This window comes from Neolamprologus multifasciatus, chromosome 14, assembly GCF_963576455.1.
Source record: "Neolamprologus multifasciatus chromosome 14, fNeoMul1.2, whole genome shotgun sequence".
Classification (NCBI taxonomy): Eukaryota; Metazoa; Chordata; class Actinopteri; order Cichliformes; family Cichlidae; genus Neolamprologus; species Neolamprologus multifasciatus.
The window spans coordinates 22,280,305-22,402,200 of NC_140452.1; the positions used below are offsets into that span (position 1 = coordinate 22,280,305).

The following is a 121,896-nucleotide window of genomic DNA, read 5'->3' on the forward strand; positions in this document are numbered from 1 at the left end:
AGATTTTGTAAAGTGAGACTCTCACTCCATGTCACTCCATCTCTCTGTTATTCAGTATTAATCTTCTTTTTTTCTCTTTTCTGTTGATGCCTTTGTTGTTAAGACTGAAGAGTATCCTGGTCACATGCACGCGTAGTACACATAGTACACAAGCACGCGTACTATGCTCCCAGGTCTTTTTTTTGCCTTACCAAGCTAGATTCAGCATACTGTAGGGTTAGAGGTATGTATGCTTAGTGTTTTAGAAAATGTTACTTGGCTGTTTATTGTTTTGTTTTTTCCTGTGTTAATGATGTAGTTGGTCTATTTAAAAACAACAAAACCTTTTTCATCAGCGTGTTTAAGGCCTGTTTAGTGGTAAAGATGATCTTTAGTAAATTAATTTCTTTAATTTATTTTTAACATATTTATAGAGGACTTTTGAGTTGTTAATGCTTGCATCAAGTTTAATATATTTTGCTTTTTTGTACTGGAAATAAAGGAGTTTGTTTTTGTTTTGTTTTTTTAACGGTCTTTCTTTGACTTCTGTTTGCCACCTGCAGGTAAAAAGTGAAAATTTTAACATTTGATGTGCAAACTGCTTTTATTGAATAATGCAGATGTTTAAAAGGAGAAAAGGTGGGTTTTGTTTTTGTTTTTTTTTAATATATGCTACGCTGGCGTTAATGTAGCGTTGGCAAAAAGGCTCACAGGATGTAAGGTTTTAGGTGCAGGAAACCAGTGAACTGTCATTTCTGCTTTTCGTTTATCACATTTCCCCTGTGACCTGTGCCGTTGAGGTTAACCGTATCTATACAATAAAATAATTTCAGTCGAGCTCTAAACCTCGTTCATGAAGCTCATCTCAAGTTTATTTCCTCTAGATGGCTAACCTGGAAAGTATTCATACAGTAGTTTACACTACACAAGTATTCCCTATACTTCCAGGATTAAGAAGTATTCTGTGATGCAGTCTCAAGGTGAAGAGTGTGAAAGCAATACTGATGAGAGCCTTTGAAATCCAGGAAAAGTCTTGCCTTTTTATTTTCCCTACAAAGCTTAGCCTTCGCTTCTTAAAGGGAAAAGTGATACTTGTGGATTTTTAAAAACTCAGTGGCTGCTGGAGTCTGAAGCGAAGTCTCTGGGTTAAAAATGAGGAAAGCACTGTGGTCTCTCGCATCCTCGAAGTTCAGGTGCAGCAGCGTGTTTCTGGCAGCAAATTTGCAAATCAAAATGGATTTAAGCGAATTTGGCAGTGCAGTCATGGCTGTCCCGGCCACTGCGGTCGAGGGTAATACGACAGTGGGGTGTGAATGTGGGAGTGTGGAGCAGTGCCACTAAAATTTCATGTAAAGATGAGATGTCTTTTGTTTGGGGTTTAATCTTACCAATCATCAGTCTCCGCTTATTTCCTTTCTGCCTTCCCTGATTCCATCCCACATCCCTCACTTTGTGGTTACTTACATCCTCCTTCCTTTTCACCTCCTGCCCCTTCTATACCAGTATAATTGGAGTGCAATGCAACAGTTCCTGATATGAGACAATCTGACGAAAACACTTTACACAAAGGCAGGCTTGATTAAAAAAATTAAAATTAAAATATGATTTCAGGGCTTAAGATGCCTACTCACCCTTGATACTCAAGGAATCTCTCTGTCATGCACACACACAAGGGCTATTATCTTGTCACTTAACATGAGATGGGCCGGCTGTCTGGTAGTGATTAGTGGCCGTGAAGGGTTTAAAGGCATGCATTTGCTGTGTGTGTGTGTGTGTAGGCATTGTGTTCTATAGATATTCTCCCGGTTGCCCTGTGGGACATAGGAAAGACAGGCAGATGGCTGTATTCAGGTCCACTGCGGGTCAACATATGGCCGTGAGAGACGACGTTTGTGTGTGCGAGAGTCTTACTAGTACCATGCTTGAGTGGAGGAAGTTGAATGCGCTGGTGTGACGACAGAAAAGTGATAAAAGGGGAAGAAGAAAATAAAGGGAGGGCAGTATGAGAGGATGAAAGCGGGTGTCATCCTGTGAGATCATACAGATTAAAAGCAGCAACATATGTTTTTAGGTTGCTCCGAGGAAGTAAAACGCGGCCTTTTGAGTTTGTGAGACGTATTGATGATTAATAAAAACAGAAAAAAATACCTTCACACTTCTTTGTGGACGCATGGAAGTGACACAGCTTACTTAGATTGCTTTCAACCATATTTGACTTTGAATCAATACATAGTACATATCTTAGGGAGTTAAACACGGACTTTAAATTGCAGCTGGTGATGTTTTAGTTTTCTTCTACTTATTTCAAATATACTAAAACAAACAGGTTCTCTCGCAGCTTCTCACACAACAAAAGACTTCAGTCGGTTCGTGTGGACAGTGTAGCTGAATTGTAGCAAGTCATCAGTTTAGGAATACGAATGCTGGTTTAACTTGCACACCCCCCAACACCTCCTTTCTTTTCTCCAGCCATGAACACACCCCCTCCTTTTCTTCCGCTCGCATTCACCGTTCTTCTTTGTGACCGCATTTGGTGACATTGTGATGCGAGGTAGAGCAGGAGGAAGGGAGGCCAAGCTGTGTGGCGCGGCACAAAACGGCTGTTGCTCACCGTCCTGAGAGCCAGTCTCAGATTCCCTCACTCCTTATTGTTTCAGGCATTTATGTACAGACGCAAGGTACTTCTCTCACGCTCACTCTTTCCTCTCCTCATCATCACGCCCCCTCCATCTTTCTCTTTTCTGCCTCCCTCAGCCTCTAATAAACTTCTCCTTTCCACTTTTCACCCTTCAGCCTCCTGTTGAGGCTCTTCATTCTCTCCATCTAATTTTCCTAAAGCCCACTCTCTCAGTCTCCTTCAACTTTCTACAATTCGACCCCCTCCTAGTCTTTTTTTCTCTAATCCATCCTTCTGCTCCCCCCCTTCTTTCCACATGGGATTTGGTGTTTAATGAGTTGCAACAAATAGGCAAAAGAGTGGGCAGTAGGCAGATGCTACACATTTATACAGACATCTAACTCAATGTCTGTTTTTTTTCTTTCACATCCAGCCCTTCACTCAGGTTGCTATTACCTAAGATGCACAGCAAGGGTCGAAAGGCAGCATACTTATAAGCAGTGACCTTATTTAGCTTTTTATTTTTTGGAATTTTAAGCTCATTCAAGTACCCTTATCTTTAGGGCCTCCAAAATAAGAAGATAACCCAGTTACAAGTGCCAAAGACAAGAGAGTCAAGAACATACGCTCACTGGCCAACTCATTAGTTACACCTTATTAGTACTGGGTTAGACCCCCGTTAGCCTTAACTCTTAATGGCATAGATTCAGGAAGGTGGTGAAAACATTCCAGAGAGTTCACTGCATGTTGACATGATAGCATCACACCGCTGCTGCAGATGTGCACATTCATTACATAAATCTCTTGTCCTAACACATCCCAAAGGTGCTCTATTGGTTTGAAATCTGGGCAATGTGGAGGCCATTTGAGTACAATTTGAGTTTAAGATCTTAACAACATTACTACGCTACAAACACACTGAACCAATAATACAAGGCAGGATGGATCCATGCTTTCATGCCAAATTCCAGCACTACCATCTAAATGTTACAGCAGAAACTGAGACTCATCAGACCAGATGTTTTTCCAGAATTCTATTTCCCAATTATGTGAGCCCGTGTAAATTGTAGCCTCAGTTTCCTGTTCTTATTTGTTAGGCTTTACACCACGTGCTTTTAAAGAGGCGTTTATATTATACATATATATATATATATATATATATATATATATATATATATATATATATATATATATATATATATATATATATATATATATATATATATATACACACATGCATTTATAAGAACCATGCCACATTCAAAGTCATTCACCTTTTCTCTCCATGCTGATGCTCAGTATGGAGAGAAACTATTTCTGCATGTCTGACTGCATGAAATTGCTTCCATGCATTCATGAGCAGTTCAACAGTTTGCCCAAAGAAGCGACCAGTGGGTGTATACACAAAAGCATAAGGGTCAGTGGGTTAGTCATGTTTCTGCCATACACTACTTACTGCTTTCTCATATTCCTAATTCCAGCCTTGAAGTTGTCAGTCACAGTATGAGCTATTGTGTTAAACATTCAGTAACTGAAGCTAATTTCTTTATGTATAGTATATTGTTAAATTAAAAAAATATATATCCATGGGTAATAACTGCTGTCACAGCAGTATGAACAGTTGTGGAAATTAGAATCAACGCTACAACCTCTGAAAGCCCAAGCTTGAGCCAGAAACACTGAAGGGAAACAAAGTTGTATGTAAAGACCTTTATTGAGTAAATTTTTCCACCAAAGGCAGTGAAATACTGGAACACAACAGGAGGTATTTTCCTTAGATTGGAGACAGAAACAGAACCAGATGAAAACCACAACATTTGCAATAATGTCAGTGTTGCGCCATATCAAAAACTGTACCAAATTGTGTTTTGACCAACCTTGGAGGTACAGGCAAACAAGGCTTCAAGTTAAGGTTGATCTTTTTGTTATTAAAAGTATAGACTAATCTTGATGCTTAAGAAGTAGAGCAGAGTAAAACCACTTCCTATCTTTTTCTTTTACCTTTCACATGAAAAAGCCTTGATATAAGCTGTAATTGTCGACTTCAAGTCTTATTTTTTTAAATGGAAATGTTCAAATGTTTTCTATCATAAATTTAAAAAAACAAAAAAAAACAAATAAAGAACTAAATTTATGTATGGGTCAGGTATCATGGAATAATTACACCAATGGTATTTGAAGAACTGATGAAAGTAACTGTGATGACCTCAACACTTGGGGGGGGGGGGGGTCTGCATAGCCAAATCTGAAGAAATTACTTGAAAAAGACAGAACGGACAACAAGATTCTGGACATACCTCAACAACATGGTGAATCTAAACTAACTAAAATAACAGCTGTATGTGTCCCCCTAGTGGCAGCAACAGTAACAGCCTTTCCCAGAGAAGTGATAATTTTATGGTCTTACATTTTATGTTTAACAAACCTTGTTTTGTTGTTTTCTTGTCACAGCATTTTAAATCCATTCAACAAAGCGGTTTAGTTGGAAAAAAAAGAAAATAAATAACAAATAATATTATCCAACTGCCTGACAACTGTATGATTAACTTTCATTGTAAACCCCAACATGTTTTACAGCTTACTAAATTCCAGGAAAAATGTCACATTTAAATATCAATGCTCTAACAAGAGAAAACACATCCATCATGATGGAAAATAACATAGAAATACATTCAAGTCTACTCAACTCTTAAATGTGAGACCACTACATAGAACAACAAATAAGCTCGTATCATTCCACTTGGAAAAATTGTACAAATTATTGTTCTAGAAACGTATTACATTCACATAACTTGAAGAAACTCAAATACTTCTACCAGTGTATTATTCTAGATTTGCATTTTGCCTTAGAAGTCTAAGTGATCCCCACTACTACATGAAAGACTTCTCTCCTGAAGTCAATTTGCTAAAAACCAGAGCGAAGCACCAGGAATTGGATACAGCTTTTTCTGTGAAGAACAGTAAGCACTGAATAATGAATGCAATGAGCCAGGTGTAATGATTTGCAAAGGTTCATTAGCCACCAATGGAATGGATGCTGAAAAAGATGCATTAAATGCCATCCACAAAGATGTTTCTCTTTACTTATGGTGATTGTTCTCCTGTACTATTTTTGTTTTTTAAACTTTTTCCAATTTTCAGACTAAGCACTGCAACACATTACAAAGAATACATATCCTGTTAATAACTACACATTCACTTTAACTTCATAGTATTCAGTTGGCAGCCAGTGCTTCTTCATATAGCAGATAAAAAATAACTTGAGTTGAGAATGTAAAATAAGCAAAAACCTTCAAAACCAGAATTAGTATCCAAAAGGATTTATATTTGAGCCCTGGCTACCTCTTTTTACCAATCAGTTGTACCTGGTGGTCAGCAGAACGTCAGCAGTCCTGCTGGACCCTTTTGTGGATGTTTGATTCACTTTATGGCTTCACTCATCAGTGGGAAAACAGGAACCATTATTTTCTCTTTTGGCACCATGTGGGCAGAAGATTAGGACAACTTCTGGATGACCACCTGAAACTTACCTGAGAAGATAAAAATGCATAAAATATTATCCATCTGTACTGTCCTTTAAGGTACAGGACTATGCAAAAGTCTTGAGCCACTCCTCATTTCTTTATATTTTCCTTCCAATTAGACAGACTTTCTTGTAATCTTTTGAAGTTGTCTTGCACAATAGTTGCCCCAGGTTTTCTCAAGATCTTACAAAGGAATGTTTTTTGTTTGTTAAGCTACTTAAAAGTGACCTGTGACTCATTCAAGCATAAAAATAGCACCTAACTCAACAGACGAATCTGTGTTGTGTCTACACATAACAGCTTGGGAAAGACTTGAAATTGTATTATTTGACACTCTGTTACTAGCAGGCTGTCGTAAAAACTCAATTTAATCCAGTTTCTTTGGCTTAATCTACAAAAAAAGTGTTCAAAATAACACAGTTTGACATTTAAAAAATATATATATATTTTTTTTTAATTCACACATCACCAGCTGGTAGTATCTCCCCCTTGAGTTTTGAATGTCTTTCAAGAAGCCTGGAGAACTACTGGAGACTACTTACATAAAGAAATTACAAGCAAGCTTGCCTAAAAGAGTTGGTCATACCAAACTTTGACTTTGCTACTGCACAAACTGTTTTCGCTTTATACAATTTATTTCCATGTATGTTTGCACGTTTTGCTGCAGCTATTTCCCATTTTCCAAGCAAAATATGAAGAAATGAGGGGTTGCTCAAGACTAGAACTGCTAGTTATGTGTACATTATAAATCTAATTAAACCAGACCTAACAGAAGCTCACAAGTACAGCAACAATGGTTTGACTGAAAGGCAATAAGCATGTTAGTCTGACTAACTTTTCCTTACAGTAAAATAATTATGTTTTCACAAAGCACTTACAGGATGGCATGACGGAGACCTCAGCTGTCACCACACTCTCCAAACCCAGGTTAGATAGGGCTCCTCTCACCACACCACATGAAAAAGCAAGGTACTGAGACACACACGCACAAATTAGTCTCTATTGCATTATGACATTCAGGTTTGACTGTATGCCAAAATACAAACCCTTAAGCACCTAGTTATATCTATATCTATATCTTATCTATATGCAGTCTTTAGGAATGCAGGAACATGAGTGTGTCTGTGACTATTCTAACCTTAGGAGCCTGATCAAGGTACTGCTTTCCATTGGACAGCTGGGTCAGCAAATTAAACTTGTTATCCTGCAGAACATAGGTCCCCTGGTGTGGAAAATAAACAAGACATTATATTAAAAGATAACTCATTTTAACCAGCAATACATGTGATTGTATTTCCTGATTGCTGGGAAAGGTTCCTAAGATTTAAGAGTTCAATTTAACATCTATATGAATGCAAGGACCCAACAGAATACTGCACTGCAACAAAATGTTCAATGTTTAAGGTTTTAAAGTTGCAACAATAGCGGATAGGCATGAAAGTAAAAGATACAGAATTTTTCAGAGAAAGAAATCCATCTAAGGCCTTTGTTAACTCTCAAGCGCTTTTGTTTATTTACAAGAAAAATCAACAGGACACGTTTAAGTCAACTTTGACACTAAACCTTTTAGAGACGTTTATGTTCTTCATCACAGTAATCATCCACTACAAATAGTGATGCATTGCAAAGTCTCTGTTTCACAAGAGATCAAATTTCCTGTTGTGAAGGCCAAAAATGTCTGTTACAGGATATATAACTGAAACTGAACAAACACTACACAAAACCTACTTACTAATTTGGTAGTAACATACTGCATAGTGTAACATTTTACCTGATGATTTGTTCTGAGGTTGTCCACCTGTCTCCTAAACACCTTAGTCCAGAAGTCTTTACAGATAAATTTCATTATATCCAATTCATCCTTAAAGCTGGGAGAGTCCCTCGTCAACCTAGAAAGAACAAACAAGTGATGAGACACTCACTATAAAGGAAGACTCCACTTAACTCAGCATTTACTGCACTACAGTACATGTGTGACTTACCTCTCAATAAGTCCTTGTCCCACTCGGAAGCCCATACCTTCCAGGACAGAAACACAGACTGCTCTGTCCTAAAAAGATGAAATGCAAGCGATTAATTTGAACAGTATATCACGTAAAACTGTGAACATGATGTCACAATATTATAATATAAGGGGGAGCTGTGTTCTAAAACCGGAAAAAATGGTTTTACTACATGACATTATTGGCAACTCCTTAACATACCTTGTTGTCCATGGTTCCTTTGCTGGATTGCTGCTCCTTGTAAACATGTGACACGATCTCCATGTGGAGAAATTCAAACAGAGTCTCGTCTGCCATCCCTGGTGAACACACAATAGTGACAGTCAGATGGCTTAGATGTGCTCCAGCAGACAAAACCAGCAGTAAATATGAAAATACCGAGCAGCAGCTTAACGGAAGCTAAGATGTTTAGCGCCAAACAGCTAGTACAGCTACACTGCCCCCACGCTAAAAATAACTATTTTTTATTACTCCCGTATATGGAAAGTTCTGGAGAAGGAGGTATCATATTAATGTATGTCATATATTTCTTTAATCTAAATTAAACCAGCTGAAATTGTAAATTGACAGTACCTGTAAAGTGACTGTAGCACACGAAGTCTGCTTCCTGGTTGGCGCTCGATATATCGGCCAGCTCATTCCTTAAGTTGTACACACGCGGAGTTAGCAGGAGTTTCTAACCTAAAACTGGTAACATGGAGAAAACACATGAATTTCATGTGCACAACAAACAAAATTGTGTGAAAAAATTGTTTTTAAGAAAATAAAACAGTTGTTTTCGTGTAATATGCAATAACAAACGTCCATCCAGCTTCTCCGAAAGCCATTACCAGCCGGCGCTAACTTTCGACGTACGCCGGTGTAATGTACAAACAGACTCGTGAGCGCTATCATCCTATTGTGGGATGAAACGTCATGTCTTGAATGTCCAATAGGCATGAAACGTCCGTTGCTACTTCCTTGTTGCTCATGTGATTTGTGTTTTGGTCTTTCAGGGAAGGTTTGTGACTTTTATTTTCATTCCAATGAAGTCTACTTTATATAAGACACATTTAATGGCATTGCTGTTTCTAGCTGAATAAACCTGAAGTAAGATGTTGTTTATGTTTTCGCAGTCATGGCCGGCAGGTACCCGATAGTGGTCCAGGGCGAAGCGTCTGAAACAGACTCCGATGATGAAGTCTACATCACCTCTCTGACTCCCTCGGTCGGAGCCAAGGTTGTCCTGCATGCGTTATCTTGTATGCGTGGTTTTGAGAGTGATTTATGCACTTCAGCAAGTGACTTAACATTTAGATTCAGCCATGAATCTACATTTTCATTTATTTTTTGTATCTTTTTTATGGATGCTTTCAGGTTCCAGGGGAGGCGTCTGAAACGGACAGCGAGGGAGACCCGGAACAGGCTCCTGGGAGCCATGACAGCGCTCAGATATTAAAGAGAGACCTCCCTCCTCTAATTGTAGTTAGAGACCACCCTGACATGCACTCCATAGTGGAAGACAGACCGAGCCCCTCACACAGGCCACACGGTAAAGATGAATGAAAACTCCAGTGCTTATTGTGTGAAAGTACAGCCAACTCAATCCAAGACTACACATACTAGTCTTTTCTTACTAGTTAACAATTTCAAGGTTGTCTCATATGCTTTGATTTAACAACACTGAGATGTGTTTGACAGTTTTGAGAGGATTTGGAAGTGGGCCTTTACAGTGTCTCGTCACAAATGTAAAAGTAAACTTAAAGACCAATCTAGTTTTGCTCTGAGTAACTTCAGCACATAATTCTGTTTTCAGGTGAGACCCTGTTACAACAAAAGCTGCAGGAGTCTAACAGCCGACTGTATTCTGATGTGGGACAGACACTACAACAAGTCTATGGCAGTGCCAGCAGGGAGGTAGGTTGATATTTAGATATACAAAATTGCATAGCTATACAGCATGCAGTCTATATTATATTACAGCTGCAGTGTTTAAATCAGAATACCTTAATAATCCCAGGGGGAAAATTAAATGTGAAAGACAGAAAATAGAATAACAATAACAAAAATAAGTAAAACGGCATTTTTCAAATATTCCAAATATCAAATAATGCTATATACAGTTTACAGAAGACATTAGAAGTGAAACTAATCCAAATCTCATAAGAAAAAGTTATGAAGGATGATGGTCACAAGTTGAAAGGACTTCCTATGGAGTTCTGTGGTGCATAATGCTTAAAAGTGTATTTTACTGAACATGCTCCTGTGACTCTTCAAGCGCGATATGTAGAGGGTGCTAAAAGACTGTCCATTATTGACTTTAACTTGGCCTGCCCTCCTGTTTTCTAAAACCTGTATCAGAGAGTCTCCACACTCAGAACATTACTGTCTTGGTGGATCCATTTATTGAGTCCGTCATTATCCGCTACCCTCAAACCAATTCTGCATCACACCACAGAATAGAGGATGTCACTGGCCACCACAGACTTATAAAATATCCTGAGCTTTGTCCAGTAGATGTTAAAGGGCCTCAATCGTCTGAGAAAATAGAGATGGGAGAAGCCTTCCTTATAGATTAATTGACAATGTGAGCGCTGTGGTGTTGGTCATCCTCTACTGTTTCAGCACAGACCCTATGAATGGGAATAGGGTTGTTTGCAAAGGTAAGTTGCAGATGGTTTTGCTTACACGACGTCACAAGGTTGTTCAGTTCTGTACTCTTCCTCATTGCCGTCTATTAGCCATACATCCTACTACTGTAGAGTTATCAGAAAATTTCTGAAGGTAGTAGATGTCTGTGAAGTAGGGCGATCAGAAAGGGAGAGAGGACGGTCTCCCGTGGATACTACAGTGATACTTCAAATGATAAAAAGTAGAACAGATGTAAATATTTTGTCTGACTAGTAGCTAACTCGCTGATTAAATAGATGCTGCAAATTCAGAATATTAAGTTATCTGGCTTTTTCTTTTTTTTATGTGAAAGGTGCGCAGTGCAACATCACAGCTGAATGCATCGCAGAGCGCCATCATCAACGCGTCCCACAGCATCAGATTAATCCTGGACGACCTGAAGGCTGTTTCTGAAAAGATTGACATCATCACCAGCTATCAGATATTGCCTGATATAAACATTAATCATTTAAATAATTCTACTGCTCCTGCACCTTAAATTGTTTTTTTTGTTTTGTTTTTTTCAAAACAAACATATATGATGTTTGATCATTGTTATGGGTATATTTTCTCCGAATACCAGAGTGAGCTGGACAAAATAACACGCTGGCTTCTTTATCTAAAAAATGCAGTACGTGTACATACATGGATTTAACAATCACACACTACACCTGTTCTAATGCTAGCCGTCCTCGTTAATGGAATTACGATAGTTCTGTCATTTCTTGATTTGCAGAGATACACTTGGATTTATATTTTACATAGAACTGGAGATGATCCACTTGTTCCCTCCAACACTGTTTTTATGTCACTATTTGATGATTTTTTTATGAGGCACATCCTGTTCTTTCCCTGCTGTTTGCCAGTCCTCTGTGATGGGTCAAAGAAGTAGGCTTGCAGCTATAAATAAAAATTTGGGTTATTTCTTCCTGTGTATATAAAAAATGAATGTTTGCTTCAAAAAATAAATGCAAATATACACCAGAATACTGCTCTGTTGGTGTGCAAAGACAAATTTATTTGCAAAAATCAGTTTACAAAACCACATCAAACAAGCAGGAAACATCCATACAGTATAAAAGCAATGTTCTTTGATCCTGTTGATTTTCTAATAATTGCAGTGTAATTATTCTCTACAATTCTTAATGAATCTGGAAATAAAGTGGTAACATTGCAGACAATTTGCAAAGAAAGATCAAACGCGGAACATCTGCCACTTTGTGGAATTGAACTTCTGTAATTCCAGCTGCTCTCAACGGTTTTATATAAGTGATTATCAGTGAATTATCCTCCTTAATATCAATAATGTAACACAAACATTATCAAAAGACAGGACTCTTGCAAGAGCTATAAATCCTTCTGTTCAGTGTGTTTGTAGTTGCATCAGACAGGGGTGTAAATGTACACTAACACCACAACCAGCAGGTTGAGCACTGTGCCCACAATGCCCACAAGGCCGAGCAGGTGATCAGGGTCAACCTTGCACATTACTGACTGATGATTTGCACATACAAGATCGTCTGACACCTGAAAGACAGAGATGTACAGTAAAGTGAGTCGCCGCTGTGCAGAATGGAAACAGAGTAGGGAAAGCACAGGGATGTGTGGGGTTTTTATGTTTAATATATTTACTGCTATTAGTCAGTTGACTGTATTGAAGAGGATTTATGAATGGGGTTATATATAAAATAAACAAATGATCTGTTTTGGAAGTATTTTTTTATCACTCTGCATTATTGTACCCACATTATCATTAATATAGTCCTTTTTTAAAATCCTTATAAAATTGTGATATATTTGTTATATTTGTTACAACTTAAGCCACCCTCTTGGCCAGATCTCTCTTGAAAAACACACTTTTAATCTTAAAAAGACTTTTTACCCAGATAAATAAAAGATATAAAAGTCACTTTGCCAAAAACTGATTGCAGCTTCTACTTTGTGTTTGGAATGTTCTCTCTGGCTCAATCATCATTAATGAGAGATATGTTGGACTTATTTTCGACAGATTGTAGGCCATCTATCTATAGAATAGAGTCTACCAGTAAGGGTCTTATACTATGAGATAGCGCAGGAATTTACATATTTACAACAGTTATAAAAACCAAAGAATGAAAAAATAAAGTTACTTAAAAACAGTAAAAATAACTAGCACTGTGTAAGAGAGAAGTGCAAATTGAATAATTAATAATTTGTACACTATAAATCTATGACAAACAGCTCCATGAAGGTATAATACAAAATTATGTTTGGGATCCAATGCTTGACAGCTGTTCACCAATCAGAATAAAGAGTTATTATACAGCTTTATAGAGAACAGCAGGAATGATTTCCTGAAGCATTCATTATGGCAGCGAGGTTGAATCAGCCTGAGGGGGGAGTAGGAGCTCTTCTGCCTCAGAAGTCTGGACTTAGATTTAATTATACCCAAAATGTAACACTTTAAATTCCTGCACTAATTTTGGAAGATGTTCAATTTTATAGCGCAACACCGACACAGCTGATAGAGCTGAGCTGTATTTATTTTACCTTCTTCTTCCACAACGAAAAGTCAAGATTTCTATTGGATGTGACATATATCAGCCACCAGATGGGGTCATTGTCACATGCATTACACCAGCCACAAACCAGACCTCTGATCAAATAAGACATTTCTATTCGGTTCTATTCCGTTCCTTGTAATTAGCTCCACATCTGGACACATTTCATGTCCCGAAAAGTTTTACATTTGATAAAGTTATATCTAACTTTTTTGTTTGTTTTATTAGACATGCAGTAAGAAGTATTATATTCTTTTTTTCTATCTATGATTTGTTCACATATGTAGGTTTGTATCTGTACACATTTTATGTCCCACTTGCATTGAATATAATAAATATGTCTCATGTAAGATATTTTACCCATATGAGCTATTCAATTACATTCTGTCATTTGCACTCAGGTGCCTATTAGCACACACTTTAGTTTCTTTCTCTGTCTTTTAAAAGTGATATCTTAAAAAAAAAAAGTATTGAGAAGTTAAAAATTATTTAATATATTTTGTTCTTAATATATTTTGTTTATAAACATAAGCCACCTTTCCTTTGGGGAAAATAAAATACTCATAATTTTGTGCACTTTACCTCTCTGGTGTTTCTTTCTGGTGTTCTCTTTCCTCTGTTGTCCCTTGGCTCTAAACCGGGCTCCATTTTTCACCCTTCAGAATCCCTCAGAGAGCAATAAAAACTACTTCGACGTCAATGACAATCCACTCCCAAAGCAAATAGATCCAAGTGTTCACAGAGATGATGACTGGCAGGACTGCGTGCGCGACCGGTTGCTCTCAGATTTAAAGCCACTTGTATCCTCCTCTCCCAGGGCTCCGAGGACCCACAGGTCTTGTAATGTGAGTGAATAAAGAGATGCTGGTTTTTCTGGTTTTGTTTTGTGCGTCGTGCATCACAGACTGCTACACAAGGCCAAGAAGCTGCTCAGCTGCTCTGCCACTATTTCTGTGTCAGGTCATGTAAAGTTGGCTTGCTGCTGCATGAGTGTGTGGATGTGTGTGGATGTGTGTGTCCACTGGGTAATGTTACCATGGGAGTGAAAGGCCTCAAATATTTCATGGTGACATCACAGATTTAACTTGTATTCGTGTATGAGTATGATAGATAAGTCTGCTTTTTTTATCTGAGGATTCGTGAATGAATAATGTTTAAGAACACTTTAGAAATGCAATATTTTGGGGATGTTTCAATCTGCCAGCTGCTGTTGCTTGAAAACATCCCCTTCTTTAAGTGCCATTGCTTCCTTAGTACACCGGTCTTCATTTTACACCTTAAACTATCAAGGTGAAAGGAGCAGATATACACAGCCTAGTGCAGATTGCCATCACGAGCAGTTTTTGCCGCTGATGAACCTCTGAAATAAAGATCCACTGAGGGTGTATTTCAAGCCTAGGTGAGGTGTCAATTAGGGTCGTGGTCTAACTCCTTCAGGCCTTGTTACTTAAACCAAATGCATGGTGAACCACAAGAGACAGAATCTAACCAGTCACACGTTTGGTCACTGATTCTGCTCTTACTTAAATCAATCCTAAATAAATTCATATGCTTTAAATGTGCAAGTATATAGAAATCAGATGAATGCTGACATGAGAACACTTGCATTAATAATTAATCATCTGGATCTGGTTAACATAAATGCAGTCCAACCATAAATGTATGGCAACAAATAAACTGAATATGCCTAATAAACATGCAATTTTGTGTAGACAATATGCACTTTTGTTCTATTTTATTTTATCATATCAATCTTTAACAAATTTACAATACTTGACTAAAAATGTTGAGAGTTGTTACATCCTGTGAGGCCGTGGGAGTGTGTGGGCGTGGTGTTTTCCTTTCCCTCTCCTCCTCCTTCTTTATTGCCCGTCCCCTGTTTCTCTCTGCCCCTGCCTTCTCCTTTAGGACACACCTGCTGCTCATCTGCCCTCGTTTACCACCAATTACCCTCCAGAGGTGATATAAGCTGGAGGAGAGCAGTGTGTGGGGGAGGCTTCTGGTGGATTTCCTCTGTGCTGGGCATTGTGTGAGTCTGGTATAGGTGTGGAAAAGGCCTGCTGTGTGTGTGTGTGTGTGTGTGTGTGTGTGTGTGTGTGTGTGTGTGTGTGTGTGTGTGTGTGTGTGTGTGTGTGAGAGAGAGAGAGAGAGAGAGAGAGAGAGAGAGAGAGAGAGAGAGAGAGAGAGAGAGAGACCGACCAGCCCCACCATGCGTGGCTTGTTGTGAGTAGTACAACTGGGCAGTGGTTTTGCTTAAGTGATGGCGGCCTCCATTTCTTGGTTTGGCCTGCCTGGTTATTGCTAATAGCAGCGTTGCTGCCTTTTTCTGTTGAATCCTTGTTGTTTTCTTAGTTGAAGCGGCCACCATCTTTTTGGGTTGGTCTATGTTATCATTAAAGCAGCATTGCTGTCTCTTTCTGTTGTTACTGCTTATATGATTATTGGGTTAATTAATTATAATAAAAATTTCTTTTGTGTTAAACTCCTCTGCCTGGTGTCCTTTTCATTTCAACCTGGATCCAACTGTTATTATCCCCCATCCCCTTCGCCTAGCTGTCATGTGGGGACGTAACAAAGTGGGGGCTTGTCCGGGATCTGAATGAAAAGAATTGAGATAATTATGTTTGAACAGGTGTTTGTGTGTTGTGTGTGGGTCATTTGACTAGCTACTGCTCTCCCCAGCTAGCATAGGGGAGTGTCTAGCTGAGCGTTTGCTCTTTCTTTGGATATTCATTTTTTGTTTTGCCTTTGTTATTTTTGGAGAAAACCCGGGTGGGGGCTCCCTGTTGGGGGTAGGCTTTTCGGTGCCTTGGGCACTTGATGATTCACTTTAAAGTGGCCTCGAGCCTGGTACGCTCCAGAAGCTAGGTGAGGCTAGATTCTGAGTAGGCAGGACTGGAGAGAGGGTTGGTAGAATTTTAGTTAATGGTTGACTTGACACAACACATTTTATTTCGTCTGTTTTTTGGTTGTGTAGTGAAGGTGTTGTGGCCCGTGAGTGGTTAGGCTTGTATTTTGCGGGGCCGTTTTGTTTGTTGCTAGTTTTCATGGCCACGTTTGACATTGCTGGGTTCACGGCAAAGCCATCGCTTGCCTTGTTGGATGTTTGTAGGCTGCGTTGACTGCGTGAGGTGGTGGCATTTTACGGGATCAGTGTCTCCACTGGTCTGCGTAAAGCGGAGCTGAAGGCTGCTCTGGTGTCTGGGCTGTTGGAGAAGAGGGTGGTTGTAATGCAAGAACGCCCGAGCACACCCGGTCCGGCTGGACCAAGTACAGCGCCTCATGTTCCAAGCCAGGTTGTAGAACCACCAGTGTCTACACCTGTGGGCCAGGGGCTGCCCGAGGGCAGGCAGGCACCACCCAGTCATCGGAGTGTTCTTAGCAGGATGCTAGGCTCAAAGTCCATCTGGCTTGTCTCCAGCTGGAAAAGGAGGAGCGTGAGAGAGTTCCAGCTGAAAAAGGAGTTAGAGTTTAGGCGTTTGGAGGCGGAGCTGGCTAGCACTAGGGAGGTCGAGCTGAAGAAGGTGGAGGCGGAGACGAAGATCAAGCTGCGACAGCTGGAACTCCAACAGGCCTCCTCCCCTCCTGTGGCGGCCTCGCTGTCACAGACAGAGGTACAGTTTGATGTAGGCAGGAATAGTCATCTGGTCCCTGTGTTTCATGACACTGGGGTGGAGAATTATTTTGAATCATTTGAACGGATAGCAACCGCTTTGCATTGGGCACGGGATGCGTGGGCCAACCTACTGCACTGCAAGCTGGTGGGCAAGGCACAGGAGGTTTGTTCCTCGTTGTCCACTGAGTGCAGTTTGGATTACAACAAACTGAAAAGTGTTATCCTGTTAGCCTACAAACTAGTCCCCGAGGCTTATAGGCAGCAATTTCGGGGGTTGAAAAAGGTGCAGGGTCAATCCTTCCTGGATTTTGCGAGGGAAAAGAGTGTCCTCTTTGACCGATGGTGTATGGCCTGTAAAGCTGCAGACCTAGTTTCGGTACGGGAGTTAATTCTCATAGAGGAGTTTAAAAACTGCATCTCCGAGCAGATGGCAGTATATCTGAACGAACAGAAGGTCTCCACGTTGCAGCAGGCCGCAACACTGGCTGACGAGTTCGCACTCGTCCATAAAGCCAGTGTCGTTAAGCATGAGCGACGCGACACCCTAGCGAAGGCTAGCGGTGCTACTGGTGAGCAAGACACAAGGGAAGAGGTACCTGTGCCTCATCCCAGGTCGGACCAGAAATATTTTTACTGTTTTAAATCTGGCCATTTAATAGCGGACTGAGGCCTACAGCCGAAGACAGCCAGCCTCAACACCACGTAAGCCAAAAGGGATCGGGCTGAGTAAAATCACTTCTCGTGTTAACAGACTTCTTAGCACTGAGACTCCTGATGAATGTTTTAAACCCTTCATTTTTAAAGGAGCGGTGTCGCGCTCTGGTGACCCTAAATATGAGCATACTGTGACTATTCTACGCGACACAGGTGGCTCACAGTCCTTCATACTGGCCAGTGCACGTCTTCTGGCCGGCAATGAAGGCAGATGTTGCAAGGTATTGTAATACCTGTCATATGTGTCATCTAGTGGGCAAACCAAACTGTGCCCCCCGCCCCACTATGTCCAATACCTGCTGTTGGTGAGCCATTTGAACACGTTTTGGTCGATTGTGTTGGTCCGTTGCCAAAAACACGGGCAGGTAATCAGTTTTTATTGACCATAATGTGCTTATCCACGCGGTTCCCCGAAGCAATTCCTATGCGGAGAATCACCACTGCAAACATTACTAAGGCGCGAATCAAATTTTTTACTACCTTTGGTCTCCCAAAAAAAAGTACAAACAGACCAGGGAACTAACTTCTTATCCCGAGCATTTAAACTGACTTTAATCTCCCTTGGCATTTCTCATTCTGTGTCCAGTGGTTATCACCCAGAGTTGCAGGGTGCACTTAAGCGTTGGCACCAAACACTTAAAGCCATGCTGATAAAGTACTGCCACGACAGGGGCAGAAGTTGGGATGAGGGTGTCCCCTTTGTGGTGTTTGCGATACGCGATGCTAAGCAGGAGTCCGTGGGGTTCAGGCCAGCTACCCTTGTGTTTGGCCACGATGTGCGGGGCCCACTAAAGGTGTTGAAAGAGAGGTTCCTTAGCGGGGGTGTCCCAAAAACTAACGTGGCAGATTTTGTGAAGACATGTAGGGATCGCTGGTAACGTGCTACCTCATTAGCAAAAGAGGCCCTGTGTGCATCCCAGGCAAGCATGAAGAAATGGTATGACAGAAAGGCTGTGAAAAGACATTTTCAGGCTGGAGACAAAGTTTTAGTGTTGCTACTGGTTCCCGGTTCTGCCCTTTCAGCCCGTTTTGCAGGACCATATGTTATAGTAAGGAAGATGTCTGAAACAGATTATGACCAGAACGCAGGAGGAAAACTCGCCTGTGCCACATTAACATGTTGAAACCCTACCATGATAGAGAAGCCCATAAGATTGTTTTCAGCACAGCAACCTCCAGTTCTGTCTCTGCCGCCTGCTGAGCGTAGAGGCCAGTGCTGACAATGACCTGCGGGTACTCTGAGGGACAACAATGTGGGCAGTTGGAAAATCTTGGGCATGACTGGATACTATCGCTGTTTTTGCAAGAACTTTGCAGTAGTTGTGGCCCCTTTGGCGAAGCTATGTAGCCCCAAAATCCCTTTTGAGTGGTCAGGGGAATGCCAGCATGCATTTGAGTCTGCAAAATCTCTCCTTTGCACCGCCCCGGTTCTGGCAGCCCCCAAATTCTCTCAGCCTTTTAAACTGGAAGTTGACGGCAGTGCCACCGGAGCTGGTGCAGTGCTGTTACAGGATGACGCAGAGGGTGTGTGTCACCCAGTCTGCTACTATTCTGTAAAGTTCAAGCGCCATCAGCTAAACTATTCCACCATAGAGAAAGAAGCTCTAGCACTACTGATGGCCTTGCAGCACTTCACCGTGTATGTGGTTCTAGCTCCTTTCCAGTAATGGTGTATACAGATCACAATCCCCTTACATTCCTCCAACGTATGTACAACCACAACCAGCGACTAATGCGCTGGGCATTGCTGGTGCAGGATTATGATCTGGTTATCCAACACAAGAAAGGGACTGAGAATCTGGTGGCCGATGCACTCTCGCGCAGTGCATAATGATGTGTTTGTTCTGTGTTTTGTATAGTGTGAATGTAAGGGGGGGAGAATGTTACATCCTGTGAGGCTGTGGGAGTGTGTGGGCGTGGTGTTATCCTCTCCCTCTCCTCCTCAGTCTTTATTGCCCCTCCCCTGTTTCTCTCTGCCCCTGCCTTCTCCTTTAGGACACACCTGCTGCTCATCTGCCCTCGTTTACCACCAATTACCCTCCAGAGGTGATATAAGCTGGGGGAGAGCAGTGTGGGTGTGGGGGAGGCTTCTGGTGGATTTCCTCTGTGCTGGTCAGTGTGTGAGTCTGGTCTAGGTGTGGAAAAGGCCTGCTGTGTGTGTGACCAGCCCCACCGTGCGTGGCTTTGCTTAAGTCACGGCGGCCTCCATGTCTTGGTTTGGCCTGCCTGGTTATTGCTAATAGCAGCATTGCTGTCTTTTTCTGTTGAATCCTTCTTTTCTTAGTTGAAGCAGCCACCATCTTTTTGGGTTGGCCTGTCTAAGTTATCATTAAAGCAGCGTTGCTGTCTCTTTCTGTTGTTACTGCTTATATGATTATTGGGTTAATTAATTCTAATAAAGATTTATTTTGTGTTAAACTCCTCTGCCTGGCATCCTTTTCATTTCAACCCAGATCCAACTGTTACTATCCCCACCCCCTTCGCGTAGCTGTCATGTGGGGACGTAACTTTAGCATAATTACTGTTTACCTTTTCCTTTGCTAAAACAGACTTAGCAGACCTTAAAGGAAGTGAGAAAAGCGATCCCATTAATTGATCAGGGGCTCTCGTGGGAAGCAAATTACACAAGAATAATGAGACCCAAGAGATGTGAAATCTGCAATCTTTAGGTGAGGAACAAGCTTTACAGCAAAAGACTCATTTCTTCCACCTCTAAATATCTATTACCTGTCTCTCCTCAGTGTGTGTGTTGGTTTGTTTGAGTGTGTGTATTCATCAGTCACAGCTGTGCTGACTGAGCTTCAGGCTTTGAAGACTCATGAGTGATAAGTAATTTGGAACGGGGGAAACACTAAAAAAACACCACAAAACTGCAACTGCAAAGTAATGAGAGAAAAACAGCATTACTAATGAGCGTCACGTCCCCCTATAATTCCTGCGACAGCTCACTGCATTATTAAACAATGTGCTAAATAGCATTAGAAATTCAAACCTTTTAAGTTTTCTTTCCGTAACCCTTCTGATACCGCATTATTATCAACTAACAGTGTCATCATGTAAGTTAGAATACAAAATAGCCTTCTCAATTAAACACTCTTTTCAAAATGACAACATTGCAATTTTACAAATTGGAAATTTAAACATGAAACAGCTTTAAACATTTAAACGTTAAACATATACATTAACAATACATTAAAATCCTATACTGTTGCACGGGGTTCTGTAAGGTCAAACCAAGGGAAACTGTTGTTTTACGACATTTTGAAACTGTACACAAAATGTGTATATTTATGGGACAGTGGTGACAGAGTCCAAAGCTGACCTTTCAGAGGGCGCTTTGACACAGACTCAATATCCTCACCTGCAACCACAAGCACCTGAAATATGACCAAACCATCTAAACATTAAGGGCTCATCACGTTAGCTAGATTAGCTGCCATTTAAGTGCGTTTGGGAAACACAGTTCCACGCACTAAAGGTTTCCTACCACAGCTTTAAATACGCTGACTAATTTCCACTAAGGAAATTATTTATGTTTTCCGTTTAAAGTATTCATTGAAGTTGAATTTTGGAGAGTAGGTCGGGGGAATTCTCTTATTAGGTAGCACTGAGGAAAGGGTTTAATGGTTGTAATGGTCATACACGGTTATGTAATAAGTCCCAGCAGTTCCAAAATGTGAATTTTACTTTCAATAAAATATATTAAATCATAGTGACTGTTATGTTTGTATGTCTTAGGTTAAATGTGATAATATATGTAAGAGTTTAAATAATGCACTCTCCCTGTATTGTGAAACAAGGCTTTAACTGAGGATTAATCATCAGTTTGTTAGTGCCAGATAGGCTATTTACTCTCTTTAATTGATCTGTAGCTTAAAATTCAGCACAGACTCTTAGTATGAGGGAATTCTTGACCTAGGTAAACGCTGATCTGTACTCCATACTGTGGTTTGTGTGTTTTAAGAACAAGAAAAAAGAAAGGAACTCTGTGTGTTCCCCTGAGGTCTATTGGTTTAGAGCCTTGTAGCAGTAAAAGTATCAACTCTTGATTTTATCTGGGAAAAAGGACAGCAAAGAAGCCCTGGGCCAGAAAAGGGCCTGTGAAGATAAACACCATTGGGCCTGATCATGAAGTTTCTAAAAGGTAATCAGTGTGTTCTAAGAAATATTATTATTATTATTATTATTGTTACGACCCGGCTCAAAGCCGCAACATAAAAAAGAGTTTTAACAAATCAGTTCAATAATAGCGATTAGCTTACAATAATCTGTTTATTTCTCTTCTTGCTCCAAGTGGGAAATGTTCTGCAGTTTGAAAGTAGAATATGATGTAAATAACTTAGATCTTGTCAGACACACTGTAACTTGCACATTAAACAGCAACCTAAGTGCATTCAAAATGGCTTAGAGATAATAAACATGAACCTAAAAGTACATGACTCAGTGGGTATATTCCTTCCAGGCTGGGCGAATTTGTGAAGGAATTGTTACACTCAACAGGCAAGTAGGACATTATATTACTGTTTACATAAAACATATTTTCTTGTTTCACTGACAATGGCTTGAGGCTTGCAGCCAGAGATGGGGTTCATGCTTGAACTGGCAAACTAACTAAAGGCTAAAATAGGAACACATCAAACAACAGACCAAGGCACTGAGGAGAGAGCATAAATGTTTGTGGTGCAGAGGGTGCAGAGGGTAAGACAGAATGGTAACAGAGAAATCAGACACTTTATTATTAGATCACACTGGATTATACATTGGAGCTGTGGTCACAGCTATGCTGGAGACCAAAGACTGGTGTGTATGAGACTGTTAGGGCATTTATTGATGTGTGTGTGTGTGTGTGTGTGTGTGTGTGTGTGTGTGTATGTGTGTGTGTGTGTGTGTGTGTGTGTGTGTGTGTGTGTGTGTGTGTGTGTGCAGCACCCATATTAGTTAGGTCAGTGGCTGTCTCATCGGTTGCCCGAGGACACACTGTTAGTTTATATGGCTGGCTGAACATGGCTGCACACAACAGCACAGGTCTGCCAAAGCAGCTACTTAAAAAAAGCTCTACTATGTGGGTGATAACCTTATTTTCTTACTCCTAGTGCATTTAAGATAACACAATTAGGATGCATCCTACAGACAAACTAGAAGAATAAACCAGAAAGAAAGAAACCCAGAGGACCTAAGTTAACACAGTACCAAACCACCAAGCTGAATATGGCTGATAAAAAGTGAAAATTTAAATTCACAGCCAGACTAGATTTTTCATTTAGTTATTCCAAGTCATTTAAAGGAGCCTTACTAAATTGGAAAAAAGAATATGGAGGAGTTGCAGTGGCCCCTGACTTTCTTTTCAGATTTCCTATTACAAAGATAGATTTTAATCAAGTTATCCAGAAAACATCTCTGAGTATTTAGGAATGAACAGATATAATGTAAAATTATTTAAAAAAGCTAAATAATTTAAAAGCAAGGTATTAAATATGTAAATTAAATATGTAAATATGATGCATTTCTCACTGCTGTTCTTCATTCCAGCATTGGAAAAATGTCTGCAGTCCCTTCCAATTTTTTTTCCAATTTCCATGGTCTAGTGAATCCTACAGATAGACTCTTCTTCTGCAAAATGTGTAGCCCCTCTTATTTTGCTGATTGTGTATGTCATGGGAAAAAAGTGAAATGCAATCAAATAAAATGTCAGAGTCCAACACAATATAATTTCAAAGCTATAAGCTGTTTATTATAGTGGGTTACATGAGATTTATACACTCATCATTACACCTTGCTGTCATTGCAGTGGACCGCCCCCTCTTTTTTATTTTTTTGGGGGGATTTTCTTCAGAACTGCTTAAATTCTTCATAGCATTAGTCAATAAAGAGCTGGAAACATTCATCAGAGATCTTGTTACATATTGACATTTTAGCATCGTGAAGTTGTTGTACAACTGTTTAAGAAGACAGTTTGAGCTTATTTAAACCTTGATATGTGACATTGTCTTGCTGGAGCAGCCATTAGAAGATGGGTAAACTGTGGTCAAAAGGAATGGACATAGTAAACAGTGATACTCAAGGTAGGCTGTTGTGTTTAAATGATCCTTTGTTGGTATTAAGGAGCCCAGTGTCTGCCAAGAAAATAACCACCACACCAACAGCCACTGGAGGATGGATCTATGCTTTCATGTGTTTACATTAAATTCTCAAAGATTGTATCATATCTTTCTTTTAACAGTTTCATCAGAAATTTGCAAAATGATGCAACTTTATTTATTTTATTTGATAGTTTAACTTCCTGATAAAAAGCCACCATGAATTGTGGGGTAATGGTTCAAGACGTCACCAGTTTGAATGATCAGCAATATCTTATTTGAGTTCATCAGTTAATTCACTCAGAAAATAATTTGCAGTTAAAAGACTATTTACCCATGCACCAGGAGCTTTATCACCCTTTTCCTCTGGGTGGAGTTGTGCTGCAGCTAACACAGAAAATACTGTACAACTGCAATATGTTATGCACAAATGGGCAAAGAAATTCAGCTTGCCCATGCAAATGTGTGTGTATTTTTTATTTTTGTCTTCAATCAGTTATTTTGGTTCTAAGATAACCCGATATTCTTCAGCTTTGCTGCTCAGAAATAACAATATAATTTCAGTGATCCTCCAGATTGTTGTCTCTTGTCTAGTCTCAGCCAGCCTGGATACAATGTATTCTGAAAATCAATTCAGCTCATGCAGCATAAAGAAAAGCATGACATCAGTGCTTGCAAGTCAGTGACGAGCTCAGACTCAGAATGAGCATTTTTGAATATGGACTCATTTGCTTGTCTGAACCTCATGGTTTTCAATACTGAGTCAACAATTACTACCTGGAGCATTAGACAGAAGTCCCACTTGTTTTTCCTATGGTACTGAAGAGTATTCCCATTCTACACTACAAGCAATAATGAGTTTGAGGTGCATTGTTAAAAAGAAAGTGTGTGCATATGTGCGTGTGTGTTTGTACATTGAGAAGATTGTATGGTTGTCTGTAGGGACAGCAGATGGCCAGGATTCACCCTCCAGGCTCTACCCTCTCATTGGTCCACTTAGCAATCAGCCTGTCATGTTAAAACTGGTTTCAACTGAGAAACTGAACTGCATTCAGACACTGAAGATAAAGCCCAGCTACTGGACCAAGGCATGGCCACTTTCCAAATATAGATTTTTTACTCTCAGTATATTATCTTCATCTGTTTGAGTCTTGTGCTATTTTTGTTTAGAAGGACCCTGAAATACAGGGTGGGCCATTTATATGGATACACCGTAATAACATGGGAATGGTTGGTGATATTAAAGTCCTGTTTGTGGCACTTTAGTATATGTGAGGGGGCAAACTCCTCAAGATGGGTGGTGACCATGGTGGCCATTTAGAAGTCGGCCATCTTGGATACAACTTATGTTTTTTCAATAGGAAGAGGGCCATGTGACACATCAAACGTATTGGTGATGTTACAAGAAAAACAATGGTGTGCTTGGTTTCAACGTAACTTTATTCTTTCATGAGTTTTTTACAAGTTTCTGACCACTTATAAAATGTGTTCAATGTGCTGCCCACTGTGTTGGATTGTCAATGCAACCCTCTTCTCCCACTCTTCACACACTGATAGCAACACCACAGGAGAAATGCCAGCACAGGCATCCAGTATCCCTAGTTTCAGGTGCTGCACATCTCGTATCTTCACAACATAGACAATTGCCTTCAGATGACCCCAAAGATAAAAGTCTAAGGGGGTCAGATCGGGAGACCTTGGGGGCCATTCAACTGGCAGAAACATTTTTTAACTAGGTGGCTAATATATATTTACATATAAATGTGTTAGTAATGTCTATTTAAACACTTTCCCGTGATTATTTTCATGTTGGCTTGAAATAAAATATCTAACTATGCTGGTACTGCAGCCTACAACGTACTGCAACTTCTGCCTAAAAAGTGAAATGGACCGTCATGTCTATTACACTCTTGCCATGATACTGGGTTGGACAAGCAACGTTTCCCTTGCATGCTCTGATGGGCACTGCAATGCTACTTTTGCATTGTAATATCTTTATCTTTGTAATATTTGTAATATCTTTTCTTTAGATTTTGCCCCAATTCCACCTGCACCTACATTTGGGAATGTAGGTGCAGGTGCTGATCCACCTGCTGATCCAATATCATTTTTATTTTCTCTTACTGCTGGATTAGGTTTGGGTTAAACATCAACCACTACACAAACAGCTAGATATAATTAAGTCACCTTAAAAAAAATACATAAATGAATTAAATTACTGGCTCATGAGCTGCTTTTGGCATTTTGGCATATCACTATTGGTGAGTTTGCCTCATAGAGAAAGAGGTATCAGAGATATTACCAATGGCTATATTAAAGGTTAATGAATCATTTACTAATGCTTTAAAGGTCTGTTAGAAAAATATATGAATATTTTGTTGCTATTAATGTTTTTTTTCTTTGTGTAGAATTTTTTTTTTTACTTTTGTTGCTAATGCATTTAATAATGTAACATATATATATTGATAATATAATTGTTTAATAAAGGCTCTTGGGTTAACCCAGATAGCATTAGTAAATAGTAGACCGCTTTGTGTATCTATTATAAACATATGCCCTGCTTTAAGGTGTTACCAGATGATAAATACCAGGAGGCAAGGCAACTCAAAAGTTATTCTTATCAATGTCATCTAGCAGATCTGTAAAACAAGTGAATTTTTCAGGTATTATCAAATAATCTATTCGAAAATTATAAGAACTTTATAAAGTTATACTGTTAAAACTTGCATTTACTAAAACAGTCATTAATTAATAATATATTTTTTGTGTTTGCTGACATCAGATGACCTCTAAAGCTAATTAAAAATACCCTTGACTTTGACCTTTGACACATTGTTCAGCATAGTTTCCTTGCCACAGTCCACCCACTGCGTAAAGTGAGGTCTTTTATATGTCAATTTTGGAGGTACAATTTTGGTCTACTGAAGGGGTTGTTTTGTAATGCCAGACCTTTTTTTTGACGTCTACTGAACATCTAGTGCTGTCATCCGTAGGACTTCCATGTACGGGCTATTTATGGTCCAAATGTGGTTGTTTTTTCAATGTCAAAACTCATTTATAGATCTTGTTTTTATAATGCAACTTCTCTCAGTCCTGCTACCGATCACAATCACATTCACTTCCTTTTACAAATCTCTTCACAATAAAGCAGGATACTTGCAAAGTAAACCATATATACAGCCAATGCTATTTTAAAATTTCACAATACATTGTGCTTCTTTTAAAATTAATTCTAAAATTTTTCTAAATACTGTACTTTAACCATTATTATTTTACATTTTAACATGGATTTCAGCATTTTTATTATTTCAACACATTTTAAGAAATGACAGTTTTAACCTGGTTGAAAGCAAATATGTTGATTAATTGAAATAAATAAACCAGTTAAAGAAAAACTGGAAAATGCAGAATAACAGAAAACCCTCCACATGTACTGAATAAATCAATAGGCTAACACATAATCAATCATGCTAGTGTATATATAATCTGTATTTATATGTGTCATGTGGATAACAACAATTTTGATATTTGTAAACACAAAAATATTACATTTATTAATCATGTAAAATTCCCGCACCATGTCCACATGATGTTTAAAAAAATGTAGCCAGTCCAAAGTTCAAATGTTGAACATCATAATGATGTCCAAACCGGGTCGTGGTTGGACATCCAAATTGTGGATCTAGTTTGGAAGTCATATAGATGTCCACAATTGGTCATGGACCAACAGACCCAGTATAGACAAGTTCTGCACGTCTATCCAACGTCGAATGTTTAGTGGGTTACAGCAGATTTCCATCAAACCAAAGGTTTGCCTCATTCTGTGTCTCAGCTCACACTTAAAATACAAACTAAATTATTAAATGTGACAGGAAATAAAGGTGCAAGTCTCAATGATCTAAGTAGGCTAGCACTAAAATGTTCTTATGTGCTATAAAAGGTGGAGATAAACCCACAAACTGATATGAAAGCAGCTGGTGTGTGAGCACAAAAGTGAAGAGGTTTATACTTTATACTCTTTGCCAGACATAAAACTTGAATCATTCAACAACAACGACAGAAAAAAAAAATCAGTTTATTAAAATGTAGGTTTTATTATTATAGGTAGTCCATTGATTCCATTGATTACACGATGAACAGGGCAAGAAAAGGTAACATAATTAAACAGGTTATAGGTTATAGCCTCCAGTTATAAGGTTGCAGAAAGAGTTTGATGTGCTACTTGAGGTCAGGGAAAAATGCAGTGAGGGGTTTGCAAGAAAAGACATACTAATCATAATCTGTGTAAGCGTGAATGTGCAAGTGAGAAGTTCAGAGAGTTCTCATGTGAGTTGCTTATGCATCTTTAAATGAATTTTCTTCAGCGCATGTGAAAGATTGATGTAACCACCATGAAATCATTCATTGGTTCGTGAAGTTCCATTTTAAAGCCTTGGTTTTAGCTTTCTGGTTGCCAACACATAAATTTTCCTTGCCATAAGTGACCATGTTTGGATGAGAGGGTGGAGTAATACAGCTAAGGCTAGCAAGCTTGGTTAGCAAGGTGCATCCATCCGTATGGGTGCATAACACATACACAGATACTTGCAAATTAGTGCATAGGACAACAAAATGCTAGAATATCACTCACTTAAATTGTAGCGTGGATTTCTTTGACAGCATGTTAGTAATCAACTTCTCAATAAGCCATGTTATTTGTCAGATAGTTGCATTAAAAATATTCCAAAAGGCACCAACACCACATATACTTTGAGAGGTACTTTTCAGTGGCTAGCAGAGGTGAAGCCTCGCATACAGCTACAGGATACAGCAGCAAGTGTCTGCACACACCTGCCAATCAAAGTGGCTGTGCCACTAATAAGCCTTTAAGCCTTAATACAATTTAAAACACAATTTAAATTATATATATTTTTTAAAAAAATAACTCCTATGCAATTACTTTTTTAAAGAGAAGGGTTTTTTAAATCCCACAATTCAGACACGGTCATTTCTGTTGTAAATTTGGTCATTTTACCATGGGACTCCCTGGGGATTAACTCAGTTTTGGAGCTAGTCTGTGGTGGCCACTTATAATCCAGTATTTAGTATAGGCTGTGGGCACACTTGTCTGAACCCTGTACAATTTATAAAAATAGACTGTGGTCAACAGAACCATCTACACTGAGTTTCATTTCAAACATTTTCTTGTATAGTGATTGTGACTTTTGGATTTACTTGACAACAAACCAAACAACACACTCAATGTCAAATTGCTACTAAACCTAAGAGCTTACATACACAGTGTAACAAGTAATCATATGCAGAAATGATAAAATATCAAGGTTTTCCACACAAGCCAACAGAAATCTCAGAAAGTTAAGAGAGCACTCAGAGTCGCTGGTCATTCATTTTGGGAAATAAATGGTTCCTGTGCTCTGTGAAATGACAGCAGGGACTCACGTGTTACTATGTCTTCTCTGGTGTCAGCTTGTTGGTGGAGAAAAGAATGATGAGGATAAAGTGTAGATTCGAGCCAGTCCTCCCTGCTTGCTTGTCAGCTGCATTTTGCTTTGCTCCTCCAATACAGTCACAGCTCTTAAACCTAAAATTATATCCATAATGACATGCAGCTCCATTGAACAGGTTGTAACCAAATCCCGGGGAGTTTTTTGTGCCTTTCTGAGTTTCAAGACAGATGGTGAAGCTTTGTAGAGAGATTTGATGTCCTCTTTTTTCTGACAAGCCATGCTGTTTCTCACCAGTTTGTTTATCACTGTTGTAGTCCTTTATCTCGCACTGCAAAAGTACACAGTCTTGATTTTTGTGACATTGTCTTTTTTTCATGCTTTGCACTCTGTGTTGCTGCTCTGTGCCTGGCTTCCATATCCAATCACAGAAACATGGCAACACAACACAGACAATCATTTTGTGGCCCCAATTATGCACAGAGGGATCTTTGCTGATGTACCAAGGTTCTGCAAAGGCTAAAACGTCATCCAGTTTCACGTCTTCATGTTTTTAATATCGGTAATCGTGTGGAATGAACAGAAACACTACAATGAGTTATATTGGTTAAAGCGTTATAAAGAGTATTTCAATACAACAATATAAGCTTAAGTAAACATCTCATGATTCACACATGTGAAAGAGTACTGTATAAAAAACCAACTGTAGAGCAAATACTTTCACATTTTGTATTTCCATTACAAACTAGAATGAGATGCAATCTCCATATGCGATATAAACCACGTCACAGTTTACCAGTTTAGGCAAGTGCAATAAAATAACCTCCTTAATGCAAGATGTGATCATTGTGGTAAGTTAGAGGAATGTGATCATAGATAAACAGCAGTGTATTCTGACAGAAAAACTGTGATGTATCAGATAGAAGTGTATATATAGACAAAGACTAGAAGCAGGAGGTTAAGGACAATGCCAATGACTCCTAGCACAGCCAGGAATCTCTCTTCTGGTGTGCTCAGGTATGGACACGTCAGGTCCATGTAAAACCTTTTCAAGAAATCTGTTAATTAATATAAGTGGTATTTCACTGGACGCTCGGATTATTTGTGTGTTAGAATCGATGTTCTGTTCAAGTAGATTTATGGGTGTTGGGAGAAGATAGGCTAAAGGATCCCACTGTTGATAATGATAATAATTAGTTTAACAATGTTGGTCCCAAGTAATAGTTTTAGGAGCATATACCTTTCTTATCAACTCATTTGTTCTGGTTGAATCAAAAGTGTCTTGTTTTTGTAATGTTAATGTTAGATAAATGGCAGTGTTTTGGTTTTGTTTTTTCAAGTTTGCACAAAAGTGTGGAAGGAACATGGCTTTCAAATTTGAACACCATTAAATCGAAGACAATCATGACCTCCACTCCTGCTGTCTGAGACATCCCATAAATGTTAGCCCACAGTTATGGAGCAATATGAATACAGGTATATCACTGTTGCCATAATGGACACACTGTGGGGAAAGAAATGACACAGTTAATATGAACAGTACAGGAAAGTCCAGGCAATTCCACATGAAGCTCCGCCTCTGTGACTGCAGGCAGTCTTTAGCTAACAGAGCAGAGCTGTCTTAAGGAGTAAACAGTGTAGATGCAGGTGTAGATAAAAATAGTTACAATCCAGCTGAACAAAGTGCCAGCAATCCTCATAAGTCAGCGCTTACGTCAAATAATCAAACCCTCTTAGTATAGAAATACTTAAAGAGAGGAATGGCAGTGTTGGTAAAAGTATTGTGCCAGCATCTCCATGCTCAAGTCCAGCAGAAAGCCTTAGGTGACGGAGGTGTAGATGTAGACAAATATGACCACTAAAAGATTGAGAATGGTCCCAATGATGCCCAGCACTGCTAAGATTCGCTCTTCACGGTCATTCGTGGAGTCATCCTCTCTTGCGTGAGCGCTGCAGACATAGCGGCTGCCCGGGACCATTGTTACCATCACAGAACCCCACCCCCACAGGGCGTGACGCCTGGCAACAGACACAGTGAAGAAGAATTAAGATACAGCAACAAAGTTGAAAGGAGAAGAGGAAGAAACAGGTTCATTACTTCTAACACAGAATTGCTGAAAACCGTTCCTCTCTTTCCCCATCACAACACAAACACATTCATTTTTCCTGCATTCATTTGATATTTACCATTTCGTGCAGTTGCTAAACACTTGGTGAAATTTGACAAATAAGACACAACAGTTGGGCACAAGCATCTCACCTCAATGTCAAAATTAAACTTCGACTATATCTAACATTACAGATACACAAAGAAACCCTACAGAAAGAGAAATAATAAGCGTGCACAGCAATAAATAAGTGTGATGTATGTAGTGGACAGTTACAAGCAACCTGCTGTTTGTTAAGCTCTAGCTGATCTGGCTTGATTCTTTTTGACTGCCTTGTGTATCCTTGTGTATCTTGTGTGTGTTGTATCCAACCCTTACATGACCCCACTTCATTGTCTTTGCATGTTTATATCCTTACCCTACTCCTCCCTCCTCCACCTAATTCATCTCTCATTCTCATCACTTCAGTGTTCAAAGTACCAGAGAAAAACTAATTAAATTAAAGCTGCAAGCAGCGTTATGAGGGCCTCGCACCCCGGCGCGTTCAGCCACGCCCAACACCTACACCCAGCACGTCTGATCTGATGTCACATTGATGGAAATCATGTGTAGAACCACAAACTAAACTTTCATCTCGTTCGATGATGATTGTAGTCATCCCATTAGGTGGCGCTCTAACCATGACTGACAAATGGCATATCGAACATTTACGAGCTCGACTCTCGACTCATGGCTGCCACGTTTGGGAGAGATTGGACATTGTGCTTTTGAGTGACAGCAGATTGCTACTTTCTGGCTAGTGAGTGAACCTCCATGTGGCGCCATGACCACCCCGTTTCGCCAAACATAAAAAGCTTTACAATTTATTATCACATAGGTCTATAGACTCCATGCACTGGAGATCACGTCATTTTGATGAAATCATGAGGAGGAGTTTGTCAAACTATGAGGCCTGAAAAGAGGGGAAAATGTTGCCAAAATTACACATTAATTTTAAAATGGCTGACTTCCTGTTGGATTTGGGATATTGCTCGAAAAGACTTTTTTGTCCATCTTTATATCTTCCATAAGCTTACCAGGTTTCAACCTCATAGATGAAACACAGCAGGGGCTGATGTTTTGAAATTTTGTAGGGGGCGCTGTGGAGCCATTTTGCAATATTCCATGAAAATGATCACATAACAACAAAGCCTTTATCACACTGGAGGTGTGGCCCAAACTCCAAGAGTTTTTGCACTTTCCAAGCCCCTCAAAAGCCACTTCATCTTTCATGGTGAACCGCCTTGCCACCAGGGTGCGCTGTTCAGTTTAAACTCACAATTTTCTTACTGAAGCATCATGAGGGACTGATGTTAATATTTACCACTTTTGAGGTGGACCTGATGAACCTGTGAAAATCAGTTTACCAAAGTGAAACACATGACATTTCCTGTTCCCACTAGGTGGCGCTCTGCGTATTCCTGATGATGGGCATATCAATCTATTCAGGGCAGGTCTGACATCACGTCTGTAAAGTCTGATACTGATCAGACTGAGACTTTGAGTTATACTAATTTGTTTCTTCATGGCAAGACGTCAATGTTTGCCATGCTGCTGGGATCACACCCTTTCCTGAAAACTCACACTTTTCATTGTAACCCTAGACCAACTCCTTAAGGCTTTCCTGGAGAAATTTGAGTCTGCAGACGTCAGCCATCACAATACTGTACCCCAAAGTGTAAAACATGACATTTCCTGTTCCCACTAGGTGGCGCTGTCATTGATGTCAAATGTGGCAGTTGAAATTTGTTCAGGGGTGGATCCTTATCATGTGTGTGCTCTTTGGTCCAGATCGGACAATGTATGACAGAATGAGAGGCAATAAGATTTTCATGGTGAATGATCAAAATTCGCCGTGGCGCCACAGTCACACCGTATCCTGAAAACTCAAAAGCTCTACAATTTAATATGGACCAGGTGTGTAGTTGACACTGAACAAATATGAAGCTTATACGATCAAATCCCAAGGAGGAGTTCGCAAAAGTACGAGGCCTGGAAATGGAAAAACCAGAGCCAAAATGTCACCTTTAATCCAAAATGGCGGACTTCCTGTTGGGTTTGCATCCGTGGTTCCACTAACCTTTTTGTTCATCTCAGCATGATACACGTGTGAGCCAAATTTCATACATGTAGCTCAAACTATGTGTTCGTAGGGCTGCATTTAACAAGGCATAGGTGGCGCTCCAGAGCCATTTCCCAATGCTCATATATAAAACCATTAAAATACAAAATTTTTCACCAGACCTGACACATGTGCAAAATTTCATGAGTTTTTGAGCATGTTAAAGCCCTCAAAAAGGCACTTGTTTTGCCTGAATAATAATAAGAAGAAACAGAGCAGATACAATAGGGCCTTTGCACTTTTAGTGCTCGGGCCCTAAATATAATAAAAACATAAAGTAAACTTCTTTAGTTTTTGTATCTGCTGGTTTGGTAAAGTTGTTATTACAGTTGTCTGATAAGGCACTGATGGATGTGTTTATTGAGACTCTGGATGTTTACCAGACTGTGAGTCAACTGTGTTACTGTAATACCTGTTCTGATTTTCCTAAATCGTGCCTCCATACCATACCACAATAATTTAAAAGACTAAAACAAAAACTGAAACTAATAAAAACTAAACTAAATATTTTCAAACAAAGAAAACTAAACTGAAGTGAGAAAATCAAATTTGGAAACTAAGTGAAACTAAACTTAATTAAAACACAAAAAGTCAAAATAAAATGAAAAGCTAATTAGAAAGTACTAAACTATAATAATTCTGTCAATATATAATAGTAACATTAATACAAACCACAGTACCCCATACTACTGGCTGACTCATGCATTATTGACATTACACAATTTGTAGAAATGAGTAAGCACAGCTCCACTCTGTGCCTGCAGACTGCCCATGCAGTACCAGGCTCAGACCTCTCTGTGAGGAGCTCTTCTTCAACTTCAAGAAAGAAAACACGCACATTTAGCACAACACCTCAACACCAGCGACAGAGATGGAAAGAATGATTCCAGCGCTGTCTCCAAAACAGCAACAGGCAGCTGTCACTCAGAGAAAAATCAGCAAGTATGTTGCTTTGACATACAGTAGACCCCTTGTCCTGTAGTGAATAGAGATGGACCGATCCGATATTACGTATCGGTATCGGTCCGATACTGACCTAAATTACTGGATCGGATATCGGAGAGAAATAAAAAATGTAATCCGATCCATTAAATATCAAAAAAGCACCTCACAAAACTTGGCGACATGGCGAGCCGGAGCAGTGTGGTCACGTGATAGAGCGGCTGTGTGTATTTGTAGCCTGCTAGCAAACATTTCATCTCCGAGGAAGTTATCTCAGAGAGAAGTAAAGCAAGTGTGTAAGTTCATCTCTGAATGTTTGTAAAGCATTCCCGCGTTAAGCTTAACAACCGATATATAGAGCAACTGCCTTTCTCTCTCTCTCTCTCTTCTTGCTGCTACTTCAATCGTGAAACTGCTTAATGATCAGCTGATCAGCTTTTCTGTCGCGAGTCCGTCTCTCTTGTTTGTTTTTGGCCCACTTCTCACCAGAAAGAGGAAACCAGCGGCTGAACAACAGCAGCACTATTAAGCTTGATAAGCTGTTGTTAGAATTTATTTAATATTACTTTCTAGACCAGGATCTTTTTCTATGCAGCTGACGGCTGGTAACTGTGCAGGGGCGGATCTAGCAAAGTTTAGCCAGGGGGGCCGATAGGGCATGAACAGGCAAAAGGGGGCACAAAGACATACTTTTCTTTCTTATTCTCATTTAAAATATCTAGCTTTTAATTATTTAATAATTATCCGAATCTTACACCCAAAGTTTTAATCTGATGTAAAATGTATAGAAGTCCATTACTGTATATAGTAACTGTTAAGTCTAATATACCCTAGTACTTTTTAGTAGTAGTACTTTTTCCTTTGGGAAGGTACCATCTGTGCAGTCTGCAATTCTGTTGAAGAAAGATGTTGAATCTATTTAATTATTTTTGAAAAATAATTTATTTCTGTGAATTATTTTCACCCTGCATCAAATTAAAGTTGATTACATTGATTAAGCATCATAAGGAAGAGGGTGGTTCCCTATTTTCTTTTGCTGGGAGTTTGCAACCCTATTAGTTAGGTTGCTTAATATTTCTGCTAAGTACTCTTTAAAATACCAGAATAGGGAGGATGGGGTAGGTTTAACTTTATTAGATTGATCAGTGTTGCTGATCTATGAAATATTTTGGGTGCAGTGTGTTTTTTTTACATACAGGTATAACAGAATAGCTTTAGTGTTGTTGTTGTTTTTTAACTTGAGTATGAACTTATACAAAAAGCAGCAAGATATTAAAAAAAAACAGTTTTACTGATTAAAAAACACACTATATCGGATTCATATCGGTATCGGCAGATATCCAAATTTATGATATCGGTATCGGACATAAAAAAGTGGTATCGTGCCATCTCTAGTAGTGAACAATATAAATAAGTGTGGACAGTACAGTCATCCTGTGTGCGAAATTTGCTATTTGCTCATTGGCTATGTGCTGATAAATTTTTGGTAATGCAAAAATACTATTCTCTGTACGAGACATGGCACTCGTGGTATCCAAAACTAAAACACCTTCAGAAATGTAGAAATCCTGATAACTGTAAAGGCTTCACAAATGTTTTATTGCCACTGAATCAATGTACCCCAATCTCTTCATTTCTTAAATACTCCTAAAGCAATTTCATATAAGCATCTTTTCTTCTAGCTGGTTCCAATATTTCAATTAAATCTTTTGTCAAAATTCTTCAAAATCCACAGTCTGTAAAATTCATTACATTATGTCTTCTTCCATGCTTTTGTTCCTCTGTATGCTCTGTTGCTAAGCATTAGAGCTGTGAGGGATCAGTGGTGTCCTTTAAAAATGAATAAGGTCAGATGCTGATGAGGGAATTATCAGCCGTCCTTGGAGACAGTTTGGGAGCACACAGAAAAAGGGAGGTTAGGATTACGACGGCGCAAGCGCGCGTGTGTGTGTGTGTGTGTGTGAATATATTCTAAAATGAGTGACTGTTGGGCTGTCCAGTACACTGAACCATCCATGACTAAGTCCACTTTCATCCAGTTTTTTTCTATAATCCACGCCCTTACAGTGGAAGGAAGCAGTATTGACAAAAACTGTCCATAGAAACAATATTTTTTTTATAATGTGTTGTTGTGAAAGAGCACATATTCCCTCTGAACTCTTTAACATCAGTAAGTCCAGACATGGTCATACATATTAAACACTAGTAGCTATTCATCCTCAAAGAGTTTCTCTGCCCTGGTTCTCTACTCTCTACACTTGTTGTTCAATCGTTTCATTTTGTTGGTCTGCTGGCTAAACATTTCAACATCTAGCAGCTGTTCAGGTTGCCCAAGGGTGCGATTGTTTTTGTGTGCATGTCCTGTATAGAACTAGAGACACAGCACAATCTTTTGATGCAGTTGAGTCATTCAGCAGTGTAATGTGATTATTTCCAACCCACTTAAAGGAGATTCATGGCACACCTCAAAAGTTGAAGCCATAAAGCATAGAAATAGAGGAGAAAAAATGAGAAAGTAGAATACATTTGAAATACAGTACATTGCAACTATTCACCAACTTCTGATGTTAGGTGTTGATTGTGAGTTAAGTCATGGATGCTGGTGATGAAAAAATGTTGGCCACCTGTTAAAGGCTCTTTCATTTGATCCTCTTACAGAAATTAAAGTAAGAGAAGACTGATCCTTTTCCTTCACAAATAGCTACTAGAAACTTTTCAATTAATACAATATTTTTCATAAATGTTTTTCTTTGAACAATAAAAATATTCTTGGTGATTAATTCGAGAAACAGGTGGTTCAGACCCAAACCAGATTGCTGTGCATCTCAGCCACATGCAGTAGATATCTGAGCAACTGGCTCTAAGTCCATTAAAGTTATGAAGCCACATACCAAGCTACCTGTTACCTATCATTATAGCATAGTGTTAGAATGCAACAACAATGCATTTTCCCCCTCACACACAGATGAAGTCCCATCACCTCTTGAAGACTTCATAGTACCATATTATCCTAAGAGGGCACTTTGCTCTCAGACTACAGGCAACTCCCAGTTAGTATTCAGGCAGCAGAAACCCTCTCTCCTCTTCAAATGAAGCTTAAAACTTTCCCTGAGACATGTCTTAGTTATGCTGTGGTGGACCCAGGCCCTGGGAGACTTCCCATGATGCACTGAACATGTCTTCTCCATTCCCATCTTTCCACTGTATGTGTTCATGCACCATTACTACATGTCATTAAAATTTATCTTCTCTCTCCCACACTTTCTGTTTTGGCCTGTCTCTCTATGCTCTCCTCTTTTCTTTTTCTGTTGGGGTTTTCTCTCTTACAGTGCAGGCTTTTTACTTTACAATATAAAGTGCCATGAGATAACTATTGCTTTGATTTGGGGATATGAGCATAAACAAAATTGAACTGAATTGAATTTTCAAGCATTGTGCCTGGTTCTTTTAAGATTTAATGTCTTATTTTATCAGAAGTATAATTATGATAATTATGTCTTTGATTATGCTATTGTAAAAGCAATGGTATGATGTGGTACTTTGATTGTTGGATCTGTGATGCTTTGATTAAATGCTGTTCTCGCTTTGCTTGTTTAATAGCAACAATGTAAGGACCTGCAATCAATACAACTGAGAAGTGTACTGAGAAATACTACTAAAACCCATGTTACATATCTCAAATTACTATTACCTACAGTATTTAAGTTCAATTGCACTGCAAAAGGTGCAATGAAATTAAACATTGATCTGAATGGTTGTTTGATCCACCAACAGTGCAGTGTTTTTGTTTTGTTTTTGCATGTTTGAAATTTCTACATTTCTTAATTTTAAATGAAATACTTGCTATAAATGTACATATACATCATGAATATGCATGCATATGTGTATCTGTGGCTAATGAAGAGGAACAGTGAATTGGTGGGTGGGTGTCGATTCTCTAACACTCATGATTTGAGGGTATTGTACTGCAGAACGTAGTGTGTTACTACAAAAATGACAAGAAAAAGGCAATTGACAATGGAAGAGACACAGACCACCATAACACAAATGTTGGTCTTTTTTACAGAGAAATTGCAAAGAAAGTCAAGGTGTCAGTGAGTACAGTTTCCTTCACCATCAAAAGGCAAACGCTGACAAGAAGAGGTCCGACCCAAAAGCAGACCCAAAGGCACAACTGAATCAGAGGATAAGTTTCTGAGAGTTAACAGCAGCTAGGTGGCTCACAGGACAACAGCTTCAAGCATAATAGTGGTCGTAGTAAGAAAGTCTCAGTTTTAAGTGAGAAGACTTCGAGCTGCAGGTTTGATGGTACGAGTTGCAGCAAGAAAGCCAATTATTAGACGTCAGAATAAGAGAAGGAGGCTTGCCTAGGCCATAAAACATCGACACTGGATTACTGAACACTGGAAGAAGGTATTATGGGCTGATGAATCAAAATTTGAAATCTTCAGTTCATCACTCAGAATCTTTGTGTGCCGTTGAGAAGGCGGAAGGATGGTTCCACAGTGTGTGCCATCAACTGTCAAACATGGAGGAGGACGTTTGTTGGCGGTCTGGGGCTGTTTTGCTGGATCCAGGGTCGGTGACTTGTACAGAGTGAGAGGCACCCTGAACCAAAACGGCTACTGCAGCATTCTGCAGCACCATGCAATACTCTCTGGTATGCACCTAGTTGGCCAGGGGTTCATCCTACAGCAAGATAATGACCCCAAACATAAGTCCAAGGTATGCCAGAACTACCTCAGGAAAAAAGAACAAGATGGTAAGCTTGAAAACATGGAGTGGCCAGCACAGCCTCCAGACTTAAACCCCATCAAGCTGGTTTGGGATGAACTGGACAGAAGATTGAAAGCAAAGCAATCTACAATGCCGCACATTTATGGGAGCTTCTGCAACAGATATGGGAAGAACTTTCTGAAGAATATTTGAGTTCTATTATAGAAAGAATGAAACGGGTGTGTTCAGCTGCTATATCTGCCAAAGGTGGAACTTTGAAGAGTCAAAAGTTTAGATTACATTTTGATCTATAAATTGATTCCATGATTTCTTTTTAAACTCCGCTTTCTTATTTGTACTATGCTTTCATTTCAGAGTGCAATGAGATAAACTGCATAATTTTCAATTAAAAACTGGGAACATTGGGGTGTTCTAAAACTTTTGACTGAGATATATACACAGTGTATACACTAGTATACTGTACATGTAATATGCTGTATCATTCACACAGGCTGGGTAGTTTCAAATCTATTTCAGGATTTTATATTCTCCCCCTTGCTTCCTTCATTTCTCCTTTTAAGAGCCCACATTAGAACTAACTGAAGCAGCTCAAGCATTTACTCAATTTGAATTAATATTTAAATACATGCTGTATATTTTAGCCATTTAAACCTCTATAACTCACTGCTATTTCAAGAACAAAAGAGAAGGAGCTGCAATAAAATATCCTATTTAGTTCTTTGTGTTTTGAATATTATAATATATTTGTACCATAAAGCACTGAAATATCCTAATGTGTTTTTGCACTGGACTATCGTACTCTACTATTTTATCCTTTTACCACGGCTAGGAGCAGTTAATTTGCCTATTCTAATGAAATGGCCTTGTTAAAAAAAAGTATTCCTGCAGTATAGGCAAGCATAAATCAGTATAATACTGGAATTCTCCTGAAAAACGAAAAATAAAAGAGTGTATGTCCCTAATTATGACTGTTCAGCTTTTTTGAGGCAAAAAAGTAATATTTTAGTAAAGCATGTGATTAAAGTCTTTTAAAAACAATCACAGTTTGAATCTGATCTGTAAATTATTGCTAATATTTCACAAATATCCCGAACTTGTTTTGAACCAAACAATCAGGGCACTGTAAAGTGCAGTAACACTGAGGAATTCACCATCGGCTCCCCCGCTGACTGAGCAATGCAAAGCAGTCTGTCCCGTAAAACTCATGCATAAAATTCATCATAATTGGTGCAGATAGCTCCTCTGCTTATATCGCTGTCAGATTAATTTATATAGGAAGTTATATAAATTCCCTACAGATGGTCCATCTACAGCGCAGTGTGCATATGGGAGTCGGAATCTGAGGTCACATAGCAATTTGCTACCAAAGCAATCTCATGGAAACATCCTGAGATGAAACTGAGGCTTGCGGGATGAATGCTTTACATTAGAATGATATTGTATCAGTAGAAGTAACTAATTTCATTTTACATCAATATCAGCAGCAGGTTTTATTTTCTTGTATGTAGTGCTTCCTTTGAAGCTGTGTAATGATCTCAACAAGCGAAAAAATAACTCAAATAGGTTTTGTATTATTATCAATATACAATATACATTAAATATTTATGCCAGTAGAATTATTGATTGAAGATCAGCCTGAGAACAGTAAACAAGACTCGCTGCTGCAGAGTTATGTCCATGTAGCCATACACTTATTGCTGTAGTAATGCATAATAGATAACAGATTTGTGGAGGCACTGATAAAAGTATCTATTGCCTCTAGTCATATACAAAAAAAATGCTGCTTCTGCTGGCAGTGGTGTCTCTATATTTTTGAATAGTGTGTGCTCCAAATAGCCTGCTATTCATCAGTACTAATGAACTAAGCAATATTGGTAAAACTCTACCTTAGAAATATTTCTTGAATGTTTAAAATGACAGACACATTGTAGAGATGCAGACATAATTAGAGACAGTCCTGCCAGAAGGCTCCACCTCTGTGCTTCATCTGTTAGCATCCAAACCATCAATACCAGTTAGGTAATCCTAATGTTCTAATAAGAGCAACAGCATTACAAATAAATATGTCACAATTGAAATCAGTAAGTAAGCGATTAGAGGACCTGATACTAAAAAGGATTGTAGGGGTACAAAAGAAGAGCTAAAGGAAATGGAGATAAGTGTATGTGATAGGATTGTTTTGAAATTTTAGAAATAAAAATAATTGATTGTTAGTTTGGCATTAGTTAGTAGTCTGCATACTGACACTGTTCAGCAGTATGTCACAAGATATCTTGTATCATACTATATCCATGGATGATCTGGATTATGGTGGTATTGTTTAACATTGAACAAAGACTCTTCAGTGACTTATTATGTGACTAATAATTTGAAAATAGGAAACAATAATATTAAGCTGCTTTTTTTTTTTTAATCCAGATGACCTCAAAATGAAGACTAAGGCATAAAAAACTATCTGCATGCTTCCTGCTGAGCCACAATGGCTCCCGTAGTCGGCTTCCATTTATTGCTAGTTATTCACTCGGGAGGTACTGGGAGGCTAAAACCAGCTGTACAACTTTTTTCATCTTCTCCACCGTGTCTTTTATACTTCCAAATTATACTTCCATTAAATGTGATTTATTACACATCTCAAACTGATGATAATAAAAATTATTGTCTCATAATAATACAATCAAAAATTTTAAATATATATATATATATATATATATATATATATATATATATACAGTGGGGCAAAAAAGTATTTAGTCAGCCACCGATTGTGCAAGTTCCCCCACTTAAAATGATGACAGAGGTCAGTAATTTGCACCAGAGGTACACTTCAACTGTGAGAGACAGAATGTGAAAAAAAAATCCATGAATTCACATGGTAGGATTTGTAAAGAATTTATTCGTAAATCAGGGTGGAAAATAAGTATTTGGTCACCTCAAACAAGGAAAATCCCTGGCTCTCACAGACCTGTAACGTCTTCTGTAAGAAGCTTTTCTGTCCCCCACTCGTTACCTGTATGAATGGCACCTGTTTGACCTCATCATCTGTATAAAAGACACCTGTCCACAGCCTCAACCAGTCAGACTCCAAACTCCGCCATGGCCAAGACCAAAGAGCTTTCGAAGGACACCAGGAAAAGAATTGTAGACCTGCACCAGACTGGGAAGAGTGAATCTACAATAGGCAAGCAGCTTGGTGTGAAAAAATCAACTGTGGGAGCAATCATCAGAAAATGGAAGACATACAAGACCACTGATAATCTCCCTCGATCTGGGGCTCCACGCAAGATCTCATCCCATGGGGTCAAAATGATCATGAGAACGGTGAGCAAAGATCCCAGAACCACACGTGGGGAAACCTGGTGAATGACCTGCAGAGAGCTGGGACCAAAGTAACAAAGGTCACCATCAGTAACACACTACAACGGCAGGGAATCAAATCCCGCAGTGCCAGACGTGTTCCGCTGCTGAAGCCAGTGCATGTCCAGGCCCGTCTGAAGTTTGCCAGAGAACACATGGATGATACAGCAGAGGATTGGGAGAATGTCATGTGGTCAGATGAAACCAAAGTAGAACTTTTTGGTATAAACTCAACTCGTCGTGTTTGGAGGAAGAAGAATACTGAGTTGCATCCCAAGAACACCATACCTACTGTGAAGCATGGGGGTGGAAACATCATGCTATGGGGCTGTTTTTCTGCCAAGGGGACAGGACGACTGATCCGTGTTAAGGACAGAATGAATGGGGCCAAGTATCGTGAGATTTTGAGCCAAAACCTCCTTCCATCAGTGAGAACTTTGAAGATGAAACGAGGCTGGGTCTTCCAACATGACAATGATCCAAAACACACCGCCCGGGCAACAAAGGAGTGGCTCCGTAAGAAGCATTTGAAAGTCCTGGAGTGGCCTAGCCAGTCTCCAGACCTCAACCCCATAGAAAATCTGTGGCGGGAGTTGAAAGTCCGTGTTGCTCGGCGACAGCCCCAAAACATCACTGCTCTTGAGAAGATCTGCATGGAGGAATGGGCCAAAATACCAGCTACTGTGTGTGCAAACCTGGTAAAGACCTATAGTAAACGTTTGACCTCTGTTATTGCCAACAAAGTATTGAGTTGTATTTTTGTTATTGACCAAATACTTATTTTCCACCCTGATTTACGAATAAATTCTTTACAAATCCTACCATGTGAATTCATGGATTTTTTTTTCACATTCTGTCTCTCACAGTTGAAGTGTACCTCTGGTGCAAATTCTCTGTCATCATTTTAAGTGGGGGAACTTGCACAATCGGTGGCTGACTAAATACTTTTTTGCCCCACTGTATATGTACATACAGTGTTGGGGAGTAACGGAATACATGTACCGCCGTTACGTATTTAAAATACAAAATATGAGTAACTGTATTCCGTTACAGTTACCGTTTAAAAAGGTCGTATTTAGAATACAGTTATTTTGTTGAAATAAATGGATTACACGGCGGTACTTTCCTGTTTCATATTGTCGCAGGTCAGGACTGTTTGGGTTTTGTTTGACAGCTACATTCTGTCGTTCCAGGTGGCAGCGTTATGGTTACCATGGTTACAGGGTGACGCTCTCGCTCTGCGTGTTTCCCGGGTGAGAGAGGCCTTTTTGTTGTTGTTGTGCTAAGCTAATAGGCAGAATGCTACCGGTATAGCTCTAAAGAATGTTGCATCATAGGCAGTGTAGTCCGTGCTGCAGGGAGAATGGACTGCCATACACGTTATGTGTCTGTGAGCGAGGGAGGGAAAAAAAGGAAAAGTACGAGCTGTCATCGAGCAAAAACGGGAGCTGGAAGCATGTAAATATAATAAAAACCACTGCAGCCAAGAAGAGTGCCTGACGAGCCCAGTTGTAAGTAAGCTATTAAGACTCGACTGTACACCGTGTTCGTGTTTTCCTCCAAAAACAATAAGTTCCGTTGGAGCAGCCTTTTAACGCCTCTCTCTGTCTCTCGCTAGCAAAGTTGACCCACACAACAAAGTAAAGCTACTTTTCAGCTACGAGCCCGACACAGAACCCACCGTATTAGCCAGAGGTCCCTTTACTACGGTTCGGAGCCGCGGACTGTTAGTAACAGTAATAAATCACACAGCAATAGTACATTCACGTAGTTGTAAACATCATGATAATATATTAAGTAATCCAAAGTATTCAGAATAGGTTACTCTCATTGAGTAACGTAACGGAATACGTTACAGAATACATTTTGGGGCATGTATTCTGTAATGGAATACATTTTAAAAGTAACCTTCCCAACACTGTATATATATATATATATATATATATATATATATATATATATATATATAAAGCGAGAGAGAGAGACATATATTAATCTCTGGCTCTCTTCCACAGCATGTCTTTTATCCTATCTTCCTTCTCTCACCTCAGCAGCAGGCAGATGGATGCCCCTCCCTCACCCTGGTTCTGCCAGAGGTTTCTTCCTGTTAAAAGGGAGTTTTTCCTTCCCACTGTCACCAAAGAGCTTGCTCATATGGGTTCATATGATTGTTGGGTTTTTCTCTGTATGTATTATTGTAGAGCCCTGCAATATAAAGTGCCTTGAGGTGACTGTTGTTGTGATTTGGTGCTGTATAAATAACATTGGATAAATAAAAACTGGATGGATATATATGAATAAATAAAGCTTATTTATGCCAACATAAACTATGGTAACTAAAACCTAGTCTCTCTGTGTGTAACTCATCAACACTGACTTCTCATTAACAGAAAATCTGACCTCTTGGTTCCTAATCTAGCTATTTGTACACGGTGAGGTCACTGTTAAGCAAATAAATTAATAACAATGTCAAATATAATAACAGATTTAGGTTATCCTGTGGTGAACTGTGCTGTATGTGTTGGCTGTATAGCCTCTAGTGGTCACAGGAAGGAGGAATTGCAAGTATTGATTGGTGTCATTGACTGGTAGAATTATTGACTTCACAGAAAGTCTCAGTCATTAATCTTACAGTTTTTGTATTTGCCACACTGAACAGAGACTCTGTTTAGTCTTAGATCACTGTCACGCATATGCACAAAGGAAACATGTATGGGCACCGTGTGCTGTGGAGAATGTAGCATATATAGTAATGTAGTCAAATATAGTCATTTTACCATTGTCCTCTCTCTCTCTCTCTCTCTCACACACACCACACACACACAGACACACACTGAGCTGATTTGCATTACATCATGGTGATGGTGTGGGAGCCAGATCTTTATGACACTAAAACGTCCCACAGCCTCATTACGGGCTTGGCTGGCCAGCACTGCTGGAATATAAGGCCAGCGGCCATCAAGCAACTGTCACTTCTCCTCAGCAACAGTCCATCCTTCTCCACGCTGGTGCATGTGTGTTGTTAATGATGTGTGTATGTGTGCTTGTGTGGAAAGAAGAACCAAAGAGGGTGCCTACTTCACGACAGAGTGACTGTGTATATGTGTTTGTGACAGAAAGGGAAGAGATGGAGTGCATCTGTGTGAGTGAGAAAGTGTCGGAGAAACACAGGGATAACAAGAACTCGCTGAGTTAACTGCTCAACAACTCAACTGAGCTTGTTGGTTCTGGTCGAACAACATTGCATTTTATACTTGATTTAAGTTTTTTTTTTTAAATAAAATGTAAAATAATCAAAGCATAATGCTAATGCTATAAATATTTAGCTTCTTCTCAGAAACAACAAAGTGATCCTTGCAGCATGTCAAATATTAGTGGACATTTTAATATCATCTCTAATACCAACATGGAACATTTAGTTGGTCCCAAGCAAATTACACTATACATACAACTTACTTTACTCAGTGCAGGTTAGTCCTCAGGTCATAACTTGCCCTCATGTTTATTGATTTTTTTTCTTTTTTTGGCATGTACCTATATAGAAAGTGCTTTCTCACTTTGTGTTAGGCACGTTAACATTTTTGTACTGTGCTCAGGGGAATTGTTTCTATGTTTTGCCTGAATTATTGTTAATTGTTATGAGAGCTAGAAGATATTTCCTAGACTGAAAATCTTTAATTCTCCATTAATGCATAATGATAAAATAATATTGTGTGGTTAAAAATGATGATGAGTCACTTTTTATTCAAATCCCAGGCTGGATGTCATGTGACCCTCTGGGCACTGCTATCATGTGGCCTACATTAAACTGTGTGAATCAGTGGATGGAGGCATAATGTCACCCCCTCGGCTTGCATATCATATGTAGTGTGTCAGATCACATGACCTGCATTAAATTAAATGAATTTAATTTAATAACCCTGACCTCTGAGCTTTCACCTTTTACCTTGACCAAGCTCCTGTGGGGAATATGATCTTTAAAAGAGTGATACACAGAGACACACAGCCACACCTGTCCAAAGATGCTGTGAAAGCATATCATATAAGTAGAAATTTGGGGTTCCCCAACTCTGGTCAAGCATGAAATTTGGCATTTTCTGTGAATCTTATTAATTACTGTGAGAATTATTAGCAAAAATTGTTGAGCATAAGCGTAATCTGAAATGCTTTTGGCATGGCAGTGGTCTAGCAGTGTAAGCACTTAGAGATACAATGTACCAATTTACTTCAACATATATGCCACATGCTCAGATGACTTTTCTGCTCACTTTCTACGTGTCAAACCAACTGCTATGAGGTGCCGTAAGGGACATTATTACTGACACGCTCTCACACACACTACTGAAACGCTCTCACACACACTACTGAAATTTTAGCTCTCACACACACTACTGAAACGCTCTCACACACACTACTGAAATTTTAGCTCTCACACACACTACTGAAACGCTCTCACACACACTACTGAAACGCTCTCACACACACTACTGAAATTTTAGCTCTCACACACACTACTGAAACGCTCTCACACACACAACTGAAATTTTAGCTCTCACACACACTACTGAAACGCTCTCACACACACTACTGAAATTTTAGCTCTCACACACACAACTGAAACGCTCTCACACACACTACTGAAACGCTCTCACACACACAACTAAAACGCATTTCCGCTGAACAGGAAGTTGTTTCCTGACAAGGAAACTGATGGAAAAAGTGGTATATTTCAAAACACTACAAGGATGTCTACTCAGCAACCTGCTAGTACAGCAGTTCCCAACCTTTTTTGTGCCACGTAAACAATATAAAAATAAAAAAAAATGATAAATACCATGAAAACCATAAATTTTAAACTCAAGCCTCAACTCTTGCGACCCGGTACCAAACGACTCACAGACCGGTACTGGTCCAGGACCTGGGGGTTGGGGACGGCTGTGCTTGTAGCCTAAGTGAAGCAGCCGCATTACTTAACAATATTTTAGCTTCCTTGAATCAAGGAATGGATTCAAGGTGCAACAGGGAATTCGGCAATTATGTCCTGTTTCCCCTAAGCTTTTTATATTGGCAACTCAGTTGTTAACACTATTAATCAAAAATTCTAACGACATACAAGGAATTTCAATTTTTAATAAAGACTTCAAAATAAGTCAATTCACAGATGATACATCTATGTTTTTGAAAGATAAATACATGGTAGAGAAAACTAAAGCTTCTCGTTTATCTCTCAGTATCAAAAAATGTGAACTTCTCCCGATTCATACAAGCTCTGACTCCTCAATAGCTTTGGTTAGAGTTGAATCTAAAGTTAAATATATAGGGCTGATAATATCTAAAAAACCCAATTAGCAGAAAAGACACCAATATTTCTAACTGTATCATCGAGATGAAGAAATCACTTAGCCACTGGTTAAGCAGAGACCTCGCTTTTTTTGGCAGAAACATCCTATCTAAAGCTGAAGGCATCTCCAAATTGATTTATCCTTGTCACTCTCTATATATCTCCTCTAAAAGCATTAATAAGGCTAACACAGTTATTTTCGAATTTTTGTGGAGGAATAAAACCCATTACATAGAAAGATATCAGCTTGTGAAGGAATACAATAAAGGTGGTATCAAAACTCCAGAATTAGAATTTATGGATGGCACCCTTAGAATTAAATGGTTAAAATCTTGTCTGTCACAGCCAGACTCTACGTAGCTCCACATCCTATGATCCTTGTTTAATAAAATAGTATACAGGATTAGACTTTATTTTGAAATGTGATTTTGCGGTAAATAAAATTCCCATAAAGATATCAAACTTTCCAAAACAGACTGTGCATTTTTGGGAAAATGAGATTTACCCACAACTTCTCCCCATAGTTCAACCTTATGGAATAATAGGGTAATAACACTTAATCAAAAATCAATTTTCAAGAGTGACTGGTTTGAACAAAAAGATTATATTCATAACAGATTTGTTGGATGATAACGGTGTAATTCTAAGTTACCCAGACTTTTCAGAAAAATATTGTCTAAACTGTTCTCAAAGAGAATATAACAAATTTTGTGAACTGGTCCCACTGCCTCTGCTTCATTTGATTAAAATTTTTATGATATACAATAATTTCTCATCAGTGCTCCCAAATTTATTGCTAGGGCAATGTCAGCTGTTTGATAAAAATGCAATAAGAAATTTGTTAGTAGTTTCTTCAAAGACAAAAATATTTCATAGTTACAACAGAATGGTTACATTGCATGGTTCTAATTTAGTTATTTCATATACACTGGATAAAGCATACTAAAAATTTATGAAATAGCCTATTCTACCTGAAGTTAAAGAAACACACTTTAAAAAAAATTAATCCTGTGGCAGAATTTCTAAAAAAAGAGATTTGGCTTTGAGGTGGATCAGTGTTCTTTTTGTACTGATGAAAATGAAACCCTAGAACATCTTTTTTTTTTCTATGCCCTATCACACAATGTATTTGGTGCAACTTAAAAAATTGGATTTTCCTAAATATTAATGATGTGCCACTATTTGAATTACATCATAATTTTTTTTATATGGATCATCTGTCTCAGACATTATTAACATCATCATACGTTTGAGTAAATATCATATCCATTGTGTTAAATGGAGGAACGCTAAGCCTTCTCTCCCTGGTTTTATTGATGATTTTAAGATATTTTTTTCTTTGCTAAAAAAGACAAAAAGCACATATGCCAAAAAAAAAAAAACAGGATAATGCCCGTCTCCTGCTATTCTAAATTTTGACTTATGCTGAGGCTAATATATTTTTAAGTAATGCAGCTGTCTCACTAAGACTAAGCTGTATAACTTGTCGTTCCATGTTTCGATTCAATTCGATTCGATTCAATTCAATTCAATTTGATTCTGGGAAATTTTGACAGTCAGCAATATTATAATTCAGATCAGTACATTTACATATTTTTGTATCTAAAAAAAGGAAGCTGACACAAGCAAGACTTTATCAAAGGTGTAAGCGTCACAGCAGATGCCTTTGTGTAAAAGTAGCTGAAGATAAAACACAGAAAAACATGAAGGTGATTTTTCCTGGCCTGGGATTTTATAAAAAATATTCTGCAGTACATCAAAAACGAAAGAAAACCATTAATCAACATATGAACGTTACCTCTGGTGTTCCAGCGGTTTTATTAGACACATGGCTAAGCGTTTTGCATTTTGCATAATTTTTAAATGTTTAAATTTGTTCAGTATTGAACGGCAGAAATAAGATTTTCTTTACGGAAGTATGTAAAACGAAAAAAACCCAGCGGCCGACAGCGCTGTAAACAACAGTAGACTTGTGCATAACAAGCAAGCGAATAATGCAGAAAACAGATTTTTAGACGGGAAACGGTTCTTGAAGTACAGAGAGAGAGAGAAAGAGAGAGAGAGAGCTGTGCATGACGTGTGATTTTATCGTGGTGGAAGCAAAACAGTAAACGTCAGAGGGAATTCATGACGATGTTTATGTGAAGCGAAGTTTGGATCTTCTTTTGCTGCTGGTTCAGTCAATATTGTTTGGAGAGAGATCAAACTAACAGCTTTAGAATATGCAAAAACTGCGTGAAAACAAAGCGCGGACCGCCGACAGATCAGAATCAGCCAGCTGTTGGCTTTCAGCCCCGACCGTGTCCGTGCTGTCGGGTGAGAAAGGCGACATCCCATTGATTCTGATCCGCGGGTCCGCGCTGTGTGTTTACGTCTTTGTGCAGAATCCGTGTTCCTGCTCTCATTTACTGTTTTAGCTGTTTGGTGGTTGTTGAAATTTTGTGCGGTTTCACCTGAGATTCTGGCATTTCGAGCAAAATTAATTTATATTAAAAAATCGATTCAGGATTTTAATGAATCAATTTTACGTTATCCAAGCCAGAATCGATTTTAATTGATAAATCGATTATAAAAACCCACCCCTAACTAGCAGGTTGCTGAGTAGACATCTGTGTAGTGGTTTGTTTGAAATCTACCACTTTTTCCTTCAGTTTCTTTGTCAAGAATTAACTTCCTGTTCAACTGAAATGCCTTCCTGTTCAACTGAAATGCCTTCCTGTTTAACTGAAATGCCTTCCTGTTCAACTGAAACGCCTTCCTGTTCAACTGAAATGCCTTCCTGTTCAACTGAAACGCCTTCCTGTTTAACTGAAATGCCTTCCTGTTCAACTGAAACGCCTTCCTGTTCAACTGAAATGCCTTCCTGTTCAACTGAAATGCCTTCCTGTTCAACTGAAATGCCTTGGTTTTTCAGTAGTGTGTGTGAGAGCGTTTCAGTAGTGTGTGTGAGAGCGTTTCAGTTGTGTGTGTGAGAGCGTTTCAGTAGTGTGTGTGAGAGCGTTTCAGTAGTGTGTGTGAGAGCTAAAATTTCAGTAGTGTGTGTGAGAGCTAAAATTTCAGTAGTGTGTGTGAGAGTGTTTCAGTTGTGTGTGTGAGAGCGTTTCAGTAGTGTGTGTGAGAGCTAAAATTTCAGTTGTGTGTGTGAGAGCGTTTCAGTAGTGCGTGTGAGAGCGTTTCAGTAGTGTGTGTGAGAGTGTTTCAGTAGTGTGTGTGAGAGCTAAAATTTCAGTTGTGTGTGTGTGAGAGCGTTTCAGTAGTGTGTGTGAGAGCGTTTCAGTAGTGTGTGTGAGAGTGTTTCAGTAGTGTGTGTGAGAGCTAAAATTTCAGTACTGTGTGTGAGAGCGTTTCAGTAGTGTGTGTGTGAGAACGTTTCAGTAGTGTGTGTGAGAGCTAAAATTTCAGTAGTATGTGTGAGAGCGTTTCAGTAGTGTGTGTGAGAGCATTTCAGTAGTGTGTGTGAGAGCTAAAATTTCAGTAGTGTGTGTGAGAGTGTTTCAGTAGTGTGTGTGAGAGTGTTTCAGTAGTGTGTGTGAGAGCGTTTCAGTAGTGTGTGTGAGAGCTAAAATTTCAGTAGTATGTGTGAGAGCGTTTCAGTAGTATGTGTGAGAGCGTTTCAGTAGTGTGTGTGAGAGCGTTTCAGTAGTATGTGTGAGAGCGTTTCAGTAGTGTGTGTGAGAGCTAAAATTTCAGTAGTATGTGTGAGAGCGTTTCAGTAGTATGTGTGAGAGCGTTTCAGTAGTGTGTGTGAGAGCGTTTCAGTAGTGTGTGTGAGAGCTAAAATTTCAGTAGTATGTGTGAGAGCGTTTCAGTAGTGTGTGTGAGAGCGTTTCAGTAGTGTCTGTGAGAGCTAAAATTTCAGTAGTATGTGTGAGAGCGTTTCAGTAGTGTGTGTGAGAGCTAAAATTTCAGTAGTATGTGTGAGAGCGTTTCAGTAGTGTGTGTGAGAGCTAAAATTTCAGTAGTATGTGTGAGAGCGTTTCAGTAGTATGTGTGAGAGCGTTTCAGTAGTGTGTGTGAGAGCTAAAATTTCAGTAGTATGTGTGAGAGCGTTTCAGTAGTATGTGTGAGAGCGTTTCAGTAGTGTGTGTGAGAGCGTTTCAGTAGTGTGTGTGAGAGCTAAAATTTCAGTAGTATGTGTGAGAGCGTTTCAGTAGTGTGTGTGAGAGCGTTTCAGTAGTGTCTGTGAGAGCGTTTCAGTAGTGTGTGTGAGAGCGTTTCAGTAGTGTGTGTGAGAGCGTTTCAGTAATAATGTCCCTTACGGCACCTCATAAACTGCCACCATGTGCACATGACACTTGTAAACACAAGTCCCCTTGGACATGCTTATCCACAGTTTTTTCAAAGCAGAAAGCTGCGTCGTCAGTGTCAGGTGCACAAAAGTAAGTAGGGGACCACTACTTTTTTTCACCATTTCTTAATGGACTTTTTTCCAGTTTAATTTTTTTCATACATGGTAGCATGCCAGCTGACAACATGCAGCATACCAGCAAAGAATTGCATCCTATTAGACAATTTTAAAAATTCCCCTTTTTTAAGTTATTGGAAAAAAAATGTGATGCCATTTTTTGTTTTTTCTCACGTACTGAACATATACCAAAACGATGGCTCCACGGTTCATGCCAAGCAGTGATTTTTGTGTACCATTACATGCTTTTGCAGATATTTGTACTCACCATACATTGCACCAGGGGGGCAGTCGAAGACTCCTTTCTTTCTTCTCTTTATCCGAGCATGCTGTCAGTTTTTTCTTCTCCACCGTCCTGCTGGTTTCTCTCGCCTCCTTCTTCTTCTCCTCCTCCCTCCCCTCCCTGTCCCCCCTCTTTCCACTGCTGTTCAGGTCCAGCGCTGTCGCTGGTGCCGAGAATCCAGGCGACACACACACACAAGCAGTTCTGGGTAACTCTTTGAGAATACACTTCGACACAGCTGGGTTTGAAGCTCAGCGCAAACACACACACACACACCACTACACACACACACACACAAGCATACCCACAAACACAGCTGAGCACATCCACAGTCCTTACACACCCCCTGCGCAGCCTCACATAAACACACAGCTGGACTATTTGCAGCTGGATGGAGATTGTGGCATTTTGTTGCTGTTTTTTGATGTTTTGAGGAATCAGAAATTCAAGTTGGAGAAATGGCAGTTACTGAATGTTTAGAGATCAAGAGGCAGTGGGACTTTATTCAGTCCAAGAATTTCCTCACATATTTCCTCAAGCAGTCTTCTATTGGTCAAATACTCAACTCTAATCCTTGCAGGAAACACACAAGAAAATCTTTTATGCTTCAGCAGTGTTGGCTTAACTCATCTGGCAGGACTGGCGCTGTAGAAGCAGGTGAAGCATTTCAATCCAAAATGTAAATCAGTGTTCTTCTTGTAGAAAAGAAGAAAATGTTCTGGTCCCCATGAGATCGCTCAAATATTGGTCCTCTTCCTAAAGGTCCTCCTTTCTCTAGAAAGTCATTGCAGTCAATCCAAAGAAGTTGGACAGCTGCCCAAAAAACCTCCAGGAAGCCAACTCCTGGCTATTTTGCATGTCTTATGTTATTTTGTGCCAACATCTCTGCTTCATATCACTCAGCTTGACTATTCTGGTGTAAAAACTCCTCAGAGAGAAAGAAATCAGTTGCATCTCTTCTGTTTTCCCCTCTGTGGAGCAAGTAGCATGTTCTTGCCAGAGTGGCCTGTCGGCATCAATATTTAACAGCAACCTCTTGCTGTGCTGCTGTCACAGTTAAAGTTTCCATGTCCCCATCACTGTGGGCTGTATCTCATGTTCTCTGGTCTGCAGTGTTTTCTCTTCAGCTCCATCTTTCTGTCCTTCTGTTCTTTATTGTATTTCCAATATTGCTCTATCCTTTCTACCCTCCATCATTGCCTTCCTCTATTTAACCCTCTTGAAACTTGCTCCATATCCAAAACCTCTGCCAGGTTCTCTCCTGGAGGTAAAACACAGCCACGCAGGACTTTCTTGCCCGCAAGGAGCTCAAACAATCTTTCATTAATCCCCTCCTACTGTCCTTCTTTGCAGTTCTCCATCCACTAACCCTGCAGCAAACCTTCACTCAACCTTCCCTCAACTGGCTTCAGTCAAATTAAACCTTCCACTTTCTATATTCACCCTCTTCTTGCCTTCCTCTCCCTCTAGCAACCTGATTCACGTGGCCTATATATCACTCACTGCCTGCCTGCGTGGTTACTTCTGTCCTCATCCTGTCCTTCTTCTGTCTAATGACAGCTCAATTCTGGTCAAGTCCTCTCTGATTTTTTTCCCCCCCGCTTTATATCTTCCTCATTGTTCCTCTATCTCTCTCCACCTCTCCTCTTGCATGCAGAATACGCGGCATTTGAGCTGCTGTGCTCTGAGTCATACCGCTCTCTCCTCCCTTTTCCTTCCAGAAGCTTGCAAATGTTCTTTTTTTTTAGTGCCTCGCTTCTCTAACAACCTTCAGGATTTGTTCAGCATTTTTTTTGGTCCTAGGTGCTGAAATGATGCCTTTTCATCCTGCTGACAGACAGAAGGACAGGCTGTGGATAGACAGTCAAACAGAAAGACAAAAAGGAGCCAGTCATACTTTTTCCCAACAGAGGCAGGAGTCTGCTTTTAAATGCTTGATCCTGTCTGTGTTTTTGCTGTTGCTAGTAGTCTTACTCATTTGATTACAGAAGGCTTAGTTTCTCCTCTTCCCACTGGTGAAATGCCTTTTTCACTCGCCGCAGTCCCTGTAGCAAGTTTGGTCCATTTTTCCTCTCTTTAACCCTCACAGCTGGCTCTCCAAATATGTTTTTGTGACAGTCTGAAAAGAGGAGAAGATAGGACAGAAGCACGTTTACTGTAAATACCACTGTCTTTTACACTTTAAGAAAACACTGAGATGTTCTCAGAAAAGGGGGCAGAAAAGCTTATGGGTGGGTGAGTGGGTGGAATGGAAAGATGGTTAGCAAGAAAAGGTGTGAAGACAGAGGCACAAGGATGGATGAAGGGTAAGATGGTGAACAGAGGAAGATAAAGATGGGTACATGCATGGATTTAAAGGATGAATGGTTCGGCAGGTTAACTGCTGTCACAGAGGAAAAGGCCTCTCCAAGTCTCTGTTGGTCAAAACTATCAGTATAGTAGTATTTAAATGAGCTTTGTCAATATTTCATTCATTTATAGTTTGATATTTTACCTGCGTTGGAATCCTGCCGTACTCTCCCTGACAATGCACTGCTGCTCTCTTTTAATTTCTACCTCTCTCATCGTTCTCTGTCTGCTGCTGCAGCCTCAGTCTGTGCCATCACTAAAATGCAGTATCCCTTCCCTCCCGCCTCCTCTCCTGCTCCTAGTCCCTCTGTCTCTCCCACTCTGTTTCCCTCAATTTCTCTCCCTCCTTTACCCCCACCACGCTCCCATTCTCTCTATATTTGTCCTTCTCTGTCTGTCTGTGCCTCTATTTTTCAGTCTCTCCCTCTATCTCCTCACTTGGTTTACACGTTCACTTCCTCCGTCCCCGCCCCTTCCGCCACTCTACCCCCTGTCTCCACTTTCCCCACATGTATTCCATCACCACCTCTCCTCCTCCCTTTCTTTCACTCTCGTCGCCTGCTTTTTTCAGCCTTTCCTCACAGAGAAGCTTCGAGAACACACTGGACTGGACAGGCTCTGGGAGGGGAAAGCTCGGGGGACATGTGAACACCATTCACAATCGCGCCGCATGAATAATACATCCATAGTACGTTCATACTTTTTCAAATGCATGCACACATCAAAAACCTGCTCCAAAGATGTTCTCTCGCTCTCTCTCTCTTTCACTCTATCTGACGGAGAAAAAACAAAAGTACATCCTGCTCAACAAACAATGAGGATTTTGCTATGCGCTACCTGTGCCAGCCACACGTGCTAAAACGCAGCTCACTGAACGCACTGAGAGTGAAAGCAGGTCTTCAGCAGCGCAAGACCACAGCTGCAAATCGAAGAAAGATTGAGCAAAATGTAATTAGTAAATTTCTCATACGACTGCAGCCACATACTGTTTTTGCAAAAAATATGTCATTTAAAATGAAAATTCAGTTTTGACAAACAGTGATCGACTCATTGAGCTTCTAAATGAAACATTAGTACATTTAGGTTTGCGTAACCAGTGGAAAAGAGACAGAAGATCAGAAAGGGAAAGCGTTTGAGTGGGTTTGCTTGCATGTAAATGTTGCGTTGTGCTGAACATTTGTGCATATATGTGTAAACTATGACATGTGCATCACATCTTCCTCTTGCATATATGTATGTGTGTGTGTGTGGCTGAGGTTGTGTGCGTGGGTGGTTGTGTGTAGCTGGTTAGAACTGTCCTTTTGGCCCCTAGCATCACCCAGTGCCACCATCTGTGCTGCCAGCCAGATGGGAAGGGTGTGTGTCTGCACAAATGTGTGTACACGAGTGAGTGTGTCCAAGCAAACATTTACATGATCACTGGATGCGTTGTTTTCTTTTCTATAATTTTTTTTGTGTCAATCCACAGAGCAAACTAGCTGTTCTTACGATTTGTTGACTATAAATCTGATGCAACGCCGCCACCCTCCACCCCATAGTAACATTTCATTGTTAAGTGACACTATGCCTGTTGTTTTCAAGTGACCTGAGTCCTCTAGTGATTGTACTAAGTGACTGAAGCAAATCATGCAGCTATAAAGCAAAGAAAGGAGTCAGGAGAGGTTACTACAAAGCCACGCAGTCTATGACAAAATAACCAGATACCTCACACTATGTACAACTCACTGTATCAATTGAAATATTCAAAATACAACTGTGTTTTTTTGTGTCATTTCATAGACATGATGGAAGGTGGAGATGTAGTGATTACACAAACTTATTTGAGATGAGCAATGGAACACCTGCCAAAATGAAACTACAAGATTAAACCGCTTTAACTGAAGAGTCATTGCTCTTACAGCAGATCTTATCTGCCTTGGTCATCTTCCAGCAATGAATGTTATGTGTATCACAACTGCACTGCATTGTGAGATATTTATACTTTTGTAGTGTCCATGCTAAAACAGGGACTTGTTTCAGCAAGCCCCGGGGTAGAGCCAGCTGAGAAATATAATCAACTGAGAGATTATATTTCACAGCTGGCTTGGGAATGGTGTCTCCCTGGAAGAGGTGGATGGAAGTGAGGAAGTCTGGGCTTCTCTGGACAGACTGCTGCCCGCATGAGCTGAATCCACATATTGATTATAATAATAAGAAGATGGATGGATGCATGGATGGATGGATGGGTGGATAATCCTGGCACAAGTACTCTATGGGACTGTGCAAAACGTCTGAAAGCACCCATCATTTCTTTATTTTTTGTTCCTTTAGACTGAAGGAGGTCTTTAAAAGATTTTCTTTAGGCACTGGCTACTTTTTCACTCAGTTTCAGTCCAGTCCTCATACCTGACCATTCTCAGGCGATTTAGTTTTTGTTTGCTAAGCCATTTAACACTGACCCATCACAAAAATACGTGTTCCTATTTTTTTTTTACAAAAAGAGTGAGAAAGCCCATTTTGACAGGCAAAATAGTCATTCTAAAAGAGCTGTTAGCCAAAACATTGGTGTATCTCGGTAGGGTGTGAGGTGTTTCCTAAAAAATCTGAGGAAACTGGATTATTGGAGGACAAAAAAATGAACAGCAAATGAACAGTATCTGATAGTCAGGTCCTTGAAATTTAGGACTGAAAATCTGTGGCAACAGGTCTTAAAGAGTGTTGAATCAAAATGTTACACTTTGGTTCCAAATGAAAGGCAAAGGTCTAAAATGGAAACTCAAAACCAAAACCTAAACTGACACAAAAAGCTTAAGGTTAGCTAGAGAAATCACTGGGGCGGACAGGAAGCATAACAAAGACAAAGAGGAGGACGTGACAATATTTACACAGAAAGGACAAATTGAAGTTGGGAAATAGGATAAGGAGTAAGCGAAACATGTGAGCGAAACATCTGCTCCCTTGCTCGCAAATTCGGCGCATTTAGATGGAGATATGTGTGGAGAATAATGCATTAAACATACATACAAACATACATACTATTTGGATGTCTAAGGGTAGAAATGAGCAGGATACAGATGAGCATCAAACCACAGATGAGTAGTTTAGATGCTTATGTCTGAGAGTTGGATTACAATATGGGGCTGAGCTTGACTTTGACTGTGATCAGATTAAATCCCCGAAAGAGCAGTGTAATGATTAAAAAGCAAAAGATAAAGGAAGCAACACACTTGTGGGATTTTTTGTAAGCTGTGCTGTTCAAACTCAACAAGTAGATATAAATATCCTATTACACATAATGTGACAGAGTGCTGCAGTTGACACCAAGATTATTTAAAGTAGGCCCTGTTCACTGGTTCCTATTTGCCGGGCAACGATAAGGAACCCCGTGCAAAAATATATGCACTAAGGAGCAGAGCTAACAGGGTGGTTAATCCCACTAAATACTTGAAAAGATGTGGTAACTCAAATCAAACACCAAACCAAACAGACAGAGGCAAGAAAAACATAATGAGAGAAAAATGCTCCTAAGTTGACATCAAGCAACCGTCAGACACGCACACACACAGATATCTGAGTCTTTTAGCTCATTCCCAGGTAAAAGCCATCGTTTTCCTGATCCTCACTTTTTTTCATTTGAGTCTGATTTTCCAGCTCTCTCCAAAAAAAAAAAAAAAAAAGCCAAACTTGCCTTTAGAAAAAGTACAACTTAGAGGAAGTGCAAGAGGAGAAGAGACAGGCAATGAGTGATTAAAACAGTAATAAAGAGACAGTCGGAGGGAGCAAGAGATCTAAATTAGGAACAAAAGACACCGGAGGATGTATGTGTGTGTGTGCGCTGATGTGGGCATTATGTGCACGCTTGCGTGTTTCTATGCTGTGTATCTTTACAGCCCCCTTGTGAAACCTCAGGCGACTTAATTCAGTGTTTCCAGTTCAGTCCTTTCCTGCTTTGCCTTCCTATTCTCTCAGTTATTTTAATATCTTTTTTAATGTAATGGAACTTAAAAGTCTATAAAAACATATATTATTGCTAAGAAAAGCGTATTAAACGGAGAAAACAACCATATTTTGTTGCTTTTGTTGTCTGGGAGGGTTTTCTCTGCAGTGATATTTACACCACGAGCTTTATTCCTGCTGGAGTGATTTACTGTAGATCGATAGGACGCTCTATCCGTTCCTTTTCGGTCTAATCCTGTTGAAGAATATCTATCGTCTTAATAAGACATAGATCCATTAGAGATAATTAATGTCACAGTTAAATCGGCTGCTGGCAAAGATTATTGTCACTCTGTATCATTTATTGCTTTTCCTATCTCTGAGCTTTTTAATCCAGTGTCCTTCTTAATTATCTTCTTTATACTTTAGCTTTTCCGTCTCATGAACTCATGAGCTAAAGTCAAAGTTATAAACAGGTGATCCTCTGTGCACACGGCTTGACTGAGCACACTGACGCAACATAGAGCTAATTTCAAGACAACAGAGGCGTTGCTGTCATCTTAACTCTGAAAAGCACGTTGTGCAAATGCATGCTTGAAAATGTTATACGCATGTGTCCATCTGACCACTGTGTGCATTTTTTTAATTATTTATTATTTTTTACACAGGTGCACATGTGGTTCCCCTCTCCTGTTAATCTGGGTCAGCAGCAGACAAGCGATGATGAACTGCACAAGGGCTGCAGCTCTCCCTCGTGTTGATATTTCAGACTACAGGGTGCTCTGTAACAAAACATCTCTTGTGCTGTAGTCTGAGCCACAGCTCTGCTTGTAATTAATGGATGATTTATGCAATGTAATATAATAATAAATGCAAAACTCAGTGCATTACCAGCTCATTTTGGCCAGTGGGTATTACCTCTGAGATCATGGGGACACTCTGGTCTATGCTTTTATGCTTGGAAGTATGAAAAGGGGGTATTGAGCATGGCTTGGTTGTCTCTTGGTTGCGGAGCTGCTCTGGTGTGAATAGTTACGACTCTCTTACATCTAAGAGACTCCTTCCTGAGGCCATTGCCTAAAGTGTGTTCTGTCACCTTGCTTGGATAAATAAGACAAAAATCCTGTGTCTGAAACAATGTCTCCCCTGAGACTTCAGTCAGCACAGTATAGGACATTGCAAGCAGATGGGGCCAGCTAGCCTAAAGGCAGAGGGAGAGAAAGAGAGAGAGACTTATAAGGATTTTAATTGTAAGCCTGCTAATGGTATAACCACTTTCATCTTCTGCTTTGGAATTTAGACCTTAAGACCTGCGTACAGTACAATGTCTCTCCCATTAACATCACCATAAAGCCACTTCTAGTAGCTTCACTGTAAAAGATACATAAGAAAATCTCTCACAACAGGGGCACCTCTGCCTTGCTTTACAGAGACAGACCTTTATTTTCGGAAAGTGCCACTGTCACGGTCTAGAGGACAGGATGCACGCAGTCTTTGGAGGACAGATGTGAGTGATGATGTGAGAAACTAGCACAGACTGAAGACAAGGTGAAGTAGCTATATGGATAAATTAATTAATGTGTCATCACTGTGCTCTGAGGGCCTCTGATGGTTTCTTGGAATTCATGGCTCGAGTTTGCCTCTGCCATGCATGACTGGGTGAGTTTATTAGGCGATGGATTGAAATAGATTGAAAAGTGCTCTACTGAGAAAAAAAAATGAAAGTAAAAACAAATTTTAACAGTTGTGTGATAGTCCAAGCTAATGGAATAGATAACAAGGGAACATGGACTGTATTATTCACAGCTCCCTCCTCATTTTTCAGTGAGGGTAAAATTATACATGACTGCCTCCCTGTGGTCTGGAAGCAAAAGCAAGCTTTATTTAAATGTGATCTTTTTTTCCTGGTGTTCTGTTTATAAATACTTATTAACAAAAGGGAGCTGATTCCATTTTTATAATAAAAATCATCTAGGCCGTTGTATTGTTCTCAGGTAAACATTACACAACTCTGGTTAAAAAAAAATAAAAAATCTATAAATATTCAAAAGTAATTCATATTTAGTTTATTATTATTAATAAATGATTCGTTTATTAGTTTATTTCTTGTTTGCTATTTTTGTATTATTTTTAATGGTAACACCTTTAATCTACACGTGATTTCACCCACTGACCACTTTATTAGGTACACCTGCTGAACTGCTGATTAACACAAATCTCAAATCAGCCAATCACATGGGAGAAACTCATTGCATTTAGGTATGTGGACGTGGTCAAGATGATCTGCTGAAGCTCACACCGACCAACAGCGTGGGGAAGAATGGTGATTTAAGTGCCTGTGGTTGTGGGTGCCAGAGGGGCTGGTCTATTTCAGAAACTGCTGATGTACTGAGATTTTACCACATGACCATCTCTAATGTTCACAGAGAATGGTACGAAAAACAGAAAATATCCAGTGTGCAGCAGGTCTCTGGTTGAAAATGCCTTTTCCCAGTCAGAGAACATAGGAGAATGCCCACTCTGCATCGAGGTAATAAGAAGGCTACAGAAACTCAAATAACCAACAACATCTAGAAATGCAGCAGCCCACAGGCACACCACACCCGATGCCACACCGGTCAGTTACAATTCTCATGGACTCACCAAAACTGAACCACAAAGCGCTGAAGAGACTTCACTTCTGGCACAAGACTAGAAAGCTCAGAATTTGATGTAAACAAAATGTAAGCATGGATGTACTTGTATCAACAGTACAAAAGACAAACATGTCAGGTTCATATTTAAAGTCGATGTTTGTCTCCAGATCTGAGGAAAACAGTGTTACACTGCAACTAGGAGGAACAGTAGAAATCATTTTAATCCAGATCAAGAAAAACAAATGAATTTGGATAATGTACAGTGAGGCTAACCGGATTTCAAAAATATTGTTTGGAATCATGGTTTTTACTCTCAAAACATTTTGTTTTACATAGTGAAGAATTATGTCACCTTCAGTTTAAACCACATCCATAGAGGCAACACAAGATGGTGTACTGCTTCTGTTTTCTTCTTCGTCACTTCACTCCTTCACTCCTTAATTTGCCCAAATGCTGCTTCTCTCTGTTCATTCAGCCATCTGTTTGTTTGTTAATATGGGACTGCTTGTAATAATGCCTCTTTTACACTCTGCTGACTTTCATATTTTAATGATTACACAAATATATGGAGTGAGAATGAAGGAAGTCAGATAAAGGAAATAAGGCCGAGCTTTAGATTTCGTGATATTTAATTATAAAATTGAAATGTAAAGAAAATGTTGACATGTGGTGCATTCCAGCCCACTGAGTGTAACTCATCAACTCATCAGTTTTTCCTTCTGTCAAAATGTTGATATGCGTGCACATAAGAAGGCTGGACAGCTGGACCTCCTCATCCCCAAAGCTAAATTCTGTTTCAGAGAGCAAGAGCTTATTCTGATTTTATATTTATTTTTTTATTGCCTCTAAGGTATCATCTCTAAAACAATAGGCAGTACTTGCACTGTGGAATTACTTATTATTTATGCATCAACAGATAATTATGGCCTATCAGGAAACAAAAAGATCTTCAATGTTTGTTCCATCTGACCATAAAATGTGTGGATGTTTATTTGGGGCCACAGAAAATATCTTTACGGTCAGTAAGGACTGTTTCCACAGTTTCATCACAAACATTTTTACTTCCTGTTTAAGGTCTACGTGTAAGTCAAGAAAAGTCAGTGACAAATAGGTCAAATGCTCTGTAAACTGTCTCAGAAATTTCAGATTAATATATTATAAATCCTCATTGTTTTACACAACAAAGTGTTTAGAAGTGTTGCTGAAGAAGAATCGGATACTATTCAATAAAATTCACTGACAGCAAATAAGAGACTTAGAAGAAAATCACTTTGCAGTAAACTTTATTTACATCACAGGCCCCCTGTGCCTTTAACATCTCTTTATGTAAACCTGGAAACATTACATTCAATCCGCAGAATGTCCAGCATTTCCTGGTTAAAGATATTTTTTCATCTTAAAACTACATTCAACATGTTTCCATGTGCAAATTATTTAAAATCTGCCTCAGAAAATAAATCTAGTAAAATTATGCATTTAAAAAATGTTTGTGTGTTCTAGCATGATTTTTTTTTTCTTTAAATGTCAAGGCACCTCCAAAACTCACCCAATCCACCAGATTTTAGCTTGATTTGCATCATGAACATTATGAAACCATTAACTGCTGAGTACCAAAATTAATTTAAAAATGTTCATTTTTCCCCACTTTTTCTAAGTACAATACTCACAAGGGGTTAAGAAAGAGTCCCTTTTGTGAGCGGTAACCACTGTGTTTATGTAATTATGGTTTAGATACTATGTTGCTGTTTACTATAATCATCATTGTTTCAACTTGTAACTGATTATTATCTTTACAACTGTGGATTGAGTGAGTTTAGAAGGAGCTACTTGCATATAGATCACACAAAGCCAGTGAAAAGTTGGATGCATGCTCTTCTTTTCCACTTCTCTCCAAGACGCAAATAGAGCAGTTTTAAGGTAATGTGCAGAAATGCAAAAGCAGGATAATACAAATTCTGAAAATTGCAATTAATTAAAAGTCATCCTTAAAAAAATGTGTGGGATCTAATAATCATTCATACATTCACTGTCTGTATGTGATAGTACCATATATTTTTTCCAGTTTTTCCAGTTCTCCCAATGCTTTTCCCTTTCTTTTAACCAACTCTTTGCTAACCACAGATTACCCCTACATCTTCCGCATGTGAGCAGTTGTGTTTCCCAACCCTGGACCTCTTGCACTCGAGCAGTGATCTCTCCCCACCTTCACACTCCACATCATCCAATAATATCCTAACACTGTCTTCCGCCTCCCCCAGAACAGCCCTCTTCATCACTGCCAGGGCAGTCGAAAATCCAAGCTGACGACACACGATGCTACCTGACTTGATGGTGAAAAGGTCATCGCACACTGTACCCCACTGGCCACGGATGAAAATCTCCACTCTGCCTCGATCTGGCAAACCTTCGGCGCTTACAAGTCGCACTGAGCCAACCCGCAGCCTCCACCCTCCTCTTGCTTTCTTGTAACCTTGACCTCTACCTCGTCCTCTCGGCCTCTTAAACACTTGGTTGCCCTCTCCTGCACTTTCCAGCTTCTCACCAAGCCACAGCTTTTCCTCCTGTGTTTTAAACAGCGTAGTGTTGATTAGTGGTCTCTGGGGCCTATAAGATGGTACAAGGGGCGTCTGGCTGAAGTACGGTGGCCATGCTGTGGTCATCCTATGGTCAAGAGCTTTTGGATAGGGTGTGGAGATCAAAGTCATGTGGGGCTGCTTCAGCAATTTTGTGGATGGAGTAGTAAGGAGTTGTGCTTTGAAATACTGTGAGGTGGTGCTAGGGGGGTACTGAAGGGGTCTTCCATGTCTCCCTGTTGAAGGTGTGGTGATGGTTGGGGTTTTTGCAATCCTAGATGAGTCTGCAGTCGTGGAGGTTGTGCGATAACCTGATGAAGAGACAGAATCACCCTTTTTATTTGTTTTATGAGGTGCTGAAGCTAATGTTAATATAAAAAAAAGTTTGACATTTTGGGAAACAGAGGTTGTTTTGTTGTTAAGAATCAGATGCAGAAGAATCATATAAATAAGAGGATATTTTAGCGACTAATTAGCCTGCTAGGAAATGGGTCATGTGCAAAGTTAGCTAGCTATACTACTCATTATTTTTTCTATTATCATTTAAATAAAGTGTAAATGCATCTAGCAAATTTCTGTATTCAGACAAAAAAACTGTTAAAAATGTAAAACCACCATTATTTTTGGTCTTTTATATATGTAGGTATTTAAATAAGATATCATGTTGTTAAAATGCTAGCTTTAGCTGTGCAGGTAGCTATATTGTAATATCTTTTTGCAGTCCGTGTTCTAGCTAAGCTAAGTTAACTAATTAAGACACAGCACTGAACTTATCAGCTGGAAGCACATTTCCCAAAATGTTAAACTGCTTTAGGACATTTTTTCATTGTACTATTTGACAAAGGAAAAATAGTATCAACCACAAAGGAAGGATGTAGACACAGACACAAAAGGATGAATGTCCAAACTGAGGCTGATGCAGAACAATTTATTCATAATAAATTATGCCAAAACACCTGATTTAAATTAAAGCAGTGCAAAAACCTAATGTATAAATAAGCACCATTTATCCTGCTTTAGCTTCTTGAACCAGCCAAAGAATAGCATGTTAGCAGGTCTGAAGTTGGGATTCAAAGCCAATTTAGTCAATTCCACGATACCTGAGTCGGGCAAAAGCTTGTGCAAATGCAAATGGCTTAGTCTGAATAATTAAACGTGATTAAAACTAAGCCAAGAGGGTGAGGCAGTAAACTCAGTTATAATTAAGATAAACAACAATTTTACAGTATTTTCTCTGCAAATTATGCAAATTATTTTCCATTCCCCATGTTTATGTTCCAGTGCGCAGACTTGCTAAACTGTATAGACAGGTGAGATGCAAAAATGAATTCTTAAAAAGCTACTTATTTTTTGAGTGCATATTGATTTAAGAAAAGTCACCTTTTGTTTTTTTTACTCTGTTTTTTTTGTTTTTGTTTTTGTTTTTGTTTTTAGGTTACAGTATGGCTTATCTGCCTCAACAAAGTGGAGAAAATGTCCCAGGGGCATATTTATCAAACTTTTAAAATTATTTTATGTGTTATTTATTTCTATATAAATATTCACAATATTCTTAATCAGTTCAAAATGGTGTGTAAAACCAGTTAAAAGGCCAAAAAACTATATAGCAAATTATTTAGTTGAAGAAAAACATAAATAACCCTTAAAACCAATTTAAATATGATTAAATTATAACATTTTAACATGACCTTTAGGAGACAGTGCTGATACTTTTTGATCATGAGAAAGCCTGCATAGATTTTATAGTTACCTTATTCCAAGAAGGTGTGATTCCCACCCACCCAAAAAAAAGCTAAGCTAATTTATTAGCACTTGAGCCCAATTTGCAAAGGATTTTACTTAGAAGCAAACATAAATTTAGTAATTAAGGTGTAAAAATGTGAAACAAAATCAGAATGTAGGCGAAGAAACCACCAGTTTTGGCGTTGCTGGCTTCTCCTCGTGCCACGGTGTGAACCAGTCTCGTGGACTTATTTTTAGTCTTAATAGTCAAATTAGTGGTTGGGTTAGCGGTTTGGCTAGAAACTGGGTAATCAGTGGAGCTAGCCTGATAAACAGGTACACCAGTAGGCCTACCAGTGGACGAGGTTGTGGCAGGAGTTGTTGCTGCCATCTGGACAGTTCTTGGCTTTACTGTTGTGGTCGACGCAGATTTTGTTGTGGTTTTGAGAGCCAGTGTTGTTGTTGGTAATGTTGTCTTTCTTGTTGTTTTTCTTGTTGCTGCTGTTGTTGGCGGTGGCTTTGTTTTTTTTCTTGTTGGCATTGGAGGTTTTTTTATTACTATTCTTGTCTTCTTTTTAGTTGTAGGTTTTGTAGTGGTCGTTGTAGTAGGAACAGCTGTGGTGGTTGGTTTCTTGTTGATTACATACTCTGCAAAAAAGAGAAAAATAAAATAAAAAGAATTATGCAGTGCTAAAAACCATCCGTTGGATACCTGATGCAAGAAACTGCTTTGATTTGGTAGATTTATCAAATTTCAACGCTCCCATTAAAGTGAACAATCAAGAGACATCAAGAGAAGCCAAAGGAAACCACATGCATATTAAATAGCATGTTTTAACCATTTATTTACTGCTGGAAATGTAACTCACCAATTTCTAGAAAGAATCACTTGTAAAGGTTGAAGCAGGGCAAGGAAATTCGAGAAAAAAACACCACTTTAAGACTTTTTTTTACCTTCTTTTGGGTGGAAATGAATTAGTTTTCCTTTTATCTTAACAGGTGAAGGCTTGATGCTACACTTTCCTGGTGGTGCTCTCCTGTTTCCAAGACAGAAAAGATTAGTACACATGCAATAATGGGTACTATAAGCACATATGTGTCTTTTCATTTTCTTTTTTTTAAATGTTTTGTTTTTAATGGTGTTTAGCAGCTTCCACTTTAATTTTAGTGTGTATTAGTGCAGAGATACAGTGAATGAAGATAGATTAAATAAATAAGATTTAAAAAATCTGTTTTTCTTATTTCTTTCTTTTTGCCAGGATTTGCTAGAGGGGGATGGAAGATGATTGTGCTCTGAGCAGTTCTTTTAACATTTTAACATGTTTCTGCACAGCATTCCAACTCTTAAAACCTCCATCATATATAATTATTGGGTTCACACTCTCACACCTTAACATCACACATCCATGTAGTTTAATGAGCACTTAACGGCTGATGAAGTAAAGTGATGTGCTGGCGAGTTACCTGGAAGGGTCCACTATCTTGTAGATAACGCCACCTCTTGCTGTCGCACTCGGGACTCCTGTGGCTAAGAAATACAGCTCACCTGGAAAAATTCACAGACGAAATGGAGAAAGAGAGCAGCAGGCAGAGACGGCAGAACATAAAAAGACAAACGGGGAGATTTAAAAAATAGGAAGCAGCGAGCAAGAAAAGAAGGAGATAAAAAGGAAAAAATGTAAACAACAGGAACAGAGGGAAATATTTATGATGACAACAGACAGAAATAAAAGAGGTACAAAAAAAGCAAAATGGGGGAGAAAGAGAGAGACCAAAACACTACTCTGGGGAAAAATATTTTAAACTTTGCTTTAACCAATCGTCTCCAATTTGCTTCCTGAAATTATCAGGAAAGAAGAGAAATAAAAAATTTTTAAGACCAACACAAACCTAAACATTTCCTAACTTAGAAATCGTGCAGTTTAGTAGTAATCTAATTTCATTAACAATAACACCAGTAAAAATATCCACTTTGGTACTTCACACTACATGTGTACTAGTTAGAAATAATTATTTCTTTTCACATTAAGCCACACAGACCAGGAGACCAGTAGGAAATCCCCTGGAAACCAAAGACATGTAGAAAAATAAATTGTATTTCCGGACCAGATGGTGAGTGTTTGCTCTTGCTATGTGAAATCAGTCCTAAAGAGGGCGTTACACCAAAAACATATTTGATTGTTTTGCTTACTAAGAGACAAAACTGCCTGTAGTTCTCATGCAAGAAACTTACTTGTCTACAAACATTTGCCAATTGCTCACTGAGCAGTAGTAAAACTGTGAAATGTGCAACACAAACTGGAAACAGAAAACAAGTTACACCTTTTTAATAGTGTTGGCTGCAGGTGTCACAAGGAGGGTTTCAGTGCAGTACCCTACATCTCTTTGCAACCTATTTCACCAGCTGTCAGCAACCTCTAGCAACCCCAACCAGTCTGAGAATACACATTTTCCACAAGTAACTGGCAGCAGCCAGGGGATTCATGGACTGTTTCTAGGTGTGTGTGATTGGGGCTTTAGTTTATCTTTCCATTATAAATGTACCTAATTAAATACGTGATGCAGTGTCTGGTACCAATACATCAACACACCGACCCACACAGTTATTACCTGCTTCATCTTCAGCAAAAGAGATGATGTATTTATAGTAACTGTTGATAAGTTTGGGGAATCTGCAGGTCTGGTCTCTTCCCATGCAGATTTCATTGTACTGCCATTCACCTGTGGTAACGTTCTCCCTAAGAGACATCAGACGCCTAAACACAAACAGAGATACATATAATGTTTACGCATAGCAAGAGCTGTAGTCCAAAGCTTCGCATCAATGCATTTTTACTGTAAATTATTAAATCAACCCTGTGCAGAGCAGTTCAACAGCACACTGACTGGACACTGATTAGGTAAAAATCCACAAAAACAAAAAAGGTTACGAGTGTTTTCATTTGAAATTTTCATTTTACAAACACACACCCGCTCATGAAATCCCCAAAAATGTAGAGTCCGTTAAGGTTGGGCATCTGACAGCCTCTGTAGATGTATCCTCCTGTCACAGACTTGCCCAGCTTGTGTGGATAGGCAAAGATTGGCAAGACATCGTCTGCAAACACATAAACAAAGACCAGACCTCGTTTATTATTCAGTGTCACTGCTACATCGTTGTAACAAACAGGAAATATACTGTACCCTGTAAGAAACCTGAGCTCGTGAAATTAAATGACAATGAAGTTCAGTTATTTAAAATCTCTTTTGAGTTGACAACAGTTTTTTATTCTATTCTAAGGAGGCTTTTACAGAGAACAAACAGTGTGCTGTAACAATTTAATTTACAAATTAAATATCTGTATAAATATTAAATAATTTGGGTAAAATATACTTGTGTTTATGGACTTTCAATAACCCAGACTGTAGACTCACCGAGGGATGAGTTTTGACAGAGTTTACGATCGTAGCAGCTGAATCCTTCTTTGGCTCTCCATCCGTAATTTCCTCCTTAAAAATAAGAGTTGACACAGTAACATTACAGTTCTACAATTTATATGTATTCAAACGGTTTGATGTATTCCTTATGCTGAAAAAATTGGATTTGGTTATCAAGCAGTAATTCTAATGTCTATTCTACGTCCTCTTTTGAATACATGAGATTCTGTTTTATTATTTGGCAGGAAATAGTGTTTCTGTAATGATGCAGGCTTTAAAATAACAGTTGTGGCCATATTATATACTGATAAAATTAAAAAGTAATTTCACTTCGGTGAAGCTGTTAAACTATAGAAATCAACATATTAGAAAAAGAAAATCATCCTTCAAACTACAATTATCATACCTTTAACAATGAGGTCTACCTCTTCGTATTTGTTCTGGCCCACGTCACCACAAAGCATCCTGCCTCTGCCTTCAGTGGTAACGGGGTCACCGCGGTCAATGGAGCAACGCCACATGTTGCGAACTCCATAGGCATAAACCTCTGCAGGGAAACAAAGAAAGAAATATGTGGATGGAAAACACAAACAAAAATGACATCCTCTGTCATTTTCCAGCTTTGCACAGAAAGAAAAACACAGTCCCACCGCAGTCCAATATTATGAGAGAAAAGCTAAGCTAGATTAGCATAAATAAGTGTGCCATGATCACAGTCTTCCACACAAACAGGAAATTCATTTACCCGGCCTTGCCTCCTTCTCGCCCAGAAATGGATTGTCTGAGGGAATGCTGTACGGGGCACCGTTATCGTTGAAGTCAACGTCAACACGCAGCACCTTGCCGAGAAGTGTTGACCTATTAAACGTAACGACCAGACAAAAAAGGAAGAATGACTCAGAGTATCATAAAGACCGTGGTGACTAAATGGTTCAACCGTAAGTGTTTATTTAACGCCAGAAAAGCACCGTCAGATCCGTTTTGCAGTTCTGTTTGAATGAATCTGAGTAGAGAGTATAGCTCTGGACACTTCAAAATCCATCCTGCTACGTCTATCAGCAGTCACATGAACAATGGACAGTAGTGATCTGAATCCACTGGCTGTCATAACACTGACCATCAATGTGGGATAGTTTAGCATGAGTTGTTTCGTTCCTTCTCCCTACCTTTCTCTCCCTTGTGGTTTCATCTTCTTAGAAATGTAAGGAAACGAGGAACTACGTTTACAAATGGGTGTAATTTCTGTATAAATAATAATTTAAAAAAATATTATTAATGGCCTTTATGGCCTTTTTCCAGTGTTTACCACCCTGCACTCACTCTCGCTCACTTTCTCTCTCCCCTCCACATTCCAGTGTGTGGTGGTCCATGATGTGTGTAGTGTGTCATGTCAATATTAGACTTGGCAAGCTGCATTCCCAGAAGAGCTACTACGGCTTGTCAAAAACAGCCTCAGGAAGAGACAAACAGCTAAATTGTCCATCTCTGGAGAAAAGGTGCTAACAGCTCTAAATGAAGTCCCAGTTTTGGAGGAAGTTTACTTGCTTTCTCGATACAAACATTAAAGGTAGATCGCTATTTTTGTCAGCCCTAAAATGCAAACCTACCTATTAAATGTGACATTATTGGTGCATTTCACAGGATGAAGTATTGATTTACAAAAAATGAGGAGCAATATTTGAACTCCCTGACGCTTTTTCTATTGGCTGAACTTTGTGACTTGCAACCAAAGGTTTTTTGGCTTTATCTTTAATTTTCTGTGCTAAAAATTCAAAATAATAAACTTCAATCAATGCAGCTCTCGGTATAATGATAAACCATAGAGGAGGAATGCCTATTTGAAGTGTTTTGTAAATTAAAGACTGAAATCTCCATAAACTGGCACAGCACAGAACCTGGCAGTTATCATGAATGATTGTTTATGACACGTGCAAACAAAGTTTTCACTCGTCACTTTGAAGAAATTGTTTTGAATTATAGTCTTTGCAAAACTATCATTTATAATGCCCTCTGTTCAATGCAGAAACGTTCCTCATAAATTTGATCCTTTTCATTAGATTTGATTTGAGAGGAACCCATTTTTGGCAGGACTCTCTGACGCTTTACCTGCTCCAACTCGACTTTGGTATTTTGTTCATCAAGCCAACATCTTGACAACGTCATGAGGCCTCGTGAAGATTATAAAGATGAGCAGTCTTCACAATCACAACTATGCCTATTATATTTGCGTGTTATTTGAGATTTCACATCTTCTTTAACACAAAATGTGAAATCAACATTGTGAGTCTATGCATGCATCCAAACATGCAAACACATTATTTAAACAGTACTGACTTGTTTTGTGAATTGCCAAACTTTCCAAAAGGATCTCCAGCACGGCCACCGTCACCTATGAAGATGTACAGATACCCATCGTGACCGAAAAGAAGTTGTCCTCCATTATGATTGGATGCTGGCTCCACCACCTCCAGAATGGTTCTACAGCAGGAGAGATGAGAAGATGATGAATGTATTTGTGTCATTTAAGACCATGCAAGGACCTACTAAATACAGCACCTCTCAGAAGAATGGTCTAGTTGATTATCATCATGTACTGATACTGTGAACTCGCTGATTCGTATTCGTTCCTCCTTCTTAACAGACACAGAGTAGTACACGTAGGCTTTTCTGACAGTGGTGAACCTGTGAACGAAACAGAAGCTCAATGGAAATGCTGTATTTCACATTTTGGCACAATGAATTTTTCCTTTGAAAACAAAATGTTGCTGTTTAAATGTGGACAAAACTAATATTTTGATTGAAAAAAAGATGGACCTAGGGTGTAAGGCTATGCAGAGGAATCCCCTCTCGTCTCCAGCCCACGGGGATGTGAGGACGGCTTTAGTCAGGTTGAGGAAAGGTCGATCGATCCTAGAGCCGTTCGCCAAGTACACCCACACATAACCCAGCTGCTCCGCAACAAAAAAGCGATGAGTTCCATCATCTGCATGGATCATGGCCACAGGGTTACGGAGTCCATTGGCAACTTCCTGTAAGCACAGCTCCAAACATCCTTCAGGATCTTCATTTAGCAATCCCAGGTTAGCATTTAACTCTTAGAGCGGGGAAAAAAAGACACGGGAGAGTAGATTGGCATGTGTCTAATCACATCTACAAACTGAGTTGCAATCAAACTTGCAGATGCTTGCACCAAATTAAAACTGTAATTATTTTACAGCAATGCACTGTACTTTCAGCTTCTGTTCAGGCAGTTACAAATCAATATGAAGAGCTCTTCCACCCACTCTTTCTTTCATTGGAGTGATTTTTTTGGTGAGACAGTGCAGACACGGATATTTTCAAATTCATGCATGCAGTTCAGACTGTTTGCATCCACACTATTGTTTCTGCATGATTGATTTTAAACATTTCACTTTAAGAATGCTAGCTGGTTCACAACAATGATTTTAAAATGCTGATGTGGAGCATCACTTTGATACTGACGCTGACATTTAGCTCACAGATTGATGTGTTTAATAACTTCAGAGCTATCAAGGTTGTATACTCTAGACCTTTTTCTGGGCTAGTTACACCAAGATGCGTTTTTTTAACCTCTTCATACAACATGTAACTCATACCTGCATTTGTCAAGACACTAGGATAGCAATACTCTTTGTCCTTCAACACCAGAAATTCACAAAACCTTCTGTGATCTTCTTCAATTGTGGCAGTCAGGTTTGCAAACTGCTGTGAGTTCCCTACATCCTCAAGCAGGAGGCTGAGCGTGTACCGGCACTGCCGCCAGTAGTCAGAGCAGTAATCCCCACAGAGTCCAGGTAGCACCCTCATGGGTGTGTTAGCGTCCTCGGCATCATACAGGTGGGCAGCATATGGAGAACACTCCTTCAAAGGACAACAGATACCGTTTCGTTACATATGATTTAAAAATGTAAAACTTTTTTAAGCTAATATCAAAGGTAGAGTTACAGAAATGTATGAGATTCAGTAATGAATCACTTAAATGGATTTGTGTATTTGTTCTTCCACAGCCTCTGGGCCTCATTTTGACCGGGCAAGCCTGAGATATATCCAGCCTGTCTGAGTGCGGCCTGGTATAAATGGATCCCAGGAAGGTCCACTCAGTTATTAAGTCACAACCACACTGTCCACACCCAGAATGGTGTGCTTTAGGCACAAAGAGCCATGGCACCCAAACCATCATCATGCAAACTGGTGCGCTTTCATTTGCCAGAAAAACCAAACTGATCCAGTAAACAAATCCCAAACAACAAACCGGCATAAGATTGGTTTGGTAAATCAAGAATGTTTAGATTAAATTTGGTGTTGTTTCTTGTAAGGGCTCATAAACCTATTTTCACTTTGCAGTGAATTATTTCTGACATCAGTAAAGTTTTCCAAATAACTGTTTTGGTATTTAAACAAAAGTAAATATTTAAATTAATAAACATAAATAACGTTGCAAAAGATTTAGCTCATTTAGCACAGATCAAAACAGCAGATATGGGATATTTTTGTGTTGTTTCACAGTCTGACGCTTAATCTCAGCTGTTTTTATATATGGAGATTATTACAGTGATTATGTAAGTGGTGGATTTAGCTTCAAAAGCACTTTAAAAATTATGTCACTCAATAACGTCAAAATGGACAAAATGTGTTGTTTTTAATCCTGTCATCACAATGCCTCTTCTTGTAATTATTTGCTGTAACATTTTTGTAAGGACATTGGTAAATGAAAACATGTACTTATGTGTTTTTATCTAAAAGAGTTTTTAAGTTTTTGTTGTCTTCATTGAGCCCTGGTTGAAAAATAGTTCCCAAACGATGGACCAACGTCACAGAAGTTGCCTGGACGTCTTTGCTTGACTTTCTAGTGAGAGAAACGTTTGTGTTGAAGGATTTCTTTTGGAATCTCTTCCTTGATTAGAATGAAACAAAAGCAGATATTCACAAAAAAATAAAATCTGTGGTTTCTTGACCGCATAATCACAGGCTTTCTGGCTCCTTTCTTTAACTTTGCACTCAAACAATTGCATTTGATGCTGACACTGAACGCAGTGATGCAACAGCTGTAAAAATCTTACCTTCAGCATTCAGATGTACACAAAAGTCTTCTCTTTTTTTTTTAACAGTCTGGGTACATGTAGGAAAAGCCTCATTATGAGAACAAGATCAAAGCAGTTACAAGGGAAATAAATGGGTGATGTCCTGTTAACTAGTGAATCTACAAACTGGAAAATAATGTAAACACCTGCCATTTGTTTTGTTTTTTTTGTTTTTTTGTTATATAAATCTGTTGCGCTTGCCTTTATTTGGTAAGACAAAGTATATCAGGTAAAAATGGATGAGCAGTAACGTATTTAATTATTTGTACCAGCAGAGCACTTTATTCTAGAGTTGTTTAAAGAAAGAAAAGATCCTGTAACTCAGTGCAGTCTGGGGCAAAATGTAAAGATTTAAAATGTATTTATTTTAATATAATTGTTTGATTTTTGTTTCTATATGCAAACCTCTATCTAACAGTACCAACAACCAACTGTTTCTAGTTCAGTTTTTCCAGTGGTACAAAAAACAGTTTTGACCAGGAAGATGACGCCAGAGTTTGAACAGTGTGTTGTGGGTAATAACTGTTTCGTCATATTTACAATTTGCCAATCGGGCAAATTATAAACATTTGGGTATGTAGATATTTATTACTGCTTTATTACAAGCATAGTCAGTCAGACCTTGACCAGCTTTGACCAGAACTTAAAGCTTGACCTTGATTTTTATCCTAATTACCACCTGTAAGACTACAAGACCATCTTTTGTGTTTGGTTTATATTCCTGTGAGCAGATTTTTTAAAAGTATTTAGACCACAATTAAATACATATGGACAAACTCACAGTGTCAGTAGGTAACATGACTCAAGCTGCAGCCCACACTAAAGTGGATATGTTTAAATATAAAGGTGTGACAAATCCATAACTATCAATACTTTTTGGACACTGTTTTGTCTGTTTTTTACTGTATCACATAAAATGTTTCATCACAGTTGCTGATCATACAGTAGTCCATTAAACTTTACATTTCTGTGTCTGTCTTTGTCTTTTAGGTCACAGATGGCTTAAACTGCTGTTCCATCCAAGTGTTAACTGAAACACTGACTTTTATAAATCACAGAGAAAGGGGAGGTGGGGAGTTTGGCCAAAACAGTCAACGCAGACTCTTGTTGAACATCTTGATAGTACTACAGTGGAAAAGATCAGAGTGTTCTCTGAAATAGATTTCTCTCTACTGGGCCAAACAAAAGCTGTGTTCAGTCTGAGATGCTGGAACTGCTGATGAAAGCAGTAAACAGGCATGTGGGGCAGATGCTACGTTCAAGGAAAAATGTATAAGTTCAAGTTATATCTTCTTCAATAGATATATATTTTAAGCCAAGGTTATGAAGACATTTTCTTTGCTTGAAAATGAGCAACAAAAGGCAGTGCAAACTGCAAATACTGCACATGATCTTTTGTTTCACCGAGTCATGCTGAAATCCCAGCCATTGTCCTATTTTGGTTCCACTATGATAGGGTAGAAATAAGGCATGCAGCTACAAGCAGCTGTTTCTAACAACGCGACCACTTCAAGCTGCTATAATTTGGTGTTTACGCCGTCAAATTCAGAATAGACTCAGATTTTATTCCTGTCATCTCACATGCTCCCGATTCTCCACTGACTGCTCCACACGCTGGTGTTTTATTGTAGCTGAGAGACAAAAAAAAAGTCATGGTAAACAGATGAGAGGTAAATGTGTGACCCTGTCAGAGGAAACGACACAGGCTGAGTTTTTAAACTGAGAGAGCAGTGTGAAACAGCCAGAGACATCGCTACCGTACTAAAAGCTTGCTTATTAAAAATGCAAGAGGGAAACAACTAATCTGGACTTCTGCTGCTTGGTGCAGTGCTCACTAAATGTTTTTTTATCCTCAAACAGCCCCTCTATGGGTCTTGTTGAACTGAGGGTGCTGCTAACGGTTTATTTGATGACAAAATAAATGAAAACCTATCGAGAAAGCCACGTGAAAGCAGAGCACTGCAACTATAACACGCAAATGCACACTCTTTTCAAGGGCAACAGAATGCCCTTGAAATTATCTCTATGTCTGTTTTTATTATTGTTAATTCATTTGTTTTTCTCTTTTCTTTATGCCTGACATTATCTTCACTGATTTTATTCATCTCTTCTTATTCCTGTGCTTTTCTTCATCCTTTTTCTTTGCAGCAACCTGATATATCCTGGACCCCTGGCCTGAGGAGGAAATGGTTGTTTGTTTGGTCAAGTAAGCAAAGAACAATGACAGTCTTCCTCCCGTCTCCCTGACTCACACACACACGCACTCATTTCCCACTCTGTCTCTCTCTTTAATATGTGTTTGCCTGTCCCTCTCTTCACGCTGTGATTGATATCAGTGCCAGGAAGCTTCCTGCTGGAACAGACGGCTTCAGTGTATGGCTTTTACCCTGGTTAAGTACCCTGGCAGCGGGGTAGCCTGACCACCTCCCGGGCCTCTTTCACCTCAAATTATGAACTTGGGAGCCAAAAAACCACAGAGCGGACCATCATCATTGAAAAAGGTTTAAAAAGTACAAAAAAGCATCAACATACCTCAAATGGAACCAAAAACGCATTCTTTATTTTTAACATAACTTTTCATATAAAGCGCTCATGTAAATGAGAGTTTCTTCAAAGGCTTTTCGTTGCAGTCTACACAGCACATGTGTATCATGCTAAACTTTTTGAATGTATATTTTGTCTGAGCTCCACCTATATCCAGCAGTTGTAAATGGTGCGTGAGTCGCAGCTCTGCAATTTTACTTGAGATCCAGCCTGCACTGCTTGGTAAGAACCACATCAGGCTATAATTACCACAATAACATAAGTCTATATTTTTGGACGATTCGTCACCATCTTTACATAACGCATGATGTATAAAACTGCCGGGAAGATGCCAAGTTTGTTAGTTTTCATTGTTTCCTTGTTGACATCAAAAATTAAAGTGTTATTTATGGTAAAGCTACCCACCCGATTATTTTGGCTTCTGTATAGTGAAGCTTTTATCTCAGTTATACGGCCATGACCAAATTTGTGCTGCACCTATCATTTAATTTGTGCTCTGGATCTGCACGTAGTAAGCGTCTGAGCTGCAAAGTCAGGGCCTAATTATGTCATCAGTGAGTGGGAATGGCTTCAAGGGTTATTCCAGGAAGGGAGGGGCTGGATTTCAGCACTGGGATCTGTTTAAGATTAAAGAGCTGAAAAAGGAAACTAAAACACAGTCACACTAAAATAGAAAAACTCGTTAGAATAAAAAATATCCAAAACTATTAACAGAGACTAAATGTTGAGTATTTTTTTTATTTTATTTTCTGTTTCGCCATGTTCACTTTATTATTAGTAGTATCATTATCATCATCATCATTAACTATTATTAAAAAAATGAATTTCCTAAATATGGGATAAGGAAAGTATTTCATGTCATCTTATTTTTTATTAAACTGCATTGCAAGAATAACACAATAATGCATTTGGAAAGGTTTTTTTCATACCAAAATTGTATGAGTCAATGCTTTTTAAAACAATATAAGTTAAAGAAAAAAAATTATTATGTTCACCTAGGGATTGCTGGTTCATTTTTCTACCTCTGCCTTATGGTCTCTCTGCTGTCATTAAGTGCAATTCAGTTTTTCCCCTCCACACCTAATGGTGGCACAGGCACTTCATTCAAATATTGCCAAGACTTCTGATGGTGTAGTTAAAACCTTAATGCATATTTTTGTGAGATTACTGGAAAAGTGAATATGCTGTTAAATTGTTCTGCAATTTCATACAGTTGTTCTGGTTCAAACTCTGGAGACTGGATGTCTTATGGTTATGTCTGTGCCTCATCTGAGAAACTAATGTTTTCTGGCACATAGTTCACGCTTACTGCGTGAGATGACAAAGTTCAGAGTCTTTGTCCATAAAACCAAAACCTTATCTAATTTGAATTTGGGCGATCTTTCCCTTCAAGGTCAAGATTTCGTGCACCTCTGGATTTCTTTCTGCATTTTTTACTAGTTTTAGATATTTCACATCTTTCTGTGAGTATCACCATGGACCACCAGACTTAAAAAGAGAGCAAACACATTTTGTTGAGAGAGGGGCTTCTGAAAACTGTTAGTTGTTTTGTTCATTATAACTAAGATATCAAAGTAAAGATGCACCAATTCCAAGGGTGACCCGCCAATTCCAATTTTCTAACTATACTTATAGCTATAACTGACAGTATATTGACAGCTAGCTGCAGGTTCTTCTCTCATTGAAGCAACTGAGAATAAACTGAGAATTTACATGATATTTTTTATCTTGCTAAAGAGAAGCAGATGAAACAGGTTAATATAACAATACGAATGTCAGATACTTACATCAATTTTCAGTACATTTGTAACTTTACCAGATAAGATGACACAGACTGTTTTTCTCTTTCTCACCCATCTTTGACCTTTTTTTCATACCAAGGCTGCTACCTGGCTGGATCTAAACACGTTAACTTTAGCCGTAACTCCGTCACCTTTATTAGCTTCTTTAAAATGTTCATGTTCAGCTGGTGAGGGTGATTTAAGTGTCTGATTAGGTCTCTTGCTAAGAACATTTGCCGATTCTGTCCCAATTTACTTTGCCAGTTTTGTGTTTTCCCTACTCACAGTAGAACTCGCAAATGGCCACAGCCAAATGCTAGCAGGTGGCTGCATGAAAAGGACCAGCTCACATTTGGATGCACGTGAGGCTAGCCGACAGGTCACCAGTCAGGACCAAGAAGACTGCAAATTATCAGATTTCCAGTCGATCGGTCCATTTCAACTTTCTTGGCTTTAAAAAAGAAACAATGACAACTAATCTGTGATTTGTTTAGTACATGTTTGCGAACAGATGACCATGCAACATCACCTCCATGGACCCAGACATTTTGTGTCTACATCAAATAGCAGGATTCACTGGAAGAAGCCTGAACATCATGTATCAGGTAAGAAGTCCAACCAATGGCGCGTTTTTTGTTTTTATTCAACAGGTGTCCCACTCCATGCACCTTAGTTGGTGAAGTTGTGGCAGAAATATTTGGATATCTATGTTTTTATTCAACACCCATGTGTACTGTCCTTTCATCACTCAGGGTCTAAAGAAGAAAAGTTAGCAAGAATAAACTGAACGGTTATGCGGTACAGTAAAGGAATTACTAACATATTTTTTTAAAAATCCACCGTAGTGTTATATGAACATTTAAATCATGCTACATCTTGCCAGATGTCTGATACACACCACTCCATGGGTTGCATCAGACCCTACAATAATACAAATTAAACAGAGAAAACCTCACCAATCATATGACCCTTATGAGCAGATGCTCTGGTGACAGAGGGAAAGAAAACCCATCGCAATCATTCATCTTCAATTCCCTTAGCAAAAGGCAGCCTGTTATTGATTTTGGAGGGTTTATTTCCACTGGATGATCCAGGCCTTTGGGCTTTATATTCGCCATGTTCAATTTACACATCGGTTTGGCTTTTGGTATGAGTAACTGCTGTCTAAAAGCATCATGTATTCATTAAACTGTTAAAATATTTTGTTGGTTCTCCTTTATGATGAGCTTCTTACACATGACTAAACACACTTATATCTTCCTGTTGGAAATATGTAGTAGAATTTATTACCTGCTAAAACAAACCAGAGGGGAATCTGCTTTAATTTAAATGTAAAAAGTCACAATTGTGATGCTAGATTAGAGGACAGCATAATAAAAGAAAATAATAAATAAAATAAAATAGCATAATAAAATCAAGTTATTATACACACAGTGGAAAACATGAGTTTGGATTCTAAACTGAACATGTGTAACATAGTCTGATTTGAATATTTGTACCTAATACTCATCAAATCAAAGAGATCAAATCAAATTAGAATAAATGTTTCTCTTACCTGGCAGAGGATGCTGCGTACGTATTTGCCACAGGCTGCATAACCTGAATGGTCAAAGTTTTCCATAATGGTGTAAAACCTGCCCGATATCTCCTCATCTTTTTCCACATCACAGCACCCAAACTTGGAATACTCCTTGCAGAAGGCCAATGGCTGCCTGGGCTCAAATGGAGGCTTGTAATCCAAACACTGAGGGTGACAGCTCCCCCACCAGGTATGGAGGAGCAACAGCAGGATGGGGAGAAGGTGGTGAGGGGAGGTGTGCTGCAAGATGCATCTGGGGACCAAATTGCAGGTCTGTATCATCGTGCTGTAAGTATACGCTCTCTCAGTTCTGGATAGTTTGTCTCTTGACCCAATATTGTAGTAAATGAAGTCAGTGTGAATGTGGTATTTGAGTTTAGAAAAGGTAAGAAAAGGAAATGAGTGTACAGGTTACATCACGTCTATAAAGCGCAGATATGAAACTGAAAGTTAAAGTGGAATGTTTGATGTTCTCATTTGGTGTGCTTGTCTCTGCAGATTCAGGCAGCCATCAGTGAGCTTATGTCTAGAGGTGTGAATGTGTGTATGAAGCACAATGACCCTCCATCACAGCTGCCTGCCAGCTGGCCAGAAACCTACAAAATACTCAGGATAGCTCCAGTTAAATCTAACTCACACAACACACTCACATGGTAGGCTAACCTCAAGATGTGTGAGACAAAAATGAGGTAAAATATAGTAAATCTGATCCAAGATCCAGTGAATTGTTTTATTCAGAAGAAGTCCTGAAGGTCTGTCCAACCAATGTCCCAAATTTCTGTGATGAGAAGAGTTTACTTAGTCATATCTGCATAAACACCTGCACGTCACAGCAGAAACTCCTGAAAGAGATAAGGTTCCCGTCACTGAAACTGACCATCAATCACATTGCAACTTATTCTCAAAAATAAGTTTGTTGTTGCACTAAAAGCAAATAAACGAAAGTACTAATCTTCTTAGAAAGAGGGACTAACCTTACGAAAAGCAATCGAAAATGCTGCACCCTCAGCCACAGTTTCTGAAAAATATTTACTTCTAGCTTGAAGCCACTCGGAGAGTCTCTGCTCTGTGTTTGGTCTGGACGTGCTCATTTGCAGAAGCCATAGGTACAGACAGACAGACAGCAGAAGAAAGTGAGAGTGAGAGGTCCTTTCATTCAGACACAGCCACGCTGCAGCTTTAGCTGAGATCCCTCCCTCATTGCTTCTTTCCTCCTCCCCCTCCTCTCTTCTTTTCATTTGCTTTTTCACTCTCCTACAAAGACACATGCATTCCTTCCCATAGCATGCGGTCCATATTGCCCTGAAGTTGCAACTTTCTACCTCTTCTCCCTCTGTACTCCCCCACCTTCAGCATTCCCAGACCTCCTCTCTGTGTCTAACAAGTCCAGACAGACTTACTCACACTGGTGAGGTCGTGTGTGTGTGTGTGTGTGTGTGTGTGTGTGTGTGTGTGTGTGTGTGTGTGTGTGTGTGTGTGTGTGTGTGTGTGTGTGTGTGTGTGTGTGTGGTCAGATGAACTGAGACGTGTGCTGGAAGCAGAGACCAATGGATTCTCCAGGCACTATTCCAAGCCTGAATCTTATGTTTAAGAGCACAACTGGCAAACATTTGCAACTAATTTGTTTGAATATTTTTAGTTGAATTATAGCTTCTTCCTAAGTCAGAAAATTAAAAAAAAAGGGGGGGGGGGCAGTTAAAAGACCTTTAAACTTCTTATATACAATGTTTCTCTACTTTGACTTGCTTCAGATTTGTATAATTTATATTTTAATGCATTATAATCAGCACAGAGAACATGACTCTTCAGGTTTTTGCAGCTCATTCTTTTAGTTTGAGATCAAACACTTTACTGTCTTTACCGGGATCCAAACAACACAGTGCTACAGATTGTTCAAAGACTCCCCGGGCAAACTCATGATTGCTAAGAAAAAATTGTTATTCTCCTACTGGTTGGCGAGTGGTTGCTAGCAGTCACCAGGTGAAACTGGTTGCAAAGAAGTATAAGGTGCCCCACCAAGGTAGTTTTACATGGAAGATGCCAGTTTGTCTGCGGACATTGGCTAACTACTTGCCAAGTAGTAGCAAAACTTGGCAAGTAGGTAGCCAATGTGTTTGAGTAGCTGGTTTACAGATAAGTGAAGTCTTCCATATAAATTTGATATCCTCTTTGCAACCAGTTTCATCCAGGAACTCTCAGCTACCATAAGCCATCTGGTTAGGGAATACACATTTTTCCCTAGTGAGTTGTCACTGCCAGAGGGTCACTGACAGGTCTGCAGGCATCGATGATTTTAGCAACTGATTTCACAGTGCCGGCCTGCAATCCACAGCAACCACTCTTTTCGGTAGCAACTTTTCGTGTCCAGGTGGTTAATGACTTGTCTCTAGACCTGAAATAAAGTGATAGGTTTGTAGCTTAAACCTATTTGCTGGAACGTTAAGGACAATTTAATTATACACAGCAAAGCAAGACACGAGTAGGCAAACTTCTTTATGTTTCTCGTGCACGGGAGAGAACTGGACAAACGCCGTTCCATCGCTTGACCCCAGTGGCTCTCATCTGCTCCCCCGTAACACTGCTCTTTTATTGAGGTTACATGAATGAGCATAGGTTCATTAACATATGACGTCTACATACACTCAAAGAGTACCTTGCCTGTGTGTTGTGTAAGTGTGTGTGTGTGTGTGTGTGTGTGTGTGTGTGTGTGTGTGTGTGTGTGTGTGTGTTTGTGTGTGTGTGTGCGTGGGGGGGGGGGGGGGGGTGTCAGAGTTTGACCCCATAAACGACTTCCCTAAACCTGCTGGTCTGGAAGTCCAGCAGTTCATCTAAACAAAAGGCACTTAGACTAAAACAGATATAGATACGTTTATCCTACCATAAAACAATAAGAGAAGGTATGCCCTCTCCCATGCTCCCAGAATGTGGGTGTGAATGCCAGAGCACTCTGGAATGCACACAACGTCTCTGCAGAGTACTAAGGATCAAACCTCTATCAATCTACAACTAATTATAAAACTCTAAGCATATATAAGTAGATATTTCTAAACATAAATGACAATAAACAATACAAATCTAACATAAAGCAAAAAAAGAAAAGGTGAACATTAGATTTCCAGATGTGTGGACAGAATTTCAACAATGAATGCTAATGGTGATATGTTGTGTGGAGTTTCAAACTTGCGTTTTTAAGATGAGTGTTCTTCAGTTAAAATTGGATTGGGTAGGATAATGGATAACACTGTATTTAAGTTAAAATGATAACTTCAAATAATAGGATAATTCAATCGAAATCTCCAAATAACCACTAATTTCCGATGCAAATAGTCATTTACAAATATTGTAACAGATATAAGTGAAAGTTTATTCTAAAGTTTTAAAAACGAAACTCTTAAAAAAGGAGTTCACACTCACATCGTTGGTTGTGATTTGTATGTGTTTTTATATAAACATACCACAACCATCTGTGTCTCATTATTGCTGAGCCACCTTTTAGATTAGAGTGACTCCCATCTGGCAGGCTGACTGTCAGACACTTTATCACTCTGCACTCATAGGCAAAAACAATCTACAGCCAGACCTTCCTTGGATTAAGTAAATGGGCACTTTGCGTTATGTAATGTTATGAAATTGCATAATCCATCATAGCTAATAGATCAACGTAGTAAAAAGAGCTCTGTATAATAGCAAATCAGGTCTACTACTAAGTAAAGCTTTTTCTACTGAAGGGAAGTGAAACAGAATCAGTTTGCAGTACAGATACCTGTAGAATGTCCTGATGTTGGAGATTTCATACTTAGTGAAATCAGTACAGGCTGTTTTCACGACAAAATGAAAGTCTACACAATGCTGACTCCTATAGTAGATCATATCTGCAGAGACGTGACGTGATCTGTGAAAGATTAACGTATTTTCTGTAAACTGTTTATGCTCAGCTTGTAAAATGCTTCAATCTTTAAAATGACTTGAATGACGAAGCGAGTGAGTCATAATTTACTGGAAAAGTAACAACAGACACTCAGACATACTCAGACACAGAGCTGAGCTATCTAAGCAACCTAGCAGGCTGGACTGATTATTGCTATCTTGTTTTGTTGTCTCACACACAGACATACACAATAAATATTTCAAATCTTGCAGGAAACTAGTCTCACAGAAAAATCTGGAGCTGGTCCAGAGTTGGTACCAGTTTTAAAATCAAGTCTGTGGAATTGTGAAGTACCGGTGGTTTTCTGGGGGCGTGTTCTTGGGGATTGGGACACATTACCCTGGCAACCTAGCAAAAGTTAAAAGTTTAATGTTGTAAAATGTAGTTAGGCTTGTGAAAAGGTCTATTTTAACCCAAACCATGATCATTTTCAAAACCCCGCTAAATTGTTTGGTGACTAAACAAACCACCAAGTGTGGCCTTTTCTCCAGCTGGTAGTGATTAAATACTTAAATAAATAAAAAGTTAGAAAAGCACCACATTTTGAATAGCTGATGCGAAACACGACAAAAAAAAAAACTCCACGAATTTGGTAAATATCAAACTTTTTAGAAAACTAGATATTTTATAGCGCTCAAACAGGAACTTACATAATGTTGCCCTTGTGGTGGACCACTAGAGGGCTCCACTCACACCCAATGTGGAGGTAAGCATGGACGACACAGAGCTCTCAGTTCTCACTCCTTCTTTATTCCTCTACAACATCAACTGAACACATCACGCCACAAAGATGATCAGGTGGTCCCAGCCCAGGCCCCTCGCCGCGGCCGCCCACCTGCAACCGGGCTGATGGATTCTGTTTTTTCCCCCAGGAGCGCCCCACAACCAGCGGAGCCCAAGTTGTCTGCTACAATCTACAGATTGTTCAATGACTGCAGCTTTTTCTGACCGCCAGTGCCAGCCTCGCTCCTGGGCTGGGTTTTCCACATGTGGACTGGAGAAGCCGGGTATCAAACCTTACAATTAGTAGACAATCACTCTACAGGGGGCCTATGTATATTTATACATTGGGTATGCCTGAAGGGTCTTCGAGTTTTAATCTGCCAATGATAACTGTGACCAAGTTCACCTCATTGTTTTCCTCTGCCCTTCTAACACCAAATATAGACATTGTTGCCAGTACATCTGTTCGTGTGTGTGTGTGTGTGTGTGTGTGTACAGAGCCCAAAAAACAAAGTCATAGATATCTGCTTGGAAAACTTGTTTTTTTCCACAGACACGGTGTCTTCTCATTTAAATCAGTTCAGATCCACTTAAAACAATCCTTGTCATAAATCTACTAGTATTAAATGAAAACTTCATTGTTTAAAAGTCAAATGACACATGAATGATAACATAATGTAAACAGTAATACTTTAATCTACATCTTGCATAGCTCTCTGTTAGGATTAGGTCAGGCAGCCCTGCTCTCTAAGTGCAAACAGTCATCATGACACTGTCGACTGTCTAGCTCTTAAAATCTGTGTTTATCAGTCATTAATCCGTTCTCCTCTCCTTTCCCTGCCCATCCCCCCTTGTAAACTAAATGTACCACCAAAAATCTAGTGATCGTTGATTTTGGCAGGAAAAACAGTAATATGAGAATTTCCTGTCTTGTGGTTGTCAGGGGTCGTGTACGGAGGCGAGGAAGAGTTGACCCACACGCAGGACTCTTGGTGCAGAATGAGGTTTATTGGAAACTGAGACAAAAGATGACAGGATGGCTGGCTGAACTGAACACGCGACAGGAACAACATCAACATTAATGACACGACAGTGAACGAGTAGAAACTTAAATACACAGACTGATGAGGATGATAATGAGAGACCGGTGAGTACACAGCTGAACATAATCTGGCTAATAACACGAGACGAGCTGGCACAGGAAAAGCAGGAAGTGAGAACATGGAAGTGGCAAAATAAACTGAACATCAACAAAACTGAAAGCACTGGGTCAACGACCCAGGAACCCTGACAGTACCCCCCCCCTCCCCTCCCCTCCAAAGGCTGGCACCCGACGGCCAAAAGAAAGAAAAACCAGTTCAGGTGGGCGGCCGCGAGGTAGGCGGCGGCCGCGAGGTAGGCGGCGGCCGCGAGGTAGGCGGCGGCCGCGAGGTAGGCGGCGGCCGCGAGGTAGGCGGCGGCTGCTGAGCTGGTCCGGTGGGCGGCCACGCCAGCGATGACATCCAGCTGGTGGCCTGGAAAGTTGAAGCTGAGGCTGGACCAAGCGACGGCATGGGAGCCGGGGGTGGCGGAGCCACAGCTGTAGGGCCGGCGGGCGCGGAAACCCCTGGCTGAAGAGCAGGAGAGCTCACGGCTGGCTCTGGTGTTGTGGCTGCAGGTCTGGGAACTGAACAGGATGGTGGATGAGTGACTGGACCAGAGACAGATCAGGAGATTGGGCAACGGGCAACTGAACTACAGGATACTGGATGGCAGACTGAACTGACTGGACTACAGAAGACTGGAGGACCGGGAGACAGGAGGCGACTGGACAACAGACTGGAGGACGGGAGACAGGAGGCGACTGGACTGGAGGGCAGGAGGAGACTGAACTACAGGGGACTGGGGGGCAGGAGGAGACTGAACTACAGGGGACTGGGGTAAGGCTGAACAGCAGGTGAGGGAACTGACTAGACTGAGGAAGCTAAGGGATGAACAGAGGTTGGTGAGGCTAATGGCTGAGCTAATGACTGCGTTACTGAAGGGGACAAAACTGCAGCCTGGGCTAATAAAGCTGGTGCCTGAGCAGGGGACACCTCATTTAGCCTAACCAGTGATAGTGCGAGGGTGTGAAAAGCCAGATCAGGAGGTGGATGAAGAGGTGAAGTAGCAGGTGGACCGGTTAGCTCTTCCAAGCCTCCAGGGAGGTCAGGCTGGGTTCTGGCTGCCCTCAGCCTGGGCGCTGGGACAGGCACGGGAGGGAGGACACCAGTCACCCCCACCCGAGAAACAGGAGTGGGGGTGGAGGTAGACCGGGTCACAGCTGCCCTCGTCCTGGGAGCTGGCACAGGTGTAGGCTGACTGACAGGAGTGGAAATAATGACTGGGTGAGTGATACTGACAGGTTTAGGTGCATGAGTACTTTTAACAGTGGCCTGGGCTGATGAAACCGGTACCGGCTGACAGGTGGACGAAGGAGCAGGTTCGGATAAAATGGTCCTAAAGTGGGCAGACCTAGGGTTTGCGTACACAGGGACCGTACCAGATTTATCAGAGAGTGTTCTGGCCCTTCTGCCATCACCATTTACAGTCTTTAATTGAAGGGTCTTCGGGGGTGTTGAAGTGCGGATATTGTCCTTAATAAATCCCAGCTCAGAGGGAGCAGAGCTGAAAAATTCTTCCTAGTCCACATCCTCCTCCAGGAGGGAAACACCCCACGGATCAGAGATAAGTTTATTATTTGTTCTAAGTGAAGAATCGGATGTGGAGGGTGGAAAACAGTCACTGGAACTCACCACCTGAAAATAGTCCATGTTATGGCGGCGTGTGCGCCGCTTTCTCCGGGAAGAGGCAGTGGGCGGGGTACACAGCCGAGCCTCTGGCGCGGGAGCCTCCGTTGAGCCGAGGTGGGAGGCGGAGCCGCTGTGCCATGGCGAGGTTGAAGGTCCGATGAGTAAAACGGCTGGCGGGCGAGCGAGGAGCGGAGCAGCGGGAGAGCGAGCGGCCGAAGCTTGGCCTGTGACGCCCACTCTTCGCGGCGAATGCTCCGATGCAGGTGAGGCAGCAGGCGTCTCCGAGGCCCGCCCAGAGCCAGACGAGTCCCCTCAAAGACGTGCTCCCTCTGAGAAGAGCCGCTGTTTCCACCTGAGCTTCTCCACCCAAATGGAGAGCGCTGCGTCCTGCCGCTCGAAAAGGTCTGAGTCCGCTGGGTCAAAAGCTTGTCTTCTTGGCACGGGTCGTGTCATTCTGTCAAGGATCGTGTGCGGAGGCGAGGAAGAGTTGACCCACACTCAGGACTCTTGGTGCAGAATGAGGGTTATTGGAAACGGAGACAAAAGATGACCGGATGGCTGGCTGGCTGAACTTAATGGACTGGTAGACTAACTGGCTGACTGGACTGAACTGAACTGAACACGCGACAGGAACAACATCAACATTAATGACACGACAGTGAACGAGTAGAAACAGAAGACTTAAATACACAGACTGATGAGGATGATAATGAGAGACCGGTGAGTACACAGCTGAACATAATCTGGCTAATGACACGAGACGAGCTGGCACAGGAAAAGCAGGAAGTGAGAACATGGAAGTGGCAAAATAAACTGAACATCAACAAAACTGAAAGCACTGGGTCAACGACCCAGGAACCCTGACAGTGGTGACTTTCTGTTTTCTTTCCAGGAAACTAAATGCTTTGAATTTTCTTATAGATTTGTTCCTTATGATCCTTGTGTCTTATGAAGCCTACAAACTGTTATGTTTTTCGTTTTATCGGCAAGAGATGTCCTCCCTTAGGTATCCTCGGCTCAAAATAAAACAACAGCAAAAACAGCATCTTTTGTTTATATAAATTGTTCTTGAGATTCAAGGTAATTCTGTGGTCAAAAGGTCAAACTGACTATTAGATAGAAGAAAATAGAAAGTCAAAATAGAGACTAAATGTTAAATAATATGGAAGGCTTTTGTTTGTAGGAAGGTTTTGTCTTTGTGTGTATACGAATTAAGTCATTGTGTGTATTTGAGGATCTCTCGACACCTCAAAGATAGTCATCCCTGGCAGGACTACAGATGGACTGTGTTTGAGGGCTTTAATTGCTTACGTACATAAACTCACACACACATACATGCGTACAAACACAAACTGAGTGTAACACATTTATACAATGTTTTAACATGGAGGCTAATTTTTTTTTTTTAAAAAAAAGAAGAGCAATACCTCTTGTGATTCATTAGAAATATAAAAAGCAAGACCTCTGCAACAACTTCTGTCTCCTAAGTACTCTATGCCATCGTTCAGTCAGAGAACAAATAATTCATCCCTTCAGTTCTCTATATGACTTATCGGAGGAAGAGAAGCCTGTCAAGGCTACATTAAAGTAATACCCTTAGACAGGTTAAAGAGATGCAACAGTCCATTAAAATAAAATGAAAATTTTATGATCAGCATTTCTAAGGCCACATTATTCCAACTTCTTCGCATGCATTCGGTGCAATTTTATTTAATGTTAGTTTAAGAGTAAGTGAACTTATAAAAAATACATGAGCACTATTACAAAGTTTTGAGGATTTTTTTCATGTCAGATTTAGTTAATGCATGCTACTTTAGGAGAATGATGAATTCTAATGCCTGTATAATAGAGCTTCAGTTTTGACTATAAGGAAAGAAAGTTTTTAGGTGTTTAAAAACAGTCCATCCAGTGTCCTTCATCCTTTGTAATTCTGGAGACCCAAAAGATTGTAAAATGGTGAGAAGTTCAAAGGTTTTCACAGGTCTCAGTTCCACAAGTCTTGAGACCAGTAGGTAACCGTTACTAGGGAAAGATGTGTATTCCCTGACCAGTTGGTGATGGTTGCTGGGTGTCGCTAGGTAAAATCAGTCACAAAAGGAGTGCTGCTACAAAAACCTTTTTGTAAATGCTTTGGTTGCTAGCAAATTGCTGTGGTTGCCGAGAGTTTGCATAGAAGATGCCAACCTGTGAGCAAACACTAACCAACTGCGACCCCAGCAGTAGTGAACGTTTAAAAAGTCCAAACTGCAAACAGAAAATGTTTGCCATCAAAGTAGAAGTTGTGTCTTACTGCTAAAACCCCCCAAAATGGACAACCTTTACTTTGAAAGAAAGCAATGTCTGTTTCCTGTCTGATTTTAGTTTTCACACTTTCTCTACTGTTCAGCAAGCAGCTACCAAGTGTTTGCAGACAAGACACCATCTTTCTTGCAAATTACAGGCAACTGCAGGAATGTACTCGCTATCAAACCATTCGCAATGAGATGATTTTTGTGTAGCACCGTATACCTCTTAGGTCATAATTCATTACCTTGTAAACTTGTAGTTTTTCCCCATGTTTTAGTTTGTTTTTACAAAGAAAAAATCCAAGTGAGCTAAGGTGAACCAAAATGCGTCACTACAAACCGCACAAGAATGCCTGGTCCACTCATCAGATGATGTGTCCTTCATAGGAGAATCAAAAGTAAATACAGGAAGAAGGTGCAGTGTGAGAAAACAGAGAATTTACATTGATTTCACGGCTAGTTGGCAGCCTCTACATACCTTTACACAGCTATAGCACCTTCCCACACTGAAAATGAAAAGCATATGCTGCTATGGGACGTTTTTTAGCTCACTTCCAGGTGTCTTACACCTGGTAGTTGGTGCAGATCACGTTCACACCATAAACTAACTGCTCTGGAGTTCATTTGAAACCGTACCGACACAACCTCCTCAAAAGTGTCTTTGTGTGGTTGTTTTGGTGCACCCAAGAACTTCATCATCATGAGGTATTTGCAACATGTTCAAAGAAGTATTTATTCCTGTGGGATGCAACATCCTGCAACTATATCAGACCAAAGAAATAGTCAAGTTTGAAGTTGTTGCATAAGCAGTTCATGAGAAAGCTGCAGCTGGCCCATTCTGAACAGGCACTAAACTGACATTTAGTCCGTTTAGCAGATAAAGTTCCTGTCATTTCACATTTATAAGTACATATTAAGACCGGTCACTTTGAAGTTTCATTCAACCAAAGCTAAGTACTAATTATCTGTGCAAGAGTCTCCAATCTCTGGTTATTAGCACTAATGGTTACCCATTCCACAGTTTGGGTTGGACTGTCTTTAATAGTTCTCATCATTTCATTTTCATCAAACAGTAAAGTGAATATTTACTTTGCAGTGAGAGAAAATGTCTTTGAAATCAGCATTGTTGTGGCGCATTCATGCATTTACATTGGTTGCCATCACAGCTGGAACACCATCATTTCTCATTAGTTCTCATTTCTCATCAAATCAATTTATTGCATATTATGAAAGATTAAGTTCATCTTTTGAGATAATATTGGAAATTTACACTATGCATATAGTAAAAGATAGTGGAACATAACAATAATATGAATTTGTTGGTTTTGATAATTAAAGTAAAAGTTTAGTGACTTCTCTAAAGAAATGCAAAAACATGATTTTATTATAAGTTGGACCCGAGAAGCCTTTTTAAACAATTCAGGCACAGCAGGCTGTTTAAAATTCTTCCTTATTTAATGATCATACCACACCAAAGATTGTGCTAGAAGAGCCATACAATGGAAAGGACAAACTCCTATTAAAGAGAGAAGAACTATAATACATGACCAGTGTTGGGGAGTAACAGAATATATGTACCGGCGTTACATATTTAAAATACAAAATATGAGTAACTGTATTCCGTTACAGTTACCATTTAAAAAGGTGGTATTCTGAATACAGTTACTTTGTTGAAATAAAGGGATTACATGGCCATCTTTTCCTGTTTCATATGTTAGGCTGTCCCCTCTCTATTTTTGGTAATTCCACACCAGTGAAAACCCAAAGAAAACACGCATTAGGAGGCTCTAATGCCTGTGTGTCAATCTCACGGCCCATGTCACTTCTACTTGTGGCCCGCGTAATGACATGATGAAGTAGTTTTAAAAATTACTGTCTAAAAAAATGAAATAATATGAAGGCAATAGGCAGAGTGTGACATAGCCCTAAAGAATGCAGCCTCATGGGCAGTGTTGCCCAGTTGTAAGTAAGCTGCTAAGACTAGACTGTACACTGTGTTCGTGTTTTCCTCCAAAACAATAAGTTCCGTTGGAGCAGCCTTTCAAAGCTTCTCTCTGTCTCTCGCTAGCAAAGTTGACCCAGACAACAAAGTAAAGCTAGTTTTCGGTTACAAGCCCGACACTGACCCGACGTATTAGCCAGAGGTTACTACGGTTCGGAGCCGCTGACCTGTTTTATATACGTGCGAAATAGATTTCTATACAAGTTTGCTGCAAAAAGTGCAGAATTACCTAATGTCCACCCTACTGTTACTCATTTTGTATTAAGATTTAAAAATCTAGTTGGTATTGGTACGACGAGTAACCTTCAGTAATAGTAATAAATCACACAGCCATAGTACATTCATGTTGTAAAAAGCTTGATAGTATATTAAGTAATCCAAAGTATTCAGAATACGTTACTCTCATTGAGTAACGTAACGGAATACGTTACAAAATACATTCTGGGGCATGTATTCTGTAATCTGTAGTGGAATACATTTTAAAAGTAACCTTCCCAACACTGCCAAAGATGTACACCAAAGTTAATTCATCTTATAAAATATATACATCAGTTTTTCACACAGGGACATGTAGGTTCAGATTTTTTACCCCTCAATAACAAACACCTTCATTTAGAAACTGCATGTTGTGTTTACTTGTGTTTTCATTGCCTAATATTTACATTTGTTTAATGATCTGAAACAGTATGAGAAAACATACAAAACATATGAAATCAGGAAGGAGGCAAACATTTTTCACACTACTATATACTACTACAGCGTTAGCACAGTAAAAATGGACATTAGGCTCTATATTGCTGCATAATGGACTATATTAATGCCAGAGTAGGTTTGGAGTTCTGCAGTTATTGAATCAGCAGAGCGTTGGCAACTTACTATATACCTCAGTACTCAACGACCACGTTCTGTAACTTTATTTGGTCTGACACTTTGTAACTGAGTTGCTGTGGTTCTGAAACACTTCCTCTTTGCCATAATTCCACTTAAGGTTGATCGTGGAATATTAATGATGGAAGAAACTTCAAGAGCTGACCTATAGCTTCAGTGCCATCCTGTTACAATACCATACTCGAGTTCAGTCTTTAGAATAACCCATTATTTTACAAAGGTTTCTGTGAAATAAAGTGGGTCTAACAGACTCCATGAGCTAGGCTCTTAATTTCATACACCTGTGGCATTGGGACTGAAAACGCCTGGCTTGAAAGATTAAGAGGTGTGACCCAACAAACTGAGGACTGAGGACATGGAAACTGAGGACAAAATTAGTTGGGTCCCAGGTGGGTTTCCCAAGTGGGCCCCAAATATTAGCACTGCTTCTCCCCATTTGGGCCCCACGTGTGTGTTGGCTGGGTATTTTTGTGTTTTGGGGCATATTTTGAAAAAGGATCTGTAAGTTACATCAAAATTACAGATCCTGTAAAGTTTAATCCTGACAGTTCAACTTTACACATTTCAAAGTGGTCTTCAAACTTAAATCTTAGTAGCATGACTACTGGACTACTAGGTTTAATTAAAAATAAAACACACACACCACTACATCTACTGCCATTTTTGGTTTTTCTGTTCTCATACTGATTTCTTACTAGGAGGTCAGTCTAACAAGAGTTCTCTTTGTCTCTCTTCCATCCCTCTATTGTTTTGTACATTTGATTGTTTTTCTTTATGCTACCTGTTCTGACCTGTCTACCTGATGTGATGTTTGTGTATTGTATGTATGGTCAGAAGAGGTCCAATTTTGCTGCAGGCAATTGCAAGTGACAAATAAATGGCTTCATTATTTGAGTCAGATGTTTTAATAGTCTTTTCCAGACAGCGAAATTTTAGTCAGTATTGTAATAGAAAGGAAATGGATTTTCAAGTTGTTGGTCCTCGTCATAGCTGCGAATAGAAGTGTTTACATGTCAGCAAAGATAACCTTTGTTGAACATCTGTAATTACACGACTGTTATTCTTCACCATTCTTTTGTCCATTCATCCTCTAAGCATCCCACACCATCACATTGTGCATAATATGTGTTCTCTGCAACAGTAATAGTACTGTAATAATCATTCATGATGCAAAAGTGTCATTTTTTTCATGTTGAAGTCGGTCATCAAGACATGAATGTATTTCCATGAAATGGTACGTGATCCAGGAAAGTAAAGGGGATCAAAGCTACTCTGTCCCAGCTTTTTAATTTTTTTAATGAAAACAGAGCACTTTTTGTTTTCTGTCCAAACTCTTTCATTAAGCGCTTCTCCAGTATACAGAGAACATTCAGGAGCCAACGATATTCAGCCAAAGGTTAAAAGTTGAAGTTTAAAGGGAAATTGGCCCCTATAGTTTTTCTGTGTTTATGTTTATTTTTTAAAAGGTTTATATGATTTAGGTTGGCCTCACATCGCGGTGAGACCAGCTTTGTCGCAAAATTAGTAAAATCTGAGTTACATAAAAGTTAATCGAGACGAAAACAATTTTACGAGTCAGGGGTCTGGTCAGGACAGTGTGTGTGTGTGTGTGTGTGTGTGTGTGTGTGTGTGTGTGTGTGTGTGTGTGTGTGTGTGTTTGTACAAAAGAGGGGTTTCACAATGTGGATTTCACGGTCTGGTGCCTCGCATGCATGAAAGGAGGGATGTGAGAGATGACAGAGAAAGGGATGAAAGGGGAAGAACAGAGGCTACAGCGTGACACGAAGGAGGAATAGACCACGGTGTATATTATGCAACGCCAATTGAGCTTTTTAGATTCTCATCATAGTAGTTAATAACACTTTAGGCTCCGCTCAAAAGGAGATAACAGAAATATGTAAACTATACTAATCGAGCTAGGCAAGAATAAGGCTTACAGTTAGAAAACGGTTGACAGTTAACCTAACTTAACCCTGCTGACAGGGCAAAACCCTCGAGTTGATATATTCAGGGTCAGACTCTGCAAGGAGCTGAGATGAACCCCAGCTGCTCGGTTCCTCTTGCGCTTCAGTTTTATGGATCATTAAGCTTGTTATGCTGCCATCTTGGGTTCATGTCTAGTGTGGAGGATGCATTTCATTTTACTTACTGCAAATGAGCAATGCAAGGGAGCCTATTTATGCTACCTATTTTTCTAGGAACTATAGCAATCTACAGTATAGGGATCGCTCAGCACAATAACAGCAAGAGAAAACGTGTGACGTCAGAATATTTGACATTTACATTAAACACATGTAGTTAAAGGATTTTCATCTTGTAGCTAAGAGATTGGAGTTACTAAGCACTGGGAATTAGAAAGCAGGATGAAGATGTTGACAGACAGAAAAAGAGCACTCCTATCTGGTGGGTTTCCATTATATATAAGTTTATATGTCTTTGTGGAATCAGATGAGTCGGGCTAAGCTTGTTATCACTGGGTAAGAACATACTAATATCTTTTGGGCTAATACTGTAGGTCCAAGCTTTAAAATGAAAAGCAGTCATACACAAAAGAAGAAAATTGGAATGGCATGAATGTGCCAGCCGGCATTTATGTGCTATATAATTGGGTACTTTCCTTTAAAAACATAACGTTTATTTTTTTACCCCACTAGATTTTTTTCTTGCCATAATCTCACTTTAAAGTTTTAATTATTACTAATTTATTCTCATTCCCACCCGACATGACATGAGAGGTTGATAATGACTACCACTCTTTCAAAAATCATCCTCCTCACACTACCTCTTCCCATTTTTCCTTTGTCTCCTCTAATCCATCATCGCTCTTATCCTCTCATTTCCTCTCTCACTCCTATCCAGTGTCTCTTTCCTTGTCAGGTGTCTGAAGTCAGTTTATTAATGCCAAGAAATGAGCACGATACATTTCCACCTTCATTATCTTTCCTTTCCCATCCACATATTCCTCTTTTACTTTTTGTGTCACTCGTCGCCTTTTTGCCTCTGATGACTATCATGACAAAGTCTTTCTCATTTCTGTTCTTTTTGTTCTCTCTGGACTCTGGCAGCTCTCTCTGCAAAATCATCTTCTAATAAAGTTAGCCACAGAGAGCTGATCTGCTGTGACCGAACTAAAGCCTGTGGGGAAACACTTCCCTCTAGGACAATCAAGCAAGGAAGTGAAAAAGTTCTTTTTTCTAAATGAGTAGGAAGCTCAAGAGGCACATTACAGCTCATTAGTCTGCTGAGGACTGACAGGACAATGACGCAATTCACTCTAGACTAAATCTTTAACAGAGAGATGCTGAGATGCACATGCAAACACATTCATATGTAGAAACACATGCAATTAAAGACAAAAAACTGATGGGTTAAAACTACACAGTGCACAACAGCATGTTGATAACTAAGTACTCAGATAACAAACACCAATTAGTTAAACTGCAGGAATGTCTTAAAGACATAAAGACCTGGATGGCCGTTAACTTTCTGCTTCTTAATTCAGATCAAACTGAGGTTATTGTACTCGGCCCTGAAAATCTTAGAAATATGGTATCTAACCAGATTCTTCCTCTGGATGGCATTACCTTGGCCTCCAGTAACGCTGTGAGGAACCTTGGAGTCATTTTTGACCAGGATATGTCCTTCAACACACATATTAAACAAATATGTAAGACTGCTTTCTTCTATTTGCGCAGCATCTCTAAAATTAGAAATATCCTGTCTCAGAGTGGCGCTGAAAAACTAGTTCATGCATTTATTACTTCCAGGCTGGACTACTGCAATTCATTATTATCAGGATGTCCTAAAAAGTCCCTGAAAAGCCTTCAGTTAATCCAAAATGCTGCAGCAAGAGTACTGACAGGGACTAGAAAGAGAGAGCATATTTCTCCTGTATTGGCTTCCCTTCACTGGCTTCCTGTTAAATCTATAATTGAATTCAAAATCCTGCTCCTCACATACAAGGTCTTAAATAATCAGGCCCCATCTTATCTTAATGACCTTGTAGTACCATATCACCCTATTAGAGCACTTCGCTCTTGCACTGCAGGCCTACTTGTTGTTCCTAGAGTATTTAAAAGTAGAATGGGAGGGAGAGCCTTCAGTTTTCAGGCCCCTCTTCTGTGGAACCAGCTTCCAGTTTGGATTTGGGAGACAGACACTATCTCTACTTTTAAGATTAGGCTTAAAACTTTCCTTTTTGTTAAAGCATAGTTGGGGCTGGACCAGGTGACCCTGAATCCTCCCTTAGTTATGCTGCGATAGACGTAGGCTGCCGGAGGATTCCCATGATGCACTGAGTTTTTCCTTTCCAGTCACCTCTCTGCATTGAATCATACCTGATATTAATCTCTGTCTCTCTTCCACAGCATGTCTTTATCCCGTTGTCCTTCTCTCACCCTAAGCAGCAGCAGATGGCCGCCCCTCCCTGAGCTTGGTTCTGCCGGAGGTTTCTTCCTGTTAAAAGGGAGTTTTTCCTTCCCACTGTTGCCAAAGTGCTTGCTCACAGGGGGTCATATGATTGTTGGATTTTTCTCTATATCTATTATTGTAGGATCTACTGTACAATATAAAGCACCTTGAGGCGACTTTTGTTGTGATTTGGCGCTATATGAATAAAATGGAATTGAAGTATAATTGAAGGATGGACACAGTCAGCAGAAATATTTACTACCATTTTAATGATGCTCAGTTATCCTTCACACTATTACACCAATAGCAGCTGGCTGAACTGTTGGTACAAAGCAGGATGGAGCCGTGCTTTCATGGTCCATGGTTTCCTTAAAAACGTATTAGACCAGGAAATGTTTTTCCAATCTTCTGTTGTCCAATTCTGGTAAACTGTGCATATTGTAGCCTTGGTTTCCTGTTTTTAGCTGAAGTTATGTCATTATTATGGTTAAGAGAAATTGTGGGTTGCAATTATATTTTGGGTAAAACAGCCCTTAATTACTTTTTATATGATTGTGTAATGCATTAACACTTGTATGTAAATGGACTCACTTTAAGTGACATTTTATCACCAGACCAGAGTTTCCCTCAGATCCTGGAAACAGGCGAACCTCAGATTTTTCTTTTTAACTGAACTTGCAAGTCTCAAGTTTCTTTCCATTACTTCTGACCTCTTGTGATCTTTCCTCATCTCTCTGATTTCTTATCTCTTTGTCCTTTCTCTGCTCTTGTGTCATTCTTTCTTTGCTGTTGCCTTTATCGAAGCTAATTCCTCCTCTAACAATCTCAGTGATTGGAAGGAAGCTGAAAGCAAATGGCACTACACTTTTTAAATGATGTATCCATCCTCATAATGGGGCAAATGTAACCCTGACCGAAAGATATGCCTCCGCATGACCTCTCCTGGTTGTTAAATTTGAACAAATCACTGCTCAATCCCATTGAGCCCCATTTCTTTCTACAAAGAGTTTCTTTCCTCTGGGCTTTTAAAGGATGCCACAGCTTCTTGAAAGAAAACACACTGGGACAACTAGATTTTGCTGGAGCACTGACTAATGTAAAAAGCACTTTAGTCATGGCATAGTTGTTCTTGCAGCTCAAAACTGGCATAATTGATTGTTCATTACAGCTCTGCTGTAAGTATAAGCATGCTTTGGATTTCTCAGTGTGGAAAAACAGTAAACACGGCGCTGTAGTGAGAGAGATTGAAAGATATATTTAAAAATATACACATTAGTAGCTCATAAAGTTGGCACGCCAGTTGTCCCAGACTTATTTTGAACATGTTAACATTCCGACCCAAAAACAAATGTTTATACATTGTAAACACATAATGTTAATATGCACAATATATCATCTAATTTCCAAGAAGTAGAGTCAAGAATTTTGTTTTTATTAACTGTTCTCTTTAAGTTCTAAAATGTCCCTAAATATGATTCAGTAGGAGTCTGGCTCTCTTAAGCAATAGTTACCCAAACTGCCACTAGCTCCCTGCTACGGGTCATTTCACTTCATTTTAGTCACTATAAACTGGCCTTGACTCCCTGGTGCCTTTTGGAGCATTTTTAGTGATGTAAGACATTTGTGCTCCAGTTTTAGTCACTGAATGAATTCATTTGTATCAGTCTGGAACTATTTTAGCAGGTATTAGTAGATATTAGACTGGTGACCTCTCCAGGGTGTGTCCCGCCTCTTAACCTATCACAGCTGGAATAGGCTCCAGCACCATGGGGGGGAATGAATGAATGAATGGAGTTTCTCCCATTAAGGCGCATCCATAAAGATAAAAATAACACTCTTTACACTCTTGACTCCAGAAAGCCAAGAGAAAACCTAAATGTAAAGAGTGAAATTTGAGGCATCAAAATGTGAATCCACAGAGGAATGGGTCATATCACAGTAACCATATTACTGTGCAGGTTTCCAGCAGTATGTTTGCTGATAATAAAAATAAAAACTCATCGGTGCACTGGTTGCTCAAACCTCTGACCACTAACTCATCAGTGTGAAGCTTCAAACAGTTGACCTCCTTCTGGCTTCTGCTCCCCGTAAGAGATTAGGCTCTTGATCTTATCTAATCCTTTGTGGTTGTGACGCTGACCTCTGCTGAGCCTGCAGAGTAACCAGCTCAAAATCTGTTTACATAATAACTGACCCGTGCAAGCATATTACTACAATTTTAGGACCATAGCTTTTATTCTGTCCAGAGTCTAAAATGAATAACTCATAAATAATAAATTTCCTATTTTGCTCAGGTAGCAGTGCCTAGTAGAAAATGCTAATACACTGTTTGCACGGAGGCTAAAATAAACATCCCTGTGACACTTTTAGTCCTTCAGCTTTAAAGGGCGAGCCCGAGGACAAGTTTCTGTGGCCTTTAATAATCAGAACTGCTTACAAAGAAGTGCACAGGATTAAAACTGAGTCATAGCCATGGGTTTTAATGCATATTAAACAGGTTACACACAAAGGAAACCAATGAATTATGATAGTGCTCTCAAATGAAGCATTCTAGAAACAGGCAGTATAAGGGTAACAGCAGAAATGTCTTTAAATCTGTGCATTGCATAAGGGAACAAAGGTCTGTTTTTAACCGTAATATGTAGTTTTCACTTTGGAAATTTTAAAAAAGGGAAAAGTTCCTGCATCGTGTAACTTTCTGGGTCTTCAGTCAGATGAAATGTGAAACAAACTACATGATGTACATGCACGTCATCTGAGTTTGGCCAATGAGCCATTTTGTCACATTTTACGTTAAAGTGAACTTCTGTACCAACATATATCACAACCTTAATTGTTGCTTTCCTTTTGTGGTTGTTGAACTGTACAAATGAACAGAAAGATTCTGTCAGCTAATTATTTCAATATGATCGCTGATTTTATGTTTTGAAAAAGGAGTGGGGTGACGGGGCTGTGGGAATAAAGACTCCCATGCAAATTCCCCTGCAAAACTCAAACTGATGCTTACATTTAAAAGAAAAATAATCCATGGGATCAGTCTTAAAGTAATGCTATTTTACAACATTTCTAGAGAAAATATATTTTCAAAATATACAAGAGTTGCCATGTCCGACAGCAGCAGAATTTTTTTTGTTCCACTCCTCTACTTTGTCAGAAGGCACAGGCACAAACCACAGCCACCACCACTATGTTGCCAATTGTTGCCAGGACAGCAATCCACAGCCAAATGGTGTCACTGGACACTTTGCCGTCATCCTCGGCTTCCGAGGGCCGCGAATAGCCGGCGTTGAGGTTGGACGTGGACGTCTGCAAGGACGTGTTGCCGTTGTACGGAGAATCCATGAAGGCGCCGCTCACAGCTGGGAATTGCTGCCAGGAAAGTAGAGAAAGAAAAAGAAAACTGGGTGATTAATAAAGTCAGGTGCAACAAAACGAATGACAAGGTTAAATATGCAATTAAATAGGGTTTTAATCTGGTACGTAATATTTTAAGGTCTTTAACCTACAATGTAGTGATGAATTGGTGCTATAAAAATGAAAAATATTGCAAGTGAGCACCGTTTTCAGCACAACATAAATAATACACTGATGAAAGGCACTACTGGAAAATGATATTTGCTGTTCAGGTTAAACAAACAGCTGCTCCTGGTCTCAGGAGAGCTGTAGCGTACAGTGACGAGAACGCAGCATCTCAAAGGGATTAATTCTCAGACGGATTAACAGTCCGTCACATGCTTCACGTTACTAAAAGCTGCAGAGGCAAACACAAAGAGGATGAAAGAGAAAATCAGAAAGCAAACAAGGCACAAAATGAATCCCATTTTCAGTCTCAGGTGGAGGTGTTTGTCCTCTGTGGGCTTTCATATTATCCCATCAGACAGGAAAGAGATGCAGCCAGTATTCGTAGAAATACGAGCGCACGCTCATGTATGTTTAAGCTCTTCTTCCAGCCCTACGCACACATTTACACACATGAGGTCCAAGCCACCTCAAGTTTTAGCCACTTGCTTAGGTTATGTTGCTGTCACTATTCATCCCGGAGGTGTGACACACACACACACACACACGAGGTTGAAACTCAGGATGCATCAATGTAATCCGCTGTAACGTTTCTCACAAACTCACCAGAACACCCAAACACAACCACACAGGGTGTCTTATACTCTTAAAGCAGAGACTGCACAGTCTGCGATACAAACAGACAGCCCAGTGACCATTAATAATTCTAGTTTTCACCCTGACAGATGAAAAGTTCAGCTGAGTTTGACTCTTGGACTTGTAGGTATTTAGGCAAGTTAAGGAGCTGTTCTGTGATTGCTGAGCAACATAATGTTCAAACTTGACTGTCCAAAAAGGTGAGTCAGATCTGACTGTGACTGGAAATGTTCATTTATTTGAACAATAGTATATTTTTAAGAACTAAACATTACTTCTTATCTATACTCATTAGTTTGTTATTTATTTCTGATCACTGCGATCACCCCCTCTGGAATAGGGGACGTTCATCCCCTATTCTATCCCCTTCAAATGTCACGTTCATCCGATGAATAAATGTTTCTGACGCTGCGTCATTGTGACTGCAGCTGAGGTCAGACCTTTGTGACTGTGAACACAGCTATGGCTCTGGGATGTTTCAAACATCAGGTTCAGTTTGACCCCAAGAGCTTCTCAGGCAGCGTTTATGTTCCCGTCTACCCTCTCTACGACCTAACTCCAGATGTGACTTCAGGGCAAATTTCACTCATACAGACGTTTTGGTTTTTTTGTTTTTAAGAACTCACGTCGTTATCACTGAATATTTACAAGAGAACTCAAGCTGAGTTTAGTGAATATGCTTTCTGTACAAGGGAGCGGATATTTTTGCCTTTGTGAAGTTTAAACGCTAATTTTGAGGAATGAGCAAAGAGTCATTTGAAGCATGACATGAGAACATGGTTCAAATGCCTGCTACTTTTAACTAGTAAGACTTCTTCTGTCTTCACACCAGATAAAGTACACAAGATTTAATGTTTGCTTGGTTTTATTTTAGTTTTTGGCATGAACTATCTTTGTATCTCATCACTCTTTGACCAGCTATTAGGCACAAAGACAAAAAACTGCCAAACAAATCCAAATATTGAACATAATGATGTATAAAACAGCTAATCCTTGATTTCAATGCATAAAAATCCACTGATCACATGGGGCTCAAGCAGAGCTTAGGCTACATGTCCCAGCCAAGCAGATCGCAGAGCTTGTAGTGTACATAATAAATCCAGCGTATGTACAGTATGATGATGTTTTCCAATATACACGATCATTCATTCCCAGCTGTCTCATCTTATCCAAAAGCAGCTGCATGTTTTCATACCGTCCTTGAAAAAAAGCAAGAATTTAAAACATTGCAACCATTAAGATGTGGCAGCATAATTCATGAGAAAATTTTGTGAGTGCCCACAGACGCCATCTAATATCTATATTTAATTAAAACTGCCTCCTGGGATTTTTCACAAGTGAATGCAGGTTTGGAGAAATTTATCATATCAACATGCAATCTAATCATACAGAAAATCTAACTATGTATATATATGTATATATATATATATACACACATATATATATATACACACACACATATACAGTGGGGCAAAAAAGTATTTAGTCAGCCACCGATTGTGCAAGTTCCCCCACTTAAAATGATGACAGAGGTCAGTAATTTGCACCAGAGGTACACTTCAACTGTGAGAGACAGAATGTGAAAAAAAAATCCATGAATTCACATGGTAGGATTTTTAAAGAATTTATTCGTAAATCAGGGTGGAAAATAAGTATTTGGTCACCTCAAACAAGGAAAATCCCTGGCTCTCACAGACCTGTAACGTCTTCTGTAAGAAGCTTTTCTGTCCCCCACTTGTTACCTGTATGAATGGCACCTGTTTGACCTCATCATCTGTATAAAAGACACCTGTCCACAGCCTCAACCAGTCAGACTCCAAACTCCGCCATGGCCAAGACCAAAGAGCTTTCGAAGGACACCAGGAAAAGAATTGTAGACCTGCACCAGACTGGGAAGAGTGAATCTACAATAGGCAAGCAGCTTGGTGTGAAAAAATCAACTGTGGGAGCAATCATCAGAAAATGGAAGACATACAAGACCACTGATAATCTCCCTCGATCTGGGGCTCCACGCAAGATCTCATCCCGTGGGGTCAAAATGATCATGAGAACGGTGAGCAAAGATCCCAGAACCACACGGGGGGACCTGGTGAATGACCTGCAGAGAGCTGGGACCAAAGTAACAAAGGTCACCATCAGTAACGCACTACAACGGCAGGGAATCAAATCCCGCAGTGCCAGACGTGTTCCGCTGCTGAAGCCAGTGCATGTCCAGGCCCGTCTGAAGTTTGCCAGAGAGCACATGGATGATACAGCAGAGGATTGGGAGAATGTCATGTGGTCAGATGAAACCAAAGTAGAACTTTTTGGTATAAACTCAACTCGTCGTGTTTGGAGGAAGAAGAATACTGAGTTGCATCCCAAGAACACCATACCTACTGTGAAGCATGGGGGTGGAAACATCATGCTATGGGGCTGTTTTTCTGCCAAGGGGACAGGACGACTGATCCGTGTTAAGGACAGAATGAATGGGGCCAAGTATCGTGAGATTTTGAGCCAAAACCTCCTTCCATCAGTGAGAACTTTGAAGATGAAACGAGGCTGGGTCTTCCAACATGACAATGATCCAAAACACACCGCCCGGGCAACAAAGGAGTGGCTCCGTAAGAAGCATTTGAAAGTCCTGGAGTGGCCTAGCCAGTCTCCAGACCTCAACCCCATAGAAAATCTGTGGCGGGAGTTGAAAGTCCGTGTTGCTCGGCGACAGCCCCAAAACATCACTGCTCTTGAGAAGATCTGCATGGAGGAATGGGCCAAAATACCAGCTACTGTGTGTGCAAACCTGGTAAAGACCTATAGTAAACGTTTGACCTCTGTTATTGGCAACAAAGGTTATGTTACAAAGTATTGAGTTGTATTTTTGTTATTGACCAAATACTTATTTTCCACCCTGATTTACGAATAAATTCTTTAAAAATCCTACCATGTGAATTCATGGGATTTTTTTTTCACATTCTGTCTCTCACAGTTGAAGTGTACCTCTGGTGCAAATTACTGACCTCTGTCATCATTTTAAGTGGGGGAACTTGCACAATCGGTGGCTGACTAAATACTTTTTTGCCCCACTGTATATGTATGTATACATAAAATGAAGGCAAAGCATACTGTAACAGTGGGAGCGGTGAAATCGCTCACTTTTTCATTAGAAAGTCTGTGCCCAGAGGCAGTGTCTCATTCTGCGAGTAAAAGGAAAAGGTCATCAAGAAAAGCAGCATGAGCAAGTGTTATTACACCACATGGTTGGAGGACAAACTATCCAAAGATATAATGAGTTTGTTTTTAGGATGACACAGTTTGATTCAAATAGTTTCATATATACTGTACGCTATGACTCCGCGTGGTCAACTGAAAGTGGAAGTCGGGTCGTACTGTATGGGTGCTAACACATTAAGATCTAATTTCTGATTTTAGTTCATTTCTTTTTTTGTTTGTTCATTTTATCTTTATTTGTTTATTTGAGCAAAAAAGCTCAGTCTTTGGATGGAAAACGTGATATTAAAAGCCTGTGGCAACACAAGAAAGGATTCGGCAAATGAGTTACAAATTAATGAATTAATGAACCGCGGCAAATGCAAATGCTGTGCTCTTAGATGTGAACCAAAGACATCCACTGCAGTATTGTACTACAAATGCAATACTTTTCAGCAGTGTTTTTACATACAACCAGCCACACACACTTAACCACACATCTACTCTCACACAACATGCTTACAGTCACTGCACTGAGCAGTGTGAAAAGGCAGCAATCTGTTCAGTCACATTAAAGTTATATAAGGAAGTGACCTCTTTCAGTGCTACAACATCTTCATAGTTTTACTTTAAGTGCTGTTTTTTCACACTTTAGCTCAACATTTTCACTGTGTCCCAATCTCAGAATTGTATGTGTCTCCAGCTAAAAACTACTGTGTTTATTTCTGAATTGTGCATTTTAAGATCTAGAAAAACGTAAGCTTGTACTGCAAACTGTAAATAAAAAAAATCTAAAGAAAGACATTGAGTGTATATCGTGAACCATATCAGAATTGTTTCAGTTAATTTTCTGTTAAATATTGGATTTATCTAACTCACTGTTTTGCTTTCTTTTTTTAGCCACTATACTATAGTAGACGTGGTATAAAAAACAGCTTTAAATTCATCTGCAGAATTCATCTCCACAAATACGCTGATATATAACTTTATCTTGATCAGTATGATATAACTGCAATAGAAATGTGGCAAATTAAGTCATATAATAAGTGAGGTTAATCCTCTTCTAACTGGATACCGCACGGACTGAGTACCAGATAACTGAGATTTAGTTACAGACCACACACATTTAGAAGAAATACCAATCACCAATCACACTCAGAGTGAAAAAGTGATTTAGCAGTAATAGAAACACACCTTCAGTCAAGAAAAAAGCTAAATAGAACCCTAAATTAAAAATACATAAATAAACATAATCTTAATGCATATCTAACTCTCAAGAAATAGACAATCATATTCAGCCTGTTGCTGGTCCTGAAAATACAGATCACCTTCTTGTTTACTCTCAAACGCTCTAAAGTAACAAAACAAGTCAAGTGCAAAGCTGCTGGGATACTGAATTTGAGACTGCACCTTACACATGCTTGATCCTCTGTAAGTGTCTGTAAATTCGTCCAAGTTTAACATGCCTTGCATCTGATGCACGGGACATTTTGTCATGCTTTTGATACCAAGAGCAATCTCCATTAAGATCATACGAGTGATTAAAAGTTTCCAAGTGATTCCATGAATCCTTATACAAAAATCTATGTATCTAAAACACACCATATAATGACAAACAAACTAGAAAGAAAGTATGAAAACAGAGAGCTGTACCTACTGCCGGCTGTATGCAAAGAAAGAAACCAGTTCTTAGGATGCGGTCTGTCTCGTCCTACGCTCTGACTTAGAGTGCATCCAGAAACAGAGAGGAGCTGCGCTTCATCAGAATGAGAGACCTAACTGCATCTGAGAGAGACACAGTATACACTGAGAGAGAGAGAGACAGAGAGAGAGAGGTATCCTTTCCAGTGAAAGTGAGAGATGAGTGTACACTGTGAGAGCATGTGTGTGTGTGACAGCTATAGAGATCCCACTGTGAGAGTATGGATGTAAAACTGTGCGTGAGTAAGGGTGGGAGTGGTTTCATCTCCGAAACAGCTGAGCTGGAGGTTTCTAACCTCACTCTGACAGACTATTTATGTATCAGTGAAGGAGAGCCCTGACGGCGAGAAAAGTGAAAAATGATGTCGTTCAGCCGCAAATGAGAAGAGCAGTAGGGCAGAGGTATGAACGACTTGAGATGCATCCACTAACAGATTTGAACCAGCGGCACTGTGAGCACTCGGCATTCGACTCAGCTTGCTTAGTCAAATGCATGTTGGCATTTCTGGAGCTCGTGTACAAATATTAACAGCATTCATCTGCATGTACGAGTGAAGCCATATGCACAAATTAGAGAACATGTGTGTAAGATAGCAGCTTGTGTGTGTCATGCTCTGTGAATCCATGCAGAAGACAACTGTCTCAACGTGTAAGTTGTCTCAGTCATTGTTTAAGACCGCCGTACTTTTTGTTAACACATGAACAAAGGATTGGTCAAATATTTGCATTCATACACAGCAACAGTGCCTCCTGCTCATCCAGTTCAGGGTTAAGATGGGTCTGGAGCATGTCACAGCTGTCGGGTCACCAGTCTGTCGCAGGGCCAACACAGAGAGACAGACAACGATTTACACTCGGCCAAATTTAGATTTACCAGTTAAATTAACATGCATGTCTTTGGACTGTGGGAGGAAACCAGAGTAACCAGAGAGAAGTCATGCAGGCACAGACAGGACATGCACACTCCACATGTAAAGGTCAGTGGATTTGAACCCAGGACCTTCTGCTGTGAGGCAAAACTGCTAACTGCTGCACCACTAATACTAATGCTTAATTAATAATTCACAAATAATTACTATATTATTAGTTATAAGCCTAAAAACAGAAACATACAAGTAAAGGAATGGAAAGAGAAGATGTTTGCAGAGAAATAAAGAAACAAGAATCAGAGCAGGTCTTCTGCCTCTTAACTTTTCACTTCCCACCCATCACGCTGTAATATGTAAACTTTTATCCTCCTAACTCTATCCTGATGTTTGCCTGAGACTTCTGCCTCTGCTTCTACAAATCTTTATGCCCTGCTTTTGACCTCCTCTACATCTTTCTCGCTCTTCAAATGTAGTGATATCACCCATAAAATTAACACATTGCTGCTTTGTTTTCCTTCTCACATCATCTAACCTGCAATTTTTTCCTCCACTATCCTTTCATGAATTTTCTCATCTCTCCCTGTTCCCCTGTGCATCACTTTACTCTCTTGATTCATAGCGTGATAGTATCATCCCTCCCTAGATGATGTAGCATATAGTGCTGAAGGACTTGTAGTACTGCCGAGATATATCTATATATATTAGAATTAGTTGGCATTTGAGTCTACTCTCTGTGCCCACCTGCATGTGCATCCTGTTGTTGCTTAGAGTGAGGAAGCACATGTGTAGCCTTTATGTTTCTGCATGAGCATATGTGTTGGCATTCATTTGCCTGTCTCTGTTCTAAATGAACAGGTGCAGGAAATGCATGCCTGTGTAGATATAAACCTTTATTCTGTGTGACTGTGTGGTTGTATACACGTGTAAATGTATATGTGTCCAGGACAGGCATGGTTTATAAAATTATGTAATGTGCTTCTACACTGAGGGGAGATAGAGAAAGTGCCTTTTGTATTCCCACACTCATGTACACACAAGACACAAATGAATGCACACACATATGCTGCAGAAACACGCATTCATCAATCACTGAAAGTGCACAGTTATCTAAAATTAGAGGGGATTGAAGTGAAGAGAAAAAAGATGTAGAGAATAAAGAGGTCCATACTCACAGATGTTTTATTAGATATTCGTCTTCAGAGACGTAGTGTATCTTTATATTTAAAGTGTGTTTCAGCTTTATATGCAATATCTTTAAAGACTGGGAAGATTATGTTTTCATTTCACCTTTGACAGGTTAGATATTGCCATGACTGGGATCTTTGGTCCATATGGTACTTATTTAAGAGAAAAACATGGATGGAAGAAAAAGGGGAAGAGAGAAGGAGAGACAGAAGAGAGAAAAATAAAAGGGTGAATAAACAGCCTCACAGCATCCAGCTGTTCATCTTCTTTGTGAAACATCTGTCATAAAATTACAGGCAGTGAAAGCAGAGGAAGGGGAAGAAAATACAGATGAAAATGATGCTTAGCTAATTCTTTATTCATACCGTTTGCACAGTTAGCTCTGGACTGCTCTGTACCCTCACTAGGCATGGTTTTATTATATAAGGAATGTTATAATGTTATCTATACATTAGATCTGTAGAATCTCCCCCCAAAACACTTCTGTAACAGAAGATGCTCTCGCTAATAAGCACAGGTTAGTTAGCATGATCCAGAGCATTTTAAACATGCAATCTATAGAGGATTTATATCTGATAAACCAACATTTCTACCTAAAAATGTACTTCTTGGCTACACAATGTTATTCTTTAATAATAAATCTGATATTTGTTCAGTGATGGAAATGCTTATTTTAAAAAATGTCAGAGATGCATAGAAAAGAAAATAATATTCAAAATGAACCAGTTCTTTGACACAGTCTTTCTCCAGCCATCTATCCATGTTATTCTAATTCAGTGTCTTGGGAGATCTGGAGTCTATCCCAGCTGTCAGGTCAAGAGGTGAGGTATAACCTGGACAGGTCATCAGGGTTAACATTATCAACTCATGCTGACACTCACACCTACTACCAGCTACCACCCTGAGCACACCCAACTTTACCTAATCACAAGTCTCAGTTTTACTACACAAGATAATTTAAATAAATAAATAATCAAATGGAGTAGTAAAGCAAGTTTGAGTGGCTTATGGTTCTGAGGCCACGGTACTGGTTTATTATTCTGTGATTAAAAGAATAAAAACTCAAAAAGATACAATATATGCAAATCATTAAATTACATTTGTAGAGTTTTACAGACCTGTTGATATTGTCTCCTGCTTGCAACAAGCCTTAGAGCCTTTGAGACAACCTAGTTTAACTGAGTTCAATTTAAATCACACCCAAGACATAATGGTTTGCCCTGAAATAAATGACACCAAGCAAACTAAATCAAAATGTAGTATGCAGCTGAAAATAATTTCCATAATTTATAAGTTAATGAGCCATGTGATGAGAAGAAATGTCTAAGGCGAACTTTGAATGAATGAATTCATGATAAGAATTGAAGCAGCAATTGTGCGAGGAGAGGGGGAAAAGAAACAAAATGAGCAAGAAGATGAGCGAAAGAAAAAAAGAGATGACGCAAGTGCGAGTACTCTGCAGAAGAGCCTGCTCTTATGGCTGGTTGAATCTTTGCTTAGTTTTGCTGGAGGCTTCAAATCCTGACTGACAAACAAAGAGCAGCATTCACTCAGTTATTGTGTGCTTCAAACACACACATACAGTATAGGTAGTGTAACTTAATGTCACTTACGCATTCAATTGCAAAAAAGGTTTAAAGGATTTAACTGAATTTATCAGTTAAATATGATAAGAGCAAATACAGTTGTGATGAGAAGTTTACAAACACAATAATAATTATCATCAATAATTATTTGTGTCTGTATGTATAATTTTCTCACATCCTGGGCCATCTGACCACAGGAAATCACATGATAGGGTGGGGCTAGGTTTCACAATGAGTTTACCCAAAACCTTGGCTGATCGTGACCTACACCCATTTTCACATCTTGGCTCATGTGATTAGGTAGAGGATCTTTAGGCGGTCCTTTTGTCCCTCTCGGGGGGGATACTCCCACAGGGCTTAAATCTGGGACTTTCCACCATTTGACTCTAGAAATGAAGAAGCTTTTTGGATGAGAGGTGAAACGTCGTCAAGCAACTTAAAAAAGTCCAGACGCTTTTCTTTCTAAGCTCCTTAGACTACACTGCAAAAAAAAAATCGTAAAAGTATTTTACTGTGTATTTTACAGTTTTGTACTGTTCTTCTAGAATATCATTAAATTCACATAAATAGACTGTGATTTTACATTTCAAATGTAAATTAACCTAAAATCACTGTAAATGTAATAAAACATAATTTTCTTGTTTTTAAATGTATTTGTCTGTACACATGCATATTTATATTGTTAAAATACATTCACAAATGTATCATAATTTCACAAATATTTGTCCGTTATTTGAAAGATTGAACTGTTAAATTCAGATGTAATGATATGGAAAAATATATAGAATGATTCTTATAAACTGTTTTTACATCAAATTATTATTATTATTATTGTTATTTAGGGCTCAAGAGTTGGCAGTTCGCCTTGTAATCAGAAGGTTGCCAGTTCGAGCCCCGGCTCGGACACTCTCGGTCGTTGTGTCCTTGGGCAAGACACTTCACCTACCACCTACTGGTGATGGCCAGAGGGGAATTATAAAGTGGAATTGTAAAGCGCTTTGAGGGTCTCAAAAAGCGCTATATGAATGCAATCCATTATTATTTAAACCAACTGTTAACTGTATATTTCTGTACATTTAAGTATTATTATTCATATTGCCGCATTCATTGACCTTGTTTATAGGTAATTTCATTGTTTAATCACATTAAAATGTTCCTAATTTAATGTTTAAAAGCACGTGAAAAAGGCAAAATCCCATGTAAAATTAGGGCAACAAACTGTATTGTCATTACTGAAAATAACTGTATTTTCATGAGAAAGTTATTTTCTGTTATTTTATGGTATCATTTTGGCACCCCAGCTGCCGGAATATTACTGGTTTTTTTAGGATTTTTTTTTTTAACGGTGTACGATGACCTGGATGACTGAGAACCTTTACAGACACACTGTAAAATCATTCCACCCTGGAAAAACAACATTGCAAAGAAATCCTTAAAACTTACTATGATATTCATCCCTGTGAAACATGGCTGTAAGCTTCTGACCACAACTGTAAGTCCATGTGGAGGAGGTTGGGGTTGACAGATGGGTCAACAAACCAACAACAAACGTAGCAAGTAAACCTTAACAGGCAGCTGCTAGTTTTCAGCTTCTATGTAACACCCATGTACTGTTTTTTTTGTTTTGTTTTCCCTCACATGCATGTACTCATCACTGGTAATTACCAAAGTGGTTTAATCCAAACCATAACCTAACCAAGTATTTTGGTGCCTTGAACTAACCATACAGTGAATGACAATATCTCTTTGCTAACTGGTTGGAAAAAGTCAGGACAACATAAAGTCATCAAAGGCAATAAAAAATGAATAAAAAAGCCAAAATAAATTCAGTCATACAGTAGATACAAATCTTTTTAAATGGCTGGTTTGTATTTAATTTCTGTACTGCAGAAGGATAAAATCCTTGGGACTTGTGTTTTATGTCATGTCTTCCATTTGCTTTTTAGCAAGAAAAACAAAATGCCAATAAATTTTTTGTGCTGCCTCTTGTAAAACAATTTTCCCCGACTTTAATCAATGATTTATAAATAACCATTTTCATCAGTTTTGAACATGGACAACATTTCGTTTTGCCTAATTAATAAGTTATGAAATTCAACCTCATACATAAAAATATATGTATGACGTAACCCAGAGTAAAATCTGTTTCCTGCACTTATTCCTGCCATTGAATGCATCGCAGGTACATGACTCCAACCACATGACTTTGCTCAGCCAATCGGACGGCATGTGGGTCATAGTAAGCCTGTCCCGGCTTCCTCCTGTCAGATGCGTGGAGGCAAGCCAGGTGACAGAGCTGTTGCAGGTTTGTATTGGCAAACACTTGCTTTCCCTGTTTTAATGCTTCTTTTAACACCCACTAACTTATGCAACTTAGATGCTGGTTACTGTGAGCCAGAGCCATAGTGTTGTTGTGCACTGAACAGAACGGAATTGGTGAGTTTGAACTTTTAATTGATTGTTTGTATTGCTACCAGCTGGCGCTAATTGGTTGCTGCCGGTCCAAACAATTTGATTGAATTTGTTGAATACATAGTGCTGTGAAGCTATATAGTATGTATATAGCAGTTGAAATGTTTCAGTTAAATCCTTATCGGTTAAATATACTGTTTGTTTGTTTGTTTATTTGTGTACACAGGAACAAGAATAACTTAATGTTTTTAGCTTAATTGGCTGACATTTTTGTATTATTCTTGTGATTTCTTATTGGCCTTGTTTATTTAATGCAGGCCAGGTGAACCCTTTTCGGGTATGAAAAAGGATGGCGAGCCAATGAGCGGCTAGGAGCAGGACTCATTCCGCAATCGAAGCTTCCACTGGTTGGGTAGGAAGCTATCAAAGACGACGCTCTGTCCCCATTTTCCAAATATACTGATTTTCACACTCATACACACCATTCCCCCGTTTATGGACAATAGCGCTTGGACATCTCTCATGGACATTCAGATAAAACTCATGGACTTCAGTGTGGATCAGTGTTTTTGATGTCAACATGTGTTGTTTATGGGGAACTGTTTTCTATATTGCTTGGTATAAGCCGGAAGAATTTGCTTAGTTGTTTTGTGCACCCTCACTGGGTTTTTGGTTAATTGAATAGCTGCAGCAGGAGTGATTATTTAAGTTTTCCTTTTCATTTCCTGTTAATTTTCTTTGGGGTTCGGTTAAATACATGGTACCTGCAAAAGCATTTTGTGTTGTGTGTGTTTATTAATTACTGCCATCAGCTCCTGTAGCATTCCTAGATCTTCTGATTGATAAAAACCATAATACTTCACTGATTAATAATAACCATAATACTTCACTCAATACCTAGCCTGTATTGATTCATTGGCGCTTCATCAGTGTTACAATGAGGTATCATGCAATATACCTTATACCGTAAACATTAGTTCCTTAGTCAGTCATTTCCTTTTGATTATATAATCTGATTATGTTTGTATTTTAGTCATTTTCCTATTCATGATGATGGTTGAGTGCAGAGGAGTTCACAGGGAGCACGCCATGTGAACTCCTCTGCACTCAACCATCATCGTGAATCCTGGTCTTGTTATCACTTGAACAACCAAGTCACACTGCCATGTAACAAAGAGCATGGAATCACATCTACATGGGTTACTGAACGTGTTACCTCATAGGTCATCTGACCTTATCAGGAATGCTTCTGACGGTTGTATGAAGCCAAGTTATAATGTAATACATAAAAGGAAACATTGAAATATTGCACCGGAGATTATACTACACTGCCAAGATATCATAGAAAATGAATGAAATACGTCACTGCATTAAAATTTAAAGCCTCGGTAATGTGAATAAACGCAGACCAGAATGATACAGAACACTGTTAGACAGTCTAATGCATAACACTGTCGAATGATTGCTTTTTTCCATGTGCTCTAGCCAGGAGTTGCTTCCAGCACGATAGCATCTTGATACATGCCCAGGAATAAGAAAATAATGACAAAACATGGTCCACTTACACCTTTAATACATCAATTGTTCCATATCCAAAGTTCCAGGTGAAGATGTAAATGAAGCTCTGCATCAATAAATAGCAAGTGCTACAGAAGAGGAGTGAGCATAAAAGGAGTAACATTTTTATGGGCTGTAATTTCAAATGAAACTTTTCGAACAGCTCAAAAAATATCACCAAACATCCAAACCATTTTTGCAATTTGTCACAAAATGTCCAAAGTCTGAATTTCCCAGGGAGACAAAGAAGTGCAACACTGAGAGGTGAAGATTGAGGATATGGTAGAAAGATTATTATTTTTTATTTTCAAAAGTAAGGAAATTTAAATCTTACATCTGATGCCCTCATTTATTTATAGTTTTTAAATAAGATATTCGATTCTACATTGTGATTATTAATTTTTTTATATCAAATTGACATATCTAAATTTTGAGTTATTCAAAGGCTGCATGAAAGTTTTAGGGAGTCTGATACAGTTTAATGCAGGCTAAACTATTTAGTTTGCAGTATTGATGTACAGCTTACAGTAATGCACTGTGTTGGGTTGGTGCAGAGCAGGCTGTGATGTTCATGGTCAATATTAAGTTACATAAATAATAAATAACTTTATATTAATTTCATGTGTCTAGGGGTTGAAAATCAGCCATATATCTTGTGAAACATCTACTTATATCTTTTTGAAGTCAGTTAGGCGAGTCCATAAAGAGCAGTGAATACTGACGTAACAGCACAGCTGATTACAGCCTGTACACAAATCTCCAGGAGCTTTGCATTACTTTATGATCAGCCCACCTGTCAAATCCACTTTAATCCCTCATATATATATATATATATATATATATATATATATATATATATATATATATATATATATATATATGGGGTGCAACGATACTTGTATCAATATTGAACCGTTCGATACAGTGCTTTCGGTTCAGTACACATATGTATCGAACAATACATTTTTTATTTATTTTATCAACTTTTCTTCTGACGATGCTGTCTGTGTTGAGCGCTTAGTGGATCTGCGTTCGACTACTCCGCCTAGGCTGCACTGTCGAGTGCAGATCCACTGAGCGCAGCGCAAGCTAGCAAGACAGAAGCTAAGCTCGTTGCAACATGGTTACTGCCTCAATGCTACCCGATATTGAACCTCCCCCACCCTCATTCAGATCTGGCGTTTGGAACTATATTGGTTTTCATGTGAAGCATGACCCTGATGGTAAGCGCGTCATGGACAAAAGTAAAACAGTATGTCGGATGTGCCACGCAATGCTCAATTTGTGGGAACTAGTGCGTTAGCGCAGTTAGCTTGTTAACGTGTTGATGCCGTCTAGCGCCACGCACGGGGCGATCCGCGGTAACTTGTTAACGGAGATTTGCTGCATTATGGCATTAATGTCATTTTAACGAGATTAACGCTGACAGCACTAGTGGGAACACAACGAATATGACTGCACATTTACGCCGACATCATCCTAGCGCAAAGACAAGTGGAAGCAGACAAAAACAACAAGCACGCATGCTACATACTTTACCGAGTCATTTAGACAGCCGTTAGCACGTGATTCTCCTTATGGGGACCTAACATGTTTAATATGCTGCTGAGAATATAGCCCAGAAGAAGCGTATAGTATAGCTTTTATTTTGGAAAGAGCCATTTCTCTGTAATAAACTCTCTTTTCCAAGATGAGTAATTTCTCGATCAGATTTATTTTTTTTATTTTGTTGTTTCAGCAACATTAAATTTAAAAACTGTACTTTTGAGTTAAAATATATATTTATAATTTTAATAAATGATAAATTAAAAAGCATGAACATTTTTTTGTATCGAAAAAATATCGAACCGTGTCACCAAAGTATCGAACCGAACCGAATCGTGAATTTTGTGTGTCGTTGCACCACTAATATATATATATATATATATTAAAGCATACATTTAGGCAATGACATGTTCATTGCATATATCAAGTCTGAACTTAAATAGAAGATAGGAAATAGGAACTGTTCATCAGAAGTTAATTATCAAGTTTCTAAGGTGAAATGTGAGTTGACAGTTGAATTATTTATGTAGCAATGTGCAGTTGTGTCCATCCTGTCTCATGTCTGACGTGTGATACTAATCTATCATGTCAACCATTGTGAATGAATAAAGCATCACAGAGGTTATAGTACGCCGCAGGGCATTTATGTGTCCTCCCCTCCGTGCCTTTATTTGTCATGACTTCAGTTATTTCTCAAGGCTATCTCAACCCTGTGCTGAAGGAACAAACACGTGAGGCACTTCATGCAATGTTAAACGACATACAGACATTCTTTGAAATCAAGAGAAAGACTTCCCAAACAATGTGAAGCACACAAAGTAGAAAAAAAAGAAACTTTGTAGGCACATTTCATACACAAGGGCTAGTTTGGATTTACATAATTACATAATAATTGCATAAAAAAATCAAAACACTTTTAAAGTGCAAAACATAAAAACCTTGTAAAGTATATTAAAATCAAGGAAACTAGTTTAAAGGAAATGTAAAAATAAAGAACCAAGACAAAAATAAGACACTGCAGAAGTTTTCTGTGGAAGCTCGCTCCATATTTATAGTGCATGCTACCTTAACGCTTAATGCTTTTTCCATCTTTATGTCAAGACAGAACATGCTCTGTAGTACACGATCATGCTCTGTCATAATATATATGAAGTACTGCTTTATTACCTTTACACAGTAGGGGTCAAGAAGTTGTAGAAGTTGGTCAGAAAGTTAGTGGAAAAGCAAAATATTACACAACAATTCATGTCAGCAGTTCAGCGTCTGATAAATAGAAAGTCTGGGTATTAAAGAAATGCATGACTCGCCAGTGTAAGTGCTACAGAAACTGTTTATATACAGCTTCACTTTCAAACTTCCTCACTCATTTTTGCTGACAAAACATGGCTGAGAAAACACTTTAAAAGCACAGACTACCAAATAATTCACACTGAAACAAATGAACAACACCAAACATCTAAAATGTAAGCTAAATGTAGTTTGGTAAACCTAAGCTATGTATAAAAAAAAAGCTTTACTTAGTTTATATACATACAGATAGATAGATAGATAGATAGATAGATAGATATTCTGTGTGTGTGTGTGTGTGTGTGTGTGTGTGTGTGTGTGTAAATAAATAAATTCACTATAACACAAAAATGTCTTGTGCAAGTTCAGCTTTAGCTTTGTAGTTTGTGTCCAGCAGTTACATGTGCAGTCGATGATTCTGCCAATGTCACGTATTTGTTAAGGCCATTCTTAGCCATGTTGTTTGGGATGATGTGAGCCCTGAATACTGATGACATATGCTTTACACGGAGGTCAAGTAACGGGTGGTAGCTGTTTGACTAATGTGCTGCCTGGGCATGCCTTCACTCAGTCATTATCATGCCTGAAAATAAAGTGGGGTTCAATTCCAGGAGAGACGATGTGATACTTAAAAAAAACAAACTAATTCCTTTCCTATTGTGGTCCTATATTGATCATTATTTTTAAAAAAATATCAAATATGATTGCAGTTAAACTACTTAGATTTATGTAGTTTTACTTGTCCTCAGTACTGGACAACTGGACATCAGTAACAGGGAACTTCTTAATGCTGAAAACAAAATACAAAAAAAGTATGATCACATATTTTGGTCATAAATGTGTATTCAGGCAGAACAGCAAATGCATTAGTAGTTTTAGTTCTCAGTATTACATACACTACATACATGCTTTACTTTACAGCCCTGTAGTTCTGTGTAGATCACTGTATGGATGTGGGTAACTTATTTGTTAAATAAAGCAATACGAAAATCTGATCCATGTTTCTTTGTTTTGGATGAACTGGAAGAACGAGCTGCTCGTGATGGATCCAGTTTGCTGTGTGTGCTACGCAGATGTCGCTCCGAAGCATCTGATAAACTCTTTAGCAGATGGTAATCTGACCTATATTTACATCACACACACTTTGATTGGCATTGCTTAATTAAGACCAGTCTAACAGTCACTCCCAGAAAGAAAAAAAGGGGGTTGGGATTGAAAGAGAGGAAAAGGGTCAACAGAGGAGCAGTCTTGGAGGTTTGTTGCTCAAGGACACTCAGGATTTGACAAATACATATTGAAAAAAACAGACATGTTTCCTTTTTCCTTTAACTCTTCTGAAAGGTCAGCCTTAAATTAGGCGGATTATGAAACTGATTTCTTTGCCACTATATTTTGTGCCATATTTAATGTAGTGGAAACATTATATTTACATACCTCATTAGCTTGAGCCTTTCACCTGAAAAGACGTTCTTTTCTTAACAAAGTTTTGGAGATGCGTGGGGTTAAGTTAGCGATGATGTTGCGACACTGACAGTTAGTGTGGGGTGATTAAAGACCACACATTGAGCACATCTGATGAACTATCTAAGAACAGATGGCTATCAGATGAGGCTTTCCATCAAACTCCTTCAGCCAGACAGAGTTCACGTCTGGAGCAGAGAAGCTCAATGAGTAGAGAATTAAAGGGAACTACCACTCAATTGAGGGATATAAAAGTGTTTATTATTGGTTGAAAGAGTTTATATTTTAACCTACAGAACACATGCAGAAAGTCTAACCAGCTGTGTGGAAAAGCTTTGAGCTTCTGTTGCCATTACTTGAGCATGTCTTTGCACTGAGGATGTGTTGATTTAGTGCCCATAAGCAGATGGTAACAGGAGACTTTGCACAACGGGGTACCCATCAGGAAATAGGCACCCAATCTCCAAAACTACTGTGTGTGATACAGTGACATCTCCTCTTTGTGCCTTAGCATCATACTGTTTGATATATGAAAGCTCTTTTTGACAAATTGGAAAAATTATTTATTTCCCCAAACAGCAGGTTTTCAGATGTGATAAATAAATACTTCTGTGGCATATTTCATCGGGAGTCTATTAAACTGTGTCTGTTATGAATGAATGTTGTCACAATCACTATCTTTTTTTACATTTTGTCCAAAGACATGTAAAAAAAAAATGGTTTCTAAGTGTCAATAACACTATTTAGTCCTTAAAAAAATCCTTTAAAAATGATCCGTCATATCTGTAAGTACATTTATCCTCTCCACATAAAGAAAGATGTATCTATTTTATACTTGCCACTAAATAATTATGATTTTATTAAAAAAAAAAAAAAAAAAAAAAGACAAGCTAATAGACAGCCTAGTTACTCAAATATTTTCTTATGAGAAAATTTAAAAATCATCTTTGGAGATGCACTATAGATGCTTCCTATTGCAAATAAAGCACTACAGTAAAAGTAACTCAGTTCCTCAAAGAGCACATTCAGTGATAATATGAGTTTTACTGTGCTTGCACTTAAAAGCCTGTGGATATATTGCAAAACACATCTGTAGGCTTTATAGCCCTCCAATACCCAAACGGGTCACTACTGCAACATAAAACATTGCCCTCAGGTTATAGCTAAAGCTCAAGATCATAATTCAGAGGCTGGGAAAAAATGAGAGAAGAATATTCTTTCATGATTCACAGTAACAGGATAGAGGCTGCTGTATTAACCTTTAAAGAAAAAAGTCCAAGTAAGTTCTTATTTTTGTAAGCATGCAAGGATGCTGTTTTAATGAAAGACTTTTAAATGAACTTAGTGGACTGGAAAGCTTCACTGGATAAAAAGTAAAATGTTGAGTTGCTGATGTGCAAAAACTGCTTCATTCATGCATCCTGAAAATGGAAAGCCCTATATCTGACAGTGATGTGATTTTTTAAATTATAACACTTGAAGGCAAATCAACATACAGCAAAGGAATATGCATTCAGCTTGAGTCATGTGAGCAGTACCCTCATGGACAACGATGTCTTTGTGAACAAAGCTGTACCCCAAATTGTTCTCAACTGTATTTCAGTCCACATGAGTGTATGGCTCATGAATACTTCACTCCACTTTGTTAAGAATTGGCAGAAAGACGGGAAAAAAGCAGCGCTGATGTGACTCAGTTGTTTAAATCAAGCGTGAGTCCTCGCTCGCGTGTCTACTTTGGGAGAAGCTACTGCACAGACTGCTTCTGACTCATATCTGTATGTGTGCTCTGTCTAAAATTGTACAAATAATGTGCAATTTTGTACTCTTCAGTGTACAAAAGGTTTTCTAATGATTCAGTGACTCAGTCTACACACTGTAGCTACAGTTCCCAAGTAATAATAAAGGCTGATAAAAGTAGACAGTGTGGGATCTGTACTTTGTCTACTTTTATAATAATTTCACTACAATACACTATGTCTGGAAAACCTTGATTACTATGAGATCAGGCTGTGGGCTTTTAAAGCTTTGATACTGGACAACATATGAACATTTGACCACTACAGCCAGGGAATCCAGTGGATGTAGCAAGTTGGTGGCATGGTCACTGTAAATGAGTGCAAAGTTGTTCTAAATGATAAACAGTTTTTAATAAAGGTCATCAAAAGGCATAAGTCCCCTGTAATTAAATGGAATTCCAATGTTAATTTTAAATTACAATTTCATTATATTTACCTACGAATTCTTAAAGGTAAGAGTAAGGAGGTCACAAATCAGGTTTTTACTTTAAATGAATCAATACTATAAGGAAATTTAAATATTTTAAAATTTACTACAGTAATAGTGTGCAGTTTAATGGTAATATTTCCCCATCTGACATCAAAAGTACACTGTACTATGGAGTGGATTCACTTTGCCTTTTTACACCTTTAGATTCATTATGTTGTTGTGTATGATGGGTTTTTCTATTAGTCTCTGTACTTTTATTTCACTAATTAAAATGTGATAAGGACTATTCTTGTTTTTCAGCTTACAAGAAAAGAAATACCTGTAAAAATTTAAAGGTCTACGTGACTTTATAATGATGGAGCTGATTCTCACTTGGTTTTTTCTTTTCTTCCACTGTCGTGGTTTAAATTTAACTTTCAGACAGAGGTTTCGCCTTGCTTGTAAAACACATGGAAGCCAAGGTTAAGCCAGTACAGTGTACTTATGACAAAAGACTGGTAAATAGTGTTTGTTTTAAGCAAAATTGCCCAGAATTCATGCAGTACTTCAAATTTCTTACAGTATAATTTGTGTACCCTATTCTAGGGTAACAAATCATCCTTTAAGTACTTCTAGGTAAATATAAATACATATTAATTTCAAACAAAATACAGTGAAATTCCATTTCATTACAGGGGAAGTAAGTATTATAACAGTGTTACCTCTTTGTCTTATGATGACACATTTTTATCCTGATGGGAGTGCTCTCTTCTAAAATCACATTGTCTCAATCAGTTTCTACCATGATCCAGTATCTCGTTATCTCCTCTTTAATAATAATTAAAAAAAAAACTTTTTAAATATCCTTCTAAAAGTCATAAAGTGAGAGCTTATATGGATAACCATATTTCTGTTTCCTTACCTGTGCAGACATCAGTGATAATTCCATTATCCCGGGGTCAAAGGTTGCCAGCTAGAGCGTCTAAAGAAGGCGGTCTTTAAAGTAGAAGTCAGACAGCTGACAGCAAAGAAAATAAAAGGAGAAGAAAAACGAGTGCGAGGGCTTCAAAACGGCACTGCTGTGCTTCACTCAGTGTACTTGTGAATGCTTTTCATGCTTCACAGAAGAGTTTCTTCTCTCAATACATGTCTCTCTCCCCCCCTCGCTCTCTCTCTCTCTCTCTCTCTCTGCCTTTGTGGATGCGTATGTTGCACATAAAGCATGCTGATATGGCTTTGGCACTAAACTCCACGTCTTCCTGTTACAACTTACTTTGGATTGAACCCCATAATCCCAAAGGTGGATCTTTGAATTATGAATGTATTACATGCATGTTTTTTTTAACCCCATAAAAGAGTCACAGGCTGTGATTAAATCATGTAGATAATAAATATTTCCCCTATGTGTTATAGGATATTATTGTGTTATAATGTCTCTTAAAAATGTATTTTTGGCTCTTTGGCTCTTTGGGTGAGGGAAACCTTTGACTATAAACAAAAGTTTCCATTTCTGGTTTGTGTTTAGTATCTTTTGAAATGCAGCACACATTTAAATATGCATTTACATGTTTTGAAAGGTCCTAAAACAAAGTTTAAAGTTTAAAAATTTTAAAAAAAAGTTTAAA

General features: G+C 39.2%; 6 protein-coding genes and 3 long non-coding RNA genes across 12 annotated transcripts in view; 3 read left to right on the forward strand and 6 right to left on the reverse strand.

Moving 5' to 3' along the window:
- LOC146504037 (mRNA decay activator protein ZFP36L1) overlaps positions 1–998 on the forward strand; it is a 4,673-nt gene extending 3,675 nt beyond the window's left edge. Inside the window, exon 2 of the mRNA XM_085131380.1 lies at positions 1–998. This exon is cut by the window's left edge and continues 2,351 nt beyond it. The gene's annotated coding sequence lies outside the window, so the exon portion shown is untranslated.
- A 3,293-nt stretch (positions 999–4,291) lies between these two features.
- Positions 4,292–8,941, reverse strand: trappc6bl (trafficking protein particle complex subunit 6B, like). Its single transcript, XM_085130969.1, has 7 exons — positions 8,697–8,941; positions 8,325–8,422; positions 8,103–8,170; positions 7,892–8,009; positions 7,259–7,342; positions 6,999–7,092; positions 4,292–6,126 (listed from the first exon to the last, which is right to left on the reverse strand). Exons 2-7 carry the CDS (start codon positions 8,418–8,420, stop codon positions 6,092–6,094), a joined length of 495 nt encoding a protein of 164 aa, XP_084987095.1. The 5' UTR covers positions 8,421–8,422; positions 8,697–8,941; the 3' UTR covers positions 4,292–6,091.
- A 58-nt stretch (positions 8,942–8,999) lies between these two features.
- bloc1s3 (biogenesis of lysosomal organelles complex-1, subunit 3) lies at positions 9,000–15,500 on the forward strand. 2 transcript variants are annotated; one of them, XM_085130967.1, is made up of 5 exons: positions 9,000–9,123; positions 9,239–9,342; positions 9,480–9,654; positions 9,919–10,019; positions 11,086–15,500. In XM_085130967.1, exons 2-5 carry the CDS (start codon positions 9,241–9,243, stop codon positions 11,269–11,271), a joined length of 564 nt encoding a protein of 187 aa, XP_084987093.1. In that variant the 5' UTR covers positions 9,000–9,123; positions 9,239–9,240; the 3' UTR covers positions 11,272–15,500. The 2 variants fall into 2 exon arrangements, with proteins under 2 accessions (XP_084987093.1, XP_084987094.1); XM_085130968.1 differs by lacking the exon at positions 9,000–9,123 and having other exon boundaries at positions 9,270–9,364.
- A 12,289-nt stretch (positions 15,501–27,789) lies between these two features.
- Positions 27,790–53,688, reverse strand: LOC146504040 (uncharacterized). Its single transcript, XM_085184386.1, has 3 exons — positions 53,682–53,688; positions 52,480–52,744; positions 27,790–31,182 (listed from the first exon to the last, which is right to left on the reverse strand). The coding sequence occupies exons 1-3, from the start codon at positions 53,686–53,688 to the stop codon at positions 30,984–30,986; spliced, it is 471 nt and encodes a 156-aa protein (XP_085040512.1). The 3' UTR covers positions 27,790–30,983.
- A 540-nt stretch (positions 53,689–54,228) lies between these two features.
- LOC146504041 (uncharacterized) lies at positions 54,229–55,663 on the reverse strand. The gene is made up of 2 exons (XR_014868669.1): positions 54,989–55,663; positions 54,229–54,613 (listed from the first exon to the last, which is right to left on the reverse strand). It is a non-coding gene; the product is annotated as an uncharacterized LOC146504041 (long non-coding RNA).
- Positions 55,664–62,641: 6,978 nt separating this feature from the next.
- Positions 62,642–81,643, reverse strand: LOC146504042 (HHIP-like protein 1). Its single transcript, XM_085130664.1, has 15 exons — positions 81,087–81,643; positions 80,089–80,954; positions 72,724–72,988; positions 71,921–72,200; positions 71,663–71,788; positions 71,441–71,584; positions 69,852–69,964; positions 69,513–69,653; positions 69,104–69,178; positions 68,660–68,786; positions 68,300–68,445; positions 67,154–67,235; positions 66,644–66,726; positions 66,044–66,337; positions 62,642–64,278 (listed from the first exon to the last, which is right to left on the reverse strand). Exons 2-15 carry the CDS (start codon positions 80,392–80,394, stop codon positions 63,506–63,508), a joined length of 2,955 nt encoding a protein of 984 aa, XP_084986790.1. The 5' UTR covers positions 80,395–80,954; positions 81,087–81,643; the 3' UTR covers positions 62,642–63,505.
- Positions 81,644–99,583: 17,940 nt separating this feature from the next.
- Positions 99,584–121,415, reverse strand: LOC146504043 (uncharacterized protein C14orf132). Of its 3 annotated transcripts, none has more exons than XM_085130727.1 (2): positions 121,194–121,415; positions 99,584–100,488 (listed from the first exon to the last, which is right to left on the reverse strand). In XM_085130727.1, exons 1-2 carry the CDS (start codon positions 121,218–121,220, stop codon positions 100,270–100,272), a joined length of 246 nt encoding a protein of 81 aa, XP_084986853.1. In that variant the 5' UTR covers positions 121,221–121,415; the 3' UTR covers positions 99,584–100,269. The 3 variants fall into 3 exon arrangements, 1 of the variants encoding a protein (XP_084986853.1); XR_014868689.1 differs by lacking the exon at positions 121,194–121,415 and adding an exon at positions 106,117–107,738 and having other exon boundaries at positions 100,377–100,488; XR_014868690.1 differs by lacking the exon at positions 121,194–121,415 and adding an exon at positions 106,121–107,738 and having other exon boundaries at positions 100,381–100,488.
- LOC146504044 (uncharacterized) lies at positions 108,626–112,321 on the reverse strand. Its single transcript, XR_014868691.1, has 2 exons — positions 112,234–112,321; positions 108,626–112,126 (listed from the first exon to the last, which is right to left on the reverse strand). It is a non-coding gene; the product is annotated as an uncharacterized LOC146504044 (long non-coding RNA).
- Positions 111,997–112,930, forward strand: LOC146504045 (uncharacterized). Its single transcript, XR_014868692.1, has 3 exons — positions 111,997–112,109; positions 112,182–112,240; positions 112,534–112,930. It is a non-coding gene; the product is annotated as an uncharacterized LOC146504045 (long non-coding RNA).
- Positions 121,416–121,896: the final 481 nt, after the last annotated feature.

Coding starts and splice junctions, on each gene's coding strand:
- trappc6bl (XM_085130969.1), bottom strand. CDS start 8,420: ATGGCAGACGAGACTCTGTTTGAATTTCTCCACATGGAGATCGTGTCA. Junction 8,171..8,324: donor AAGGAACCATGGACAACAAG/GTATGTTAAGGA, acceptor TCATCTTTTTAG/GACAGAGCAGTCTGTGTTTC. Junction 7,093..7,258: donor ACCTTGATCAGGCTCCTAAG/GTTAGAATAGTC, acceptor TGTGTGTCTCAG/TACCTTGCTTTTTCATGTGG.
- bloc1s3 (XM_085130967.1), top strand. CDS start 9,241: ATGGCCGGCAGGTACCCGATAGTGGTCCAGGGCGAAGCGTCTGAAACA. Junction 9,343..9,479: donor CTCCCTCGGTCGGAGCCAAG/GTTGTCCTGCAT, acceptor GGATGCTTTCAG/GTTCCAGGGGAGGCGTCTGA. Junction 10,020..11,085: donor ATGGCAGTGCCAGCAGGGAG/GTAGGTTGATAT, acceptor TTTATGTGAAAG/GTGCGCAGTGCAACATCACA.
- LOC146504040 (XM_085184386.1), bottom strand. Junction 31,183..52,479: donor CCCCCCTGGTGCAATGTATG/GTGAGTACAAAT, acceptor GTCTGTTGCCAG/GCGTCACGCCCTGTGGGGGT.
- LOC146504042 (XM_085130664.1), bottom strand. CDS start 80,394: ATGATACAGACCTGCAATTTGGTCCCCAGATGCATCTTGCAGCACACC. Junction 71,585..71,662: donor CTAGACCATTCTTCTGAGAG/GTGCTGTATTTA, acceptor CTCCTGCTGTAG/AACCATTCTGGAGGTGGTGG. Junction 69,965..71,440: donor TTTGGCAATTCACAAAACAA/GTCAGTACTGTT, acceptor TACGTTTAATAG/GTCAACACTTCTCGGCAAGG.
- LOC146504043 (XM_085130727.1), bottom strand. CDS start 121,220: ATGGAATTATCACTGATGTCTGCACAG. Junction 100,489..121,193: donor TATCACTGATGTCTGCACAG/GTAAGGAAACAG, acceptor CTTTCCTGGCAG/CAATTCCCAGCTGTGAGCGG.